The sequence below is a fragment of the Epinephelus moara genome, chromosome 12 (genome assembly GCF_006386435.1).
Source record: "Epinephelus moara isolate mb chromosome 12, YSFRI_EMoa_1.0, whole genome shotgun sequence".
Classification (NCBI taxonomy): Eukaryota; Metazoa; Chordata; class Actinopteri; order Perciformes; family Serranidae; genus Epinephelus; species Epinephelus moara.
Genome location: NC_065517.1, coordinates 22,369,614 through 22,513,792, shown reverse-complemented (window position 1 = coordinate 22,513,792; position 144,179 = coordinate 22,369,614). Strand labels below are relative to the sequence as shown.

General features: G+C 41.1%; 6 protein-coding genes across 9 annotated transcripts in view; 4 read left to right on the top strand and 2 right to left on the bottom strand.

Moving 5' to 3' along the window:
* The window catches only part of lpgat1 (lysophosphatidylglycerol acyltransferase 1), an 80,280-nt gene extending 58,390 nt beyond the window's left edge, over positions 1-21,890 (bottom strand). Inside the window, exons 1-2 of one of the 3 annotated variants that reach the window (XM_050058101.1) lie at positions 21,279-21,890; positions 20,310-20,562 (exon numbers count right to left, since the gene is read on the bottom strand). In XM_050058101.1, coding sequence (XP_049914058.1) covers positions 20,310-20,547 — 238 coding nt within the window. In that variant the 5' untranslated portion in view covers positions 20,548-20,562; positions 21,279-21,890. Of the gene's footprint in view, positions 1-20,309; positions 20,563-20,683; positions 20,709-21,278 lie in introns of those variants that run through there. The other 2 variants (XM_050058099.1, XM_050058100.1) reach the window with 2 other exon arrangements.
* Positions 21,891-28,015: 6,125 nt separating this feature from the next.
* Positions 28,016-40,438, bottom strand: ints7 (integrator complex subunit 7). The gene is made up of 20 exons (XM_050058775.1): positions 40,248-40,438; positions 39,993-40,122; positions 37,679-37,825; positions 37,448-37,585; positions 37,303-37,349; positions 36,876-37,075; positions 36,656-36,778; positions 34,783-34,900; positions 34,493-34,627; positions 34,121-34,218; positions 33,296-33,535; positions 32,990-33,127; positions 32,635-32,841; positions 31,602-31,796; positions 31,329-31,432; positions 31,141-31,209; positions 30,585-30,717; positions 30,280-30,378; positions 28,592-28,777; positions 28,016-28,413 (listed from the first exon to the last, which is right to left on the bottom strand). Exons 1-20 carry the CDS (start codon positions 40,339-40,341, stop codon positions 28,132-28,134), a joined length of 2,883 nt encoding a protein of 960 aa, XP_049914732.1. The 5' UTR covers positions 40,342-40,438; the 3' UTR covers positions 28,016-28,131.
* A 1,445-nt stretch (positions 40,439-41,883) lies between these two features.
* Positions 41,884-53,457, top strand: dtl (denticleless E3 ubiquitin protein ligase homolog (Drosophila)). The gene is made up of 15 exons (XM_050058141.1): positions 41,884-42,061; positions 43,993-44,130; positions 44,237-44,329; positions 44,441-44,502; positions 44,764-44,884; positions 45,348-45,413; positions 45,538-45,653; positions 45,743-45,816; positions 45,912-46,018; positions 46,111-46,215; positions 48,231-48,343; positions 48,438-48,527; positions 48,692-48,815; positions 49,001-49,656; positions 52,084-53,457. The coding sequence occupies exons 1-15, from the start codon at positions 42,010-42,012 to the stop codon at positions 52,147-52,149; spliced, it is 1,983 nt and encodes a 660-aa protein (XP_049914098.1). The 5' UTR covers positions 41,884-42,009; the 3' UTR covers positions 52,150-53,457.
* Positions 53,458-54,930: 1,473 nt separating this feature from the next.
* ppp2r5a (protein phosphatase 2, regulatory subunit B', alpha isoform) lies at positions 54,931-120,839 on the top strand. Of its 2 annotated transcripts, none has more exons than XM_050057889.1 (13): positions 54,931-56,016; positions 80,008-80,204; positions 97,164-97,265; positions 97,383-97,475; positions 107,924-108,054; positions 108,823-108,882; positions 110,955-111,064; positions 111,481-111,530; positions 111,709-111,759; positions 111,851-111,970; positions 114,734-114,861; positions 115,721-115,822; positions 117,495-120,839. In XM_050057889.1, the coding sequence occupies exons 1-13, from the start codon at positions 55,869-55,871 to the stop codon at positions 117,748-117,750; spliced, it is 1,548 nt and encodes a 515-aa protein (XP_049913846.1). In that variant the 5' UTR covers positions 54,931-55,868; the 3' UTR covers positions 117,751-120,839. The 2 variants fall into 2 exon arrangements, with proteins under 2 accessions (XP_049913846.1, XP_049913845.1); XM_050057888.1 differs by having other exon boundaries at positions 54,932-56,016; positions 110,955-111,063; positions 111,477-111,530.
* A 3,110-nt stretch (positions 120,840-123,949) lies between these two features.
* opn8c (opsin 8, group member c) lies at positions 123,950-130,758 on the top strand. The gene is made up of 4 exons (XM_050058402.1): positions 123,950-124,119; positions 125,411-125,704; positions 126,540-126,871; positions 129,066-130,758. Exons 1-4 carry the CDS (start codon positions 124,017-124,019, stop codon positions 129,564-129,566), a joined length of 1,230 nt encoding a protein of 409 aa, XP_049914359.1. The 5' UTR covers positions 123,950-124,016; the 3' UTR covers positions 129,567-130,758.
* Positions 130,759-143,289: 12,531 nt separating this feature from the next.
* The window catches only part of tagapb (T cell activation RhoGTPase activating protein b), a 37,555-nt gene continuing 36,665 nt past the window's right edge, over positions 143,290-144,179 (top strand). Inside the window, exon 1 of the mRNA XM_050058756.1 lies at positions 143,290-143,379. Coding sequence (XP_049914713.1) covers positions 143,305-143,379 — 75 coding nt within the window. The 5' untranslated portion in view covers positions 143,290-143,304. The remainder of the gene's footprint in view (positions 143,380-144,179) is intronic.

Genomic DNA, 144,179 nt, shown 5'->3' with positions numbered 1-144,179 from the left:
CACCGAGGTCTCATCTACCCACAGAACAATTTTGACCATGATCTGACAAAATGTGGTTGAGATATGACTCATTTCCTGTTTTTGTGACTCTGCAGCCGGCTTCATTCAAATGTCGCAGCCAAATGGTTTGGATTAATAACATCTTGCTGAATTAGTGATGTAGACACCAGATCAATTCAAGTCAATCAGAGCTTATGATCGTGTGTCTGTGTAGAGTGCAGCAGGAAGCTTGTGATGACTGAAATGACAGCTGTGACTGGTGATGCAGCCACAACACGCAAACCACAAGAAATGGGATATGAAGAGTTCTGTGGTCATGTAACTGTCGAGGATCTGGCTTAGGATCAAGACATACGGGTATTTTAATATGTAAATATGTGTTTTTAAAAAAATCAAACCAAACCTTTTCTCAAAAATGACCTTATTTGCAGCACTAAAACAATAAAAACAAACTCCTTTGTCAAAACAAAAGTGGCAACAAACAAGGTTTTTGCTTCAACTCATCATTATGAAATCTTAATTGCACAATTTGATGGCTAAAGAATTATGACACTATTGGCGTTTAGAGTGGTTCCTTCTAAGCCTTACTGTGCAATTCTGCTCTGTAAAAAAATGGTAATGACAACACAAATTTCAGGCCTGAGAAAGATCTTGTAGATTAAAACGTTGCCTTGAAAAGCCTTAACAGAAAAAGAGAAGTTAACTACTTATCCAAAGCCTACAGTGTGTGCAGACCTCCTTTGTAACAGACACCACAAACCTCACCTGTAATTCAAGAAGGAAACGTGCCGTGACGGTAAAGTTACAGACAGGGTTACTGTGTAGTGTTGTAAAGTTTAGTTAATTCAAAACACACATTAAACACACATTAAACATGGCCTAACAGAGACCATTTCAAACAAGTACACAAACTGGCTTCACTTTAACTCGCAGCATTCACAGACAAAGCACTTGTCTTTATCCGGACACATTTTCCCCACAAATACAACATGCTAATGTTTTTAGCACAAGCCTATGGCATTTTACATTGTATAAATTAGCCTAGCAGCTAGTAATCTTTTCTTCTTCTCATAAAAATCTAGGGTCAACAGCAACATTTAACGAAGGTAACGGTACATAATTTGGCTCCATTACAACTCATAAGGTGCAGCGACAAAACAGCTGTCTTATACTAAACACACTTTCCAAACAAATAAAACATGCTAACGTTATTAGCACCAGCCTATGGCATTTTACATTGTATTGATTAGCCTAGCAACGAGCGGAGATTTCCTCTGCTCATATGAAGCCAGGATAAATCCCATAGTATAAATCCCTAAAGGATAAATCACACACAAGACTTAAAATGTTATTTTTTTAGGCTTTGCTGTCTTCACAATTTATTGTTTCCTATCTGTGAAACTAAACTAAATAAAAGCTTCGTTTCCACTGAGGGAAATGGTTAGCTTACAAAAACAGACAGGAGGTCTGTGTCGCCGTGATGTGTAGTTACATTTCTGGGAAGGTGCACGTCAGGTTACGGCGTAGGCTCCATGTCGACGCAGAAGTATAAAATCTGCGTTAGGCGTGAAGGGGGGTAGAGAGGGGACGACATGCAGCAAAGGGCAGCAGGCTGGAATCAAACCCACAGCTGCTGCGGCAAGGACAATGCCCTGGTATATTGAGTGTCCGCTCTTACCACGGAGCTACTAGGCGCCCTGTACTGAACCATCTTAAAGGATACTAAATATAAGCATTATCATTTCTACTTAGAATCAGACGTTGCACTTGTGCACCTATTTCTTTTTTAAGGTGGCATTAATCTATTTTTAGTAGAGACCACAGCAGGACCTTGACAAAGACCAGAGTGTGAATATCCTCAGTTTGGACCTTGGACCTTGTTAACACTTTCTTTTAAATTGCATTTTGGGTGATTGGATCACATGTGGAGAGCGCTAAATGTAAGTGTAAACAACCACCAAGACGCATTGTGATGCAATCACTCAAACCACTTGGGGATCTGGGACGCATCTGACGACACATCTTTTTTAGTGTAAACGCTAATGTGTCCTGATGTGTCCCCGACAAGAGAGTAAGTCATCAATGTAGGACGTGGTGGTTGTTTTGGTGACGGCACGCTAACGTTCTATAACCTGCTTATTTTACGACGAGTTGGAAGAAGTGTTGCATGCCATCCCTCGTTTTGCCCTATGGAAGGAGACAGCCATATCTGTAGCTGTACTGACACAATAGCTCACATCACTAGCAAGTAGCTAGCTTAAGTGTGGACATGATAACTGTGCGCTCGGCCCTTTGACCTTATGGTGTAAGCGCAGTAACCAAATCTGAACACGAGTGGTCAGCTCAGCTACTGAAGCAAATTACACAGAGCATAAACTGAGACTGTCCACTTAAATTTGGATCACCAAAATGGTTGTTAAAACCAAGTGTAAACAGGGTCGAAGAGGCTTTGAATCACACAGTATCATTATCAATATACATTTATCACTACTGTTTTTGCATCAGCTCACACACACATCAAATAATTCCAAAAGAAAGAGCAACACATCATTAATGTTTAATGTGGTTTTCAATAGGAGGCTACTTTACATTAAATCAGTGAACTCTTGCCCCTGTTAATAATTCCCAGCGATAACAGTGCCTCTACTTGACAAGCCCTTTTAACCCGACAATGACCAGCGTGTCTATCAGCACCCACAGGAGTGGATCCTCCGCCAGCCCGCTGCTCTCTCATCCCTGATTTACACTGTCAGGCCTCAGAGTATAAAAGGCTACTTTACTAATCATTCATCTGTGTCTTATTGTTGATAGAATACACACAGGAACTGCAACAAAGGAGGAAACATGGCTGCAAGATGAGGGGTGGCAACAATAGCTCTCCCGGAGAACACGAGCCGCCTTTGCAATTCAAACGTACTCAGACAGCTCTGCATATTAACAGAGACCCCAAAGAGGTGAGAAGATTCAGCCGGGGCTGCAATCGTTTGCTGGGAATCCCCACCGTTCTGTGTTGGTCTGACTGGCTCTGGCTCTGTGTAATGCAAATGTTGCATCAGTCAGGCCTCAGAGTGAGTGAGCGTTTCCTCTCTATGGGGGAGTTAGGATGGCTGGCAGATAGAGATGAATCAGAACTGTTTTCTATACATCAAGTTTCACATAGAATTAGGCAAGAACATGACACCAATGCAATAACAGACAGCTATAACATACAGGACTGACTGGTGGTGAGGAAATGTTTAAGGGACAGCTCACCCCAAATAAAACATCCGTCAACCGTATCACCATGTGGAAGAAAGCATACACCTACTGCTAGCTCACCTAGCACCAATGAGCTAGCTAACATTACAGCTCATCCGAGGAGGACACCATTAATGTTTACATCTCACACTGTCATGAGCATGAGCGTCTAGTCCATGGGTAGATGCATGCTTCCTCATGTGCGGTGATACGTTTGGCGGGTGTAGTTCAATAGAAATAGACCATAGAGATGTCTGCCTTCTCTACAATAATCTACTATAACCACTCTGCACTCGGCTTGTGGTGCTCAAAGCCCTGAAGTTTATTTGAAAATCTCAACAGCAATGTCTCTTTCCAGAAATCATGACCAGGTTACTCAAGATATTCCGCAGACCTTGTTGTGAGCTGTTTCATGTAGGAACTATTTTCTTTCTACCGATCTACACCTGCTAAATGCATCACCAAAGGAAGCAGGCAACTCACACCAAAGCAATCTAGATTGATAAATAGTGTCACCGGTAAGAGGAATATGTAATTTTGATTTTGGGGTGAACTGTCCCTTTATAGGACTCAGCACCAGACAATATCTGTGTAGAGCCAAAGATTTTTTCTGGGAAAAGTTCATCTGATTTTGAAAAAGCAGTACTACTTGCAGTCTGGGCCTGTTTCGTTACTGGGAGTTGTAGTTTTCTTATTTTAATGGATGACTTTCCTGCTGTACACAACATGCTGTCACATTGTGATTGGAGATGATAAATGTCAGGTGTTGGTGTCAGCCCCTCAGAATCAAAGAGCAACTCATACAAAGAAAAAATAAACGTAGCACAAGCTGGTATCACTATTTCTCAACTTAACAGCAGCGTAAAAAGACCAGAATGCAACACAGTGAGCTCTCATTTTTTCTCTACTGTAAAAACTCACTTTCTTGCTCTTTCTGCTGCTCTGTCTTTGTATACAAAAAGGATAAAAGTACCAAGGTCATTCACACTCGCTGGGGTTAGACGAAAGCCAGTCTTGCAATTGAAGGAAGTCATTACACAAACTATGAGTACACAAAGACAGCTGTGGGAAAAAAATCGAATCTTTTTTTTTTTCTCTAGGAGCATCAGCCTTGGTACTGTCTGTGTCAGTAGTGAAAACGACAGTGGGTAGTAGTCCAGCATACTGTACGGTCACAGTCATGAACAAGGCTGAATGTGATGGGTTCTAGGGCTGCATGATGTAAGGAAAATATGCGATAACGTGCTTAATACTGCGATAATGATAATGAGTGAATTCTCCTCTCTGTTGTATGCCCCTCCCACCAGACGACAACAGGCATATGCACGCACTTCATACAGTAACCCAGTGTCTCCCATACATTGATTTATTTAATCTTATGCCACTGTGCAGTGGCCTGCAGCACATTCAACCAGCCCCTCCTTGCCCAACTCCGTCTCCATCTGTTTATCAGACCACAAATGAGACAAGAATTAGCAGGCTAACTACCCCACTGTCTCTCCGCCTTGTTCGCCGTTGCTGTGCAGTGCTTTGCTGGAAGGAGAGCGGAAGCAGTTCAGAAGACAGACCTCTAGTCGACAGCTGCAGCTTCTCAGATTTGGTCAGTGCAAACTCCAACCCCCCACCAGCAACGGGTGTCACAGTGGGCTGGTAGCCAGCAGCGCAAGGTGTAACCTGTGTGATGGCAGCAACAGAAAGTTTGCTGATCCATCAGGAAGTCAGGGCTGTCTGTTCTGTCCATCTCTGAAATACTTTGCCGATACTGACACATTTTATTTCGTGCATTGTCAGACTCTCTTTTTGATGAGGCGTTTTCCTTGTTTGGCTTGCTTTTCAGTGTAGGCTGTTGTTGCCAATGCTGAAATACCAACTTCTTCTTGAGGACTTTCCACCATTGGATCAGGCTTTCACCATTTAAAGGGACCTGCACCAGCACCTGTATTTGTACAACAGCTAATAGGAACGTCCCCTCTCTGAAATTGGCCAAAGTCTCTCATCTCAGACTAGATTTTCTAAAGCCTGAAAACAGAGCCAAGAGGAGGTGAAGAAGTCTAGTTTTCTCAGTCCACTTAAAGTACAATATGCTCAAATTTTATTAGTGATTTTTTTGCCCTGTGCCACCAAAATTAAACTGCTTAAAAAATGAAAGGAAATTATTCCCAACATTCTATTGTTGAACAAACTGAAAACTGGACTGAACACATAGGGCCTGTTTAAAGTGCAGTTTTCTAACTGTTTGTCCCGCAAGTTCCTATCTCACTGACGATTCAAAATAAAGCAATATATTGTGCAGCCTTAATGGGTTCAGCTTGAAAATGGATTGAAGCAATCATGCTACAAAATACAATGACAGAGGATCCATCAGTGCAACACATAACACAACTGGGATGCTCAAAGAGCAGTATAGTTAATAGCCTGCCTGTATAGCATGATTGTGAAGACCTTGCTGTGGGCGTTATGGCCTTAAAATACTATTGTGTTGCTGCACTGTATTTCTGCAGTAACAATACTAATGTGTGGTGAGTTTTTTTCCTCACACATCCTCTCCTGGAAATGACTGACTGAGCCTATTTGACTCTACTTTTCCATACCACACAACACCAGATATCAGAGGCTGTTGCTAAGAGATGTGACATCTGAAGTGCATCTTCAAGGAAGCCTTTTATTGATCGCTCCACTCTCTAACAAAATCATCAACAGGGACTGAGAACATTCTTAATTACCAAGTTATACAAGGCCTACAATTTCAGGATCAATTTACTTGAGCAGATAACAGGTTTCTGGAAATAAAACAGCTAAAATTTGCTCATCGTGTCAACTATATACCATGTGGGCTGATATCCAAATACAGTGGGCCTTTCATGTTAAAAATTGTGCAATTATATGTAAGTGCAGGCTTCACTGAATGAGCTGTATGATCTGCTGTCTTAAAGCATTTCAAGCAACCTGTCGGATTAACCGTTTCTGCGTGAGTCATAGTAAAAGGCCAACTCATTTCCTTGACAGGACAGTTTCTGATGACAAAAGGTTGCGGGCTGATTTCATTCCACCTTGAAATCCAACCCACTGTGCCTGCTGCTAGCTATTCAGCATGTTCAGAATGAGATGTAGTCATGTAATGCTAATGCACAGCTTAGTCATTCAACAGTTCATTAGCAGATATTAGAGAACATACCCCATGGCTGCACTTGAATAGGTTGAATTTGAGGTTTTCAAAATGTTGTTTGGGGCATGGATTGACTACAATATGTTATTCATTGTTCATTCTACCTTTTCTAATGCACTCTGACACTGTCTGCGGTGTAGCCTTTTGAATCTCCTCACAAGGAGATCTCCTCCAGGTTAGAGAAAGTAATTTTAAAAAATGTGATGGAGGAGGACGAGTTGTTGGCATGTTCAATTTAGCCCTTTGTTTCACCTCCTGTTCTCCCGAGAATAAACTCAACTGTCACGAGAGCAGTAAATCCAGAGCATACCTCTAGAAAAATGACACATCTGTGACACCTGACAGGGGTGTGCGGGGTCTATGTACCCCGAAGGCAATGTCATTTCATAAGGAGCATGCCTTCATGCTGGCTGCAGTCCCCATTGTTGCGAGACGAGCGTAAATGATATCAGAGAGATGGGTCATCTGTCAGATAGAATACATTAGGGAAATTGTCTTTGAGAGATGACACAGTTAGCGCAGCGGGATGACATCCATGCTGCAGGCACACCGTCTAATCCGATATCGGTGGTCAGCTAAACGGTGTACCGCTGACCTTGCCGCCCATCGCTACAATTGTTCTCCCTCTCTAGAGGAGGAGAGGGGATGTGGCGAGGCATCACACCTCCTCCTTCACAAAGGCAGCCGACTACACCTGAGTGTGGCCAGAGAGGAAAGAGTCCCACAAAATGTAAGAGCTGGGTTGTTGATGGTCATTGATGGTTAAACCTCTGTGTCAACAGAGAGACGATCCACAGAGTGAAAATTAGAAGCTCCTGCTTTTACAATAACCCTTGTCTTCAGTGACAAGGGAGCTATGGGTCTACAAAAAGCAGCAGTAATCATGATTACAGGTGGGCCTGTACTAGCTACTGCAGATACTTTATTATAGCTGTATACATGGGCTAGGGGTAGGGTTACTGCAGAACAGATAAGCCACAGACTGTTGAGTTTATTGTTCAACAGTAATATGCCCTGCTCAGTGCAGACTTTGATTGAGACTTTCATGATAATGTTAAATGTCAGTGTCATGGAGGCACTAGAGGAATCAGCAAAGTTGGCAGAATTGATCCTCTAGGCACCGTAAATGTAAACATTTTTCATTTCAATCCACTGGGACTGTGAATTGGCAAGAATCTGGCGATGAGATATGTATCACGATACAGAGGTCACAATTTGATATAAACTGCAAGCAACGTGATATACTGTTTTTTTTGTTTTGTTTTGTTTTTTAGTAAAACTGTCCATGCTATTGGTGCGTCCCTCATGGCTCGGCCTGTTTAATTAGTTTGTGTTCTTTGTGTTTACGCTAGCCATATATTCACGTTGGAGTGTAAGAGTCAAATGACTAAAGATTGATTCAAGATTCAAGATTACAACACTGAAGGATCTAGTAGTCAGAAGGTTTAAACACAACACAAAATAAACCATTGCCACGAATTAAAGGAAAGTTTAAACTTATTCTAGTCTAAAAGTAAGAAAATGCTCACATTATTCTCCAAAACATGACAACTCACAAACTAAAAGTTAAAAAATATTTATGAATAAAAATATTCTTCAGGAAAATACATTTCAAGAAAATGTGCTTGATTACTACAATGGTATTTCCATTGGGTGAACACAATTGCATGAAATTATTATGATTTTAATAAGTCTAACCAACTAGTATTTCTGGTGCCGACTAGCGAGGGTAGCAACATTTAATCTACCAGTCGACAAATCGGGCACATCTCTAGTATCATTGTTAGATTTTTTTAAACTCTTTCATATCAATATCAGCCTCCAGCATTGGTCTGACTAGGGCTGGGTGATATGGCTTAAAAACAATATCGAATTACGCAATATATATCTTGATATTTTATCTCCTCTCCTTTTATCTCCTCTAAACCTCTGTAGACAACTAAAATACAAAACTATTAAATGAACTTCAGTTACAATAAAGTTAAATAAAGTAGCTACCGTCACATGATAAAGTTAAATAAAGTATTGTTACAATTAAATAAATCAAAGCAGAGCCACCCATGCTTTTATTTTGAAGAATCTGGCTCACCTTGCGTTGATGTTTTTGTCGTAAACTTTAACCCTATGGTCAATAGCTAAACTGTTACCTTGGTGCTGTTAAACAAGGATTCATTTATTGAGAGTTTCAAACAAACTAACAGCTCTCCAGTTCATACATGTAGAATATCTACAAGTTGCACCAGTGCTCCATGGTTGCAAAATGCAACTACAGAGTCGTGGTCTGAAGCTCACGCTGTCACTCAGTATAACACAGGAAAGTGGTCTGGGTGCGCGGGAGTGCGTGTGATGCATCATGTCTGCGAGTCTCAGAAGGAGAGAGCCATAGCAAAGAGTGAAACCGAAACACCGAGGCGAGACTCATGCCAGTGGCTTTAAAAAAAAAAAAAAAAAAAAAAAGCCTTGACAAAGTATAGTCAATGTTCACGATATAGTAATTTTATACTTCCTACATGAAACAAGCCCCAATACATTGAGTATAATCGATATACATCATCCACCTCAAGGTCAGACTATAATCACGATTGAAAGTAGGATAGGATAGAGGCACTGGTGTCAACAACTGCTTTTGAAAATACATCACACAGCATGGATGTCATCTAAAAATCGAAATGTCTAAAACCATATCTTTACCAGACATGTGAGACCATTATCACAGCCATGGTTCGACAGCACAGTAACAGGTTACTTTAGGTGCCCGGCAGTCTTCATGTTGGTTTAATGGAGTAAATGCTTCTCGTGAATTGCCTGTGATTTCTTGCCCTCATTAAAAGCTAAAAGCTAATTTAACCCTGTCCATTGCTTCTAAAAGTTTGCTGTATCAATTACATCACAACACATTAACATTAAAATATGGATATACCACATAATGTGTTGTTCATCCACATCAATACCCCACAGTCTCCCTGTACACTGAGGAGTGAAACATCAGCCTCCACTTATGCAAACATGTTTCAGTGCTTCAGAACAAAAGTGATGCTAATTCCCATTCATGTTTTCACCCTCTGAACTGACCCTGGAGCTGCAGCGCCATTATTCCGTGCTGGGTCGCCTCCTTCACTACACGACTGCACGTGCATCTCGACCTTCGGTGTGTTTTCATGCACTAAACACATTAAACTTTTACCAAAGACGCCAGAAGTATCCCTTCCTTAAATAAAAGCTTTCAAAAGAGCACAGTGCTTTCAGAGCAGCTATGTGCATCGATCATAAAAACCCTACCAGCGCACAGAGAAACATTCAAAACACCAGAAATGTTCAAACACGAAACATAATTCAACGGAGGTCTGACGCACGTTGGAGCTCGGCTAAGGTCGACATAATGAAAAGAATCATAAAGCTGTAAATTGTCTCGGTCTAACAGGTGCAGCTAAGATAATTCAAGACGGTTAGGGAGATGTCAATCAAGTGTGTGATCTGTACACACCCACACAGTCCAGAGAATAAGTCTAATCAGCCAAGTAACTGATAACACTTGTGTGGGTGCATGATGGCTGCACAGAGGCTTCGACAAACCAGGAGCCGTTTCTGTTATAGCTTCAAAGTGAGGTGATACACATTGCATTTACTCCAGCCTCCACTACCTGCTCGGCACGTCTGAAATCTGATCAGCCTCGTACCCAAACATTTACAGGAACACTGAAATCCAAGTTATGCACCTACACTGAAGTGTGACAAGCTTTTCTCTGTTTGTGAGAAACCTGATTGTTGACTAAAACAAGCTGGATGAAAACATCACCTCAGGCGTTTTTCACTGTTTCTGACGTTTTAAAGACTGAAGAACTAATCAGTTAATCAAGAAAATAATTGGCAGATGAATTGGTAATGAAAGTATTCGTTAGTTGAGGCTCCAGCTGGTTGTTTATTTTCAAAGAAAAAAGGGACACTGTGGCATCTGAACATTCAAACAGGTGTCTGTATATCTACACAGAAGTGTCTTTGTCTTGAGTAATGTGGTATTTATTCACAAAAATGACATGAAGATACGTTTTTATTCATTTTCAATTCATCTGTCGATTATTTTCTTGATTAATCAATTCACTGCTGGTCTATGACATGTAAGAAAATGGAGAAGAAACAGAGTCAGAAAAGACTCATCATAGCTTCCCACAGTCAAAGTTGACATATTCAAATTACTTGTTCTATAGACTCAAACTTGCCGATAATTTCAGCCCTTAAGTCATCCATTATATCCTTAATGCAGTGTAGCATAGCTTCGTTAGCATCCGACTGATGCGGCCTACCATGGCAAGACTTTGCAGACTTGTTTTTTCCCTCTAAAACCTGCCATTTATCAGGCTTATGGCCCTCAAAGAGTGGTATGTAATCAAAAGAAGAACAGAAAACAGATATGGGGAGTTAAAGCATGTTTATATTAACACATTCCAAGCTCCCGCAAACCACATTCTACATCGTCTGTGCTCACCAGAAGTCCCCTAATTACTTGTTTTGCCTGACCAGCACTCCCAAACCCAAAGATAATCTGTTTAATATCACAAGACATTCAGTAAGTCAGCAAATATCTTCATTTTATAAGCTAGAACCAGTGAATTATACTCAGAACTGTTGCTGATTAATTCTCTGTCGACTGATTTAAATCAGATCTAAATAATGTAATGATTTACAGACAGGTTAAGGACAGGCTGAGTATCACTTGTGACTCGTCCTTTATTACTAGTGATAAAATGGAGAAACTAAAAGTACAAAGACAGTATTAAAGGAACAGTTCATGCCCAAATAAAAAACACATATTTTGTCCTCTTACCTGTAGTGCTATTTATCAGTCTAGATTGTTTTGGTGTGAGTTGCTGAGTGTTGGAGCTATTGACCGCAGAGATGTCTGCCTTCTCTCTAATATAATGGAACTAGATGGCACTCGGCTTGTGGTGCTCAAAGCGGCGACAAAATACATCTGACAAAACTCAACAGCAATGTCTCTTTCCAGAAATCATGACCTGGTTACTCAAGATAATCCACAGACCTTGTTGTTAGCAGTTTCATGTAGGAGCTATTTTCTTTTACCAAACTACACCTGCCAACACATCACCACACAGAAGGAAGGGTGCATCTACTCATGGACGAGAGGTTCATGCTCATGACAACGGGGGATGTAAACATGAATGGAGTTCTCCTTGACTGAGCTGTTTCGTTAGCTAGCTCAGTGGTGCTAGGTGAGCTAGCAGTAGATGTGTGCATCCTTCTGCGCAGTGATACAGTGGGCAGAAAGACAGTATTTTGGGATGAACTGTCCCTTTAAAAGGCAACAGATCAAGGTAGTCATTAAACAAAGAAGAATTGTCCTCAACTGTTGACAGTAGGGCTGCAACAAAAAATTGTTTTCACTGTAGACTGATTAGTCAGCAAGTTCTGGAATTTGCTTCATAATAAAAATCCATTAAATAGCAAACAAACAGGGTAGTGACAAACACTAAAGCAGAGAGTTTACACAACAAAAATAAAATAAAAAAAGCAAAACATCATTTAAGATAAGCCAAGGAATATATTAGCATTTAGATGTTTTGTTTTTTTCAATTAAATATTTCTGCTGAATTGGAAGATATAATTGCATGGATGAACTATTTATAAATGTGAGAGGGATTAAACATCAGAAAAGTGTCCATCAGAATAACCTAACCAGGGGCAGGGGTTGACAATTAGCCATGGCTAGAAACCTGTGTGCATTGCATCTACTGTATTTTACATATGAAGCAATGTTTTATTCATGTGTCCTTTACAATTTACAAGTAAATAAATAAATAATTTTAAAAAATGTCCAAAATCCCAAATTATTTGATTTACTATAATATAAACCCTGGAAAAAAAGTACAATTTGCACAGTTTTGCTGTGAACATGATTAACGAATCATCAAAACAGCACCAAATGAGTATTAAATTGATCCAACTGATCTATCTATCAACTGATAATTGCAGCCCCCTGGTTGAGATAACTGAGTCAGCACAGAGACAGAAGAAAACTAAGGATTCAAAGACAGCGTGAAGACAGGACAGACAGGAATCAGAAGTTTGCATGTTCTGTTCATGTGTTCAGTGTCATGAATTAGCCTACCAGGTGAACTATGTGCTTTACATTAACATCACATTTAAAACATAACCAGAGGCCAGGAAACATAACTCACAACTAGGAAACAAGTGTGCAGCGTCTGCAATCTCACCATGTCTGATCTCTTCACATGTCTAACAGACCACCCACTCATGGAACATGCAATGAAGACTTAATCCTTCTGGCTTTAGTGCACCTGTTTGAGCCCTCTATTGTGCGTGTGTGCGTGTGTGTGTGTGTGTGTGTGTGTGTGTGTGTGTGTATGTGTGTGAGACACGCTGATCAGGCCTCGCACATGCTTTTGTCAACAACCGGGAGAACGGGGTCAGGTCAAATGGCAACACAAGTGACCGTGTATTAGTAAAGGCACTAAATACTGCTGTCTCCTGGAAGATCCTCAGCGTTCCTGGGTGGCTTTCTGAGGTAAGTTGTGTAACTGTCTGATTTTTTTTCCCAAGATGATTCATCTTTTGACGCATGAAGCTGACAGTTCTCTGATATTGAGTTTTCAAATAATTAAGATAAATCCTACAGAGTGGACTAACCAAGTGTAATTACCAGAATATGCTGCACAAACATCACAGTGCATCTGTGCTGTCGTCAAAATGTGCCGGCGACTGAAACTGGGAGCACCAGTAGAAAACAAAAACAGTATCTATGGCGTACATCCATAGTCATGGGTCTTGAAATGCTGGCTCAATGATCACATGCAAGTAACGGATGTTAGCTAGCACCACAATGCCATTAGCTTGAAATATAAATTACAAACACATTCTATAAAGGCTTCATTGTACACCACAATTGACGGGCAGGATTGGTCTGAGCTCTTCTAACTGTATTAAATGCAATTCAGGAGGTGGCACGCATGCACATATGTTCTGGGAATGTGTAGAGATACAGAAATTGCTTTGAGAAGTGAAGGAAGAAATGGTTGCCTTTATACAGGGGTGTCAAACATACAGCCCATGGGCCAGAAACGGCCCGCTAAAGGGTATAATCTGGCCCACTCAATGACTTTGCTCAGTGTAAAAATTGCTAAGCACTGCAGCTGTGAAAGCTAGCTACCTTAGTGCTAACGAAACAGCATCAGCATCAAAGCCACACTCTGAAATTAAGTTTGCTGAAAAACAGAAAATTAAGCGCATTTTCAACAATATGTCTTTCATCCATCAGCCTTCATCTAAGGCTGTTCATCACTTGTTTTGTAAATGGATTGTTCATCAATTGATTTCAGAATGTAAGCTACTTGTAATGTTGTGTCTTTATACTAAACGAGAGGGTAAAATTTGAAGGCTTTGTTAAGACCCTTTCACACTGCCAGATTTTCTGCAAATGTTGGGCCGTTTTGCCGGCAAGCTGCAAGCGTTTAGACACAAAGAGCCGGAAAGAGCCGGATTGGTGAGTTGATCCGAGGCGCCCAATTTTCCGCCTTGTAGGGTAAACATATTGGCAGAACCCTTTTAGTTTAAACAGACCGAGGCAGCCTCCCGCAACGGGAGGGGCTGTTAATGATTTGTGGGAGGAGCTTTTGATGACGCCGCACGTGCGACCCACTGGCGGTGGATAAACAGGAAACAGCTGATAGCAGGAATTAGCGAGCAGCTAGTAGCAAGAGGGAAACGCAAACCTGACAGACACTATAAAGATGAGCAACTGAGGAGACAAGGAATTGCACGCCCTCCTTGCACTCGCAAACGAAGAGGCCATTAACTGTCAGATGACGGGGACAGTGAAGGACGGGCCGACTTACGAGGGAATCGCCGAAGGACTGACTAGCGGTGGCTTCCCTCCCACGTCACTGTTTACGTCACACGCTGAGCTATACGTTTTGTTACTTGCTCACGCCTCCCATTGCCCCGAAAAAGGCACATTCTGTATAAACAAAAGTAAGTAGGCGGGATTTTGCCACACTCCCTGATTTTGTTTTTATACTGCCAATGCTGAAAAAAGACTGATTGGGCTTTACTGCAAATGTGCACAATTCCTGTTTAAAAGGGCTTTAATTACAGGTTACTATGCAGTGGTTACACGGGTTCGGCCCACTTGAGATCAGATTGGGCTGCACTGACGACTGGTATAAGGAGGTATGGAGAATTATCCCTCTGGAAAAATGGACTCACACCCTTCATGGCAATATTGAGGGATTTATTTAAATATGGCAACCTGTCTTGGACACGGTGGACCCTCTGGACTGGTATTGGTTACACTTGATTAGTAACATGGGAGCTGACTACAGCATATCCTAGTAATTTGAATGTGACCGTTTCATCTGGTGGTCTGTTTCTCTATTTATTTTTTGTTTTCTTTTATTTGGATTGTGATAATAAGTTTTTTTCTCCTGCTGTTTTTGTTTTTGCTTCAAGGTGGTTCAAATTATAAAAAGTAATTCTGTAAATATCCAGTAATGGAGGTGTATGAAACTGTGGCTGGTACCTAATAAAAATAATTATAAATTAAAAAAAACACACACACTGGGACGGAATTTACGACGCTCTGCTGAACATAGCAGCTAATGATAGCAATATTAGCCTGGCCTATTCTTGAATAAAGTATTCTTCTCTGGGATGAAGCTCCTTTGTTTCAGTTATGGACGACTGACTTCAGCACATATTAATGGCTAGAGCTGAACTCCTGCAGTTGTCATAATTAAATTTCTTGCAGAACAACAGGGGGATATCCGTCTGAAGCTATAGGAATATGTTTAATTGCTTCTCACAAGTGAAATCTTTCCTCTGATCGAATACTGCCGCCTGTCTTTGATATCATACCAGGAAAATTAACACCTAAAGAACAGTCTGATCTTGTCTCTTTGGTGCAGCCTAAAAAAAAACCTCTTGCACAAACCCCTGTGTATTTAATTAGGCAAAATATCCATCAGTCCTGCTGCAGGCATGCAGAGCACTGCTCTTATTTGAGTTTCAAGTTCCTCTCAGGGCATTGATCAAACCCTTAAAAAAACTCATCTCTGTTCTTCAAAATTACATATTTTCCATGAAAACATCTCTTCATGCTTACCTTAGATGTAGCTCTACACCTTTGCCTCATTTAGTATTAACAAATCTCTCATTATGCAAACTAGTCCCGCCCCTCAGCCGCTCGCCTGCAGCTCAAGCGCACCTGCTCACTTTTACTCTGCTCGACAAACACACAAACCTCTGCTTGTAAACAGTAGTAAATAACACAAACCTTCGGCTTGACTACAAAACAGCTAATACTGTGTTAATGTTCCTGATCACCAGCTGTGACATGCTGAAGTGAAAGTAAAACTTAACTTGCACAATACGAAACATAGCTACACCTGGCTTCTCCATGTTTAGCTGTAGCATCATTGAAAGCCCCACCCCGCAGGTTGATGGGACTGGTTCCTTATGTCTGTCATGTAACAAACCCTGAAGTCTGACTCCATGTTCTTGAGACTGTCATTGGTACTTGGGCTGGACCTCGATATCCATAGTGCAACAATATTGACAGATTGATGATTGGTTCTTTGATAATTGGTCATCAGTAATGTGGATATAATGACTATGTAGGTAAAGGCAAATAATAGAACAGCTAGAACAGTCTGGTAAGTTCAAAAGATTACATCACTTTACTGAAATGCAGCCTTTAAAAAAAGATGGTCTCGGCCTGGGTACAGTCGAACTCTGGTGCGGTTTGTTTGTGGTGAGAACGTGTTCCGACCTGGATCTGAACCAACTGCAGTCNTTGCAAGTGTACTCTTCTTCAATGTTTTGTTTACTTCCTGGATTTTTCCCACATGAAAATTCTGACCGATCAAGAGCAGCTTTCTCGCGCAGGCATTTGATCTGGTCCGCTTGTAAATGCTGCCGTGAGAACACGAGCCAACTCTAGGCAATTATGCAACTTTGTGAAAAAAAACCTGCCCTGGATTCAGACCAAAGCGAGTGAACTCCAGGTCTGAAAGCACCCTTGGACCCACTGTGATCCAATCGCTGAAACCAGTGGTCAGGGATGCATTTGATTGCATATCTGTAGTAATGTAAACTCTAATGTGCACTCCAGATGCACCCCCGACAAGGACTACATCATCAATGCAGGACAACTTGCCCATTTTCAACAAGGTGGACGAAATGCTGTATGACCATCCATCATTTTGCCCTAAGCAAGGGGCCTTTGACCTTGTAGCACAAGTGATGTAGGTAGTTATGAAATCTGAACCCATGTTACTACCAGGTGTAAACGCAGTGTAAACAGGCTTTCAGACAATCCCATGTCTCATATCACAATATCAATATATTGCCCAGACCTAACTGGCACACTGCAGTTCCAGGGCGGAAATGCTCAGCCATGGCGTCGACTGCTTATTTCGCTCATGATGTCTTGCAGCATGTAAAAACACCATATGGGCATGTTAACAAGGTTGAAAACTTGAATTTCACTGGAGGGGGGTTTGGAGAGTTCAGGAAACATTTAATGATGCACACTTGAGAATAACAGCGAGCATAGATACTCTCACCTCCACCCTTCACTTAATGATCCAAACTAAGCCTCTATGAGAAGTCTGAGATTTAACTTCTCAGTCAGAGGGGTCAGTCTGGAAAGTTTCCATACAGATTATCAAGTGTCCTTTTGTCCAAAGTGTCCTCATAATAAAGAATATACAGTATATGTCTCCAACACTGCTGTTGTGCATCTCCTGTGGAGGTGATGCAACATCCTCCATCTCTGATGTGAACCACAGCTCAGCTTCCAGACTGCAGTGTGTCAAGCTGTGAGTGAGTATCCCTGTTTCCCTGACACACATTCAGCATTTCTGGAGTGCAAGTGCAGGCTGAACAACACAGCAACAGAAAATCTGAAGCTACGCAACCAGAATTAAATACCTGTCTTCACGCATATCGCAAATACGACATACGAGCATAGAAAAGCAGTGGTACGGACGCCAACATAAAAACTGAATGTGCAGCTGTTGCTTTGAAAGAATGGGGCAGCACATGACGGTGAAACTGTGACCTTGGACGAAACCTGGAGCATCTAAATAACATGTGTTGTCCGGCTTCAGAGGTCATTCACAGTGCAGAGAACTGGTGGTTACACAGGACTGCTCTGTGCGGGAAAGGTACCAGGGCTGATTGAACCATCCTTGTCAAAGTGTCCTTGAATGTGGGTCACAACGCCAAAACTCACATGCTCCAGGACTGCTGCCCCTGCACGCTGACCCTTCCGCTAAAACAGTTTATCTAATGCTACGCCTCTATCTCCAGTGTTTATTGTTCCGGACTGATCTTTTTTTTTTGTCAGACTGTTTACACAGTTTTTTGTAATGTGGCCAATATCTGACGGCAGTCTAACACAAGTCATTCCTCTGAGCTGACCCACATGTGCCAAACAACAAAACAAAATATTTAACACTTGGCACGCTCATGCTGAAGTCGACAAATAAAAGGAGGACATTCTTATTAAAGTGGCTGGTTTGTCATTGTGCAGCTACACTGTGTGATAGCTGAGCTCATCATATATGATACAATGAGCGTTCGTAGGATCGTCCACACCAAGAACGATAACTACAGGCTTGTGTCCACGTGGTGTTTTTATGTGGCAGGAAATCGGTGGCAGGGTGCTAGGGAGCGCTACAACCCAGAACACTCACAGGTCACATTAGCTCAGATCTTGTTTGCCTAAGAATAAGATGACCCAGACACCAGATAAATGTTGGCAGTGTAAATTTCTACTAACTGTGTCACATGTTGCAAACACGTTAAAACGCTTTGTTTCTATACGTTTCAATTTCAATTCAAAGTGTGGTTATATTCAGTCTGCTTCCTGGCAGCTGTCTCGCCTCGGTGTCGTGCCATCCATCATCCTCTCCACCTCCTGAAGAGCAACTCAGCTCATATACATGTAATCAGAACTGCATCACTCTCGAAATACTAATATGATACGTATGAAACATACAAATGAACTGTATCTGTGGTTTGCAGAGACCTACAATGCCAACATTTCCTTCTCGTGACTGGACTGAATAAGGACGACATATGGAATGGACCAAAGCCTGAATGCACACAGCTCTATGTACAAGAATGTGACGTTGATATGTGAAGGACCAGATTGCAAGCTACAGCGTACGTCATATCTGATAGTCCAAACCAAACTTGAGTCACCGTTCGAATGATACGGTTGTATGTTATCTCACATTGTCAATCATGGTCTGTAACGCACATTGCTCAACGCGAGGCCAGGTGTTCTATAGGCTGCACGCTTTGCATTATTAATCAGCACGCCTTGTTGCTCCCACTTAGCAATTTGTAAGCATTTTGCTCGCAGCTCTGTGCAACCAAACACCACCGACTGACTGACTGACTGACTGCCCTGCATCACTTCCAGATATTCAACCAGGCAGCCGACTGAGAGGAACCAGCAAACACTCATGATATCATGCTGTTCGTCTACCATTTGTGTGTTTGTTGTACCAAAAAACATTTCTCTGCCTAAGGAAACTGGGGCCACAAAAATTATTTTCATTATCAATCAATCTGCCGACAATTTGCTCTGTTAATCTATGAAATATGTAAAATGCCGTCACGATTTGAGATCCCAAGCTGACATATTTAAATGTCTCTTTCAGTCTGCCCAAAACCCAAAGGTAATTAACTCACTGTCATTTATGACAAAGAAAAGCAGCAAATCCTCACATTTAATAGGCTCGAATACCAAAACAGTAATTCCTTTGTGAAGTAATCAATTAATGGACTAATCACTTCAGCTCTGCAAGTAACACCCCATGCCATTAAATGCTAAATGCACCAACAGTACAAATGTGAACATATGTGACTATACAAATAAGACAGACTAAGCTACGCATGTCAATATGAGGACATTTTCACTGCCTCGCTATCACAGAAGCAAGTCGTCCTGATTATATGGAAGTGCTCTGTTGAGAGTAGAGCAACGAGGGGCACTTGAGATCCAAAACAAAGATGTTCAACCACCTAATTTTCATTCAGTCATCTCTCCTACACCTGTGTCTGACTTGTTTCAAATTCAGGAGAGGACACTTGGTAGTAGAGGGCAGTGGGATTGTAGCTACACATTTGTGTGAGAGGAGCAACCAGCCCTGGTTTGTGCCTCTCTTGTATTTACTGTGTCTCTGGGAAAAAATATATCTGGTGATGCTTTAGTCGCCAAGAAGATTGTTCGACTAAACTTCCTGCTGTTATACAGATACGCTCCCAAAATCTTTAAAGACTCTTTTAACCATCTGGGTAAGAAAATATTCTGTTTGTGGCACGATGAAAAAGAAATTACAACTATCGTTTGTGTGTCTGTGCAACAGTGGAAATGTGCAAATTTTGGTTCAGGCTGTTTTAGAGCTTTACATCTTTATTTTGTATTTTTGTTCCATGACGTCTGTCTGTAACTTTTGTTGCTGCCTGTCTTAGCCAGGACACTCAAGGGTTTTTCTGGTTGAATAAAATAAATAAATAAACATTTTATGGCTACCATTTTTGTTTTAATTTGCAAACAGCAACGTTTTCATTGTGTGGCAGAACATTTTCTTCCCCCAGATGGTTAAAAGAGTCTTTAAGAGCACCAAGAAATGCTATAAAACAAACCTCTAGGCTTTTCAGACATTGCCAAGTATATTTTTCAGTGCAACAGATTATCTCTCTGAATCCAAAGTAAAAACATGAAGCGCAAACTGGAGGGCAACCCCGTGCATGCTCACCCATCAGTATGCTGTCCTCACTGAGTCCAGCATGCAAAAATATCTTTGCATGCAAGGCAGCCGGTGGAACAATGTCCATGTGTATGAATCATGAAACTCACCTGTATAACCTGCGATCCAGCCCCACGAAGACACCATGGCCAGCAACCATTTGAACATGACTCCCTCGATGTGCCAGAAAGTGGAGCTGTCCCATATTCTCACGGGCTGCAGCAGCACCAGGTATAAGCAGTAGGATGGGATGGCTACACAGTTGTTGAAGAACATGAAGACGAAGCGGAGCACAGACTTGAGCAGAATCCAGCACAGTTTGCCGGCCCCGTCCAAGAGCTGTGCCATCCTGATACACACCGTCTGTAACAGAGAGACAGCAGCAGCAGCAGCAGCGGCGGCGGCACCAGCAGCAGCAGTTAGCATCTCGGCTCGGCTTGTTTGACAAAAGAGGAGTCATGTGTGCACACAGCGTTATCCTTACTGTAAACAAACTGATGTGCTCTGAGCAGGACGCAAATCCGCAAATAACCCAGTGTTACAGCACACACACACACACACACACACACACACTGGACACCCAGAGGAGAGAGTCTGCCGCTAACCGGTTGAGGGTGAGGCTATTTCACGGAATATAAATGTAACACACACGTCGCGGACACTGTCCTCTAATTATTAATAAAGAGGGTGTACTCCTCAGTGTGGCTGTTTGTTTTTGGTGAATCCCTGCTAGCTAGCTGCCCTGTCTTTACACTAATACATGCAAAGACAGGACCATAAAAGGACCAGTCGCACGGGACGTGGTCGAGGACTTTATGACATGCTAGCTAGCAGCAGGCTGAGTTAGCATAACGGGAACAGATGTTAAAAAATATGTAATGACAACCCGCTGGCTATAACATTGCAAAACACACTGACACACACAACCGAGGTGACGTTAGCTGCTAATTTATATATTTAACGTTAAACACCAAACGTTAACTCGGGTGTCTAGTGGCTGGTGCAAAGCGCAATACCCGTGTGTGCCCCTTCCAGAAAATAGCCCGACCCTGTGTTATGGTAAAAGTGTGGTTACTCACCCAGTTAATGTCACTGAAGCATCCAAGGACGGCCAGAGATGTAGCTAATTGTTGGAGCGAGATAAACTGTGTCACGTGTGGCTAACCTTAACGGTTAAGTTAGCATCGTTTGCTAGTTGACATGGTGAGCCTCTCTCAAATCAGGGGACAGGGGCGGTAATGTCTGGTAACGTTACAGCAAACCGTGTGCGATGAAACTGCAGCAGCACCCATTTAGCTAACGTTATCCAGGGGCTGCTCGCGCACACTGAACCCCGGCGGGCACCGTTAGCTCGCTAGCTAGCTAGCAAGCAACTCCACTTGAGCGTCGCTGGCTCCATCTCAGTCAGAGACACCGGGATTATTCCACTGATGCATCATCATCATCATCATCATCATCATCGTCAAGTTAGCTAGCTACTGAGCTCCCATTAGCGAATATGGACGAGAGGCGGTACGAGTCGGGCCTCGGATCAACGCTGGCAGCTACACAAACGCGAACACAGGCTTTAAACGACATATGCACATCAAAGACGGAGATCAGCGGTTTTTTGTTTCTGGGCTGGCACGAGCCGTTATCTTTCTGCAGACCTCGATTCACACAGAGGCGTCAAGGTACACACGAGATCAACAGAGTCAGGGCGGAAGTGAGTCCCCTTTACCTTCAAAATAAAAGCATCGGATGGAGACCAGTGTTGAGATTGGATTTTATTTTTAGGAAAATAACTTGACCCAAAATAACCCTTTTCATTTTTCTTATTTTTTATATTAATACTAAATAAGTAAAACAGTATATAGAAAATATTTTAATTGATTTATTATTTATTTTGCTTGATTTTTTTTTTTAAGAATTCTTGTTAGATTCTGCTCAGTATGTTGTATTCTAATAACTTGACCTAAAATAACCCTTTTTATTTTCATTCATTTTTATGTCAATACTAAACAAGTAAAACATTATCTAAGAAAAATATTTTAATTGTTTTATTACTTATTTTGTTTATTTGATTTTTATTTCTTGTTAGATTCTGTTAAGTATCTTGTATTTAAATTACTTGACCTTAAATAACACCTTTTTATTTTTTTATATCAATACTAAACAATTAAAACATTATATAGAGAAAATTATATTTCAATTGTTTTATTACTTATTTTGTTTGATTTTTTTTAAATTTCTTGTTAGATTCTGCCCAGTAATTTGTATTTTAATAACTTGACCTAAAATAACCCTTTTTAACTTTATTAATTTTCATATTAATACTTAACAAGTAAAACATTATATAAGAAAAATATTTTAATTGTTTTATTACTTATTTTGTTTATTTGATTTTAATTTCTTGTTAGATTCTGTTAAGTATCTTGTATTTAAATTACTTGACCTTAAATAACACCTTTTTATTTTTTTTATATCAATACTAAACAATTAAAACATTATATAGAGAAAATTATATTTCAATTGTTTTATTACTTATTTTGTTTGATTTTTTTAAATTTCTTGTTAGATTCTGCCCAGTAATTTGTATTTTAATAACTTAACCTAAAATAATCCTTTTTATTTATATTAACTTTTATATCAATACTAAGCAAGGGAAACATTTTATGGGGAAATATTTGAATTGTTTTGTCACTTATTTTGTTTGATTTTATTTTTTAATTTCTTGTTAGATTCTGCTTTGTATTTTTTTTTAAAGAAAGAAGCATTATTGCTTTCATAAGCTGAATAACTTCAAAATAAACAGAGTTGAATGATGTAGGCAACTAGAGACTGTCTGGTGATGGGATCATTCCAGCAGCGATACACCAATCCAAGTCCTAAAACAAATATGGGCCAGGATCCAGGGGAGGGGGTTGGGTGCAATGGCCCCTTTCCCACTCCTTCCCCTCTACTTTCAGCTTTCTATTACCCTTTTTCCACCAACATGGAACCTCTTCCATTCTGATTCCTGCACCTAATTTTGAACCATTCAGAGCATGTCGATGAAAACTAAATTGGTTCAGGACCCAAAAATTTGGGTTCTCAGCTGGAACCAAAACAAATAGCAGGTCTCCCTTGACCTAAAGTGTGAATGGTGATAACATTAGTGGGCATATTCTAGAGGTTGGAAAAAGAGGATGGAGTCTTACAGGAAAAGCTCCTCTGCATCTTTTTATCATTAATAGTTGGTCCATGGTTGTTTTGGTGCACCCCACCTGTTGCCCACTGTCAGCTGGAATAGGCTGTAGTCACCTGCAGCCCTGAATAGGATAAGCATTTACAGATGATGAATAAATGTTTACTTCTGTTGTGCATTGTGTAACGCCCTCAAATTGATGACACATCCTTAATTACAAAAGTTCCACAGAAAATTGGTGGAAACACAAGCTGGTTTGTTCGATAGCACCGAGGGTCCAAGAGTGTTAAATGGAACTAGTTCAAGAACCAGAGCTAATTTAGTGGAGGAGGGGTAGTAGTGATTTCAACTATGTACCTGTAAAGTTTTATGACTGCATCTTGCAAAATTGCAACGCAATTGTGACGACAAATTCTGTCCCCAGAAAGACAGGCGGACATATACACACCTGGCAAAATACTTAAAACAGCTTCTGTGGTACTTCCCGCTACAACAAGACCCCTTTTCCACCATCATGGAATTGGTTGCGTTCAACGTCACATACCTAATTTTGAACTGTTCAGAGCATTTTTTTTTACCAAAAATGAATTGGTTTGGAACCGGAAACTTGGTTCCCTGAAGTGTGTGAGTACTAGAAAATCAGTGGGCATGCCATATTCTAGAGGTTGGATGCTTGGTTTTTGGATATAAGGAAATATCTTTAACTAATAGCTCATAAGTTATCAATGCAAACTGCCATCGTGCTCCCACTGTTTACTTCCATTGTGTACTGTGCAACACCCTCCATTGGTGACACATTCTTGATTACAATGGTGGAAATGGGGGATGGTACACTGGATAGCATTACGGTTCCAATAATCATGAACGGAGCTGATTCAAGAGCCAGAACTAATTTGATGGAAAAGCGGCATGAGTGTCACCAGGAACACATTTTGCCATGGTAACACACAAACACAGAATCACAAGGTGAAAACATTGTCATAGCTGGTATATAAAAGAGCCAGACGAATCTGTTAGGGGGTCCATGGGCAGAAATTTGCTGCTGGGCTCCTGTCGACTCCCAACCAGACAACTTTAGTTCTTAATAGCTACAAAACAGGGTCACAGCACTTGTGATAATACAAGACCCATATTAGTTGATATTGTACTTCAGTGGAACAGATTCCCTAGAAAATAAAGTTTCGAAAAATACCCTAAATCCAGTGTGATACACTGAAGCATGACCAGCATTGGAAATTACATCAGTGCATAATGTCAGAAGAGAGACAGTGAATGCATAAAAACCTTAAATAAGTGTACACATTTGGAAAAGAGAAAAGAAATATATCAAAATGCAGAATAACTGAGTTCAAAATCAAGAAAAGCTAAAGAGTGTTTACCAGAACACTGCATTTGTTTGTTGAAGGGGAACACTATGTTAATTTAGAGTGCCAGTATGTTATTTCCATGGTCTGGGCAAGTTCAATCAATATTTGAGAACATGAGCTACTTTCTTTCAAAGCCAGAAACCAGAAAGGTAAGTCTTAAAATTGTGATGTCATAGGGCAGGGTTGGGCAACCTGCGGCTCCAGAGTTGCATGCTGCTCTTTAGCCCTTCTCTAGTAGCTCCCTGTGGCTTTGACAAAAAAATATACAGGAATTAATGACCGTTATTTTATTTCAACATTTTGATTTTCATTTATTGTTGTAGGCCTAAAGTGATTCTTACATTCTTCAACTGTAAAAATGCGTAATTTAATGGTGTGTGGACAAATTTGTGAAGTTAAAGGTACCAAATAATCAAAAATACCCCACTGCACAACAGCCACCTTGTGCTAAAACATATGAATGAATGCTCATTTAGACCTATTAGTAAAGTTGATAGGCTAAACTTGACTTGAATTCGACTGTGTTATCTTTATTATGAGGCTCAAATATGTTTTGCAGCTCCAGACAGATTTATTTTTTCTTTTTTGGCCAAAAATGGCTGTTTTGATAGTAAAAGTTGCCGACCCCCGTCATAGGGCATCAAGTCTGGAGCTGTTTCATTGACAATGACTGGGAGCCTAATTTGTGAACCCACACAATGTTTGTTTTCTTTTTCTATCCAAATTATCTTTACTCTATTGTAGTGTTCTGAGTGTTTTGCTCTAATCCAAGATGTTTTTCTGTGATTTGTAGAATTTGGTGTTTATGGTTCATGATGGTTCTCACCTGATACCCTGTCATAATGCTTGTTCTACATTTGAGATGTGTGTTCTATAGATTTGGGGATCTCTGATTAATCTCATTCACTATGTGATTAAATTGTAATTTGATACCTCTATAAGGTCTTTCTGTATTCATTGTGCTCCACCCTCTTTCTTGTATTCTGGTATTTGACAAGACAAGTATGGCTGCCATTTGTATGCCTCACTGTCTGCCATTCAGTACATAAGAAAAGCTACAACCCCCAGAAGGCGGAGCTTCTACCACCAGGGTAGTGCACAGGTGTGTTACCTACTACCAGTGACTAGACTGAGATTGGTTACTTTGACCTGCCTGTCCAATGTTGCCTTACACCGATCGGCCAAAACATTAAAACCACTGACAGGTGAAATGAACATCTTGATCTTGATCATCTTGTTACAATGACTTTGCTTGCGTTTCTTGGAGACGTTTCGCCTCTCATCCAAGAAGTGTCTTCAGTTCTAAATGACTGGCACGAAGTTTCAGGCTATAAACCCTGTGTGGGTGGGGAACCCTTGCAGAGTTGTGGGGGTCAAGAGAGCTTTTACTTTGAGAGTCGTTAAGGTCACAATGTGAGTCGTTGACCAACCTGGCCACCATGTGAGTCAGTCTTGTTACAATGCAATGTTCTGTTGGGAAATCTTGGGTTCTGACATCCATGTGGTTGCAACCAGACACGCTCCACCAGTGCAGACCCTGTACCCAGCCTCATGGCAATGGCACTCCCCAGAAGCATTGGCTCCCCAACAGGACAATGCACCATGCTACAACACAAAAACTGCTCAAGAATGGTGGTCAAGGTGTCAACATGTTCTCCATATTCCCTGGATCCCGTCTGATCAAACATCTGTGGGACATATTATTACCCCACCTCACAACTCACAGGACTCAAAAGATCTGAAGCCAATTCATTGGTGCCAGACACGATCAGACACTCCCAGAGGTTGTGTTCATGCCTTGACAGGTCAGAGCCAAATCCAGTCCTATGAGCAACCACTGTGGATCGGGGGTTACCTCTGGGGTACCAGCACGCCCCTCAAATGTTCGAGCAGGTTGGGATCTGGGGTATTTGGAGGTCAGGTTGACCCCTTGAGCTCTTTGTCCCGTTCCTGGGGTCATACCTGTACAGTTTTTGAACAAGTGCCATTGCCGTGAGGGGGTTTACTTGGTCTGCAATGGTGTTCGGGTGGGTGGAGTGCATCAGGTAGCATCCACATGAATGCCAGGACCCAAGGTTTCCCAATGGAATATTGCACTGTAACAAGATGGTCAATGTTGTTCACTTCACCTGTCAGTGATTTTGATGTTTTGGCTGATCAGTGTGTGTATGCTCTTGATGAAGGTCAAATAGACCAAAAGCTCAACAGTAAAGTGAAACACTGCAGAGATGTAAGTGTGTGGACATCTTTTTCTACCATTTTTCTCAGTCCTGGAATAGAAAATGTCCCCATATACTCAGAACATTCCCCTGGGTGCTCTCATCTACATCTTTCTCAATTCACTGTCTGTGAAGCAGCTCCAGACTTTATACCCCATTACATCACAAATTTGGCTTTTAGCACTCTAGTTTTTGGATTTGGGGTAAAGTTGTTCATGTTTACATATATTTTTGGACTGTCTAAGACCATAGGAATAAGATGTATGAATCTTAAAAATTGGGGAAGTCCCCCTTTAATGTTGCCCGAAGATCAACCTGAAGAAAGTCAACTTGTGAATTTGCTTCTACTTACAATATAAACGAATTTTTTAAGAGATTTCTTTGGTTTTGACGTCATAACATTTCACCTTGCGTTCAGTAAAAGCATTTTATTTTGAAATCAAGAACCGGAAGTGTAGTTTTTACCCCTCGTCGCTTGACGCTCGTGCCCACCTGACGCCAGCTCCTCGCTGTGAAGTGCGCAGACTCTCTGATGTCAAGTGCTGATGGTTTCAGTATCTATGGACGAGGAGATGCTTTTCTAAATATGTGACTTAATGTTAAATCATCTGGACTCGTGCCCGGCGGCGGGTTATTTTCAGATCACAATCACAGGGGTGGCTGCGCGAGTTCACTGATGGATTTAAACCGGAAACAGTGTGAGGCAGTGGAGTTTGCATCATTATTATGAGATGCTATTGACAGAATTTAATAGTGTAAAATGTTATAAATGTTGGGGAACAATACCATGAAAAGCTTAACATTATATTTAATGTTACACTGTAGGAATTAACATACTAAATTATATTAGTCTAACAGCTGACAGTGTAACACTAGGATTCAGATTCTAGTGCTCCTCAGACAATGTCCATTTAATGACAATGGTCTGCCCCCTGATGGCTCTTTGTGTTATTACACTCCATGCAGAACACATGACAATGTAAATTCAAGGACTTTCAATACTAAAATTGTCCTGGAGATGACTGCATGCATTATTTTGGAAGGATTACACACAAAATGCAGCGTTAAAATTAAATCAGGTTTATTTAACATTGGAAAAAAACGTACATATTCAGCTTCAAGACAAAACAGGTCAAGTACACAAGCTGTAGCTGCTTCTAAAGCACCGAGACGACATTGGCTAAAAGCGAGCGTACGCACTCCTCTGTGGAGCAGGCTGAGCTCCGCCCTGCTGCAGCTGATGGCGAAGCTGCTGGGAGTACGGATCCTCCAGGGATTTGACCGACACGGTTGTCTTGGGCCCCGTCTTCCACTCGATGCCGCTCTCGTCCACTACGGAGGCCTCCACGGTGACGTTGTGGGTGCCCAGGATGGAGAAATTCAGCAGGAACTGGGTGCTGAAGTAGTCGTTGTGGGGTTCCACCCGCTGCTCGATCTCGTTAGTTTTGGTGTCGAGTGGAATCTGAGGGGAAAACAAGTAGTATAAGCATCAGAAAAAGCGTGAGCTGCTTATACAGGTTAAAAATATCAGATATGAGCTTCAGTGCATGAAAATAATGCAATATACTGTTAAATAAAAAGCTCAGTGTGATTTCTAACTACCTTCACAACAACCAAAAATGACAGCAAACATTAGATACCTTGTAGTCAGGGCCCGTTTTGCTCTGGAGCACTGATGTGACATTCAGACAGACAGACTGGATTTTCCTGAAGAGCCCTGGCGTCGAACCGTGCTGTACCACCCCCTCCACCTTCAGAGTCAGCTGCTGGCTGCTCTGCACTGGGATCGGCTCACTCGGCGTTCGCGGGGAAGGAGAGAGCGCGAGCTGGGAAAAATTAAAAAAAGACGTACGTGTGTGTCAGCCTAAAGAGAGCTAAAGAAAGACTGTCACATATAGCTGCAGCGGGACTGTATGTTCCTTTGGGCTGTGTGAGCTGCTGCTGTCAGTCAGCTGTGAGCTTAGATGTCAACCTGTCTTCAAACTGATAGAAAAAACATTTGCATTAAGTGTGAGTGGTGATGACGTGATTGTTTAAAGACTTTAGGGGAAAGTTTAAGGAAAGTTGGGGCTTTCTTATTCTTCTTTAAATCGATTAAGTGATCATTAAAGGGACAGTTCCCCTGCAAATCGAAAATACATGTGCTTCCTCTTACCTGTAGTGCTGTTTAACAGTCGAGATTGTTTTGGTGTGAGTTGTAGAGTGTTAGAGATATCATCCGTTTCCAGAAATCAAGATAATCCACACACCTCACTGTGAGCAGTTTCATGTAGGAACTACTTTCTCTCTACCAAACTACACCCACCAACCGTTTCACTGTGCAGAAGGAAACGTGCAGCTACTGCTAGCTTATCTAGCGCCACTGAGCTAGCTAAGCTGAGGAGGACTCCATTAATATTTACATCTCACACTGTCATGAGCACAAGTCTTTCCTCCATGAGTAGATGCACGCTTCCTTCTGTGTGATGATATGGTTGGCGGAAGGTGACACCACGAGCTGAGTGCCATCTAGCTCCACTATATTCAAGAGAAGGCAGAGACATCTCTTTGGTAGAGATCGCCAACATTTGGCAACTCACACTAAAACAATCTAGATTTAGAAATAGCACTACATTTTGGGGTGAACTGTCCCTTTAAGCTCTGCATATCCGACCAACATCCTGCAAGTAAAAGGCAAAAACTAGGACAGGCTTTCAGGAGTCATCAGGCCTTCTGACCTACCTTATGTTTTGAAACGTGTCAGTGGGTTATCACACTATCTGCTTTCTTTTATCTGACAAGAGCATCTTTTTTATCTAAACTTCAGCCACCAAAGCGTGCATCTACTTGTGGACTAGATGTCTTGACAGTGCGAGACGTAAACATTAATGGCGTCCTTCTCAGCTGAGCTGTAACATTAGCTAGCTCAGGTAAGCTAACATACGTGGTTGATGGGTGTAGTTCTGTAGAGAGAAAATAGTTACTACATGAAACTGCTCACAACAAGGTCTGTAGATTATCTTGAGTAACTGGGTCATGATTTCTGGAAAGAGACATTACTGTTGAGTTTTTTTTAAATGTATTTTGTTGACGCTTTGAGCACCACAAGCCGAGTGCCATCTAGTTCCATTATACTGGAAAGAAGGCAGACATTTCTAAGGCCAATATCTCCGACACTCGACAACTCACACCAAAACAATCTTGACTGATAAACAGCACTACAGGTAAGAGGACAAAATATGTATTTTTAATTTTGGGGTGAACTGTCCCTTTAATGCTGCATATTGTGTTTGGTATCTGTAATTGCGAATTGGGATCTACATTGTGAAGATAAAATGAGTCACTGTACCTTGATGCTTGTTGACTGGAGCTTCTGGAAGAAGTACCTCTGGAGAGACAGCGGGACCTTGAGCAGAGCTATGACGGCATCACAGAGACAACCTGTATGCTGCGAAACAACGACAGCAAACAACACAGTTTCAGTAGTGACATCATGAGCAATCAGCTGCTGCTCAAGTTTTTGTCACTGTCCTTTATTTAATCAGGTAAAAGTCTTGTTGATTTTCAGCCTGTCATTTGCAAATCTGGTCACCATGCAGCTTAATTCTTAGCATACATAACTGTGATCCCCAAGGTGTTCCATATTAATCTCACCAGGTGTGAAACAGGAGGGTGTTTCTTGGTGAGGCCCTCCACTTCCTCCAGCACCCGACTGAACACCGACATCATCCGTCGCTCGTATTCGCTCTCTGTCTGCACCGACCCCTGGGTGCCGTACTCCTGGAAACTAGATTACAGAGACAGGGGGAGACAATCTGTTACGAACAAACAACTGCAGGGAGGACGCCTTCGGGGGGGATTTGTGTTATGGCGAAGCACTTTCAATAGAAAACACTCACGTAACATGGTGCAGCGAAAAAACCTTTTTATCAAATTAAATTAGAGGCATTTATTTTCATTAGGCTGTCATCTGTGTCAAAAGGGGCAGCTTGCAAAACGGATACATGCATGCATCACGCTGCACTTTGTTAAAGCGTGACTGCATTCCTTGACAAACTCAAATTGATGCATTTAAACTAAGGTGACATTTCCCCTTTACATTTTACTGGCAGTCTATCAAAGAGAATACGCCTTAAACTTTTTGACCCAGGCTAATTCATAAAGGTAGAAGTCATTTTACTCTTAATATGTAGACTACAGCAGCTCTCACCTGGCTGCCTGTGGGTCCAGTATGAGCGCCTCTATCACATGGGAGACAAGCAAACAGCTCTGTTGTTGTCTGAGCAGACGGTTAAAGAGAAATGACCGACATTAGAGAAAGACCGCAGCAGAGAAACCAGGGTTGGTAAAATAAAGAAAGACAAAAGTGGGATGTGACAGAGACAAGTTTGAGGATACAGCTCCACATTCCGAAGGGTGGCGTAGTCAGCGTCAAACGATGACTGGTGTAAATCGGCGTAGCGAGCTGCGAGACTTCTGAACTCGTCCATGCATACCTTCAACTGGGAAGAACAGAAACAGCGGTGACAAGGTGCAAAAACTTCCAGTAAACATTTGCTAACTGATGCCGTCTAGTAATCTGGGGAGTGTGTCGTGTGCTTTCAACATGAAAAAGGACACATTCCCTGCGGGCAGAGACCGACTGTGCTCACCACACTATCAGCTTCTTACCTGCATTGATATGCGCCCGCACCGCTGCAGCTCGTTCCCCGACGTGAGGGCGATGGTGGTGGCGATGGCGGGAGGGGGGCTTGTTTTCAAGCTGTTGCAGGTACAAATGAGCTGTGACAGGGCTTGCAGGGTGTCGATCCGCAGCTTGATGAACTCGCACTGGAATGTAAGCGGGCTCAGAGGAGTGCTGGCGGCCTGGGAGGGAGGGATTAATCAGATAACAGCACACAAACGCTGCAGTTAAACACTGACACGGCGTCTGGTTGAGTTGACCTAACGAGATACAGTCGGGTATTAGAGGAGTTAATCCATTAACAATTTGAGATGCTGTGAGATCAGCTTCAATACAAGACTGTTGAGAGTATCGGCAGCTTGTAAGGGAGAGTTTGGGTTCAGTGGACTGGGGCAGCAGCAAAATATATTTTAGCCTTCTAATAAAATCAATATCAGAATATCAAAGTAAAGTAATGAGAAGAGGAACAGATTTACTGAAGTTTTAAATTGTTTATTTGCACAAGCTATCGTGTAAGAAAAGACAAAATGGGCACTTCAAGCTGACAGCTCGATTACTACAAGTAAAATATTTTAACAGCATTTAAACAGGACAGAACAGGAAGAGATTTTTGATCCATATAGGTTGATTACTGTAACCATGATTGTTATAAGAAGCTTCCACTGTATTTTTACAACTTCACCTTGCCGTCAGACAGCCCTTGATGCTGCAGTAGATCAGCAGCTCCTGTGTTCTGCGAGGTAAAATTACCGTCTTAGTTAAAAGAGTCTGAATGCTCTCAAGGGAGCAAAGATAAAAGCTTCTATTTCCCATCAGAAAGGGTTCACAGACGGCAAGGTAAAGCAGTTCTCCTGCTTCTCCAAACCAACATTTTCTATATGCGCCACACTGACTATGGATAAGGACCTCAAACAACCCCACATCATGTAACAGGAACTATCCCTGAGCATCTGTCACTGGTGAAGAAGGAGGAGGAGTTGTATTAATGTTTTCTGACAAGATGCCTGGAAGTTAACTCACTGTGAGGGAAGCGATGCCCTTTTGGTAGGAGCGCAGGGCCTCGGCGATGGCGCTCATGGCTCCGCTGTAGTCTCCGTCCTCCACGTGACTCAGGCACTGCTCTGCCTGGGAAAACTCCTTCAGGCTGTTCAGCCAGAAGTAGAAGTGCTCCGACGCCACGCGGGTCCGCAGACTCTGGTACAGCTCGCTGGAGAACTCGTGGCATCCCTGCGGATTAATGACAATATGTCAGGCGCAGGATTTGGCCGCACTGTGTCTGTGGCTTCCTCAGCTCTGGTGACACCTTTAAACTCAAACAAATAGATGTTTAAGCCATTTCATAATAAAGGTCTGGTTAACAAGCGGATGAGATTACCATGCGTGAGGCTTGCCGTGCGATGCGGTACACCGTCCAGCCATTGGCAACGTTCTCCAGCTGCTGTTTGATGACAGTCTTCACTTCGGCTGACAGAGACGACTGGCTGGCAACAAAAATCACTGTTGCCAAGGAAACCTGCAGCAATCACAGTGGGAGAGATGAGTGTTGAAAATCAGAGACATACATAAGGCGATAAGACAAGTATAAAAATGAGAGTGGATTTCGAAGCTGAATGCAATGTCAGCTTTTCTGATTTTACTGTCCAACCAGCAGCTGACGTCTGACTCATGACCGATCTCTCACCAGAAGCTCCTGCTGCTTGTCGGTGGCGGAGTGACTGGCCACTCTGTAGAGGTCCACCAGGTCTCCCAGCATCCCGTCGCCCAGGACCGGCAGGTGGGTGGCGATGGCTGCCAGAGCGTGGCACATGAGTACGCGGGAGGAGTCGCAGGATAAGTGGAGCTGGCCGAGCAGGAATTCCACCGCTGCTTGGCTGAGATGGGGTCGACTTTTCAGCAGTTTGACCAGTGAGGTGAGGGCCGTCTAGAGTTAGCACGACCAGAGCAGAAGAAGGATGAGTATTGGGTTGATGTCACATGGTAATCAATCATCATTACATATATTTCCAGGACACAGATGGCAGTGAGCTACATGTTTTAGTTGAGGAGTGCTGGTTTTACGGCTGTCAGCTTAGAAAAGGTGGTAAAAATTTAGCTTTACTGAGCAATGCTCCCAAAATAGAGCTGAAACAATGAGTCAGACCAATATTCAATTGACAGAGAATTAATCTGCGACTATTCTGATCATGAATTTATCAATTAATCAAGCAAAAATGTGATATTTCCAGTTCCTTAAATGTGACAATGTGCTGCTTCCCTTGGTCTTACATCATAGTAAATGTATTATTTTAGGGTCTGGAAATGTTGATTAGACAAAAACGAGACATCTGATTAAGTCACTTTCAGCTTTAGGACACTGGAACAGACTTTTCTCACAGTTTTCTAGAACAAACAGTGATCAGTTAATCTCGAAAATCATCTACAGATGAATCAGTGATGAACATAATTGTTAATTGCAGCCCTACATCCAATCAGTGCCCTCTGCTTCTTGTTTATAAAGTCGTCTTACTTTGAGTGTGGCCTGTGCGCTGGGGCTGCTGTCCTGACTGCAAAGCATCAGAAGGGACTCCACTCCCAAAACTGTGTCCTGCTCCAGCTTCACTATATCTGAGGAGGAGAAAGACAAACAGTAATGTTAGCTTTGGCACACAAGGGCAAACACCAGCAGGGTGAATGTGAGATGTTTATTGTCACTTAGGTTCCCTGAGAGGCTCTACTATACAAAAACAATAAAGATAACGGTTAGAAAAAGACATAAAATACATAAAATAACATCTAACAGCGAAATAAGCAAATAAAAGGCGAGAAAATTATAACGTATACATATTTTTGGACACTCAAGGCAAAGGCTCCCTTCCCCAGGGCATCAGTTGTTGCTAACCTTTGTCTGGACAGGAAATGGAAATGTTTGAGAGCACTATGACCCCATGAGCGGCCACTGCCAGGTTGCTGTGGTAACAGCATTCTTGTGCCAGTTTAACCAGGTCAGTGAGCCGGGGGGGAACCGAAGAGCCACCTGAGAAGAATGTTTGAGAGGAACACACATCAGTTAAGACACGCTCTCTTCTTCACAAGACAAATAACAGCATTGGAACATGCAACTAAAGCCTGGTTAAAATTAAATTCTCACTGTGACAAGAACATTTTGTTGTATTTGAAAGTGAACACAACCTGTCATGTTGTTAAAGTACTGCTTGATTGCGATTGTTCCAGAGAGGGTGGAGAGGACAGCCAGCATCCCCATCTTCAGACTGTTGTACGGGCTGGTCAAGGCACATTCACACAGCGTCTGCAGAGATGAGACACAATAGATTACAGACAGATATTAAACCAACATGAAGACAACCATGTCACAGCTTCAGTATCCTAAACAGTTGGGAACTTCTAATTTAGTTACTAATTACTATTTCCACTTGATATATGTCTCTATTTATTGTATATTACCTATTTAACCAGTTTTCAGACTGACGGAATAAATGTCTTGGGACCAGTTAGTAGTTAGAGTTAGGCCCTGATCACACAGAAAGTGTTTTAGCAGCTGGAGGGAGCTTTTTGTAATTGTTTTTAATGAGAATGAAACTTTTTGCTTGCGGTTTTTGCGCTACGATGCGCCTCACATTTCTGCACTCTAGGTGCCTGGCATTTTTGCCGGAGCGCTCTGAACTCCTTGAGCTGAAAAAGCTTCAACTCAGAGCAGAAAAACGTCCCAAGTCATTTCTTTTTTAGTCATAGTCACGACAAGAAGTTTACAGTTGGTAAACAATGGAGGAGAAACTGGTGGTAGCAGCTGCTGGATACCCAGAGCTATACGGCCTGATGATAGACAGCAGGTTGTCAAACTGCCCCTGAGTCATCCTAAAATATGCCTGGAAACAGCCATCATGGAGGAGAAGCTCCTGGACCAACTGGTGGTACTCCCCATGATCCACCCTCTTTTTTAGGGTCTCATGTACCCACACAGATCTCTGTTTCCCTGTGCCCAACAAACTATTTACTGACAGCCTCTCACCCTCAACCAGAGCTACAGCAAGTACCTTCTGCCTCAACATTTTACGAACTAGATACTAATTACTTGGGGAAAATAAATGGTAGATTGATTACACGGGAAGGTTAGTGTAAGGACCTGATGGGGTGGTTGCATGGCAACAATAAAAAGGCGCAGTGAACTTTTTTTTTTTTTTTTACTATTGACAGGCAGTGCAGTGTCCCTTGCATTTTGCAACCTGCAAAAAGCTTTCTGTGTAATCTGTGGTGGTTTAGTTCTTAAGGCCCTGACACACTGAGTTGACGGTCGGCCATCAGTCAAAGTTGGGCCTTTGGTGAGTGTCTGACACCCTCATTGGTGCAATGTGTCCTGCACTATTACCCCTTGTCTGCTTTTTTGTTTTGGGGCGATTCAAAATACTGAACGGGTGTCAGAGACAGCAGAGCCTGCTGGTGAGTGAAATCACTCTGATTAGCAGTTCAGCTCAGCACATGAGAGGAGAAATGGAAGTGAGGAAAGTAAACAAACAGCTAAAGTCAAGAGGGAGTGAGACCAAAGCAAATTTGTTACACAAGGTAAGATTATTTTTCTTTAGCCATTGAGCTCTTTAGCAGACACGTGTCATGATGGTTTCTGATACTGTTCACTAGTGCAAGGTAAATATGCTCGTCTTTCAACATTTGATTGTGTTGTAAATGTGTTAACTGGCTAACTAGCTTCAAGACAGTCTTCTGGTTTTCCTTTTTGAATGAGGATTACAGACTACTGCCATCTGCTGGTGTGGGGAGTTATTTCCTCTCACGCAGGCGCAGAGCGTACAAGCTGGTTGAGCACTGGCTGTAGTCTTTGCGGTATGTGCATGTGCAATTTTTTTGGCCAAGACATGGCAATGTCAGGCAACGCAGCAGAGGGACTTCGTCGTCGCTAGTTCTCTGAAGTTGGTTTGGCGATTCTGGGCCTTTAAGGTAAGTGTCTGGGCCCCTATTCTCAAGTTTCAGATAGCTTATAAAAGTGTGTATTCTAAATGTCTTGCGAATAAACACTGAACTGTGACTCTACCTGTGTGTTTTCTCTGATCCAAAGGTGAGGAGCCTTTTTAGCCAGGAGCTTCAGGTCATTGATCGCGAGTCTCTTCACAGCTTTTCTTGGGTCGTCTTTCAGGTACTGAAGGAGGAGCTGTAACTGTACAAATGAAGACACAAATAAAGTCCATCATTTAGATTTTTACAAGGGTACATGAGTGTAGGTGCACAAGGGTACAGCTCCGTCTTTGCACTACCTGCTTTGGAATATCGATGAGAGAGGAGGCAGCCAGCTGCGTGAAGGTGTGCAGGGTGACGATGACCATGGGGGTGGAGGGGTACGAGTTCACCAGGTTCTGGAGAAGCTCTCTGCTGCTGGAGGCCAGGCTGGCTTCGTGGTGCATGTGCTGCAGCATGGGGATCAACTTCAGCTTCAGCTCCACGGGAGTGTCTAAACCTGGGGTTGAGATACACAAGAAAGGTAAACTGTTTAATAAGTATTTAAAAGTTGTCTTAACTATGACCTCTGTGGATGACTATTAATCAACTGCTTCAGGTCTTGATTTTTTTTTTTTAAATTTGGACTAATTTTGGATTGTCAAAGCATGGGAAAAGGTAAGCAGGACAGTTTTTGTTTTCCTAATAGTGATCTGTGACCTTCTTAGTACAGAACAGAGCTCTTACCTTGAATCATCTCACTGACTTTGTTGCAAATCCCCGCCGCAAAGTCTCTGACAATCAGAAAACACACCAAATTTCTGTTATACGAAACATCACCACATATGAAGCATGTGCACCGCAGCCCAGGTGAAGCAACAGTTTTCCTTACTTTGACTGTGCAGAGAAGCTCGCGGCAGCAAATATGGCAGCCTCCACTTCCACGTTGTCATGGGAGTCCAGACTTTGACGAATACTGTGGTGGGCGTTCTTCCTGTCTGGGATGATGGAGGCCAAACTACCAAGCATCCTGAATGGAAATAGGAAAATTTGTTTGTTTTAAGTACAGTGTTACTGTATGTTTGAATTAGAGGTAAAACTTTAGCACATTAGGCATTATTACCTCAGAGTGATGGCTCTGGCCACGGGGTCGTTGCTATGGATGACCGAAAACACCCTCTTGACAAATTCGTCCACATTGAGGATCTTTTCCAGATGTTTCTCACTCTGTTGCGTCACTATGAGCACACAGAGGCGCAGGAAATTGTTCCTGGAATCAGTAGAGACAAGCTTTCATGAACAAAGACATCTGTACCACAATAAAACCAGTTTAACTCATCACACACCACAGACATGCCACTAATGATTACTTCCTGTTGACAAACTCATCTTTCATTAAATAAAAATTGGGCTGAGCAATATATTGATATTATATTGATATCCTGATATGAGATTTTTGGGGGCTGGGAAAATATATTTTAAAGGATCAAAGTCTTGACTATTAAACCCTGTAGTGGACCAAACTCTCAGTGATTACATTGTTTCTTGAATAGCACAATTATGGATCACAGAGATGAGATTTAATGGAGTTGACGTCTTACAGTGTTGACAAAAAGTTATAGATTTATTAATTTCAAAGCGGTTGCAGTGAGAAGCCATTTTTATTTTTCAAAGTTGTAAAGAATTCTCTTAATGCTAACCAAAATACTGATTTTTAAAACATAATTCTTATTTAGTTTTGATTCAGCAGGGCTACAGAGTTGACCTGGTATGGTTGAGACTCACAATAGCAGTATTATTATAAGAATTTATCGAAAACTATAAAGCTTACCAGTACTTGAGCAGCACTAATGCCCTTTTGGATACCAGTTAGTGAGACAGGAGTCCTTGTGATATAGTTGACCCCCTGTAATGTGTGATTAAATGATGTTTTTGTAGAAATCTGGCAGAATTGACAAAAATCTGGGACACATTTCCATAAAAAAATTATCTTAAAACAAAGATGATAATCGCACTATATTTTTACGTACTGGTAGTTTTACATTTTGACGGCTTTTAACACTTTTTTAGTTTACAGAGCAAAACATAAAATATAAGAAGCAAAGTATTTTCTCCTGCTGTTCAAATTTTTCCCACAATTTTAAGAACCTTGTAGAACATTTTAGGAGAGATTAAGCATATATATAAGCACCATAAGTCAGAGAGACTTGAGGAGGGACTAAAGAGACAGAAAGAAAAATAAACAAATGAATTAATTAGAATAGCAGTCAATGAGGTTTGCTTGACTAAACATCACAGGGTCATTTGTGCGATACCTCCACAAAGTCAGGTTGAAAAAGGTCTTACGAATTTCACCCACCTAGCCCAGAATTTAATGAACACTTTTTTTCTGAAGATAAAAAGAAAAGGTAATATATTCCATAACATAAGTATCATTTACAATATCTATCCACCCCTCTAATGTGGGGGGGTTCAGGAAGCAACCAGCGCCATGTGAGGGCTTTCTTGCAAGCAGGTATCAAAACACCAAACATATATTTATCAGAACACTTTGCCTTAAAATCCGTACATCCTAGAAATAATGTAGAAAATTGCAAAGGAGGATTAGTGTTAAGTATTTGTTTTAGTGCTTTATGAAATTCTTTTTAACACGTTTTAATTGTTTGAAGTTGTGAATTCTTGTCTGGGATGAGGCTGTTTTCTGGCACAGGGCAAGTTTAGAACTTAAAGAAATGAAAGCAGATCAAAAATGTTTCAGAAATCATATCAATTTGATATAGAAAAATGCTTTAAAATAACGCTACACCCAAGAAACAAACTAAGTGTGTTAATAGGTTATAATTTTAAGTTTTTTGTTGTTGTTTTTTGGCAGAACTCGATCTGTCTCAGTTCTTGAGAATGGATGTCAAATATCTCACAGCGTAAATATTTTGTGAAAGCATCAATAGTCAACCCTACAATATGGTCCCAATAGCAATATTGAAGTATTTGGTCAAAATTATCACATTATTTGATTTTTATTTACATATCGCATTCTCCTACAATTAAAATTTTAAAATAACCAAAACATTTCAATCAATAATTAAAGGGTCAATGGAAATAATAAAGGTAATAATGTTTATTATTTGTTTTACCTGTTTTTGAGGAGCACTGATTCATCTTTGTAATCATTTTTTAGGGTGTATTACATGGTTCAGTTGAATAGTATTGTGTATTATTGACAATACAGGTGGTATTTAGATTTCTTGCTGTTGTGATATTGTAATAGACTGCACTACCTTTGACTAGTTGTGCCTAATAAACTTTATGTATGAAAGTTGTCAGTTCGCTAGCAAGCATCAAAGGTGTAGATAAGCAATCATCACAATTGGAAACCATAAACATTTTATCAGTTAGAGACACTGACGTCCTTGTACCAACTTGCCAAGCACCCATACCCGAGTCTGAAGATGTCAGCCAGCTTCAGGAAGGCAGAGTTGATGAGGATGGGGAAAGGGTACTTCTGGAAGAGTTTGGGGAAGAGCACCACCGCCTCACACTGCTCCCCCAGCTTTCCCGACCGCAACCCTGGAATTGAAGCAGTTTCACCATCATAACAGAGCATACAGTCAGTGACATTTAACAGAACCGACACAAACACACAGCATCAGACTGTAACCGATGCTAACGTGTTAGCAAGCTAGCTAACGCACCTTTGTCCAGCTCCATGAGAGCGGAGTTAGCGTCGAGTTCCTGTTCGCCATAACAAGCCTCTGACAAGAATGACCGTGCGGTGGAAAGCGACATTTTATTTCAGGTGTTTTACGACAAAAACAGGCCTGAAATCACTTATGAGCCGTTAGCATTTCATTGTACAGGCGGTGGGACTCAAACCGGACGTTATAACAATGCTATTTCCGGTATACGGTTCTGGTTTTCAGAATAAAAGGCTCACTTTCCAACTTTACTAATACCAAATCTACAAGTCTCAACAATTCTAAAGAAAACTATTTCCCTTTAAAGTGGTGAAAAAAGTGCATTTACTAAAATAATTTACTAGTTTGAGGTAATTGTACTTTACCTGAATACTCCAGTTTTATTATGTTGTTATATACAATATTATACCATCTTATTACAAGATCAATAAAGGTGTATCTTATTTTATTGTATGCTACTTTGTCTTTCTTCCCCACTGCATTTCACAAGGAAATATTGTACTTTTTACTACACTACATTTATTTCACAGCTAAATTTCGCAGAGTAAATTACACAACAGTATGTGAAGCAATTAAAATGAGACCTACCTTGACCAATACAATATTTTAGTGTTAGTATTTTTTTATACATAGATGCAGATACCTTAACCTCCTGAGACCTGAACTTTTGTTTGGCATGCATTTCTAATTTTTCCTAGCTATTTGGGCTCAATAGGACCCAATATAAGTCCCAATGTCCTCAAACGAGTACTTCTAGTTAGCAGTGTCTTAGCTTGTTGTTGTTGGTAAAATTGATCCAAATTTTGTTGCCATATCAAACTATGAACATTATTAATCATAAATAAACAATTTTCGACCATTAAATGTGATCAGGTTTTGGACCTTGTCCACTTTTGTCTCAGGATCAGCTGCAGATTGACTTGACAGAGATGACTGCCATCTTGTTTTTACATGGATTAGTGTATTGTGATCTTACCACCACTAGATGGCACAAAAAAGCGTCCACAAACAAGGACAACAGGTCTAAGTTAAGTAGAATGAAGGATAAGGTCAAGTAAACCCAAAATGAGATGTCCTCATACAAGGACACAGGGTCTTCATTGTGTTTAAGTGAACTTGAGATAGCTGTCATTGTTATATTGGTATTATTCTATTCTTTATTTTGTTCTAACTATTTGTCAATCAGGACTTGAAAATGTGCCCTGTCTGTTGTACTTACGACGTTCAATAAAGAATATTCTAAAACAAGCTTTGACAATGTGTTATTAGTACTTTTCAGAATCAGAATCAGAGACTCTATTAATACCCAAGGCAAAATCGTGATTCGTTACAGTCGCTCCCATTTAAAGAATACAGAATTATAAAAAGGAGGAATAAGAGTATGAAATGGAAGTATAGAAATATAAAGCAATGAAATAAAATAGAATAAAAAAATAGAATGTGCATTATGCTACAGTGTTTAACATTAGTGCTTAAGATATAAAAATATTGTAAAATTATAATAATAATAGCTTTACGGAACTGCGCTCAAACCGGAAGCGGAAGTGAAAGTGACGCTACTGTGGAAGTGGCCGTTTCGACCAATGGCAGCGTGTAACGCAAGTTTAGCGGGTGATTCGGTTCCTGTGTTTGGAAGATCTGTTCGCGGGAAAGATCAGCAGCAGCAGCAGCGGGACGGAAAAAGACCACCAGCTCACGATCTGACAAACCTCTGAGAGTTATTAAAATAATTTCAGATCTGTCTCACAGGAGTTCAGGGATGCTGTTCCGCTCGGTAGTTGACAGAGGAGTGGGCAGACGGCGGCAGAACGGTGAGAGAAACTGTGTGTGGGGGATATTTGGGGGGCTTTTCAGTTATCGGGTGTTGCCCTGTGGTTCATTGTGCTGACTATATTGAAGCTAGGTTAACATCAAGGGAATGCAAGATGATTAACGTTTACTTTGTGTGTGTTTGGGGCAAAATCACCACAGTTTGCAGTCTGATCTTTGGTCGCGTGCTCATTTGTTAACATTATTTCTTTATCTATTAGCTCAGATTAACGTTAGCTGAACATTTAACGCGCTCTGCCACATTAGTAAGCGTCGAAACTCGCATCTTACATGTGCCTGAAATCAATATCACCATTAATGAGTGCATTTTTACAATAGTGACCACAATATGGAAAATTCGGCCAAATCATGTTCAATGCAATGATCTGTAATTTACTGTTCTAACTTTTCTGTCCACCTCCCACTGTGGCAGCCACTCTGCAGATCACCATTGGTTATTTTTGGTTGCTGAGTGAAGCAAATGAAGTTGCCATTTGCATATATAACCAGCATTTGGCGCGTGCTAATTTCCACCCCTGCTGTTCTGCATTATCACTCTCAAAAGCTAGTTAAAAATTATAATTTGTTTGTAATTAATAATTTAGACAACAAAAATCAACATGTGGTGAAAAGATACAGGGGCGTAGCACCAAACTCTGGGCTCTGTACATAAGCAGTCTCTGTGGGCTCCCTGCCCCTCCTCTCTCTCTCATGCACCTTTTATTTATTAATGGTTTTTTTTAGAAAGTCAGTTTGCTTTCTTTCCCTTTCCTTCTTTCTTCTTCTTCTTTTTTGGTACCATTTTCCCTCTCTTGGGGAAAGACATGACAGTGTGCGTTGACACTCCAGCTGCATAAGCAGTCACTCCTTCTTTTCAAGCTGCATTTAGAGAGGAATTTAGAGACTTTTAGAAATGCCTTTCTGTCTGGTCTCCTGCAGACAGAAGTGAGTAGAGTCTTGCAACACACACGTTTTTATGGGGGGCGGCCTCAGGGGTTGGCTGCAGTCGGTGAGACGTCACCACTACCTGCTTGAGGGTGGGTGGCCCGGCTTTTGAACCTACTCCTGAGAAGGTCCATCTCTGGCGTGGCATGGTGGTTTGGCATGGCTTTACTCGGCCCGACCATGACTGACAATGGAATAGGGAACTAGTGCAGGGGAGGACTAAACCATTTGGCACCCTTTAATGGATGAGAGGGGCCTCGGAGAGCTTCTACTATTTTTATATACAAAGTTTTTCAACCGATTTATTCAGCCAATTTTAATCTAATTATGGCACTACTTATTTAGAAATTAAAAATTTCAAACCAAACTTGTCATCCCACACTTTCTGAGGCCCCCCTCCCATTGGGGCCCTGGGTGATCAGTCCCACTTTCCCCCCGACTACAGTGCCCCTGAAAGTCCATACACATACTATTGAGTTTCTGTACAATCTTTTATTACTGATTTTAAATGTCAGAGGTCAAATGTCAAACATAGCCTGAAAAAAATGTATGTATATATATTGCCTTTTGCAGTCATAGGTCACAAAGTGCGTCACAAAGGCATTATACGATAAGAAAGAAAACATAGAAGACAGGGTGACTACGTGAGTCGAGTAGTTAAAAGTTTATAGCTAGCTAAACTATTTGCACAAAAAACTGAAGTGTCAGTATCTCAAAATAGTTTCAGTACAGTGTCTTACTGAATGCATAGGTGTAGATTTTGGGGGGAAGCAGGGGACACATCCCCCTCAATATTTAGAACATGTGCATTTGTCCCTCCCACGAAAATCATGGAAATAGAAGAGGCAGAAATTGGTGCAGAAAAAAACCAGAAGGCAGGAAATGAAGTGTTTGAAACACCCTCAAACCACCCATTTCATGTCTCCCCCAGTATTGAAACAAACCCTACACCCTTGACTAAATGTATTTTCTTTTTTGATCTTCCCAGCCCTCCCTGCAGACCCCTGGCCCAGGTACCCTCTGAGCTCCCTGCTGGGAGGCTACCAGTGCGTCCGACATGACGAACACATCTCCTACGGCAACCTGGGTGACTCTGTGCCACCGTTTGGACTGGCTTTCTCCTCTGGTAACCCCCCTGTTCATGCCATATTATCATCAGACGATGCACAACAGAGCTAGGAGCTGTTACTATTTATCTGTGTAACTGTCTAACTTCTCCCGTATCTGTTCAGCGGGGCACCTGCACAACGTCCTCGCAGCAGCTAACGAAGAAGGCATCGTTCGGATCTACAACACAGAGAGACGTGAACAGCCGCTTCTTAAAGGTGTGTGTAGAAACTTTCACAATAGATAGGGAAATTGTTGCACCAGGACCAGACATCACAATAAAAATGATCAGGGCTAATGAGTGGCTAATGTTGTGTGATTGTTTGCAGAATGGCTGGCTCATGAGAACGCTGTCTTTGACATAGCCTGGGTACCAGGGGAGCCTCAGCTGGTAAGTACAGTTCAGATTCATGCCACATCATCCATTCACCATGAATCATAATGTCAGTGTCATATGCATTAGACATTAATGCATCTAATATTTGGTCCATACACAGATGTTTTTCACTCATTCATTGATGTTGTGTGGCTTTTTTTTCCCTCATCATCTACTCTTGTTCATGTTGCAGCATTTAAAGCAGCTTGTAAACTCCCTGTCCTTACAAACAAAGCCTTCTATGATTAAATTTTATTGGTCATGTGTCGTCCTCAGGTGACTGCTGCCGGTGATCAGACGGCCAGGCTGTGGGATGTGAAGTCAGGGGAGCTGTTGGGGAGCTTCAAGGGTCACCTCTGCAGCCTCAAGTCTGTTGCATTCACACCCCAGGAGAAAGGTATACTACATACTGACCTAATACAGTTTAAGATTATTTTTCGCTCTGGAAAGCAGCAGCCGTCGCTGTTGACTTTTTCGCTGTGGCCATGTCTGTTACTTAGCAGGACATGTCTGCTGTTAGGTAACCGTTCCTTTACTTGTTTATCGTCTGTCTATTAAAGCACATTAGTTTCATCTGCATAGCTCCTACTATGTGCATGTCTACAGACTGTATGATAGTCCTGCATTGTGAGTAGGGCTGCAACTAACGATTATTTTCATTGTCGACTAATCTGTCGATTATTTCTTCGATTAGTCGACTAATCATTTTTATCGAAAAATGTTGAAAAATGTCGGTCTGTCTCTCCCAAACCCCAAAATGATGTCATCTAATGTCTTGTTTCGTACTCGTACTTAATATATTTGTCATTACTAAAGCAGTGCTGTATCACATTACTGATGCTTTGTCTTCTATCAAACAGCTGTGTTCTGTACTGGGGCCAGAGATGGAAATATTATGGTCTGGGACACCAGGTGCAGCAAAAAAGGTATTCATGAGAAATTTCAGTTACAAAGAATATTTATTGTCTCATATTAATTATAAAATGTCATGCAGAAATATTACTCTGTGTATTTTATATGTGTGTGATCATGTTTGTGGCTTCCTCTCAGATGGTTTCTACAGACAGGTCAAACAGATCAGCGGCGCTCACAACAAAGCAGAGACGAACCCCCCGACCAAAACCAAGAAGAGGCGGAGCAGCACACGCGGCATGGCTCCCAGCGTGGTGAGTTTCTTCAACAGCTTTAAGAAAACAAAGAGCACAGGTGTGTAGTGAGGAAAGGCTGGTCTTTAAACGCCTCATCTCTGTTGCAGGACACTCAGCAGAGCGTCACAGTGGTTTTGTTTCGGGATCAGCACACCCTCATTTCCTCGGGGGCTGTTGATGGGTAAGAAACTACTGTTAGCTGTTTCTAAAATGAAGCAAAGCAGTATAAAATAAGCCGTGTATGATCAAATCCACTTGTCTCTTCCTCTTAACCAGAGTGATCAAGATGTGGGATCTGAGGAAGAACTACACCGCACACCGTCATGATCCTGTTCCGCTGCAGACGTACCCATACCCGGGTTCTTGCATGCGCATGCGACTGGGTCGGTATTGTACAACACTGGGCGTCATGTTAAACTGAAACATGCAAATAAACCAGAATAAGCTGAGTGATGCTTTGCATGTTGTTTTGCAGGTTATTCTGGACTCGTTCTGGACTCCACGAGATCCAACGTCACATGTAACTGCACCGACGACAGTATCTACATGTTCAATGTCAGCGGAATGAAAACGACTCCAGGTAATCAAGGACTCCGCTCTGACTGTACATGTTGTGTATCTGTGCCACAATAGACTCCAGTTTATGTTTAATTGAATTCAGTGCCATTACGTATCACTAGATGGGGCTGCAAACTAATGTCCTTTGTTTTTACTGTCATGGAGAGCCGAGAGTGAAGCAGGAGGGCACTGTTTGACAGATGAAATGCAGAGACTTGACTGTGCTCGTACAGGCATAATCTAATATCTTGAAGTCAGAGCTGTGAATATGTGAAGGTGTGAGGGACACGGACCATTGACTGGTTTATACTCACACACTGCAAGCACATGACAGGGTGTCTACAGGTCCTTAAGAAGTTTTGAAATAGTCTTAAATTTTTGAGGTCTTAACTCCTACAAACATTTTATCTAATTTGCTTTATACATTTTTTAATTTCTTGTGTAAATGAGTGAAGCCTTTCTATGTAAATGTCCACATTTCTAAAGTTACAAATCTTTAAAAAACTATAGTGCTGTCATTTTACCTCATACTTGCACTTACCTGTTGGCAAAATGTAGACTGACTTAACTCTAATATCCATATTCCTACATGACACCTACCTCTGCACAAGACCACATATTTACTACTTGCCAGCAGTTCTTACCTGCAATGCTTAAATAAGTAAAACATGATTTGTCCATAAATCTGTCCTAAATTTGGTTAAAGGTGTTGTCCTATTATTACTAATTTAACACCCGTTGAAGATGCGTTTTATGAAACCCAGAGGCAAAATTATTTTTTTTCACTCTGTTGTCTTACACACAGGCCCAAACTACACACACATGCACATTCAGGACCCGTACATGCACTAAATGGAGAGATGTCATAGCTAGGGGGCTGCCCATGGACAAGCACCCGGAGCAATTGGGGGTTCGTGCCTTGCTCAAGAGCACATTGGCAGTGCTCAGGAGGAGAACTGGCACCTCTCCTGAACTGGTGACCCTCTGGTTCCATACCCAAGTCCATATTGGCTAAGCTACGGCCTCTAGTGCTGCACTTTGTGACTGCTGAAACATTACTAACGTGATACACATAGATCAGACTGGCAGTGTGTCATCACCTAGGCTGTGCCCCCTTCTGGGGGATAGAGGGGAGATGGACGTGCTGCCCTGATTGGGTGTTTAAGTATGATTCATAGGCCTACCCCTTTTGAACGCCTTTAAAAAAAAGTAATGGATATGGGGTAAGATATTACTTAAAAGTTATGAAGAAGTTTTAAGACTTCACGGGTAAAAATGTGTGGGAACCCTGATCTCATTAAGGCTCATGTCATCTGTTTGTTTTGCTCTAGTTCAGGCTCAGTTGCTTTCTGAATTTAATCTTTGTTCAGTGATTCTAAATAACCCCGTTTACACATGCTCTGCATCCCTGAAATACTCCGAAACATTTCCTGCATGGGGTCATGGGTTAACGGGAACAGAGATTGATATGAAGGGAAATCTGTACCGCTAATTTCCCGCCACGAGACCAAGTATCATTTCAGGGAAAATGCAGATACAGCTGTGTTGTGAATGAAAGCAGTACATTGCAGTGAAAGTACGTAAAGGGTTACGTCCGTCTGAAAGACTCATTCAGTTTTGCATTTACGCCAATTTTTTGGTTCAAGCGTGTCAAAGAAAAAGTAGAACTTGTCTCGCAGAATATTAAATACACTATAGGTACATTTGTACAAGACAAAAACATTTGGTCGTGTTCCTGAAAATAATAAGAGCATCTTGTGCTGGTACTTATGCACCCAGCCATGCCTTTCCTTTTCCTTCTACTGTTTAGTTTTCTGATAGTTAGCGTCCATAAGTGTTGCATTACCGCCACCTGCTGGACTGTCTCTTGCCCCATCTGTTCCAGCTTTGTCATGGCATGTGGAATGGAAATGTTCCTGAATGTAGTGCATGTGTGACTAGTGAAAATCACTAGCAGTGCCTGACAGGTTATCCTGGTAATTTACTGGGAGCTCAGTGTGAAAGAGGCTGAATATTCTGGTTTGTTTTCCTCCACAGTGGCAGTTTTCAGCGGCCACCAGAACTCCTCCTTTTATATAAAGTCCACTATCAGCCCAGACGACCAGTTCTTGGCCAGTGGCTCAAGCGACAATAACGCCTACATCTGGAAGGTAATGTCTCTACCTTTTTATTAAGATATAAAGATGTGTTGTGTGTGCAGTGTTTAGGGTGATTTATGATGGTGTGTTTTATTTTACTCTTCAGATCTCTGATCCCAAACATCCTCCCATGATGCTCCAAGGCCACAGCGAGGAAGTGACATCTGTTGCATGGTGCCCGACAGACTTCACCAAGGTGAGGCGAAAAACTTTTGTGTTTCAACTGTTGTTTGAGTTTTTCAAAGACTCTGTAAGTATGATTCAGAGGTTTTTGTGTTTCCCCGCTGTGAAGCTGAGCTGTTTTAACAGGCTAGGAGGATGGATTTAGCCTCTGTATAATCCCCACCGCTCTGTTTGCAGATTGCTTCCTGTTCTGACGACCACACTGTGCGGATCTGGAGGCTTCACAGGGAAATGGATGGAGGACAGTCTTCAGTGGGAGAGGCCAACCTTGTGGGGTGGGCACGTCCTAAATCGCCCTCAAGTAAGCATCACAACTACCATGAACCACCATGAACAAAAAGCTGTCTCTTTTATGCTGTTTCTGTCCCTTAGCATGAGAAATGTGGAGGTGCTTTGTTGTAAATCACTGCTGTCCTGCACCCGAATGTAAAATGTGTCATTAATAATATTCATAGTGGACTAACAAGGGCGTCTTCATTTGTTAAGGGCTTTCAGTCAAAGCTGAAACAACCCCTGCCAAGAGCCAGAGGACAGAGAGTCTTGGCGGCCTGGCCTCGCCCCAGCTTGCTGCCTGTGCTCCCAGTGGAGCTGCCCTGCCTCTGCCCTCCAGCACCACCTCACCCATCCCCTCTGAGGGTGCCAAGGCTGCTGCTGTTCGCCAGAGAACGCCATCTTCAATCAAACAGTGGTTATCCCCAAACCGGGGATCTCCCGGTCAGGCCAGCCCTCCGCTCCGGAGGGTGCTGAGCCCGTGTCCCCAGAGCCCGGCAAGCATCGCCAGCACCTCTCCCACGGAACGACGGGCCAAACGCAGGCTGGAGACAGGAGACGGTGCATCTGCAGCCTGCGGGGGTGCAGAACAGTGTGACTGTGTTACTGAACTCTACCCCGCGGCCAAGAGAAGCCGGGCCCTGTCTGGAATCTGCTGCCCTGCTCAAGAGAGCCGGCTACAAACAGACTGTCATGCAGAGGACAACAAGCAAGTCTCGTCGAGACAGGCTGGCAAGGAGAATTGCTCCCCCAGAGTGAAGGACTGGTTGTCAGAGATGGGCCAAAAGATGAGGAAAGGTCAGGGAAGCCCTTGTTCTCCCAGAAGCCCCAATGTCTCGAAGAAACAAGAAGGCAAGACCCCAGCTTCACCGGTAAGCAGAAAAATCTCTACCTCAGTTTAACGTTCTCTCAGTAGTATTAGTGTTGCAACTATATCATGTCCTATTGTGTAGTCTTCTCTCGCTTGCCTGATATCAGATAAAACTGTCAACTCCTTACACTCTGTTTCCATCTTCCATCACCCTGACCAATTTCCTTAGGGAAGTGGGATTTGATTTTCCTGACCCAGGGACTCGAAAACAATGTATCCACCTGGCTCTAACTCTAACGTCATTTTGTGTCACCATCTTCCTCCAAGCACACCTCCTTCCTAAACATTTAAACAGTACAATGAGGACATTTACTGACATTGTCTCCAATCAGTTGTAGACTCCTGAATTGGACTGAATCGAAATCGTATCAAGGCAGACTTTGTGATATCTGCAAATATTGTGTCGTGGTTCAAAGAATCGATATTATATCATATCAGATGAAACTTGTCATTTACACTCCTACTCATTGGTTCCAGCACAACACTTGACAACAGCTTGAAACCTGCGATAGTCCCGCCCGGGGCGATTGGTGATTGGTTGTTTTTTATCATAACTGAGGAACCGCTGTTTAATGACACGATGCCAGCGGAACCAGTCAACTCAAATCCGGTACAGTGAGCGGATTTAACAGTCTGGACTGGTGTTGTCACAATACTGGAATTTCTAGCATCAATACAAGACCTTGAGAAACACAGATGTTCAATCGCGTTTTAATACCTCATCAGATGGCTGTCACTTGTCAACAACAACTTTTCTTTTCCTAGTTAGTAGCAGAAAGCAGCAGAATGATTGTAGAGAGAGCCAAAAAGTGTAGTTGGTAACGCCGTGTAGATACTGCGGAAAATAATATTGAAACCATTTTAGATATTCAGAATTAGATTTGACACCACTGGTCTGAACCCCAGATATCTTAGATCCATTTCCCTGTCAGTATTAAAATGCCTTTGATACAGCTGTTGTATTACAGAAGACTGAAACAAATGGCTGATAATTTCTCTTGCTGAGAGTTAGATATTAGATCAGTATCAGGCTCCTATCTGTAAGGGGAAGCTAAGCCATATCACGTAACTATGCCATCCCCGGTTCAGTTGTGACCTGGGACTTTTGTTGCATGTCACAACCCTCTCTTTATGTCCCTACGATCCCTGTCTGCCTCTGTACTGTCCACTATATAATAAAGAATAAAGGCAAAAAAAAAAAAGGCTAGCAGCTGGTTAGCTTAGCTCCACCTAGCTATTTCCCTTTGTTTTCAGACTTTGTAACAAGCTAAGCTAACCATTTCCCTCAGTGGAAATGGAGCTTTAATTTACTTAAATTTCACAGATAAACAATAAATTGTGAAGACAATACATCTTCCACAAAAATAGCATTTCAAGTCTTGTGTGTGATTTATCCTTCAGAGATTTATACTACGGGATTTATCCTGGCTTCATATGAGCGGAGGAAATCTCCGCTCGTCATTAGGCTAATTTATACAATGTAAAATGCCATATGCTTGTGCTTATAATGTTAGCATGTCATATTTGTTTGGAAAACTTGTTTAGTATAACATAATTGTTTTGTCAGTGAACTTTATGAGTTGTAATGAAGCCAAATTATATAATGTTACCTTTGTTAAATGTTGCTGTTGTCCCTGGTGTAATATGAGAAGAGGAAACGTTCGCTAGCTGCTAGGCCAATTTATACAATGTAAAATGCCATAGGCTTGTGCTAATAGCGTTAGCATGTTCTATTTGTTTGGAAAACGTGTTTAGTATCAGACAGTTGTTTTGTCGGTGAACCTTGTGAGTTGTAACGGAGCCAAATTATGTGCCATTACCTTTGTTAAATGTTGCTGTTGTCCCTGGTTTTATATGGGAGGAGGAAAATATCGCGGGCTTTACAGCACTTCACAGAAACTCTGCCGCCAACTAGAGTTTTGGAGGTGTAACTGCAGAGTGACACAGACACACCACCGCACAAGTAAAAATGGTCACAACGGCGCATAGGCTACAGCGTAGGGTCTGCGCACAACTATAAATCCCGCTTAACTCTATATGAGGCAGTAAATAAGCTCCCAAAATGGGATTTCTTGAATATAAAGTGAAACTGCACTTACCAACAATAGTGTAACTCGTGCACTGTGGGGACACAAAAATATTTGACCTTAACTCGGACTGTGCACTGTTATCAACACCTCCCTTCATTTTCACTTACTTGGAATGTTGCCACTCTGGAAGTTCAAGCCTACTCTCGTGCATCTGCATTGAAAGTCACTGGAAACGAATAAGAGCATTACAATGGAAATACACGACTCGAGGAATGTTTGGTATTCGAGATCAGCCCCTTCTTATCAGCGCTAATGTGTGCATGCATGTGGGTGTTTCGTAGCCATTAAGATGAATATCACAATTGACGTTTTTTTTGTGTGTGTGTCTTGTTTTTCAGACCATCCGCTCACCACACAGCATGAAGAAAATCTCCATGTATTTTAAAAGAACGCCTCTGGAGTGATCGCCCGTGCCACTCAGATGCTCTGTGCTTCTGTTTAAAATGCTAGAATTTTATTTGGAGTATTTTTAACCTGAACCCACGGATGATGCTCCTTCAAGAACACTGATCTACGTTCGGATTCCATGAGCACATGAACCTGGGCCGCGCAGAGATCAGCAGAAGAGTCATTCTGAATATTTGACGCTACAGTTTGCTCTCGAGGGGCTGCTTTTTTTTTAATTTTAATTGGGCCACAGGTTTTGCAGTTACCTCCTACACAGTTTTCTGGTGCTGTGCAGAATCTCTGGTTGAAAAAATATCAAGTTGTATGTTGCTGAGTAAATCTGTCATTTTACTTTAGATGCATCAGTGTTCAACACACATTTAAAAAGTTGTTCAGGAGGTTAACCAGATATTAATCCTCGAGAGCAGAGGAAAATGTTTGTCTACAGGTGGGGACATTTTTAATTCTGCTAAAAACAAACATTTATTTGATCCACATCTTTGAGCAGTTTTATGAACTTCACTGAGTTTATTTATCGTTTCATCTCTTTGTGGGTTTTTTCATGTATGAGTTTGACCCTTTTCCTTCAGTGTTACTCATATAAAACTTTGCTACATGTGATTCTTTTTTGAGCTAATGCGTAAGTTGTTTATATGTACAAAATAACCAATGATTATTGCTTGGTTTATTTGTATTTAATTGACACAAATTTTCTGTGATCAGATTTTATTAAATTGAAAAGAGTTTTCTAAGTGTGTGCCATTTTATTGGTGTGAGTGTGGCTTGAGACACATGGTGGCACGGAGAAGCAGTGGTTAGCATTGTCGCCTCACATCAAGAGGGTTTCTGGTTCAAACCCCGAAGCTTCTGTGCGGAGTTTGCATGTTCTACCAGTGTCAGCGTGGGTTTTCTCCAGGTACTCCGGCTTCCTCCCACGGTCCAAAGACATGCAGGCTACTTAGTGACTCTGAATTGTCCGTAGGTGTGAATATGAGTGTGTCTGTCTCTATGTGTCAGCCCTGTGACGGTCTGGTGACCTGTCCAGGGTGTATCCCAGGTCTCGCCCAATGTCAGCTGGGATAGGCTCCAGCCCCTCCAGACCCCCAACAGGATAAGCGGTTACGAAAAATGAATTAATAAGCTGAGACACAAGTGACAGAAATGCCCTGACTTTATTTATTGCAGTGGTTACAAGTTCTTTTTGTGCCCCCTTGTTACAGGTTACATATGCATTATATTATTCTTTTTTTACTGTTTTATTTCAATACTGTTGGGGGTATGAGTTAAAGTCATTGTGTTATGCAAGGAGAAAAGGAAAAAATAGAAGAAAGTCTGCAAATCAAATGTGTCTTTCCTGCGTTTTCTATACAGTTACGTATATACAGTTCTCACAACCCTTCTGATTAGTGCAACGACCCTGTGGCAGGTCCCCGACCCCCACGTTATCAACCAGCAATGGTACTTTAAGCTATTTTCTTGAATTCTCAGCCGATTAAAGTAGAACATGTTGTATTTTATTCATATCCACCATCCCATGATTTGATTTTACTTTAAATTTGTCTCTTTTTGCTTTGTTCTTTAGTTCAGAAGAGTGTACAATAATCAGCAATCACCAGTGGGTGAACATAATAGTACACTGAGTATCATCATATCTCCCCATCCATTCTCTCCACCCCAATATTCCCAAGTAAACTGGCATTTTTTTTTTAACTTTTATTTTATTTATTTAACCTTTATTCAACCAGGAAGTCCCATTGAGACTGATAATCTCTTTTACAAGAGAGACCTGGCCAAAGTAGCAGCCAATCACAACACATTTAAAAGGCCCTAAATACGACATAGAATACCAAAAAAATCCACAATAAAACAACAACTATTCAAACTTAGTGGCCTCTCAAGGAAAATGAGCACATGTCTCTGTCACCACTTTCTTTATGATGCCCTTAAATTCATTGATGGATATGTGTTTGGGATCTTTTTTTTCCCCAAATCTGTCTATTGAGATTTTCCAAATAAAGCAGATAGAAAGCACAATTATATCTGGTCAGTCCAATAGTGACACAACAAAAATTTAGTAGTAAGTAAAATAAGAACAATACAAAACCAAGACAGGACTAAGACAAGACAAATACCACAAACCAAATCAGTACCCAGAACAAGACAAAGAACAAAACAATATAGTAGTAAAAATAAAATATGAAAATATGTGCATGATGACAAAAATCACACTAAATACTTAAACATAATATAACGGTAACTGTTTTTGGAATCTCCTCCGTCTTAAAAGTTGGAGGAGATTCATTTTTCAGTATACATTTCTTATGAAATATGTTACAGTAATTAATACACTGCATTTTTAATTAAACTGAACAATAGGCATGTCATTTAATAAGTAGAAACAGGGCTATAAATCCCAAAACAAAGGTGTCTTTTCTTTTGTATGAAGGACAGTTTGGTGAGTTATCCTTGGATATTTTTATAAGAGAGAGATATAATTTATTTTCTCCCTCTAATCTAGATTGGATAAAACATGGACGGTTTCTTTAATAAAACACACAATCACACAGAATATGCAGAATAAATACACTTTTTGAAATCATTAATATATACTACAGCTGCCACTCCTCATTCAACTCTACGACGTCACATATTTGTTTTCACATGTCACATGGTCAGGGCCCGCATTCTGCGCGTACTGATTGGCTCGAAAAGTTTACAGCGCTTTAATTCTCTGCTTGTGATTGGCCTTTAGAGACGTCACTCAATGACGTACACCTGTCAGCCTCTGCAGTCCACCGAGCAGTCAAGTCAGACAGACAACGGCTGAACGGCTGTACTGGGAGTGTTTTATGGCTGCCGACTCAGCACGACATCCAGTAATTTGTTGAATTTAGGAAATACTCGGTGTTTTTAGAGGCCGGGAAAACCTCCGCGCCATATTGGAGCGAGGAGTGTAATTGAGACGAAGTCGACTGAATGTGGACACGGCTAACTTTTAAGTGCTAAATGAGTCGTCGAGCGAAATTCAACTTCACCGACCGCGGATAGTTCTGAAAACACACTCAGCGGAAGTCTAACTAGGATTAAAAGCGGAGCTTGAAGACGTGGACTTTGTGTTTTTACGAAGAGCTACATGAATTTAACGGGGCGACTGTTTTCGGTAACTTTTCTGTGTCGGCAGCGGTGCAAACTGTTGTAGTGGCGTACTAACGTCGGCTAATTTTAGCTAGCTAGCTAGGTACGTTAGCAAGCCGCCTAGCAGCACAGTAGTTTGCTACTGTCAGGAGTTTCCAAGGAATTCAGGCAACTTTTTTAATGACAATGTCTTTCATATGTGTTGCCACAGGTAGACATTTTGCAAACACGACAAAGCAGTAAAAAACACATTAAATTTGGAAACTAAAGCGATAATTTTCTGGTATTTGTAACTCCAGGTTACACTGCGGGCAATGTCATGAGTTGTAGTTTGGCTTTCTGGTTCGTGTTTTGAAAATTGTCAGCGTGTTTCAGCAAGCAAGTTACCCAAATGATGCAGTCTTTGGACACAGTCTAACACCAATACCGAGCGACCATGTTGGATCTTACAGAATAGCATCCGACTTTTGCAGGAGACGAGCTTCAGGTCGTGCAGTTGGCTCCGGTATTTTTTGCGCTGATGCGAACAGAAGGGGAAAACTTTCATTCGTCCTAGGGATCCAGTAGCTCGTCTGAAGTCTCCGTCGGTTTGTGCATCAAAATGTCGGCCATCTCCGCAGCCGAGAAAGTGGACGGGTTTACGAGAAAGTCCATGAGGAAGGCCCAGAAACAGAGAAAATCCCAAGGCTCTTCTCAGTACCGCACACACAGCGCTCCGGTCGAGCTTTCACCGCTGCCTCAGCTCAAAGGTACGGTAAGAGGATGAAGGGGTCTGCCGCTTAAAATAGGCTGTTTGTCTGTGTGTTATGTGTGCTGCTAGATGTGCAACAATTCAATTCAGCATGCAGACCATTACCAGGATTGCAGCAGACATAGAAGTGAATGCAATTTGCAGAAATACTTAACACATTTGACTCTACATACAGTGTACATTATGTCTGCTGCACAGGGAGAAAACAGTGGTGAAAGTTGTGGATGCCAAACATTTCCCTCAGTTATTTGCTGCAAAATTTGACCACAAGGCATTACTTCCAAAGTGCATTACATCAGTTTTGTGCTCTTTGTGTAAAATACTGCATTTTGTCAACACTTTTGTTTACTCTCGTGTCACAGTTGCTTTGTGCTTGCTTTCAAGTTACAGAGACTCAGAGTAGCCTCACTTGGAGCACTTGGGGCTGAATTAACATGCAGAGGCACATCCAGAGAGTGGTGTTGAACAAGGGGTTAAGAGGGATTTACTCTTTTGCATCAAGGTGTTGTGGAGCCACAGAGAAGTGACTACAGTTTGGGGCTCAGGAGAAACCATGTGCAAACACAAGACCTATGATTGCTCTGTGATTGCTTGTGTTTTCCTCCTGTTTGTGCTGTGAGAGACTGTTCATAGTGAAGACAACACTTGAAGAAAGGTTCAGTAATCCTTTCTCAACGGCTTGACAAGTTTATATTTTATGACGTTACAAAGGCATTTCCAGCGCAAACATGCCGAATTATAACTCAAGTGCTGTGCAAAAGGCAGGATTGCTGGAACGCCTTGACGAAGAAGCCCACAGCTGGCTTAACTCATTCCCATTCATTCCCAGACACAATCTAAATCATCCTGGCAAGTCTGAAGAATTTGAACTTGTAGCTTGCAGGTCTTTACAAGCACTTCACACAACTGAAAGGTGCTTGGTGAGCGTTATCACAGTGATGCACCCGAGAAAATGAGAACTACCTGTTGAACATAAAGCAGTTTGTTAGTTTTTACAGCTTGTCTTTCACTGGGCTCATCTGTACCCTGAAGGGACATGTGCGCATAGCATTGCACAATGGATGGATGTCAGTGGCAACTTGCAAGCACTAGGCCTTAGAATAGTGCGGCGGAGAATACAGGACAGAAAAATGCATCAAGGGAAATGTGACATTGTGTAGGATTAGTATGGGTAGCCAGTATCAAACTTCAGAGAAGAGTCAGTTGTCAGATGATGCATTAGTCTGTTGTGGGTGGAGGTCTGGTAAGGTTTGGCATTTTAAGGAGTCTGTCCCCTACCTGTCAAGTGAAGTGCAGCTTTCCCTAAAAGGAGAAGTTCATAACTTGCACTTGTTTCTAACTTGTTGAATTGTGTTGCTTTCTTGATGTTTTCCTAAACACAAATGACAGTAAACATGTCTATGTGTGTAAATACAACAGTTATTTAAAGTTTCCAACCCTTGCAGTGTTTAATAAAGCTGGCAGTTTGTTTCCCCAGTGAAGACTTATACATTTCGTACTTGCGCGTTGAACTGTTTTAAACTCTCCCCATGCAAATTATTTCAGCACAGACACAATGATCCGGTGTCCTTATAGCTCATTAACATGCTTTTGGTAGTTGGCAGCAGTTAAATTTCTGTTTGAAAGCTGCACTGGCAAAAACTTGTAATGAATCCAAAACAAACTTGGACCCATTTCGCCCGTTTGTTGTGCTATTAAACACGTCATACATAAAACAATCTCACCTCTTCCTTATACTTCAGTCATATTTGTCCTTAAAAAAACTGCAGTAACGTGACAAATCTAAGCACGCACCTGACGAGATACCTGTCTGTTGTCTTCCTGTAGCCTGCGGTTAAAACTGACGGAGCTGAGCCCTCTTACAACTGTGTGTATTTAAGTTCCACTCACAACAATTTGTGCATTTCCACTGTGTACTTAAACATGTTTGCACAAGTTATGTCACTGTAGGGCAGCATACACCTTGCACTGTTTACATCAAGCTACCATGAGGAATGCATTTAAATTTCACGAATTCACGTTACATATAAAATGGATTGATTGAGGAATGGAAATACTGAATTTGGGTATTGATTAAATGGCTGTCTACCAATCTATAGTATATCAGAGATAGATATAGACATGTAACATTACCAATAACTATATATATGACACTAACCAATAGTAAATCTTATTGTGAGCCACAAAAAGCATTGTTGAGGTATTGACACTTGCATATAACAGGTTATATGTCATTTTTTGTATGTTTTTGTATGTGTTTGAGAGAAGCCAAAGACAAATTTGAGGTGGACAATAAAGTTATCTATCCATCTATCTTTAAAAATTCAAAATGGCGGCGTACCATTTAATGACTAATTTGCCCACACTTACAAAGACAAGCCTCAACAGCTTATCATCTGTGTTTATGACACTGGAGGAACGAGCACAGTCGAAGTACGAAAGACTTGTCTGATCAAGTTTAGTTGAAACTTTTAAACATGAATCAGCTTCTCAAGACGATGAAAACAAAATGTCACAAATGAGTGTATATTGACGCCGACTGCTGTCTTACAAATTTTGTTGTAATGTAGGAAAAATGCAGTGTTTAATAATTCATTTTGAATCTTGTATGATGCGTACGGGGAGCAGATAGTGAAAGGAAGTGCAGGAGTTGAAACACTTGGTATGATTTTCCCAAACTAGAGCGCTGCACTACAACAACACCCCTAACTGACTTGAACCAGCATGGCAGCAACTGTATTGTTGACAAGTGTGAAAGTGACAGCTAAATTATCCGACTTTCTTCCACTAAAAGCTAGAGGGTGATTTATGCCTTGTCATGGTGACAACTGCTGGTATAGAATTAAGGGAAACTGTGTTTCAGTTATTTTCTATACTCTCGTGTTTTAAAAGGGTGTGCAGATTTTTCACCTGACTTCAAAGTCATCAAGCTCTTGCTACTGAAATAATGATACATGTCTTATTACGGTATGCAAGCCTGTCTGTCTTTGAGACATTTCTCTTTTTGACAGTTCACATATCAGGGTTGAGTATTTTCCTATAATTCAAGTAGAATGTTTTTGCATTGATGTCATGTGGTGTTGTAATTAATTATCTACAGAGCTGGAAAGTGTTTACTGTGAAGGAGCTTTTATCATGTGATGTACATGGAAGTGTTGAGCTAACAGCACCAGGGCGCTCACTAAAAGTTCTATTTCTGCAGGTTGAGGGACTTTTTGTGTCAGTGCATTAGTTTAAATCATTGTGGGAGAGTTTCTACAAATCACAGCAAAGGATAGAAGAGAGGAAATCAGAGTCTCCAAACTATGAGACAGTTTGAGTATTATATAAGATGAAAGTATTATAAGTAAGTGTCACAATGCCATTTAATACAAGAGTGAGAAACTTTAGCGCCTAAAAAAAGGAGGATTAAGTGAGCACGCTCACTAAAATGTTAAAAGTTTGCCAAAAACCTTTGATTGCAGCACAAGTACATCAACAAATGGATTTCACTGTAGGTTACTCCACCAATACATCAGCATTAATGACTCTTAAACTGGAAAATAACATTGACAGTCAGCTCTGATGTTGCGTAGCCTTGACTGCAAATGCATGTGTCCTAGTCTTTGTAGAACTCACTTTTGTGGCAAAATCTGTGGAGACTCACTGAACATTGATGTATGAGATTGATAATTTCTAGNGCCCTGTGAGGCAAATTGTGATTTGTGATATTGGGCTTTATAAATAAAATTGATTGATTGAATTGAACTCACTTTTGTGGCAAAATCTGTGGAGACTCACTGAACATTGATGTATGAGATTGATAATTTCTAGTCTGGAATTGGAACTGAGTTGTACATAGGGATACAACAATCTGATTTTTTTCAGTCATGATACCTGAGCTTTTGGCATCGGCAACACAGATACCAATCTGATACCTGTGTTTAATTAATAAGCTGTATGTCTCACTATGTGGAAGTGTCTGGGATTATTGATTTATGTGCAAGGCAACATCTGGCTTGACTTAAAAATGGCTATGGGAATTTAAATTTCAGTATGTAAGTAATACAGTAGCTGAAACTGTGAACATAGAATAGAATTTGATAGAATGTCCTAATTCTTACCGATACTTTATCACATTGATCGAAAATATCCAGCTATTTGGGTCAGTATCAGCCCAATATCAAGTTTGGATTGGTGCATAGTTGTTAATAATAGCCATAAAGATTGACTTCAGTTTCCCGAATGAGTGCAAAACTATGGTTATAGTCCCTGTAGTTCTGCCTTGGGTACTGTAGCATGAAATGCTCACTCACACCTAATAGGGATGGGAATTAAGTACTCGAGTACTTGCTAAAAAAAAAAATCTAAGGTAAGAATAAGAATGTAAATAGGCATACAACAGAAAACAAGGCAATTTGAATTTCATTTACTGAACAACCAGGCCTCAATTAGCATTAAACCATAATGTCAAGGTTAAAACTAATCAGCAAACTTTCTTTTGCTGCTGTTACATGGGATACTCACAGAGGAGGACTGTCTCAGCTCTCTTCCTGCCCAGTTAGCACAAGCTAACACCGCAGCAGCAGCTAACATCCAACAATGGGCTTTTAAACAGTCCCAACAAACTTACACTGAAACCGAAATGGCTCGACTCTGTCATTTAACCCTTTAACAGCTGTTAGATAACGTTAGTTGTGTGATGCTAACCAGAAATAATAAACAGAGAGCATGACAGCAGGGCGTGGAGGCACTGAGTGAAGCAATACGGTGTGCACAGCGCTACAATGAAATAAGATTTTACCCATTTAAATAGTAGTAAATAGCATTTTAATAGGCGTAAGGTACTCTATGCATTCAGTGAATAATGACATCCAAATGAAAGACCTCTAGTACTGACGCTCATCCCTAGTACCTTTATGTACTTTGTGAAGATGGCCTGCTGTGGTCAGATTCCTTTTGCAGTGTTATAATAATCAGACACAAGTGGAGCCATTAACTAGAATTAGGATATGGTTGGTGCAAGAAAGAAGTTTGATATATTATTACAGTTCTTCTGAGCATGTTCAGGACATTTAGTCCATGTTTAAGGTGGTGTGTAATCCATGAATAATTAATTCCTATTTCTGCTTGCTTTAACAAGGCCCACATTTGTGCCTCATGTTGAGGTTGTTTGCAGGACCAGTCACAATTGTTCAAACTAAATTCATTGATTCGCCATCTGTTGCCTAGTAGCACACACATTGTATGATTCATATACAGTGCATGAGTCTGTGGGTATTAATAGGCCACATGCACAGGCATAGCTGTCCACACTTACTATATGTTAAGGTGTTTATCTGTTGTAATGGTTCAGATGTAATTTAAGTATCCATATTATTACAAACTGAAGAATTAACGTAATATACTTGTCCCCTGCTGGCAACTCCAGCCATCTGTAATTTAGGGAGAGTACAGTAGTTGTGGCACTTTGATGCATTTAAAGGAAATAATGGTGGAGTTGTGCAGCTGTCTGTGGAGTAACCACAAAGATTCGGGTCCTAAAAGATAGTAGATTGCAAAGAAGCTTCAGCCCTCCTGCAGTGGAGAGGTTGGAGGGCTTATAGCTCCTGTTGTGTGATAGACACTGAAAAGATGAGTCACTCTGAGACCAACATTGTTGCCATGGCAGCCAGAAGCCTTGAGAGCGAGCCAGGGAAATGTTTTACTTTCCAAATACAGACTGCTTCATTTAGGTTGATATTTCTGTCACTACAGTGAGATTTTGAGCTGAGCCATGATGCCTAACTAGACCTACGCTTACGTCTGGGTGATGTGGTGATTATTGTCAATAGCTTAGATACAGTGCAGGAGAAAACTACGTCACTTGTTCCCACACAGAAAAATTAGGTTGGTGGTAGGGCTGTCATTTTGTCCAAAAATCAAGATCGAATGAGTTTGACATGACACACAATTCAGTCTCTTCACAGGAAATGTCAAATTCATCCAGTGTGCTTCTGATGCTTTCTGCTGTATGGACAGCTGCGTGGCTTCTTCTTAGCTCCTTAGTACACTGAGCAATTGTCGAGTTCCCATGAGTCTGAAATACAGTGATCTATATCTGTCTCATAAGCACATGTGGCCAGTAATGTCCATCCATCTGTGGTTGGAGCGGGCGTTTAGTATAGTCTTTATGTTTTCCTGTGTGGTGTCAAACAGTTTCGCTATGGGTTTTGAGATTGTGGTGCGACTTGGAATTTTATATCATGGCTCCAGATCCATCTTGAAATTGTGAAACACCTCTCCAGAAATAATACCAAAGAACTGCATATCTTTGCGTATGAATATCTTGGTGCTGATGGCCTTTTTTACGTGTTTCTGGCAAGGGGCCTGCTGAAGCTGAGTGTGCTGAACAGTAGGCAGTCAGAAGAGGTTGTACTCTTGCTGTTACTCTGCTAGTCTATGGTGCCTCTGCTGCCTTACTGGGGTGGCAAGCTAACATTAGCAGGTGAGTGTGCAGATTCGTCATCGTTGTAGAGTAGCTGCTTTGTACACAGTAGACAAACAGCCTTGTCTGTTAGTTACTCCAGTGGTTCTCAAATTGTGTGCCACAACGGTATACTGGTACAAAATTGACTGTATCAGTATGTTGTGCCCACCCATTTCCTAATAAAGAGGCAAGCTCTAGCAAAAGAAATTAATTTAATTTAATTTAATTTAAAAAAAAAACCTATGGGGAACCTATTTGTTGCTTTTCGTGCATGGGAATTATAAGTGTGTGACACATCAAAAGCCCTGATTGGCAGCCAGTGTGAGGGATGATAACATTTAAAAGAAGAAAGCTGTGAGTGGGACAATGGAAAGTTTTATTGTACAGAGCAAATTGCAACAAAGCACCAGTGAAGACGACCTACCACTGAAAGAAAAGAAAACAGTAAACAGTATCACAAAAGCTACATGTCTTATTTTTTCTTAATGTCTTATGTCGTGATAAGAGTGATTACGCACGTTACAGAAGCTGTTGTGCACAGATATGAATAAAGGTGTGCCTTGAAATTTTGGTTTGCCTGTTGGTGTTCCTTGGGCATAAAAAGTTTAAAAACCACTGAGTTACTCTGCAGTGTAGAACCTGAATTACTTCCACACACCACTTCTCAGATGTTTTAGTGTCATGCTTGTCTGCTCAGGACGGCTTTGCTCACCAGTGACCTCAGTTTGTATAGCAAACAGCGGGTGAACAAAAATTAGCATCTTTGCTTAAGCTTAGTTACTGACAGGTTAAGAGGGAGTGCAACAGGTTAAACTGACAGTGAAATTTTAGAGCTGCTCTGCTGGATCACAAGGCAAACTGCTTTAAAGAGTCTGCCGGCTTATAAATGATCTGTTGTGCTTATAGACTGCAAATTTTGAGTTCGAACAGGTTATCACAGTTTGAAAATAAACTATGTTCGAACAAACGAACCCAAAAAAGGGTTTATTTATCTCCTTGATTTTATTTTATTGAATTGTGATGGACATTTTAGCTATTTTCTAACATTTTAATCAAATCTAAATCAAGAAATTAATTGAAAAGGAGCCTGTTTTGATTACATCAACCTCATCAATGTCTGTTCATGGAAAACATGTTCACTTTATTGGCCTATTGATCGACAAGTGTGTGCCACACAGTCTGTTTCCATCATGTCTGCCAGCAGATGGCAGATCGATAAATAATTTTCCAGGAAATAATGGGACAAAGCTTTTGTGATGCACTGCAATGGCGTTTGTGTTCTCGTCAGTGTCATAATTGTGGCCTCTGGCAGGTTGGGATGTGCTTCCACCTTTTTGTACAAAACTGCTGCCTCAACTTTTTTTTTTTTTTTTTTTTTTGCTGGCAGTCTGCTGGCTGAAGACGTGGGCTGTGTGAAGCTGTGCTCTGATACTGACCAGCTGCAACTAGGGCTGGGTGGTATTACATAATACATTTTTATCATGCAATGGGTGGTAAAGATGTATACTGCAACGTATCATTTATCCTCATAAATCATATATTTGTTTGACTTTAAGTAAGTATGCAGAATAGGGTTAGTACTTACTCATTCTCTGGAGTGACAGTGACAGTATTGTCAAGTAGCCTATGTGTTTCATGGTGAATGTGGATGTAAAATGTCATACATTATGAGTTTAGAGCTCACTATAGTGCACAGCTGATTTTGTGTTCCTGTCTACTGTTTGATGTGGTACAACTTCTTGATTTCATTAGATAAATGTTTGCAGCTTGATACAACATACAGCAAATGCATGTTTTCCACTGCTGCCTCAAAGCCATCTTTCACATGGAAACCATGTCTCATCATAGATGCACAGTTAGGGCATTCGTCATCGTCCATCTACCACTGGCTTTTCTTCAGCAACTAATTAGTGACTCAGGCAAGAATGCCTTCGTTGTGGTTTTAATTTCCCCACCGCAGCTAAAGCTGCAGCAGGGCACATTCTCAAACATTCATTATACTTTCAGAAATGTTTCCTCATTGCTTGGGCCTGCCTGTCCTCATCTCTTCACCAATCTTGTATTAGCATGCAAACATGTGCTCTAGTTTCAAAAAATGGAAGTGTATTCTCACTTGTGAACATGCTGTAAGTTGAGCTGACGTTACACTTCATGACAGGACGGTTGAAAACTGTGCTATACCAGTAGAAATGATCCATATAATGGTGCATCTCTCCTGTGCCATACAAATTACACCTCGTGCTGCAACTGAGGTATAGGTAAAACATTAGCCAACAGTTAAGATGCTCATCACAATATGTTAGAGCATAAGGTGAAGTCTTTTTTTTTTTTTAAAGTCTGTGTATGTCTGGGGATGTTTTGGTTCCTAGTTTTAGCTGTAGAGAGAGCACCTCTCACTTTCACACTGCTCTCTGGTACAGGCAGCTGCTAAACCAGACCCAGGGTGAATCCGAGTCAAACAGAGGCAGCTACCTGGAGAAGGAGAGGCTTTAAGTGGTCAGGCCCTGAGATGAATTCTATTCTCTTTTCTGCTAGAAGTGGGGAATTTGCAGCTCACAGTGACTTAATATGATACAGTCTTTGGCTTTTGTTTGGTATCTAGTACTGGCCAAAAATGTTGTTGCACATTTCCAATTCATCATTAGCATGCATTAGCTCAGAGACCTAACTTGGCTTGTTTACTTTATTTAGTGAACATCACTGTCACACTGAGCGTCCTACCGAACCCCGTTCAAACTCTCTTAACAGTTTGCATTAAATCTTGCAATACAGCAAGAGGGCTCCACACTGACTGTTCATGAACAGACAACAGACACTGTACTATGAATGTCTGTGACCTTTCTCTATTGTCAGTTGAGGTTATGCTTCACACAATAGCTCATCCAAAAAGTGTGTCATGTCATTTGTGCGGTCTTGAAATTCACCCTCTCCAGCACCTGCTTTCCGTCCACCTTGAGTCTGTTCATAATAAGCAAGTACTTGCAGCTCATATGGGGCCGTTTATGGGTGACGTGAAAGCAGACCTTGACGTGTTGAAATCTACTATCCGTGGCAGAAATAGGAATGTGCTTGGCATCCGGCCTACCAGTTGTGTTCACCCGTTTTTCCATGCACAGCACTGACCTCCCGGGACGGATCATCTAGCATTCATCTTTCTCAGCAACTGTAACACATACTCAAGTTTCAGAGTAACCCACATAGGTAATGTGAGTAAAACAGCACTAGTAGTTTCCTTACAGGCTGGATTACTTTTCATAGTACAACACTATAAAGTCCAAAATAGAACTAAACCTCTCAAGCAGGGCCCTTCAACACTTTTCAGGCCAATGAGCTTTAAGAGGGATGGAGTAGGGACCACCTGCTACATATGTTGTATAAAACTGAGCTCGACTAGAGATAAGTCTCTAAATATTTTTGGGTCTTGTCTCGTTTGCACTTGCCTGTTGCTGTTAAGTCAGCAGCAGTTGAAGCATTGCTAAGTGTGCTAGCCTCACCCGATGAACTTTAGCTGGTGGTTTCTAAAGAGGACAGTATGACACAGTCTGTTGCCTGGAAAGTTACAAAACTTACCATTGTGGCTCCCAAGGATGTCCACACACTTGACATACCAGTACAAAAAACGTGCCACACAGTGATTTAGCTTTAGCCAGCTTTCATGATTGCAGATGGGTGACAGTTAGCCTATATCCTATCGAAGACCCGTGCTCTAAAGAGTTTAATTTCTTTCAAAGGATTAGTTTCCCTTTCATGTTTTGATCATCCTCGGTAGGGCTCCAACGATTAGTCGACTAATCAATGACTAATCGACTATTAAAATAATCGGTGACTATTTTAGTAGTCGACTAATCGGTTTGAGTCATTTTTCATAGAAAAGTACTATAAAAGTACCCCAAAATATACTTATTGCAGCTTCTTACGTTCAGGTATTGGCACCTTTACACACTCTCCCGTGACGGTGAACTAAAACCCTTTGGCGTGAGTATGAAACAAGACATTAGATGACATAATTTTGGGGTTTGGGAGAGACAGACCGACATTTTTCAACATTTTAACACATTTTTCGATAAAATGACTAGTCGACTAATCGAAGAAATAATCGACAGATTAGTCGACTAATCGAAGAAATAATCGACAGATTAGTCGACAATGAAAATAATCGTTAGTTGCAGCCCTAATCCTCGGACAGAGAAAAGGTTTGCCTTTCTGCTCTTGTACTTTTTTTCTGTATATCTTTGAATGAGCATTGGAAACTGTTTTTGGTGTTAAATGGGCTTGTAATTAGAAACTAGCTGAAACAAAACCTAATATGTCCTGCCCCCCCCCAACCCACCCCCTTCACTTGTTTAGACTTTAAGTTGACACCTAATAAAACTTACATCAGTAATAAATAACTGGAATTAGGGGGAAAACATTTCATATCCTCTGACCTACTTTGATTCTTCCATTCAGTTGTTAAACATGATCTTGAAACACCCTCTAAATGATGTCTGGTGAACTACTGAAACTCCCAGTTGGGTAAACAAACCTATTAGCCACAGCTGTTACTTATTAGCATTCTGCTGGAGGATGATTGGCCAACAACAGCATCCAGTTTACGGCCCTCATTGCTGCTTTTTTAATGTTTCATACGGTGTTCTTTGATGGCAGTTTGCAGTTTTTCATTCATGCAACTGTTAACTCCATTTCAGGGTGGCCTGGTGATTAAAGACAACCACCCTCCCGCCTTTCACCCTAGAGAGGATAACAGTTGATTTTAGAGTTGCCACTAGTGTTCTCACTATATCACTCTTTCTGTATTTTTGCGCTCTCTCTCTCTCTACTCCCTTGTCTTTTCAAACTTGAGTTGAGTACTGAAATCAAATCAATTGGTGCCAAATTTCGGTACCACAGTGCACACCTAGGTGAGAATGCTAGGTTCAGACAGAGGGCGGCTGCCCACAGAATTTCATGGCCGGCTTTGGGATGCTTCACGGCAGAGGCAGTGGAGCTCTGCTGATCTACTGGGTTCAGAGAGGAGGTGGAAGCACTGTGAAGTGCCTCAAAGTAGGGAAGCCAGTCATGGAGCTCCATCGGCTTCACAGCAAGCTGAAACTATCGCTGCAGCGTTGATAGTTTCGGTCTGTCTGGTCTTTTTTCTTAACTATTTAATTTTAGAAATAGCCTTGTATCCATGCTGTTTGTAATTGTGTTCTGTATATTACATACTTATGTCACACATTTGTCAGTTGTGTCTAAACACTGAGCGAGAGATTTGAAAAGACATGCATACACGTGCAGACACACACAGCTCTGTGTGTGATTAGAAAAGAGCAGAATTACTTGCTCAAAAATTATGTGTTTGTTATTACAAAAGTGGGTTGGACAGCGGTGGGGTGGACTCCCAAGTATTGGTTCAAATGTGAACAGCACCCAGCCCCATTTTTCACGCCATCTTCTACTCTAATTTCTCAAAGACAGTTTTAAGACTTGTGGCAACTAAAGCTGCTGATGTTTGACTTAACATTCAAGAAACTAAAACAATCCTCAATGCTTCAGCTGCTTTAAATCCTAAAAAACAAATTAGGATTTGCCTCAGAATCATTATAGTTAAAGCTAAATTGTCATTGCTGTTTAAAATTAACTTACAGCGCCACATGTCTGACATTGTTTGATAGTGCTACCTTTAGTCAGCTACTTATCTGGTTGATTGCCTTAAAGCTGATTAATGCTCCCACTGACAGTTTATTAATAGCTGGTATTTAGATCACTATCATCTGCCTTATCTTACCTATTGGGGCTGTGCAGTGACCAGGTATTGTTGTCTGTTGACTTTCAGTGGAAACATGTCGTCGTCGTCGTCATCATCATATGATCATATTGTGTTATGTTTTTACAAAATACAGTTAAAGATAAGATTCCTATCAAAATTAAATAATGTTTTAGGACAGGCTAAACTTAATGTGTTGGCCACGTGCTGTCTTATACACACACTCACACACACAAACTAACACACCCTTCTGGCAAACATGGGGCAAGCTAACAAAGTATTTCTGAGGAATGACAGGCGAGAGAAAATACTGGTGTCAGGATTAGGCTTGAAATCATTGCTGAACTGCTGTGCTTTTACTTTTTTTATTGCCTCATATAAATGTCTCATTGGGCCTTTATTCTTTGCTATACTGTTGCTCTCTAACTGAAGAAATAAACAGTATTTCTCCTACAAACTGCCTTGAGGGGTGGGTGGTCTGCCTGCTCAACTGGAGCCCCCGTCCCCCCTGAAAGAATAAACAAAGTATGTTATTTACCTAATGTATGTGCGTTAATTTCATTTCAGCTCAGTGTGAAAGTCTACCGTGTTTTGCTGTAATTTTGGTCATGATAGTTTCTCTCTTCTCGCTGTTAACTGAGAACGCACAACATACACAACACACCAAACAGAGGAGCAGAGCACAGGCAAGGAGAGACAGGTGAAGTGTACATTACCTGAGTTGACTACACCTTCTATTATGTGTAATAAATGCAAGTTCTCCAAAACCAAAGATGGACAGACACTGTAACCCACTGAAAAAGTATAAATAACACATGTAATTTGTTAAGGTATGAGTAGAGGAAGTGTTCACTCACCGCTAGGCAAATTCACGGAGTATAAAATGCCTGAAACTGATAATGGTCACCAGCAGAAAATATTTGTATTGTCTGTGAACCTTGACAGTTATTACTGAGCTGAACTTTATACTCTTCATACTCTTTATACTCTTGTTTAATGTTGTTAAGCCAGGTTTTCATTTGCTACCTCTACTACTTATATTGATAATAACATTGATAATATAGAGTTCCCACACATGTTCACGTACAAAATTTTAAAACTTTTCCACGACTTCTTAAGGACCCATAATAAAATTTCGTGGACCATTCACAATTTTTAACACAAATGGAATTGTTTAGTATACTTTTCTCGACGTGCTAAGTATCGTATGGAAATTAATCTGCAGCTTTTCCAATCTTTAATAGTTGGTTACGTTCATATTCACTTCTTATACTTAAAACCGTGGGCACAGTCTTATGTTGTGTGAATTACATGTAAAATCAATGTAAAGACAAGATTAGACGCAAATTCCCACCAGGTGGTGCAATGGACGTGGCACGAATGACAAGAAATACGTGAATTTAGCAGCGGGAATGAAGTGAGTAGCGCGATTTTGCATCATACGTTCATTCAGGGGAGATGAAAAATCTCAACTTCAGCGACCACTTCCTGCCACGATAGCCAATCAGCATTGACACAAAATATTCTGGCTATTCTATTTACAGAAGATTACTGTAACATTTAATTTTATTACAACAAAAAGTTCATGACTCTTTCGAACGTTTGATGAGTTATACTAATTCCATGACTTTTCTAGGTTTTCCATGATTGCGGGAACTGTGCTAATAATATTATAATTTTGTGATGAAAGTAAGATGAGTTTTTTTGTCTTTTCCTTATTTTGTTTCTTTGCAGTCGGGCTGTGTGCATTAAATCCCTCTCGCCCTTTATATTTTCTTTCCTTGACTGACATGTACAGTTTGTAGTTTACATTAAAACTGTTCTACAGATTCTTGAAGCTGCTTTTTGTTGCTGTTGTCACATATTGTGCCAGCATTATTCTAATGTGCACTCTAAACAAGGCTGAAATAAATTGTGCATGTCTTACCCGACCAGTTCAGCAGCTGCAGTACGACCTACATGGCATTACTGCTGTCATGCATTAATGGTCACATTAGGCCTACAGTAGACTGTCACTCCTGTTTTCTTACAACTCACCAGTCATAGTCTGCACAGTCTGAAGCACTTCATGTGCTCCTCAGTGTGTTTAATGAGATGTTACCAGGAAGCCTCATTAAGTCATTTCCTTATGTCTCTCCCTTAGACTATATGACTGTCTAATAGGCTGGAATGCAGACAACACTGGAGCTTTAACAAGAGCACCTGCAGACGTAGCAGAGCTTACTGTCATCTCCGACTGTGAGTTGTTAGCTGGTGCTCTGAAATTATGGCCAAATAAGAAACCCTTCTAGTTTATCCACTTTTTTTTAACATGAAATGTGATTTGTTTTGGCATAAACCTTTTCACTCCTCATAGTTTTCCATGCTAAAGATGATTGTCAAGGAAGAGGGAAGATGTGTAAAGCAGTCTGAAGTCATAATTTAACAGTACAATCTACTCTTAGCACTACACTTGCTGAAAATGCAGAGTCAGGGGACTTTTTTCCTCTGGATTCAGCCTCCCAGGCAGGCCTTGCTTTTAATGTCTCTTCTGTGAAATCAGCAGACCTAAATCACGGTCTTTCTCCTGACATTAACAATCAATAACCCTGAAACATTGAGCCTTTTGTGGCCATAGAAAGATTCCTCAATGCACCTTTGAAACAGGTCATAGTTAAATAAAACATTTTTCAGATAAGCGGAGGTGTGTATGACCTTCTCTTTACACGAGCGCTTAATCATGAACTCATAACTTGGTAGGTCTATAGAGGTGAACACAGTGTACTTATTAAACACATCAAAGCAGAGACAACTCTAAGTGAACTGTTAATGGTACCGTCCTAAGTGACAGAGACTGTGCAACACTAATCTGTCACTGTGCAGAGGTCACCTGACCTGCATACTCTCTTTCAGTTTGTTTTGGTCTCTGTCTGCTTGGCTGTAGTTCTGTGAAATGTTGATGGCACCAAAAGGGCAGGTATTAGTGTAAAGCAGATTTTCTGAGGCATAATATAAATATGTTGTTTGACTGTGAACAGGTCAAGACCCCAAGTGTTTCTACCATCATGGTGAATAGTTTACTATGGTCACACTACAAATCAGTCCTTTAAGGTGAAGCGGATAAGATCTAGGGGGATTTGGTGGCGTCTAGCAGCTGGCCATCCTTCACACTGGACCTTTAAAGTTGTCAGTCAAATAGTCAGATGAGCCTCTGTAAAAATTTAACCTTAATACTAAGATTTCTATGATTTGATTCTGTCCCTTACAGTTTGAAAGAGGATAACACATTGAGATTATAGTTTCTGTTTAACCACATTTTGGATTGAAAAGAGATGCAAGGTTCTGTTGGCACTTAACAGTATTAATCAAAATGCAAATAGAGATCAGGCACTTTACTCTAGCTGCAGAGTCAAACACTCATAGCTCTGAAAAAAATGCTTTTGTACATTTAGTCTTCCTAATACAGCGGCATGTTATAACATATAAGACAGAGTTATTATTGTGAAATGATTTTAAAAACTATAATCATGCACTTTCACTTAAATCACATATGTATTCCTGTTTGTATTCAGAAAAATCTGCATGATTGCCATAAATGCAGTGTCCATTACTGTTGCCCTCTGCTGCAGCAGAACTCTATTCATCCAGGGCACAACACACATCAGTCATTAGGGCTGTGAAACATGGGATGCCTTAATGGAAAAAGGTTGCATAACTGCAGTTATCCTCAGACTGAATCACTCATTCTGCTCACATGCAACACATAATTAACAATGATGATGCAGATATTGTTTTAACATGATGCTGAGAAAACTGGGTACTGCTTTAAAATTAACATTTGTAATTGAATTGGGTAGTATTGGATGTTGAAGCTTGCGTCTACAGTAGATTTGTACACTTTCTTTTACGCCTGTCTAATATCAAAGAGGTCTAACTATTTAGTTTGGCTTGTGGTCAACTCTGGGAGAAGTTTTGGTTTCAAATTAATGGATTCTTGGAATTTAAAGCATTCATATTATCTCATTGGACTCCGCTGAAAATGATTTTTGTGAGTTGTGCTTTTTTTCTGGCATCAGTTGTAAATTGTCAGACCTTTTTCAGCATTAACTTGTTGGACGAGGACTGTATAGATATAAATGGCTCATTCTAAGGTTATAACAACATAATGAGTCTCAGTTTGAGGTGATTATAAACTAATGAAAACATAGTTATGAATATTACACAGCATGTCTGCCAGTAGATGCCTCTAAATCCTACAGATGCATCTAAGCTAAATTTTCAGTCTCACAGCAAAGGGTTTGAAGAGATGCTGCATGTACATCTGAATTCAAATTTTAACACCTTTGCAAATGTTTGCAAAATAATCTTTTGTTTGCCATTGTGAGGTACAGTATTGTGCGTATATTTAAGGCAAAAAAAGGTTAAGATAATAGTAAAAAAGTTTATGGCAGTCTAACTTCTTGGCTCAAACATCTTCTAGATGATCAGCTAAGTTGAGATATGGTGACTGTGAAGGCAACTTTGTACCTATCAGTCATTTATGTCTCATGTATTTAGGTTTTCCCTTTAAAGGGGAACACCACCTAATTTAGGAATACCAGTATAGTAAGTCCATGGTCTAGGGAAGTTCAGTCAGTATTTGCAAACATGAGCTACTCTCTCAAAACCAGAAACCAGAGAAGTGAGTCTCAAACTTGTGATGTCACAGGGTATTAAGTCTAGAGCTGCTCCATAGAGGATAATGGAGGCCTGCTGCCTCCTGTTTGTTCTCTAATTTATACCTAAATGAGCTCTATTCTGTTGTGGTGTTCTTGTTTCCAAAACAGAAAATGTACCGATATACTCCGAACATTCCCCTGGGTGCTTTCAGTGTCCTCTACATTATCTTACAAATATTTTTTGACTGTCTACACCATAGGATTAACATGTTTGAATTTTGAAAATGGTTGTAGTTCCCCTTTAATTTGTCTTGTATGTGGTTAATAGAACAATTTCCGAAACTTTTCTTCAAACTCTCTGCGCAGTGCTGTGGTTGTAGAGCTACTTCCTGTTTATGCCACCAAATCTGGTCTTTGACATGTGTTATGCTGATTGTGTTTCTGAGAGCTGCTCATTCAGGCAAAACTCAATTTAATTCCAGTGTCTCCATTGTTGTACTTTTTAAAAAGTCAATAATATGACAAATTGAAAATGGAAATGTACAAAAAATTGAATTGAACTTTAAATTTCACGAGATGTTACAGTACAATGGGTTGCAGTTTAATCACAAACATTACTGCAGATTCGTTTTATGGGTAATTTCTTTCTGTTTTTTTCACAACAAAGTTTCATTCATTCATATTCAGGGAAGAGTTTAACTTCAGGCCACGAACAACAAGACTTGATTTCAGCAAATCTGCTAGTTATGCAATTATAAGATTTGGAAATAACAACAGCATTGTACATTGTGCAGCCTTCCAAACACGCTTTGTTCTGCAAGTATAGTACTTAACAAACCCCAACATAGTATTTGTCCCATAGTGACACACCAATGTGGTATTCAACCGTGTACAGCCGACTGAAAAATACGACCAACATGAAATAACACCCAGAAAATAATATCATGACGGAAGAGCTTGTGCAACATTTGGTTTCTACATGACAGCGGTTGGCAACATTTAGGGCCTGGTGTTGCTAAACACGGAGCCCATGAGCTGCTCTGTTTCTTTTTTGTATCAAGGTTTTTTCCCACCACAACAGAAAAAGCTGCAGCCTATTTTGGGACTTAGTAGATTGTGTGTGTGATTCTTTTTGGATCTTATTCCACCGACAGGAACGTGGTTGAAGCCTGTGGGTGATGGCTGCTCACAAAATTGTGCAGAAACCATTCAAGGTCCCTGTAAATCCTGTTTTATTACATTTGACTTGTAATGGTTTCTGTTCTTAATTGCTGTTTAGGGGCGAAACTATGCTTCTTGTGTCATTTGAGGTCATGCTAGGGTCAGTAATGAATTCAGTGCTCCTGCAGTTACAGTAAAAGCATTTGTACTCAGAAGATACAGAAGTTCAGCTGTAAGCCATCAGTGTATGCAGAGACACAATTAAGCCCTTTGTGTTATTTACTCTAACTCACTCTAAGGAATAATTACACATCGTGTGCTGTCTTTTAACCCTGCCACTTTCTTCCTCCTGTCCATGTGTGGTTATGAAATTGCATGTTATTGCATTCAGATAATTGTTTAAGTGATTCCTGACGCTTTGTGTAAGAACACGCAGTACAGTCCAGATTACTTTTGTTAAACGTCGGCCACATTGTGACACTGAGATGAAACATTTTATGCAGGAATGAGGAACTCCTGTTTTATCCCTCAGAGTAATGTGACCATTTATTGCTCTGAAACAAAATCCATGTCGGTCTTATCCAGTTTGATTAGTTTGGAATTTCTCTCTGATGTCTCAAGCTTTTTCATCTTCTTTGTTTTCATACATAGCTTCAACAGAAATATTTTCCTTCCTCGCTAAGCACCCGGAGGAATTTGTGCACTAATGCATCTGCATCTGAAAAGGCAAAAATAGCTTCACATTGGGAAAAGCGTCTACATGTCAGACTGTATCTAACAGGCCCAGCCTTCTCTCCTCTCTGGGGGATGGAGACTATTCCCCGTAAAGAATTAAAATGATTTGGTTACTCGGAAAGCTCAGAGAAAACACATTATGAATATGTGAATATGTTGCCTGCATTGTTTGCAACAAACAGCAAGGCTAAGTTTGTCTTCTTATGCATGACTGTGACTTAGTATGATGGAATTGTGAAGCAGGAAAAATGAATTTGAGATCCACAAAAAATCAGCCTCAGAGCTCAGACTGTTTAGGGAAATGCGGTTATTTGCTTTCTTGCTGAGAGTTAGATGAGAAGATTGATACCACTCTGATATCTGTGCAGTAAATGTGTAACTAATGCTAGCAACCATTTAGCTTAGCTTAGCACAAAGACTGAAAGCAGGGGGAAACAGCTAGCCTGGCTCTGTCCAAAAGTAACAGAATTTGCCTGCCTTACTAGGCCCTCAGGAAGTGTGCCTGGCTTTGAAGCAAACTTTCATAGTGACCAAACTGTGGTATTACATCTGTTCGGAGGCCTTGTGACCTGAAAGGATTTTCTACCATTGACTTGCATGATAAAAGAGATGTCTGGGAATCAGTGGATATGTTTTTTGAGTGTCACAACCCCAGCGAAATGACTTATTTCACTTACAGTTGAACTTGCAATTGAACTCTTTGGCTTCCAGTGGCACTAAGCTACTGTCATAGAATTGAACGGTGCCCCGCCTCCAACACTGAATCCAGTTCTCTTTACACATCTCTGTCCAGCACCTCCACAGCTCAGCAGTTAACATGTTCTATCTTTTCTGTTTAAACTTTCCAAACATGGAAGTCTGGAAATTAAAATTTGTCGTTTTATTTGTGGTTATGTTCTGGTCGAGTCTTGAGGTCACAGTGAGGTTGCCAGGCAACCAGCTGAGATTCCAGAAAGAGATTGCGCTTGGCCAAGACATAGTCTAGCACACAACTCCCCATTAAACCACAATATGTCATTTTTACACCAAGGTTTTGGTATAGTTAAAACACATGAGAAACAGTGTGTTGATTAGTGAGGTTTAGAGGTGTTGTTTGTAGGGTTATGTGCAATACTCATAATGCACATTGCATAGTACCAGGCATTTCAGTGGCACTTGAAATTTGTTTTGGTTATTTAAGAATGTGGTAAACTAATTCAAATGGCTCTTATAACGTACACAGATTTTTCTGACAATGTTTGTTAACCTCATTGATTGAATTGTGCTCAGTTTTGACAGTTTTCTGAGTGTTTTCTTACTGTTAGACTACTCGACTACTGTAAGTTTAAAATTCCATTTAAAAATCGGGGAAATAAGTCATTAGGAACATCCCCAAAGCTGACCATCTCCTGTACGTAGCTTCGTGTTCACAATACAAAACATGAGTCTGTTACTGATCTTCTCATCTAGCTCCTGGCAAAAGCATTAAGCACATTTCTCTAAATGTCAAACTTTTCCTTTAAGGTGCAGTCTCAGTGACAGAGGCTTAAACATATCACTGACGTGCACCTAGAAAACACTGAAGGTTCGAATCCAGCATGCCTGCCCTAAGTGTTGACAGCTAGCGTTACACAAGTGGGAAGAAATGTGAGCCACCCATGTGTCATGTTAATAACGGTACAATCAGGCCGCAGGGGCATCGTGGTCGTCTTTCCTTTCTGGTTCCACTTCGGTATTCAGTCTGCTCTTTGGATGTGGAATCCTTTGAGATTCGATACTTTGGAAATTTGGCATTAACACAAAGTAGTGTGTTAACAAGTCAGCTGGGTTGTAGTTACACTCAGATATTGAGTTCAGTCAGAGCAGCAGCCAGTGGTCTGACCTGTGGAGCTCACTTGCGTAAGTACTTCGTCAGCTGTCAACACCACTGGAACATTTTTACTAGGTGTGAGAGTCAGTGTGAATATTATGGCTGGGCCCGACTGTGTGTTGTTCCCATGCCACTCCATTTCATGGGTAATGCCTTTTCAATTGCATAATGTCACTCAATAAGGAAATCTGCACTGTGACACTTCTCACCTCGAAATACACTATAAATAAATAAATAAATACATAATACACTTTGTAGCACTTGAGTGTGAATGTACAAGTGTGTTAACGGCTGCAGCAAACAAATCTTATCTTTTAATGGGCCATTTACTCTAAAGAAAATATCAGAAAATAGTAAAAAGGGACCATCACAAGAGCAAAAAGCGACATATTTAAATTGTTTTTTCCCCCAACCAACAGTTTAAAACTCTCAACTAACTCATGTCCAGAATATTCTCATAAACAACAACAACAAAAATTGGCAGGTTTGCATAGCTGAGAAGCCTCAACCAACGTTGATGTTTGGCATTTTTACTTAAAAAATATTTGCCTTTTTATTTTTCTGGCGATCAGCAAATCAATTAATCAACTAACTCTTTTAGTGGTATTGTGTTTCAGGACAGTAATGCATATCAATACTTTTACATTTGAGTGTCACTAGCTATTGTAAGTATATTGAGAACTGCTTCACTGAAAGTTCGGTCTCAATACCTTTATGGTTTCGACCAAATTAACCCAATACCAAGTAGTTTTGACACCTCTTAAGTCAAAAGATACCTGTATTTAAACCTTTTTGCACCTGTGGTCCGATCATGGACCGTCCCAACTTCCCGCCGGATTAACAAACTTTCTGTTGCTGCTGTCTCTGGAGTCATTCAATGTCTGCTCGTTAACATCCGACACGAAATGGCTAGATTCTGTTTTTAGACCTGTTAATACCTGTTAGGTAATGTCAGACATGTAATGCTAACAGTTAGCTCTACCACTGTGTGTGCACGAACAGACGGACTCTCACAACTGTCCCTGGCGCTGAGCTCACACTCAGATGGTGTGGTGAAGTCGAGCGTGTGCGATGGAGTTGTCAGTTTAGTGTGATGTTTAAAAATGAAAAGGTTTGAAAGTATGGCTTTACTACACGTCACTCACGACGGTTATCGAATGAAGTGCTGTATTGGCATCTGTATCACTTTAAGGGTACTGGTTAGGGCTGTATGAATGCACCTGTGTTACGTGCAGCAGCAGCAAGCGTGTGACCTGTGTGGATCAATAATATGTGGAGCGAGCGATTGAGAACATGGCAGAAAGGCAGCCTTTGGTTGAGAAGAAAGGTAGGACAACTTCAGTCATCTGGAAACATTTTGGCTTCAAGTTGACGGACGTTGAGCAAAAGGAAATTGTTTGCAAAGTTTGTCATGCTGTCGTGTCTGCCCCCCAAGGCAACACGACCAACTTATCGTGATTTCAATATCAATCAAAATAATCGTGATTATTATTTTTGCCATAATCGTCCAGCCCTAGTACTGGTGTTGTACTGTTTTTACACAGGACCTCAGCCCTGCATCACATCCATGTGACTCAAGTTCTGATAAAGATGGGAAACAGTACTAATGAGGAGCTGTAACAAATAACTAAAATGATCAATAAAAGTGCAAAGTGTACTATTGTCACTGTAATGATTTACGATGTGCAATTTAGACATACATTTTAATGAAGACATTAATTAGCACCTCTGTGTCAACAAGTGTCATGGATGGCATCTATATCACCGTAACCCTAGGACCTTTGGGGTCTCTGGTTCTTGAGGTGTTGTAAATCAAACCTGCGGCGTCCGTTTACTTAACGACGTCCCTCTGCCACAGTTACAGAGGGAGGCCTGTGTGTGCAGCGACGAGCTGCCGCTGCTGTGTTGGAACAGAACATCACTGTACAGTGTGTCGCTGCATATCTGGACGGCTGCCAAATGCTGTTTATAGCTCAGCTGGGGTCAAGTTTGACAGCTCTAATAATCCTGAACGCACTTACCGTCTAATCCATAAAAGGCTTTACAATCAAAGCCGAGAATGACTGGGCTGCCTTTGTGTGGCAAAATACAACGCTGTATTGTGTCCGTTTGTCCGGAAGTCTAGTTCAAATATGTAACCGTGTGCAAAAAAAGCACAATTTAGGATATACAGCTGATGTGTTTGGTGCCAGTGTGTCTTTAGTTATGCTCATTGAGGGTTTTAATTAGTTGTGGATGTTAAAGGGGACGTATTATGCTCTTTTTCAGGTTCATACTTGTATTTTTTTTGTTTCTATCGGAACATGTGAACATTCTTAAATGTTCAAAAAACTGTTTTTTCTTGTAACATCTGTATTCACCCTCTGAAACACTTTGTTTTACTGCCTGTCTCTTTAAACCCCCCTTCAGAAAAAGCTCAGTCTGCTCTGTTAGGTCAGCGTGCGGGTTTTCCGCATCACGGGAGATGCGTATAGCTGCAGCCAATTTAGTTTGTAGCCTGTACGATATCCCCCTACAAACCTTGCCCAACAGTACAAGACAACCACCAATGTGAAGGTTGTTTGAAGCCTGCTACAATGCGACAGTATGGTAAATAAATATGAGGCAGAGTGTATCAGTAATCCACATCATAATTCATCATACATGAAGGCATGATTCTCCTTTATACGTAATAGGGTGTAACCCCAAGCTTAACCCTTACCTTAACTGCCTCTCTTTTAACCAAACACTTAATAGTTAGCTTAATGCTAACTTAGCATCTTGCTCAGGGCTTCCACTGCTGGACCAAGGGGCTGATCATAGACAGTCGTGTAGGTATGGTGGGCACGTCATGTAGTTGCTGCACTTTCTGTCAAGCTTCTAAACCAAAATCTTCACAACCGGACATGTTCCAACAGTAATATGATTCAAAACTGGGGAGAAATTAACATCTGAGACAAAGAGTACATGTTTCCCTGGCATTAGCATGTAGCTACATGTAGCAGTGTACTTGCTGCTGGAGAATGACTGTGTATTGCCCCACTTTCTCCTGTTCAAAATCACCAATAAAAGCTTTTAATTTCCCCCCAGGGATCAATAAAGTATTCTGACTATGAATCTAGATCTAATTAAACACAACCAGACATGTTCCAGCAGGAATATGATCTGAAGTTGGGAAGAAATGAACAGCATTGGCCACCAGATTACATGTTTCCCTGTCTTTGGCATGTAGCTACATGTAGCAGTGCACTTGCAGCCAGCAGTGACTCTGAATTGCGAGACTTTGTCTCGTTAAAACTGACTAATAAAAGCTTATAAACAAATGAACATGATCCGAAATACAGAGGAAATTAACAACACAAGCAACCTGACGTTTCCTGACGTTCTAGTTACACAATGAGTCAGTGTATTTCCTTTCTTTTGTGTGATTCCAGATGCCCCCTCCACAGAACAGCAGGAGCTGTTCACCCAGAAACTCCAGCAGTGCTGCATGCTCTTCGACTTCCTGGACTCTGTGACGGACCTGAAGAGCAAGGAGATCAAGAGGGCCACGCTCAATGAGCTTGTGGACTATGTTTCTACCAACAGAGGGGTGCTGGTGGAATCTGCTTACCCAGAGATCACTAATATGGTGAGGATACACACATGTACAGGCCTTTTCTCTGGTTTGGAAAATAAACTCTGCATGCAAAGTCCGAAGCAGCAACAGCAGCAGTTCATTCCAATGTGTCAGGTTATGTGCTGTTAGCAGTGTTTATTATTAAACAGCAAAGAGGTCGCCCCTCTGTGTCAGTGTGCAACATGCTGTGCTCTTGAGCAGGATTAAAAAATGGAGGCCGATCGTGTGTCTAGACAGGGTGTGTCATGTCAGCAGCACGTGAGGAACTTTTTACCATCCTCATGCCAAACCCCTTAACATACTGCTTCCATTTAAGCACTAAATCCACAGGAAAAGACCAATATTCTGGGAGTAATTTGAAATTTAATCTGTTTCCTTCTCTGTTTGTCTCACCCACTGCATCATCCTCTGAATACACTACATGTGGATCATTTAGTTTGATTTTAATTTTACCTTGTCTCCAACATTGCTCAAACATTGCTTATTGTTCAAACTGAATGTTTGACACCGTTTTGGTTATCCTTTTTTTCCTCAGTGTTCTCTCAAATACAAGTTATGAGTAATAAGTCTTTCAACACAGTCTTGTACTCGCAGTAGCTGCTGTTGAAAGCCTATATGATGACACCCACATAGCCACAGTGCAGGGAAGAACACTGCTAAGCTTAATTATGTTTGCCAGAGGTTTTAGGTTTACTGCGGTAAGTGTTTTCAGCTCACTACCAATCGTATTCTCTGTGTGAAATTAATCCACTGACTTCTAACCTCAGTTAAAACCTAAATAGCATGTGCCAAGATAAAGCCAGTATCTATCATACAAGACTTCCTGTAGCTATTTCACAACAAACCCTGCACACACTTCTCTCTGTTCAAAAGACTTCACTCTCTCTGTTGCTCTCTTTACTCCAAACCCCAAGAAGCGGCACTCTTCAGTAGTGAAATTTGAAAATGCAGGTCATGTGACATCCTCAACGTCAGAGATTTTTTTTCAGTCCATACATTTATATTAACGACAGTCCTGCACACTGTCTTACCGCTGATATATTTATCTATTTATGGAATTTTGGTCTGTTTAACCTTCACACATGCAAGTGTGCAGAACAGAGGGCATCTGTGATGAAAGAAACATCTCTAAGATACTGAGAACCTTGCTTCAGAGATACACAAACATATAAAGGTTCTCCTTGTACTGGCTTTGCTAAGCCCTGCACCTTTGATATGGTCTGCCAGGCTGTTGGAGTAGCATGGAGCTCACACTGTCAAACTGCAATTCCTGAAGAAATATTGTAAAATTTTTGGAGAAAAAACAAAGAAACAACGTAAGAAAGAAGCAGACGTTAATATGCGTTTGAAGGATATATCCAGGATGTCAAATCTGCAGCAAAAACAGGTCAAAAAGACAAGTGTAAAAGTAAGCCACCATATCACCTGACAATGGAGACAGAAGTCAGTGAAATGAAAAGTAAACTTTGCTGATATTCAGCCAGCTGTGTGTCATCGTAGATGAACGGTGTTTGGCCTCACCCTGTACTACCGGCCTGGACCTCTGCTGATAGACAAACGGGGAGCTCTGGGGGAAGCCAAACACCGTTAATCTGCACACATGGTGATGACACACAGCTGGTTGAATATCCTCAATGTTTCCCTGCTTCTCTGCACTGTTCCTGTAAAGCAGTGTAGATATTTATTCAGTGTTAAAACCCTTAGAAAGCAAAAGCAGCATGTGTATACACTCTCAGTAGCTAGCTAGCCAAGCCTACACTTTTCAGGGTTTGATCATGGTTTTGGAACAGGGAAGAGATGTATATTTCCTTTCAACTTTTTTGGGTAATGAGTATCATTATTACACGTGCACCAGGCACAGCGTTTAACCATGACTAGCTCAAAATCCTTTCAATCAGCTTGAAAATGAAAAAATCTGAAATGATTTGAGAGTCTATGCAGCACAGCTGTGTAGCTGTCAGACCCTGGTCGAAGCTGGGTGATGCTACGCTATGATTGGCCAGTCTGTGTTCGAGGGGCAGGACTCGGCAAAGGGTCACTAATCAAAATCTGGCTATACTGTATATTTAAAAGCCTGGAGTTTTTTCGCATTATGTCTGAGTCATTATTTTCATTCGTAAGTGACTATAAATTTGCAAGTGACGCACATCTGTGATATTTATACCTGCCGTCTCAGTCTGTCGCCATGAATCAGATGTGTCCTTAGAAATCTGGAAACATGTTTTTGCACTCACCACTTTTAGGAAATAATGAAAGTAGTTACTAATCAGAATGTCACCCAGTGAACAGTAGCAGGTGAACATGACACTTTAATATGTAAATTACTTTGTTAAATTTTATTGACATATTATCTGTAGATGTGCAGTCCTTCTGTGAGTGCATTCACTAGAAAAGTCAGAGTGCAGGGTCATCTCAGCCACGGTCGGGTTGAGTGATTAACACATTGGCCACGGCAGGAATTTTGTTACACAATAATATTTTTGAAAACCAAACTCAACCACCTGCGAAGTATCTCTCAGCCAATATGGTATGGATTTGTGTTCACGGAGCAGGTGCCCTGAGCAGCCTAGTTTCCTCCTACAGTACAATAGTGACTCATGTTCAACATTTAGAGCACAGCAGTCAGTACTGTAGTCAGTGCTGCAGTGATTCACTGCACACTGCAGATTGTCATGATGGATACGAGTGAGCACAGCTGAGTCAAGGAGTCTTCAGATTGTTAATGGAATGTAGGCAGTAATCCATGTCATACCTACAGCTGCTGATTTAAGATTCTCTGATTGACTGTTGTCTGTCAAGGTGTTTTACAGGTTAAAATAATTACTGTGATTAAGTGGTTGATATGCAGTTTGGAGCAAAATGAGAACTACAGGGAGAGTTGGTGACAGCCAGTCTTTTAGAGAAGGTTATTGTACCATATTACTACAGTAAAATGCAATTTTAATTTTCCCGATAGGTTTCAAGGTAGACCTATTTTTAGTTTCACAAGCGTAACGACAGACTGTGGGTGTTTCACACCTGCTATTTTGGTTTAGGTATGTACAACATTATAAAGTGCAAAAGAGTTGAGTGAAGTGGAATATAAATCAGAGGGTGTGGTAACAAACCTTTTCCACTCCACGGGGATGCTGGTGTAGCTTGGACAACATTACTTTTTATCAGAGGCTGTAGCGGGCTGAGTGAAGGTATATGAAACCAGAGACCGAAGGAAAACGTTGCTACCAACCATGTGATGCGCACTTGTCAGGAAAGGGGTTAAGTAATTCTCCAAAGTTAAGCTTATTTTTGGCGAGTGAAAAACTGGCATGGCCATTTTCAAAGGGGTCCCTTGAACACTCCCCTTGAGATATTGTAATGACAATGGATTCTGTCGGTTCCCATGACTCTCCCCGTTACAGATATGCCCACTTTATGTTAGTCCAGTATAGTTTGGGGCAAAAATCATGCAGTTTTTATTATCAACTGTTGTATCTGCATACTGGGTCCCTAAACAGACATGGAATTGCATGAATTGGATACAACTGGAAAGTTGAGACTCTTGTGGATCCACAATTTTATCCATGTGTGAGGATCTTGGCCCCCATAGTAGCCATTTCATTGTAGTGAAACCATTTTTTGAAGTGTAAGTGCTATATCGTAGGCAACTGGACTTGCTTGAGTTTCTTGAAGACGTTTCGCCTCTCATCCAAGAGGCAATCGTTCTGAAGAACTGAAGAACCCTTTTGGATGAGAGACGAAACGTCTTCAAGAAACTCAAGCAAGTCCAGTTGCCTTCGATAATACACTTATGATTACCATGACCTGGATGACTGAGAATCTTCACAGGCATTTTTTGAAACAAACATCAGACTATCAGACTGTATGAAATGATCTACTGTGACCTGGAGGATAATCGCAGCCGAATGAAACTTAACAACCACAAACTACAGACTGATGGCATTCATGGGATGTATTGCTTACATAGGTAGTGGCAAGAAGGGGGTTTCCAGAGCAGAAGTGCACACCATCTAGCCGCTGAAAAATGCCTTGTCTTACGGAAACCGTCAAAAGTTTTCAATACCATATCACAGCATGGATTTTTCTTGGTGTTCCTCAGGGTCTTGGTGTTTTAATGTGATATTTTGGAGGGATTTTTGACCATTTTTATCAATTCTTAAGTGGTTAAAAAAAATGCTTAAATTTAAAAGCCAATCTGTGAAAACACATTGTATCAAACTGTTTACCCTCTATCTAGTTAGCCAGTCGCATCACTGGTTTCCTCTGAGTTTTATGTATAAAAACCACAACCACATTCAGTGCTAATATTTTTACATTAAGAACCCTTAGAAGTAACAACCAACTGGATTTATTTGTCTTGGAACTATACATTGTACGTTGTGCAGTGTAGATGTCTAACTACATTGATCAAGAAATACGCCAATCCCAATGACATAGTAGTTATAATCAGAGACTGTGCTTGAGTTGTTATCTATAATGGTTAAAAAAAAACTTGTGTGAAAAAGTTTTGATTGACAGTGTAAGCTAGCTTCAGGTACTCCTCCTACGCTTTGGCAAACACTGGCAGCAGAAAGGCAATGCAAACATGGAATAGGAGGGTAAATATGAAGCTGACGGCTTATATTGTCAGCCAACTTACATTTAATGTCAGTGTTTAAACTCGTGCAACATTTCTGTGTTTAAGGTACAGTATGTATTAGCAACATGTTGTACACTGTTGTTGTGCCAGTCCCACCCTTAAAGCAACCATGAACACAGCAGGGACGTCCTTTGAATTTCAAATGGAGAGTTACAGCTGTTAAAAACACCAGAATTTAAATAAATGCAATTTCTCTACCTTCACTTTTTCAGGAGCTTATAAAGCTGTAAAACCCTCCACACAAACATAGCAAACAGAGAGCATAAAAATAAAAGAAACATAAATTATAGGTTATTGTTGTGAGCTCTGTCTTATTTTCCTATTTTTCCCCACTGAAATTCAATGTTGGACCTTGTGGTAATTAGAGGATAGATAGAGGGGATTTTGTGTTCTGTCCCCAACATGGCTTGATTAACTTTTCAATGTGCCAATGCAGATAATAAACAAAGCAGCAAATCCTCTGATGTCAGCAGTCCAATGTAATAAAAAGAAGTTATTCTCACACTGATGCAGTCGCAGATATAAATCACACTAACCACAACAAGGAATAACTGCTGTAGTTAAAGTCCCCCCTCCACTCAAATGATTTTTTTTTTTTCTGTTTATGTCCCCTGACATGTCTGACCTTGACTGTGCTGACTATTATCTGTGCAAAGTTTGACACTAAAGAGGCATTTTCACATTCCTCTACTAAAGGGGGCGATGTCTGAACACTTCTAAAATCTGAGATTCAAACTTGCGCTCGACAGACTAAATTAGGTAGATAATATGAAAGCCAATTGCTATCTAATATGCGAAACACATATTGCCAGAGGAGCAGTGTTTGACAACACACTGGCAAAGAAACTTGTCACAACAGAGAGCAGAGTTTGCATAGTGGAAGTTTTGGGCTGCAAACTGGACCAATATGTGTGCTAGTGTGAACACAGTAGCCCTTTTTACACAGAGATCATGCGATAGGGCCGAAGACTCTTCACTATGCCGGCTTTTTTTAGACAAACTGCCCTAATGTCTAATTTTTGATACCATGCCAGCATCCTGAAACCAAAGAGAAGTGTGACAGGTGTGACTTGTAACACAAAGGCGTCGGCTTTTAGTGTCAAATATATTCATCGGCAGAGCTTCCTAACGTGGCAATAATAATTAATTTACTGTCCCTGTTATATGGTAACTACTGTGGCCGTTTTAACATACCCTAATTCCTTATGTTATATTGATTGTGTGTTTAATGTATGCACCAAATACCAAAGCAAATTCCTTGCAAATGACAACCTTCTTTTTAATAATCCTTTTCTGATTCTGATTCCACGGCCACTTAGTCAGGAGGTGTCTCAGTTTTGACTCGTGTTTTAGATCCTTTTGTGAAAATCGAAAGAACTCACAAGGCAGGGAAAAACTCGGTTTAAAACAAAGAAAAACGGGGCGTTGGTGGCTTAGTGGTACAGCAGGCTCCCCATGTACAAGGCTGTTGCCGCAGCAGCCCGGGTTCGACTCCAGCCTGTGGCCCTTGGCTGCATGTCACTCCCTCTCTCTCTCCCCCTTTCACGCTTGTCTGTCCTGTCCATTAAAGGCTAAAATGCCCCAAAAAATATCTTTAAAAACAAAACAAACAAAACAAAGAAAACCCCTATTTCTATATGTTTTCACAATATTACATAATATAATAGACTGTAGCACTGCATGACATGGATAAAAACTTTTATGATCCAAACATACACAGACTTCATGTCATCTTCAAGGACAGTGTTGTAACAATCTCCTTTTGTCATGTGCACTGAACTTGACTACCATACCTGTAGTAAAACATCTTTACCTGCATTGTAACAATAGCAAAAATAAACACAACCTTAGCATTGTCCACTACTATACACTACTCAACAAATACAGAAACTATTGTGTAAACTTAAATATTATTGAAAACTTTATTATATCAACACAGACATTTTTACCAAACATAAATATGTGCTTAAGTGTCTCTTACAGCGGCTGATCTCATACTTGGCTCGGAGGTTAAGGAGCTCCCTGACCTCATTGTCTCTCCAATTTGCAGACAATTGTGATCACTAGTCCTCTTCTTTGAGTTAGCTGCTAACTGCTTCTAGCTGTGTTTTAAATCTGACTGTGGGTGCCTGCGATCCCCTTTACACAGATGTTTTTTCAGTGCTGTTACTACCTTCACTGCTAGCTTAAAGGCAAGACAACTCTATCCCCTCAGTTTGCGATCGTACCTTTTGTACAGAATGGCAAGGCGGAATAACAGCGCAACATTCCCACCTCAAACAGGCAGTGTCAAGGGGGGTAATATGACGTATCAGATATAATCGATTGTTTCACTACTACTAACGTTGTCAGCCACTGTCACTCAGCTAACATGCTAACAAACAACATAAACAAATAGAAAATACCAACTACACTTACCATTCTGATATGTCTACTAGTCGTCCATTTTGTTGCACAACAGACTCCTCATCTGAGTCTGGGTCTGACTGATGCTCAAACATGTATAGCTGAACTTCTTTTATGTTGGCGCGAACGCTTGCCATCTTGATGTACACTGCTTTTTCACCTGTCAACCTAGCACTAGTAGTGCTGTGCTAGGGCTGGAAAAAGTGTAAGTGAAACTTGGTGCAGCAGTGGAGCAGGGCGAAGGCCCGATTGAGAGTTTTTCATCAGAATTAATTATTTACATATTTTAAAATGTGTCTGGAGGGGTACTTTAAGCACATGTAGTCATCTCCTGGATAATGAGCTACTTAACATGGAGTGGCTTCGTCAGTGTCCTTTTGGGCTACCACACTAGCAGGTTTGAATGCCTGGAGGAGTCTAAATGCATGACTGTGGCACAGAAATGGACATATAGTCAAAGGTCTTTCTTGGTAATCTCATTTATCTATTCAGAGGCAAGATGGAGGGACCCAGTCCTGTACCACAGACAGGCTTCTGAGTGAGGTTAGACAAATAGCAGCTGCACTTTCAGAAAGCTGGGTTGATAATAGCTCTCCCGAATACTCCATGCTTGGCATCACATGATAATGAAGAGGTGAGGGTTTAAAGTGCTGCCCATTATTCTGCTGCAGCGAGGACTGCTTTGATCACTGAGGCTGTTAGGAGTACAAACAGCCAGGTTTCTCGTCTCTGGAAAAGGAGGCTTCACCTTATTTGCCAACTCTATAATTAGTGTTTTGAGTATATTTTAGAGAAGCTCATCTCTCAGACAGTTGTGATTGTACTCTTCCTTTTCTGTGCCAGAGATGAGTGAAAAGGGTTAGCTGAAAAGAGCATCTTTGAGCTATAATTCCCCTTTTATTTGCTTTAATTCCCACCTTTTTTTAATCCTTTTTGCTAATGCTACACTCCATACTTGCACTTTTTTCTCTGTCTCACCCCCCTCCTCCACCTCTCTCCCTCTTATCCCATGCGTTGCTAGGTGTTGGTTGCTACTACTGTCACCCACCATTCGACCCCATACAAAGCCACAGCATCCCTTGTCATCAGCATGTGCACACTGGTTTCACTCAAAGCACTGTCACGTAGGAACGGCCCTTTCAGGATCCTCCTCCAACACTTTAGCACACAAATCACCGTTTCCTTTTTTCTCTTTCACACACACTTCCCATGTTTGTTATCCTCCCACAATATTTTCTCTTGTTTGTCCAACTGTAGTTATTTTTCAACATTGTGAAGTGACTGGGGGAATTAAATAAGCGTGCCAGATGCTTGTGTGGTGATTATGTAATCCATTATGTTGCACAGACAGTGTGCACAGTGTGATTGCTCAGACAGAGCCAAGTCCCCTTCACCACCTGCAATCTTAAATTGTTAGAAGTTAATATTAATGAACTTTGTCATTATTCTCACTTTAATTTAGGGATAGTAATGATGTCATTTTGTCACATACATTCTCCTGTTTTGGGGGATATAAGCAAGAAGTATAGTGTTGCCATGGAGTCAAGAGTTGGTAAAGCTCTAAAGCTGCCATGAATTTTACCTACCATACACAAGAAGGCTTTGAAAGTACTTGTGAAAGTCTGACACCCTCTCACATCTAAAGACTATGAGTTTTTAGTCACACACTAAAAAAATAACTCTCGAAACACAAGGTAAAAGGCGCCATATGTCGACAGTATTCTTGTCTATTCTGCATCAATATAATCTATAACGATAAACGGAAATGGATTTTAGATTCTACCAGTCTTCGTTGATTTGCTGCACTGTTTTTATGGAAGGAGACCGTGGGAATGAGAGGCAAACCATTTCAAATATTAAGATTTCTCTTAAATAAGTGCTGATTGGTCGATCAGATACACGCTAAATTAAACACAACTCTTGTTCACTCCACAGCTCCACCAGTTTTTTTTCCTTTTCCACATTACAAGAGACTTGTTAGTTTTCTTGTGTCTCCTCGGAGTCTCCTCCGTGTTTATTGTCCACCCCGTTTGCTACTTCCCGTCTGGTGCTATAGAGAGCACAGCTATTGGTCTCACAGTCATTGAATTTTTGAAGCACATTTGTCTGCCACAGTGAAATTGCTTGAAAAGTCATTTGGTGTAAGGTTGGTATTAGCTGTGGGCTACAACTTGATTCCTGTTTTTCTATATTTCTTTACATTTAGGCAAACTGGCATCATTAAAGGACTGAATCTAGAAAAATGTGCATCATGTTTAAGTGTTCAGAATTGTTGTTGTGACCTTGAGGAATATAATGGTTGCTACACAGTGTGGCAAAGAGTTGCAAGGGTTTGTAAGTACCTTTTATTGTCTTTATAAGATGTGTGCCACAGTCACTGCGGCTGCTTCATCAGTGTATCAACAACGGTACCAAACTTTCCATTGTTTTATGAGCACCAGTATCAACTTGTGCCTTTCATCTAATGCAGTATGTTTACCTAATGTCTCTCCCTATGCACCTCCTGCTAGGCCAAAGAGACCTATTAATACCCTAAATGGAGACAGGCTGCTAGAGCAGTTCTGTGATGTTAAATATGATACCTGTTAACCCTCTGAGACATACATAGACCCATATTTGTCTTTTTTTGAGGGGGATCCTCAGGAGGAGAGAGCAGGTCAACAGTATATGCCACTTTGAAGTGGTGTACATCACCTGAATGCTGGGAACCTGAAGATTAATTTGAGATGCAGCTCAGCACTCTGTGTGAGGTTTTTCTAGTCATAAATCCGTAATTAGCATTGTGTTTTTGTCAGGTGCCTATTCAAACTTTGAAAGTTTAGATTGTGTAAGAGCTTAGAACATTATGATGAAAATATATGAAAGACATTTCCATTCTTAATTATGTCTCATAAGCTATTGCAGCAGTTTTTTTAGGGGGGTTGATAGCATTTGTTACACAGATTTGGTGCTAAATGTAAGCATCTTTTAGTAGTCGAGAACTGATTAAAATGGTCTAAAATCCTTCCAATAGACCACATTTAGACATCAAGACCTTGACAAACACCATGCAGAAATCTATGCTGTGATTTGGTATCAGACACTTTTGGCTTTTGAGATTTTCCACCAGTTGAGTACTTTTGCTCTGGAAACTGTTGAGAAATCCTCTTTATTGTCGACATATCTATTAAAGCCATCAATCCTCTGAATGCCCGAGGTCTCTTGTTTGTGTTTGTAACGTTTCTTGAGGCTGTGATTATCTTAGAGGACACAATAGGTCATTTCGCTCAGTAGCTCAGTCCATAGGGACTTGGGTTGGGAACAGGAGGGTCACCAGTTCAAGTCCCTATCTGGACCAAGTATGGAGCATGGACTGGTAGTTGGAGAGGTGCCAGTTCTTAGCTAAGGTGCCATTCATCAAGGCACTGAACCCCCAACTGCTTGGTGAGCCTGTACATGGGCTGCCCCCTCGACATTGAATTTCCCCTAGGGGTTTGATTAAGTATATCTTCTTCTCCTACAAGGAGAAAAAAAAATGGTCTCATTACAATGAAATGGCTACGATGGTTCATCACACATGAACAAATTGGGCTCATTGAATCCACAAGAGTCTCAGCTTTCCAGTCATACCCAGTTCATGCAATTCCTAGTCTGTTTAGGGACAGAAATATTCTAATACAATCGGCAAAACTAGTACAGTTACATTAAATGCAAAAAAGTGCGTTTGTGCCCCAAACGGCATGGGACTAGCATGAAGTGGGCATGTCTGTAAAGGGGAGACTCGTGGGTACCCACAGAACCCATTTTCATCCAGATACCCTGAGGTGAGAGGTCAAGGGACCTCTGTGAAAGTGACCATGCTGTTTTTCCCTTGCCAAAATGTAGCCTAACCTTCGCTGATACCGGCATCATCACTCAAGCTCTAAAACTCAGCCCTCTATAGCCTCTGAAAGACAGGAATGTCGGCCGGGATCGCCAGCGGCCCAGCAAAGGGCTCAGAAGGTTAAACAATAGTTATACCCTACTGGCTATATGTGGTCCAGGTTATGCTCCTGTGAGTGCCCCAGTGTCATCAACCCCACCATTTATCTTCATTTTGTGAGCAATTGGCCTCAGAGCTGTCCTCCTGGAAAACCTGGCATCACACCGAGGCACAGTGTCCCGCCTGGCAACCAAGTCTGTGAGTCATCTGATTCCAGCTGTGCCAATGATGTGCCTCACTCCAGGGAAAGCAAAGTGATCTGCCACAGAGAGATCATAGAGGTGGCACTCAGATTTATGCATCCGCCTCATTATCTGCATCTGCATACATCTGCATTATGTAAAGCCATTACTGCGGTCTAAAAGGATGGTCAGTCATGCATCAGGTGAAAGTGGTTGCTGTAATTGTTACTAGAATACGCTCAGCGAAAGGAAAATGACAACTCATGTGATTGTGGTGTCATAAGAGAGATTAATGGCTTGTTCTATAGTCTGCACAACAGTCAGCACCTGTGTCTAGTTAAAGGTTACACCAGCCATGATAACAATGTGTGCTCTGTCTGTATTGGCCTGTAAATTTGAATGGATTTTGATTGCCTGTCAGCTCTGAAAGTGATCCCAATGATAATGTTTTCCTTTGACGTTGTCATCACAGTTGTGTTGTGGAGTCTGCCATCCGCTTGAGTCAGAACGATTTTGACAACGATATATTTAGAGTTATTTTCATAGTTATTGCTCTTGATGTGGACTGACCTTGAAGCTTGACTTAGCCCTCAGATAAATACAGTAGACACAGGCTGGTCACGCAGGTATGACACAACTGGACCAAGCAGCTGAGCAGAGCCTTTGGAGTAGGACACAGAAGAGCGGAAACTAGTTGATTTACTAGTCGATCAATGGAAAATTTAGTTATCTTTAGTTTAAGCAGAAATGCCAAGTTCAATGTTTCCAGCTTTTTAAATGACAATGCTTAAATTAATTAATCATTATTTAAAGATATCACTTTGGGTTTCAGAAAAATGTGAAGGGCATTTTATACCATTTTCTGACGTTTTAGAGGCTAAATAATGAATCGATGAATAGACACGTAACTCACTATATCGGCCGCTTCCTTTGCGCCAAAGTACTGAATCGGTATAGTTAACCTGAATGTAATCACTTTGAGATGTGTTTGTATGGCAGGGGTGTAACAGTATACAAAAGGCACAGTTCACTTCATGCAATTTAGGAGTTAAGGTTTGGTGAGAGTTTGGATTAGACAGTAGTGCAAGTGTCAAAGACTGATGATACAAATCTGCCGATGTGGACTGAGGTTACATTTTGCTGAGTGGCAACTTTCTGTATTACACTGTACGAACACTGAGCAAGCACTTTCTCAAAAGGCGACAGATTATCACAGGCAATAAAACTGAAAAGTATGTCTTACGCTAGCAAATTAAATATACCAAAATACATATAATGATAAAGAATAAAACTTGTGCATTAGGAGGAGTGTTTCAGTTAGTTCCACAGTGGCTATGTTTAAACATTCAAAGTACCCAAACATTTGTCATCTAGGTGATCGGCACGTCTGGATGATGTTGTTGTATGCTAACATGGAGCAACACTGACGCTTAGTCCTCCTCCTGTGTTGCTGTCGTAGCTGATGGGAACCTGCGGCTTTGACGTTTTATTCGCGCTCGCAATAATGTGACTGACTCATGCCAATCAGCTTGTTGTGCTAACCTTATGCTTCTAACGGTGTACGACTACAAAATTCCATGTTGAAGTTGCACTTGTGAACTTTGGTTCCACAAAACATGGATCAATCTACATAGTGTGTATTCTGCACATGGCTGGGTGCACTGAATCGTGACAGTGCGGTATGAATACACAAACCTAACAGCCCTGATGTGTGGTGAATGCTTATTTGTGCAGTTTTATTGCAGAGTGGTTAAAAGTGCTTCTCAGAGCAAACAGCCAGGACCTTCACAGAGTGTATAAAGCACACAGGCAGTCAACAGTTTCTGTTACTGTTTGTCTAAAGAATGAACAAGATGCTGAATGTAAGCGAGCCTATACAACTGTTGTTTGCAGATGGTGTTTTCATCAGCTGAGAAACAGCTGCACTTTCACTGTCAGACTTCTCTAAAATAACAGGAAGGACACAAGCAGGCAAATAACAGCTCAGTACAACAGTGGCGAGCTGAAGGGCATCTCTAAATGCACAGCTCATTCAACCTTGAAGGGGGCGGGCTGCGGCAGCACAACACCACGCTGGTTACCATTCCTTTCAGCTAATGCCAAGATCAAACTGAAATGGTCATGTGAAATAAATCAAAACCAAATCAAGTGAGTGTCATTAATGCTGACCAAGTACACCCCTTTTACAGTGTGTACTTCTAGCAGGGTGATGTGTACTGTCATGGAGCTCTCATCATCTCCTCTTCAAAACAAACGGACCAGGTGATTAAAACTGGTTAAAAGAAAGTGCTTTTCCTGTTGGGGATCGTGGGGCTGGAGCATATCCCAGCTGACATTAGGCAAGAGGCAGGGTACACTCTGGACAGGTCACCAGACTATCACAGGGCTGACACATAGAGACAAACAACCAGTCACGCTCACATTCACACCTACGGACAGTTTAGAGTCACCAATTAACCTGCATGTCTTTGGACTGTGGGAGGAAGCTGGAGTACCTACAGGAAACCCACACTGACATGGTGAGAACATGCAAACTCTGCACAGAAGGGCTCCCCCACCCTGGATTTGAACCAGGAACCCTCTTGCTCTGAGGCTAACCACTGCACCAACGTGCTGCCACCTCGATGTGTGCTCAGCTTTTTCTCTGATAACTTAAGATCTAGATGTTGAGGAGGTTTTTACCAGGTGCCAAATTATCTGCAGAGGTCTCTTCCTCTCCAAAATGAAGGGACCAGGTGATTTAAACCAGTACAAACACAGAATGAAGTAGTTTCACGTTAAATATCAGTGTTTCTGTGGTTGGCACAGCAGGGGCTCAAGCCTAGCTGCCGCTTAGCTTGTTTCTCTGATAACTTCAGATCCAGACATCACATGACTAAAGTCCTTCATCTGGTTAAAACATACAGTTTAAAACAACCAAGATCTTAAATGTTTATCATAAAAAAATTCAATTCATGACGACGTCTGGCAGACAATGCAAAAGGGATTTGACGCCACTGACAGGGGACATTGACCAAACGACGTGTACCATGTCCAGATTTCGCTGGGTTTGAACAGTGTTGAAAACTTTTGGGATAATGGAAGTACACAACTCAATAAAACACATAACATTGGTGTAGTCTTTTTTAGACATTTTAATGCATAAAAGTTAGATATTATATCCTAAAGGGGCACAAGCTAAGAAAAGGTTGTTGTAACTTTACTCTTTCTCAAACATAACAGAAAATATTGGCAAGGACAAGGTAAGGGGTTAGAAAATTGATAAGGTGATAATTTCCATTGCAATCCAGCTCTTAGCAACCTAGTTTATCGTATCCATTATGATTTTGCCCTGAAAACTCTGCTTCTACTCCAGTTTACTTCCAGATCTTGTCAGTGTCAGCATTGTGCATCCATGTCTAATCATCAAACATTAATTTTCTGATTTATTAGCTACGGTGCTTTCCACCCATGCCTCTTCTGCTCACTAGTTTAGAAATGATTCTCCCCTGCTAAAGTTTTTCTGTGGTTTTTTTAAGCATGTCAGATTTTGGGCTACTGTCAGGTTTAAAATTCCTTTGCTGCTTTCCTCTCCCATTAGTGTCATTTGGATTTTCCAGCTGCCGATATGTAATTTGATGTTGTCTTTATCACTTCAGCATGAGAGTGTGCACCCAGTCACATAATGCCAGTTTTTCCAGCTCCCCGCTGCCGTGTGTGTCACTCTCAAATTTACCCTAGCTAAAAATAACAAGGTGGGATAGAGGTGGCAGTGACCTGTCTACAATGATTGTCTTTGGTACAGAATTTTAATGGGGGGCTGCTGCACATGCAGAATCTGTAATGGTTTCAGCCAGCCCCTCTGTGTTTTGGTGCTGTTATGAAGTAGCTTCAGTTAAATTAAACATGCTCCGAAATGGTCCACATAGAGCTGCTTTCCACTCCAATTAGCAAGCTGCCTGTGACGTCCACGCATGTGTGTTTGTATTAGATTCCCTTTTTGGTTGCAACACCACTTCTGAAGAACTCAGAATCTAAATTTGAATCCCCATTGTGTGTAGATCCAGTTGTGATAGATTACTAGTCATGCCTCTCAAACCAATGTTGACCTTTTGTAACCACTTGTAATCAAACTTTGCTGTCCCGCCTACATTTATTTAATATTTTGGAAACTGTGACCGCTGCTCATCACAATGAAACTTAACCATACAGCTCCAAAAGTGGATCACAGTGTCTCTTTAGTACCTTGATTCAGGTACAAACTCAATAACCTTGTCAGGTATAGTGTATAGGCAAATCAGCTGTAACCAAATATGTTTTTGCAAGGTTCGTCACGCCATAAGAACACTGTCCTACTCATTCACCATGCTCTACATACTGTCTGTGGTTAGGAAATAAAAAGTAAGGAGGGTGTGTGGCAAACAATACTGCCCACCAATTACAGAAACAATTGTTTAATAATGCGTCAGGCAGCTTGTTTTATTAAAGTGAATGTGGAGCACTGGAAACCAATCACAACTTTAATTAATATGCTTTATAGGCCTACAGTAGTCATAGTAATATGTAACAAAAAGTTCATTTGCTGTTTTGTCTTCTATGTCTCTGCATTTTTAAGCCCCAACCTAGCCAGTGTTACTTCCTGTTTATTAGTTAACAATCTTTCTCAAAAAGGGAATGGGGGTGTGGTTAATAGTTGGACATAATCCATCAATGTAACCATAGCAACCAGATTGCTGTTCGAGCATACGTGTCAGCATCATTAGCAAGGATAGCTCATAAGTTATGAGGAGGAGGATTTTTCTCCACCTCCTACACCTGAAAACGAGGATCCCAATGAGGTGAGGGTCATAAGACCATTTACACTTGAGCCAATGGCCTGCATGTTTGGAGACACTGTCCGTGCCTCGATGACTTCTTAACCCGCATAGCCAGCGCCAAGCCCCCCACCCAAGATCGGCAAGAGGCAAGTGGCAAGTTAGCTACTTTCCAGAAGCTCTCTTAGCTCTTTTAGTAATATAAGAATGACTAATCAACTCTTGTTACATCATGACACAATCACTTAAATACAATCAAACAGTCACAAAAGCATCCTATTCTGTTTCAGTTCAAATTGGCACATTCATGGCTCAGTGTGGGTTTGTGCTCATGACGATGACCGGCTACCTCACAATGGTGTTCATTACTTTGCCACTCAGACACAAAGAGGCATTGCGCACGCTTGGAGGATGACGTATGACCTGCAGCTCCTACTATAGTCATACATCATCTTCCTGTTTGTGCAAGGACTTTCTTTTTTATTTTAATTTGTCAAAAAAAATTGCCGATCAGAGTGGCTAATCAGCATTGTCAGGAAATGACTTGTTCATTTATTCATTTTCTGTAACCGCTTATCCTGTTAGGGCTCGTTGGGGTGCTGGAGCCTATCCCAGCTGACATTGGGTGAGAGGCAGGGTACACCCTGGACAGGTCACCAGACTATCACAGGACTGACACATAGAGACAGACAACCATTCACACTCACATTCACACCTACGGCCAATTTAGAGTCACCAATTAACCTGCATGTCTTTGGACTGTGGGAGGAAGCCGGTGTACCCACAGAAAACCCACGCTGACACAGGAGAACATGCAAATTCGCCTGGGAAGGACTATAATCGACAGCTGACCCTCAGCTTCAGCAATTCATCAAAATCGAGTCTCAAAAACGGAGATTTCAGCAGCTGGTGCATCAAATGACTGGGGTTTGCTGGGAGAAATGTATGGATATATCATAAAATATTAATGGTGTTCTTCCTCTTCCCCTTCAGATCTGCACCAATATATTCAGGACTCTTCCACCAAGTGACAACCCTGATTTCGACCCAGAGGAGGATGAACCCACTCTCGAGGCATCCTGGCCTCACATTCAGGTAACGATCTGATACTTCAGCCCGTCTGCCTTTATCACCCTTTCATCATTGTGTGTTGTTGTAGTCACAAACTACAAGGTATTTCTATTTGTCTGTTTCTTTTCTTCTGTCTTCCAGCTGGTCTATGAGTTTCTCCTGCGCTTTCTAGAGAATCCAGACTTCCAGCCCAGCATTGCAAAGCGCCACATTGATCAGAAATTTGTTTTGCAGGTAGGAGCCTTTTTTTTTTTAAACATTAAGCATTGCTTTTCATGACAGTGATGGTGTGAGTGTATCAACAGGTCGTTCACGAAGACGGAGTTGTCAGTTGAAGGCATTAATCTAGATTTATTCTCGGTCTACAGATAATTAGTGTCATAATTGTACATTGGAGGAGACTACTAGCTGGCTGTTGAGCTGGGAGTGTTGTGACAGCTCTAGGGCTGCAACTATGAATTATTTTCATTATCTATTAAGCAAATGGTAAAAAGTGGCTGTTGCATGTTTACAGAGTCCATTGTGGCGTCTTCAAATGTTTTTTGTTTGTCCAACAACCCCAAACCCAAAGATAATGAGTTTATTATTATAAAAGGAAGAAAACTAGAAAATATTCACATGTAGGAATCTTTTGAGTTTTGGTTCGGAAAATTCCTTAAACTATTGATAAATTAATCGCTGCAGCTCATGACAGCTCCCATTGGCTGTTACAGATGGCTGGTCAAATGCCTATTGTTCCTAATGTGGTGAATAACAGTAATTAGCGGCACATTGTGATGTGTTTGGGACCCTACAGTATGATTACTCGGATGAGTCAAACCATTAATAAACTGCAGCTCGGCTACATCTGCTCTTGCTCAGTACCCACCTACTGCAGGAATGCTTCACTTCTTGTATGAAGCCGCAGAGCGGAGCAGAAGTTAACGGGGGGACCACAGGGCCAGGAATGTTGGCCGGGCCACATCCGAGGTGCCTGGATCGACTTTCCATGATGTGAGTGTGTCGTGGGGGAGCTTTAAATAGCCGCCTGTTGTTTACTCTTCAGGTCGAGAGAAGGAAGACTGTGGTTGGAGGAAAAGGGAAAGAGGAGGTGGAGGCTTGGGTGGCAATAAAGGCAGGGGGAAGACAGCCTGTGGTTTTGTTGACTTCAGTTATCATAATATACACAGTGTAGGAATAGGTCTTCAAATATCCCTCTGAGATGTTCAAATATAAATTCACCATATACATCAGAGCACAAGTGCAGTCAGGAGGTTCAGAAGTTTGCTCAAGAAGGACATTTTGATACAGCAGTGATCACAAAGATGAGGTGCCAGAACATCCACATGAAGCCACTTTTGAACGAACTAAGCCCCTTTTTACACACACTCACATGGTTAACATAAGCCCAGGCTATACACTTCACTCCTACTAGCCCTGGGTTACATTTACGTTGGAATAAGTGACTAATATTTACATTCTAGGGTGACGCGTGGCTACTCTTTAACAGCAAACAGTGATGTAAAAATGTCGCCATTAGCACGACTTTGTGTGAGAACGAGTGTTGCTGAAGCATCAAAAAGACAGAACAGCAGAGAAAGGAAAGACTAAAAAGATCACATCTATTGTTTTACCTTGTAGTAAATCTTTTCAGGACATAATGTTGTTTTAAGTTAGCTAGCTTGCCAGGTGCCTCCAGGTTTTGGTTGTAGTTATCATTGTTACAATATAAACATAAAGCATGCGCATACTGGTGACGTAATGAATAAGTCGTGTGATTGTAAAATAAAAACGTGATGCAAATTCCATTCGCTGAGTCTCACACCGCCAACTTTTAGTCTTTATTCATTGGATAACCCGGCAAACTTCGGAGCAGGGCCAGCAAGCACAGGGCTAAAGTCGGGGTTAGTCCACTCAAGGATGTGCCACGATTGGGACGCCCAGTAGTTTAGTGGGTAGAGCGGGAATCCCATGTACAATGGCAGCATCCTTTCCACAGTGGCCCCGGCCCTTTGCTGTATTTGCGCTAACAATCTGTTCTGTCAAACAAAGGCAAAAAAACAAAAAACATCTTTAAAAAAACAATGCGCTAGGATTGTGCCAGTGCGAGAGCTTTCTCAGCCTCAGGCTAACAGCTCACTTAGCCTGGAGCTAAGTGCAGTGTGAAAATGGCTTTAGCCTTTTTTAAGTGGTATTACTGTTGGCGCTGCTGTTGCAAAGACGATCAGACCGCTTTCCATTTTCCCCAGAGCCAAGCATCTACCAAAAACAAAGGACACACTGTATTTAGATTTTTAACATTTACTTTGATTGTTCCCCTGTCTGTAATGTTTGATACTGGGGATAGTAACTGCAGAGAACTTACATTGATGCTCTTCGCTAATAGGGGTTAACTACTGATAGCTACCAGGAAAACAAAAATGCTGTCCTCTTCCTGTTTTGGTTGCATAATGGTCGACACACTTCCTTTGTCCTTTTCCCAGGAGATCGTACGTGGTGAGGCAGAATTGTATACTGAAGCGAGACGTATAGGGAACCAATGTAAACGCAGATGGTGCCATTATTCTATAGACATAACATTGTACAACAGTAAGTTAAAGCAAAGCCTTTAGTAATGGGTGTGGAGGTAGACAAACATGCAGCGCTGCAGCTCAGTGGGAAGAAAATATTTTGATGTCAACTCTGATTTAGTCAGCACTTTGTGAAGCCGTGCACCTGTTATGTGTAATCATACTCTTCCAATGATACTTGTCCGACAACATCCCAAAGTGGCAAAAACCATTACACCTGGCATATTCGTTTAAAACAGCTCCTTCGGACCCAGATTAGCACCAGTTTCCCCTACACACTACTTAATGGCATGTATTTGTTAGCTTTAAAACTAGCAAGCTCGGGTGCCACTGGATCAACCGGTGCAGAGCACAGCTGCTGCAGAAAACAGCCTTTGACATGGGAAAACAACCATATGTGGAGCTAAGAGCAGAGCATGGTCGGACACGTGGTCAGGGTGTATTTTAGGCCTTTTTTTGTTGTTGTGAGGCATTACTACTAAAATGTTACAGTGTGTGTGTTGGCACGAGGGCTCTGTTTTTTCTTAGTGTTTCCTTTTTCAAAAACTTGTTTGATGCATTTAAAACCACACTTGATTCAGAAGGTTTCATTAGTTTTTGTTTTATTTATTAAGTTAAATGTTTCTGTGAGCAAAAACTGAATGCATCTGTTAGAGATTACTTAGAAATCGTTAATTTAACATTGTGGAAACTTCTCAAACCCAACATACAGAATACTGGTTTGCTGGTTTAGCCTGCTTGTAACTCAACCGTTTGACAGCAAAACCCATTTGTTTTGCACAGTCTTTATCTTGTGCTCTTGCAAAGCAGTAGCCTACCTCACATCAACAGCGTAAATATAAAGTGAGACAGCTACAAACTGTGTGTGGTAGCTTTGTCCTGCTGTATTCTTGCTACAGAGTTGATGATGCGATCAGGTACACATATTTGCATCACACATTTGCCTCACAATCAGCTCTGTATGTGTGGACTTGAAGCGATCAGATTCCAGTGTGTCGTTGATGTGTTTCAGGTTGCTTTCTCGTCTGTACGTACATTAGCTCTCTACACTTGGAATCATATAAACCAAGCACACAAACGTGTGAGTCAGGTGTGAGCAAGGTGCAAGAATGTGATATTTCTGTGAAGACATTTAATCAGAAAACATAGTAAAATCTTATTAAGGTGGTTTAGATGTTAATCTGCGAGCACATGCGCAGGTTAAAGTTAATTTAGAAACAGGCTTCATACAGTACAGATGAACCTCAGGCCTGAACACAATGTTGTCAGATGGAGCCTGAGGTTTTATATGTAAATCGAAAACTGTTGTTAGCTTGAAAGTCTTGTTCCTATTCTTATTATTACATACATAAAGATGCCTTTGTTGTTGTCGTCACATGGTTACACTTGTTGCTCTGTCTGTTTGAGTCTCTCTCATAATATTTGATGGACAGAGAGGCATTTAGTCGAGGACTTACTCATTTAATTTCAATAATGACCTGCTTATTCTCACAGTAGGTAACGTCTCTATTATAACTATAATATGAACAGAGATAGACTTGATTGCCGATCATTTCCAAGAATGTGTTTTTTCAGCCGTGGAGCAGCATTGTGCTCTCCTTGATGTTCATTTTTAGTTTTTTTTCCTAAATATTTCAGCACTGCGCTTGCATAAATGGCAGCACTAAGTAGCATTAAGCTAGTTAGTCCCATAGACTGTCTGTGGTTAGTCCCAGTGGCTACTCTTGGTGGCTAACCGCCAACGCTGGTTCTTTTGTAAAGAAATGTGCCTTAAGTTCAGCAAATACTGATTTATCTTTTAACAAATACTGAGCTAATGTTAACATTTTTTAAAATGTCTTTGCGGAGCTCTGATACCTGTTACACTGTCCATGTCTCTAACGACTAACAACCAACCTAAATTTTTTTGTCTTCAGCAACTGTGTGTTGAACATGTAATGAATTAATGAGTTTCACAAGATATTGCGAAAAAGTGTTAAATCTGAATTTGCAGAAGAGAATGTCACGTAGACCGACAGGTCCGTCACTCAACGTCAGTACATGATATTCCTGTCTTTCCCCATCTGACTTCATTCTCAACCTACATTAGAAAATTGCTCTTTATAAAAGAAACTCAGCAAGATACCTTGAAATATATATTTAGTCATTAGGGCCGAGAATGTGTTACTGATTTACTGTACTTACTTTATATCATATAAAAAAATGAATCCCAAAAGTTATTTCTGTTGCTACTACTTTATATTACTATTACTGAAGTCTGCTGCTAAGTTCAGCATCATGTTTCGCTCAGAACAGTTGTTAATAAATCAGAACGTGTAAACTGCTTCATTAACGCAGACTGTAGCATCTTGAATACAGCCAGTGCAAATTCCCCACAGGATAAGTAAACTTTCTGTTGCTGCTGTTACAAGATTAGACCTGCACCTGCCGTCATCACTAATGCTGGGTTTTATGCTAGCTGAGTTTGAGTTGCCACAGCCACTACTGAAAATCCGTCTTCTCCTAGTCCCCCAGCAGGGGGGAATGAAGCAGAGGGACTGGAACGAGCTATTTCTTGTCTTAGTTGAGGTCTGACAAACAAAGCAAGAGCAGGGTGAGGGGTTGAGGTAATCCGTGTGCTACATGTAGCATCACAATGAAATAAGAGATTGTACCCATTTTAATTATTAAAAGAAAATCAATAAGTGGGAGCCAGTGTTGACATTGTGGCAGCCACCTCAAATAAATCAATGTATGGAAAACACTGCAGGACAGCTAATTACTTCAGAATTTATTTATTTTTTTATTCATTCTGTTGTTCATGTACATTTAATTAAGTAAAGTTTATTTAATATAACACCTTTCAAAGAGCAAGGTCACAAAGTGTTTCACTGGAACAAATCTGTTGAAAATAAGACCCTAACACAGTAATTAATTTATCCACCACTTTCCTATGCAGTATATGATGCTCCTGAAATAACAGCCACAAAGACGGACTGATCCACCTTTTTCTCATGATCGAGTGTTTAAAAAGTTGCATTAAACTGTAATATCTAATCGCAGTACTCATAGAATCACAATACTTAAAAATCACGATACATATCAAATTGGCACCCAAGTATTGTGATAGTATCGAATCCGAAGATTACATATTGTCCCTGCTCTATTAAACGATCACTTACTGAGGGTCAGCTGCTAGCTAATGTTATTTTGGTGGATAAAATAAGAAATGCTTGTCCTGTGGATTTTTATTATCCAGCAGTCCCCTTTGGTGAGTCAGAAAGTTAATTTGAACGCTGCTCCTGAGAAAACACAAATCCCAGTTTGACCTATTGTGATTGAATATTGACTTCACCTCAGGCAAACACAGCATGTCTCAACTAAACTCTGCAGGGTTTCTTTTCATAATACAGTCAGGACCGATGTCTATATCTTGTTTTGTTCTTATTGATCAATGTCATTTCTTCTGTCTCATTAGTAAGAGTGCAAGTTTCACCAGAACATTAAGTGTAGACAGTTCTTGCTTTCTTTCTTTTTTTTCAGTTTTCTTCCCTTCCTGTACATATTTCACTGTAATGAGGCAGGAGGTGTCATACTGTTTAGGGCAAGACTATAAGATGTCAGAGAACAGATCCATCGCAACTACACACAGCCAAAGGCGATGTCTTCAAACTGTGTTTTCTGTCAGAATAAGAGTCCTTAACACATAGATGTTTAGTTGATAATGATATGAAACAGACACAAGCAGCTAATCATCACATCTGAGAGATGTTTTGTTGTTTTTTGTATGTCACTGTTATATCAATTTACAAGTGTTGGTAGATACATTAACAGATGCAAATGTCTATAGGAAAAGAAAAAAAGGTACTTCATAACTTTGGTGTTTAAACCCTGCAAATCCAACACTGACCACGACGCAGTCCAGCGCATAAATTTACAGCGTTGCAAACAGTGGCCTGATTCCTTCAGAGAGATCTGTGAAAGCTGCCTTGGTGGAATCAGTATGTCAAGAGTCTCTGACTGTTTACACATCTAATGTAGAGCGTATTGTTTGCTCTACAGATTATAAACAAGCCCGTCAAGGCCAACTTGCGATCTTGGGCTGTGTAAATAAATCTGATTTGACTTTAGTCAAAAATTGGACAAGTTTAGAGTTTGAAAAATCGTATACTGATAATAATTTTCTCTACACAATTCATAACATGAACAGTTTGAGTGATTTGATAAGTTTCCCTCAAATTCTAACGCAGTGAAATAAACACTACTACTACTTTTGTTGGACAAACCGAAGATAGACACCGTTTCAGAACATATTTGTGGCAATTCTGTACTTAAGTTTATTGTCCTTTATAGGCTAATTTATATATGCTACGAGCTAAAATCCATGGGGCTCTGGATACAAATAACATTTAATTTTGCCACCAGTAAGGCTGCAAGATTATGTCCAAAATGATCACAGTTATGTATCGCAATTATTCATTGATTATAGGGACAAAGTTTTTTATTGCAACTTGCACTCGCATGTAAACTGTACCTTTTTACCTCAAATTAAATCAACAAAACACTGCTTTTATTTTGCTGCTCTGCCACAGTCCTGCTTATTAACAAATCTTCGGCCAAATGGAACATGATTGCATTGGTTATTTCAGTCTGTCTATGGGAGCTGGATGATTCGGTGGTGTGCTGCACAGCGTCCCTGTCTGAGTTGATGCTGGACAAAGACAGGGAATCAGTGAAGTCAAATCAGCATGCAACTATCATACTGTAGTTTGTGGTGTTTTTTTTTTTTTTTTTTAAAGGTGGTTCAACAAGTTACTTTTGCTGCTTTGCGGCCCTGACAGAGGTCTCATGCACTCTAAATCCGAAGTACCCCCAAACAATGGATGATAACCCTGGACTAGCTCTCTGCTTTCTGCACCAGACATTTGATTCTGACAGGCTTCCACTACAGGTTGCTGCAATGACTTTTAGTTTAGGAAGCGCTTGATTTGATAGCAGCACAAACAACGTCAGTCTTGAAGTCGCTCAATTTCCTTTAAAAGAAAATTGCGATTGATTTTAGTATTCGATTAATTGTGCAGCCCTTGTCTCCAGATATGGAAGCTTTTGGTAGGTAGGAAGGGCTAACCAGAACTAAGTAAAACTTCTCTGACAAACTGGGAACATATGAATGGGAAAAGGAATAAGCGACACTTGACACAATTGAGTCTGATGCCCTTGAGCACACCTCCAGTTGCTACATCACCTCAGTTGCACCACACCACTGTGTTGTGCCCCATTTAATTCTCAGTTTTTAATATGTGCAGCTGAATGAATGTGCAGTGCAGAAGAACACGTGTGCATGATGAAAACCTTTCCTGGAGGTTTAAAAATAGACTGTCAGGCCTGTCACCGAGGTGCTGATGACATGCTAGTGGAAGATAAGTACCATACTCTGAGCCCGATTTGAGCCTGAAAACACTCACTTTAAACTCGGTGGCATCGACTCGGCTGCTCTCAACAGTATTGTAATAATGACTCATTATCATGTGTTGCTGGAAATAGCTGTGAAACACCAGAAATTTCAAATGTATGTACAATACAGAGCATACAGACACATGTACTGTATATACGTTATATAAGACGCTGATAGCTGGTAACTTATGACTTGATTATTTACACTTAATTGCACAAACTGCTGCCTCACAGCGTACCCAATGAATTTGTTAGGCTTGGTAGAAAATTCCTCCAGAGTTAGCTGGTTCTTGTGTTCTAGTCCCCTTAGCTGTTAGCCAGGAGCAGGGCAATATAGAGTAATATAAGTGATTACAGCTCCCAGCAGTATTTTAGTGTTCATGTCAGGGTAACTTGCAGCATCTTATAGAGACGGCTTATTAAGCCTCAGAGAAAATGGTACAGAACATCACATAGCAAAGGTCACCTACTGTAACTACATAGATAAACAGATGAGATGTGTCAGATCTGTCTGCAGCTCAGCAGGAGATTGATTGATCGCATCATACATCCACTTTGTAGTGATTAATCAGAGCAGCTCATCTGGAAAAAGAGAAGCCTTTAGAAAACTTGAGATAAACCACCCAATCAGTCACAACCAAAACCCTGAATTTGTATTTCAAGTGTTAAAAATGGTACAAAGATAAATTGTATACATGCTAATCCCCTTCAGACAAATGCTACAGTGTTAACAGATTAATCACAGTACAGGTACATCATGACAATACAGCATGAATATAGGTGTGGGCAATATGGGCAAAGTTTTCGATTGTGGTATATTTAATTTGATGTCACAGTAGCGGTATATATCACAGTACAGTAATCGCATTTGATTATTTTAGAAACAACCGCTGCACATCGGACAACACTTGAGTTAAAAACAAGACTGAAAATAGGAAAAATAGCATTATTTTATGGTTCCTGAGAACAGTAATTTCAAGTGTTACAGATTTCTGTATTTACAACTTCGCTCTCCTCCTCCATGTCTGACCAAATCCTATAACCTTGTGAGGCAACTGGATTCGCAAGATCACTGGATCACGCAGAAATCAGATCACACAAGAGTCTCAAGACTTGATTTGCTACATAGCCAGCCTCCATTAGCTCCCATCATAGAAACGGTATCGCCAGATCTCTACCAGTGGAAACATTTATATCGTTGCAGGGTGTATATCATCATGTATCCGTCCTTTATGGCAGACTCTATTCTTATTTAACTTTTTCATCTTTTTACTGTTTTTATTGCTGTGTATAATTCTTGATAGACGGTGCTACTTAACTGCTTTTATGGACTTTTTTCAGCACTTAATTGCGATTACTATTGTGTACTTGTATCTTTGTCGCCAATTCAATGTGAACTCAGGGCATTGCTGTAAAAGAGCTTAATGCTCAGTCAGTTTTCCCTGAACAAACTATGGTTTGATATCGCCCAACCCTAGTGAAGACAAAATAAAAGACAATCTCAGAACCCATCAGCTATAGTCTTACGGCAGTAAGACCTCTGGGGTAAGGGCCAATATTTCGAGAGATCCGATGTAGCCAGTGAATATTCAGGCTAAGATTTCCTCTGCTGTGCGCAGGTCATTTCCGCCAATCACTACAAAGAGATACCTGCATATGATTGCAGGTAAAATATAAAGCAAAATCACCATCAGGCATAGCAGATGGGTTCCGAGCAGGGGCGTCGTTTCAGCAAAAGCTAAGGTATGGCAATATGACATGACGTCACAGAGCTACTGATGATGGAGTTTCAAAAATATGAACTTATATAAAACTTCACTTTGGTCTTTGACCTGTCAGAAGTACATACTATGCTATTGAAAACTGTTTCAAAGGACATGAAGCTGTTTCTCACATTCATAATACCTCATGTCTGCATGTAATGCACGACTTGGTGAGAGCAGTGAAAACATCGGACCTATTTCGGCGCATATTTCAGCACCACGGACAGCGAGCGGACGTTTAATTATCATTAGTCATGTGTTTAACTTCACAGAAAATAAAGAAAATAAATTAATTACAAGCTCATTTCTAGAAGATAACCAAGGGGTCCGGTGTATGAAACACAGTAAAACAAAGGCCAATTTGGTACAATACTGTATAGGCGAATTTATTGGAGTGTCTCCAGAGACCGAAAATACAAGCTTAACATGCCGACATGAAAAAAAAACCCCACATACAATCAGACAGGCTTCAAGACATCATTTAGACAGGCTGTCTACAGCAGCAGAGCAAAATGCTTTTACAACACACAGATAACTCACATAACTCATAACTCGCGGAGGAGCGAAGTGGCGAACAATTTGATTCAATAACACTCGTATTCACTGATGAGCAAATTATTGACCTATTTAAGTGCAATACAATGAAAACAACCAGCCAGTGCGCCTCGAGTAAGATGACTACAGAACCTCTCTCTTTTTTTTTTCTCCCGATTCCAAGGTATGGCAGCTGCCATACCTCGCCATACCTAAATGACGCCTATGGTTCCGAGATTGCATTTCTCCGAATGCGTTCTGCCCCTCCACATACACTTAACTTGCCGTTCAAACGTGATTCGTCATTACTTCTTGGACTACTATCTATTTATAGAGATAAGTTAAAAGATAGCATTGAGTTATCAGGACTGAAAACTGAGGTAGCGTGTGTTTGTGCTTTCAGCTCCTGGAGCTGTTCGACAGTGAGGACCCGAGGGAGAGGGACTTCCTGAAGACCATCCTGCATCGGATTTATGGAAAGTTCCTGGGGTTGAGGGCCTTCATCAGGAAGCAGATCAACAACATTTTCTTGCGGTGAGGGAAATGTTGTAAAGGTAGCCAATGTGACAAGAAGTCATGTCCTATCACAGTCATGTTGAAGATGTCTCTCTATTTTTTTTTTTTTTTTTTTTTTTTTTTTCCAATTTTCCCTAAACATCACTACATTTCATAGGCACAAACACATTCGCCTCAGCCTCCTATAACAGAGAGGAGAAAGAAAATGTTCAGAAGGAGGCATCCAGTATTCTTGCAGCTCCTGTTGCTGGGTGACAATGGGCTTTAGACTATTCAAACAGGGGGCACTTGATGTCGTTTTCAACAGGCAAGGTGGCAAAACGGATGCACCCACTTTGACCATCTGCCACTGAGAATAAAAATAGTGCCACAGTTGTCAGGCTCTGTCTGTACATACCATGGCTGCTCAGCAGATGGAGATGGGTTGCCAAACAGAGGAGGTGAATAATGTATGGATCATTAAGCTGCGTAAGAGCAGTCAATTTAAGGGCCCCTGCTAAACATATTTATTCTCACTCGCATATTTTTATGGGACTTCTTATAGAATAAAACATTTGCAGTCTTTTTATTATAAAACTTCATATAAAGACTATAATATTAGAGCTCATTGTCTGCATGTTTAAAAATCATGGAGCCCCAGTGTATTTCTATCTGTAAAATCTGAATCCCAAATCAGAGTGTCAATATTTGAAAGGAACACAGTATTGACAGCAGCCTGGATCAATTGTTCTGAACAGTGTGCTCTGTCTATCACTGTGTTCATGTGTTTCATAATTTCTGTTGCAGGTTCATCTATGAAACGGAGCACTTCAACGGTGTCGCTGAGCTGCTAGAAATCCTGGGAAGGTGAGTAATAATGTTTTTGTCATTAATATCTATTTATATCATGGTTCGTTTACCGACACTCTACAACACAGGGTTGCACAACGAAATGCAAGTTGTAGTCCCTTTATGCTATATGAGAAGAAGAAATAAGTATTGGTGTACTGTATATCACCATTAATGTCCTCTGGCTTGAAGTACTGAGTGTGTAAACAAAACTTAAAAGGGACCTATTATGCTTTTCCTTATTTTGTAAAGTTACAATGTTGGATGTTCATATTAAATGTGGGCAAAGTTTTAAATAATGAGGTAAGCGTATATAAAAATACTCCCTGTGAGCAAGTGTTGTCACAGCATGGAATTTCTAATGTTGACACATAACCTATAAAAATATCAATATTCAGTTTTATTTTCGATACCACACTGAAAAACTGATATTCATGCCATTAAATTTTGAATTGTTATCATATTACAAGGCAACATTTCTTTTCTTGTTTACTAGCCGAGAACAGCAGAATGATTGTAGTAAACATTAACAACAAGAAAAAGTGAGAAAGTGCAGATGGTATCGAAGTATTGATGCTCCGGAAAAATGGGTATTGAAACCGTTTCAAATATTCAGAATTGACGCGTGTCGATAAATCGATATTTTGACAACACTAGTTTGATTGAGAACCTTAAGTTTCAGGCCGCTCTGATAACTCTGTCTTTGTCATTTACATTAATGATAATTTTTTTCAAATTTGGCACAAACGTTTATTTGGACTCAACGATGAACTGATAAGAATTTGGTGGTCAAAGGTCAAAGTGACTGTGACCTTGTCTGTCTAATTCCTGTGAACACGATATTGAAAAAAAATGCCTTGAGGGAATTTCAATTTGGCACAAACGTCTACTTGGACTCAACAATGAACTGACTAGAATTTGATAGTCAAAGGTCACTGTCACTGTGACCTTACCTGTCTTATTCACCTCTCCTGTCTTATTCACCTCGTCTGTCTTATTCACCTCGTCTGTCTTATTCTCGTGAACAGGATGTCTCAAAAATGCCTTGAGGGAATTTAAATTTGGCACAAACTTTTACTTGGACTCAACAATGACCTGATTAGAATTTGATAGTCAAAGGTCACTGTCACTGTGACCATGTCTGTCTTATTTACCTCGTCTGTCTTATTCTCGTGAACTGGATATCTCAAAAATGCCTTTTAGGGAATTCAAATTTGGCACAAACATCTACTTGGACTCAACAATGAACTGATTTGATAGTCAAAGGTCACTGTGACCTTGTCTCATTGCTGTGAAAGCTATATGTCAAGAATACCTTTAGGGAATATCCTCTTATTTGGCACAAACGTCCACTTGAAGTCAATGAACAAATTGGTGGTCAAAGGTCAGTGTTCACAGTGACTTCACAAAACATGTTTTTGGCCATAAATCAGGAAATCATATGCTAATTATGACGGAACTTCACACACATGTCTAACAGGATAAAAAGATTGAGTATTGACATTTTATATACAAAAGGTCAAAGGTCGACTTCACTGTGACATCATTATGTTCTGCAAAAACACTTTTCTGCCCATTATTCAGCACGGAGGTATACAACAACTGCAATGACAGTGTGTAGACGCATAGAGCAAACATATTGAAGACCCAGAAACGCTGACCAATCAGAGCAGACTGGCTTAAAGAGACAGGCGCTAAATAGAGCGTCTCAGACAGAGGGTAAATACAGGTTTTCAGCACAGACAGTATGAGTAAGGTAAAGTGGTTTTTGACCATTAAAGCATGTAAACATGTTCTATAGAACCCCCAAATACATGTATGAATGTGAAAATGAGCATAATAGGTCCCCTTTAATGAGGTCTACAATAATACATTCAGTGGCTGGTTAACACCTGTCTGTCCTTTATATATTTGGTAATACTGACATTTTAAATAGTGTAATCAAGATGGATTAAAAAACTGTAATCATCAGTACATAAAATCTTGATCCCGTCTCAGCTTTACTGTAAACAGTCCAGGTTGTGTTGTGTGTGTCTGTCTCTCTGCTCAGTTATCTGTCTAACACTGTGCTGCTGGTTTTGTGTTTACAGTATCATCAATGGGTTTGCGTTGCCTCTGAAGGCAGAGCACAAGCAGTTCCTTATGAAGGTGCTCATCCCGCTGCACACAGCTAAGGGTCTTGCCCTTTTCCATGCACAGGTAGGAGAAATTGCCTTTAATAATAACACCATTATTTTGCTATAACTCATGTTAACTTTGGCTGCGCATATAATCTTTTTTATTCCTGAGCTGCACAGAAACTATTCATCTCAGCAGGATTAAGCACTGTCATGATGTTCTCTCTGTGCTATAGCACTTCCTGGTGGCTTGGATGTGTAAATGCACTCGTTTCAGTGATAACCACTGTGTTTCACTGTTTGTTTGTTTTTTAAATTTTTGTCAGTCAGTATAGTGGGAATGTACAAAAATAGTAACATTCATTAGAGGTTTTCACTCTGAATACATATTGAACACGAGAGATCTTTGCTGAAGATGTTCTGGGCAGTTTTTGTCCGATGCATTTTTTGAGAACAGTGTGTTCTTTTACTGTTTTTTCTTTTTATGTCCCTCAGCTGGCGTACTGTGTGGTCCAGTTCCTGGAGAAAGATCCTACACTCACTGAGCCGGTACTTATTTTTATCATTCCTCCCACTCAAAGCACAAAGCCTCAAGCACTAAATTAGTCTACACCACAGAGAGATGTGTAGTGGGCGCCAGCAGCCACCCACTTAAACAGACTGTTTTGGGTTTTTTTACCATTAGAGAGAAATTCACACGAAATTCTCTGTTATCTTCTCCGTGCAGGTGATCCGCGGGCTGCTCAAGTTTTGGCCTAAAACCTGCAGCCAGAAAGAGGTATTGTGTCTATGATTACATTTCACACTTACAACTGCTGTGAACCAGATCTTTAATGTGGTATCATGTTCCCTACCTCGTATCTAACTAGGTGATGTTCCTGGGTGAAATTGAGGAGATTCTGGATGTCATTGAGCCAACGCAGTTCAAGAAGATCCAGGAGCCGCTGTTCAAACAGATCTCCAGATGTGTGGCCAATCCACACTTTCAGGTACTTTTAACAGGGACTGTTCAACTGTGGCGAAAATAATAACCATGGTTTTTTCACGATCATTTAATGTGATACTTATTGGCTTTGACACCATCATGCATTTATTGACCATTAACTCTGGTGTTTCTTTTTAGCACAGCAAATACAAAAAATGAGAACAACACTTTTAAGTCAGCAAGTGGCCCACCCTCATAGTCCAGGGGAAAAAAACAGAAAGTAAAGTGCAACTACATTTTAAAGCCAACAGAGCAAATGCTACTGTAATGTCAATATTAAAATGTCTCATGAGACTGTGATGCAGAGGCAGGAGCAGAGGGGCCTTGACCTTACTATACTTTTATTACTTGGTCAAACACCACCTTGTGAGTAGACTTCAAGTGCTGGAACAAATTGTGTTGCTTTGTGGTGCAGCTACGACCGTGTATCGCATCTTACATATGACAGTAGTTTGTCCAAGTCTGACTCAGTGAAACCAAAGTGTTTCCACACCACAGTTTGTTTTACATTTCTCCTGAAACATCAGCTCTGTTTCTGCCATCTTCTTACAAATTCTACCGAAAAATATTCAAAACAGCCGGAGAGACAGTGCATTGTGACTCGCTGTTTTAACTCCTGCTGAAACTTCTGGAGTTTGGAGGGAGGGGCCGAGCACATCCGCTGGGAAGGGGGGCGCTTAATTTACAAAATGAAAGACAAAACAGGAGCAACATTGGTAGACTCGTCATGTGGCACAAAATCTCATAGTTTAGGATAAAATCCCTACTTATGACAGAAGCATACAGACAATTCAAGTCATTATACAGCCTTTGTCTTTGGCCCATAACCCTTGTCACGCCATTTGATAAATGTTTTACAAAACACATTTTGTAGTTACAGGCAGACAAAAGTGTTGACATACTTGTCAACTACTCTAAATCTTCCTGTGGGCACCCATAAGTGGAGGCTGGTGTGTTAATAGATAATCAGTTTTTAAGTTATTTTTTTATTTTATGCACATCAGTTACAATGAAGCAGTCATTTTGCAATGAAAATCTCAGATCTCAGGCTCCATCAAACAAATCCAGTGTTCAACATTAATGTGTTTTGCCCTGTTAAAAATCTATTTCCTTTAAGTCAATTTTTACTTACTCCTAAAGAATAATTTTATTTATTAGCGGATATCAAATACAACGAAAACTTAAGTTAATTGTCATGTTTAATATTTATTTAATTAAACTCCTGTGTTCAGGATAATTGAAATCAGCTCATAAACTTTTCTTTACCATTTTCCCATAAGTGCCGGATCTGTATTACGCATGTAAAACATTCAACACAGATGAGAAGGAAGTGAGATGGCTCATTCCAACGTGGCACTTTACTTGCCATTCCTTATTGTAGAGCCCTGAATGTGAATTGAATGTGTATAGAAAAGAAAAGAAAACACTTCAGTCAAAACAAAACGAGAATCTAAGACATAAAATAGTGCAACATAGAAATAGGGATAAAATATAATCTTAATAAAATATAAAATAAAGTTTTGTGGTAAATTTGTGATAATTAAAATTGAATTAATGGGTAAATAAATGTAAAACAGGAATGTAGTAAATGTATATGCATAATGGGAAGTATAAATATATACACACACACAAAGGTGTGAATAAAAGTAAATAAAACATAAAGTGACTATATAATGGATGAAGATGTCATAAAACACAGTTAAAATATAGAATAGGTTTTGTCTTGTCTTTATAAGAGATGTTATAATACTGACATGTGTCAGTGTGTCACCAGCAGATGCACATATATTTTTTGACATTTGATATATAGCAGTGACTCATAATCCCACGTGTTCTTCTGGTAGGTTTTTTTTTTTTTTTGTCCACACACTATATATATCCATGAGTGTAGGCTGAATATCAGAAACGCCTCTCCATATAATGCAACACAGTTTAAGAACACCACAGACTTCATCCAGTGATCATAAAGTTTAATAATAACACCTCTCTAAAACAGTTTCAGCTCGATCAGTCGTAACTTTGATTTTCGGATTAAACTGCATTAGTTTTAGCTGCAGTATGTGTACCTAATAAACTGGCAACTGAGTGATTTTCCTCGATTTCTCCTTTTTAACACTTTATTTTTATTGTTTTGACAAAAATATAATAAATAGGGAAACAGAAAAAATAGAGTATAAAACAAAATGAAGCCATATTCAGTTTGTCATGTTGTCGTTGACATGCAAACATTGTCCATTTCTCCCATTTCTCTCGACATCGCTCCTCTTGAGCTCTATTCCTGTGACTTAACAGTTCCAAATCATATATTTCACTCACAGTTATCTTGTGTTGGTGGTTCTTCTTTGTACCATCTCTGCGTGATGGCCTTTTTACAGTCTGCCTACAAGATTCTCAGCAGATATCTGTCTCCTCTTAAAATAATTCCTCCTGTCATACTGCCAAGGAACAATATCAAACATGACCGAGATAAATCATTGCTCATATGAACATTTACCTAAAACTGCACAATTTCAAGACTGAGCCAAAGTACATGGTTACAATCTGCTGTCATGACGTTTATTCTAAAGTGACTCGGGCACTTATGTGAAATTGCTATTTCATGTAAGAAGTGCATGTCTGAAAGAGGCTTTGTTCCCTCTGTCATCTGAACCTCTGCTGAGTTTACCCTCATGGAAATCATGGAAGAGAAAAGAGGTCTACATCATTAAGTCATCACAGTCCCACTCAGACTGCAGGCTTTTACGTTTCTCATTCTCTGTCCTCGTAGGTAGCGGAGCGAGCGCTGTACTTCTGGAACAACGAGTATATCCTCAGCCTCATCGAGGAGAACATTGACAAGGTCCTTCCCATCATGTTCGGTAGCCTGTACAGAATCTCCAAGGAGCACTGGAACCCGTAAGTGCTGCATCGACGTTTGATTCATTCGAGCTGTCTGACTGACTTCACAGTTATTTACATACAGTGACATGTGCCAGGATATATTACCATGGTAACACCAGAGGGGTTAGACCCTCTGCTTAACAAAGAAAACCTGTCACATTATGGAGAGACACTAATTGATTCAACCGTGTGTGAATCATTGGATTCTATGTGTTGTTCATAAACATCGATGCACAGGAACCTGCCTTAATGTGCTGCTGCTGAGATTGTGTTTACATGTACACATTGTACACATTACAGACAGACATGTAGACACCGCCATGATGGTGTCAGTATCTAACATCATTTACTGCTATGCTTGGACATAAAAGTAATACAAACCTCTGCATACATTTTCTGTATTACTGAGGTATAACGGCATTCCAACATGTCTCCATGTGGGAATTTAATTTGAAAGGACAGACACAGGAAGAGGCCACGCTCATTTTAATTTCCAGGGCTGGTACCTGCGGTTATTCCACAGGCTAGTTAATAACATGTCGGGCAGGAAATCCAAAGTGTGGGATCATTTTGAGAAGGTGAAGGACGAACCCAAGGTGATATGTAAACTCATCTTCATTGGTCGACTACAAACATGACGTATCATCTGAAACATGGAAGTAGCTACATGCCCATTAGCCACATGACAGCGTCATTAACAGGCGGCTCGCTCTGTGTGACGTGCACTTGTAGATAAAATATAGGCCTATATTAATGAAGATTCATTGGTACGGTTTTGTATTTGGTGATAATTTAAGTGACGTAACCACTAAGTGAATACACAGAGTTAAACCTTGTGTTGTGTTTTACACCGAGTATTTTTGCTGTGTTGCAGGACAATCGTAGCTCTGGTCTACAACGTGCTGAAGACACTGATGGAGATGAACTGCACGCTGTTCGATGAGTTGACTTCCTCCTATAAAGCAGATCGCCAACGGTGAGTTACAGAGCCACGTGCACCGTAAATGAGATTGAACACCTTTATCTAATAATGGTTGACACCTACAGTACAGGGCCAGTTTCAGCAGCTGATCCCAAAACAGTTTGTCATGTACACTCCATCAGAAAACATTAACTTCTCCCTGACAGAGTGAATCAGTGCAGCGTCTCTGTCCTGCTCCTGCGGGTTCTCTACCAGCCAGTTCAGTCATTCACCTTGAAAACCAGATGTTAATTTTGTCCGACAAGCACTGTGAGTTGTTAGACTTTTCTAAATCATGTCCAATTGATTAAATATGCCACAACTGGACTTCATTCATACATCTCACAGCTAATTGTCAAAGCAAACAGGATGCACCTGAGCTCAGTTTGTAGGGCTGTAGCAAAGGGTCTGGATACCTGTGTAAGTGTGTCAGTTTTTGGATCATGTTCCTCCTCAGTTACTGTCATGAAATCAAACTTGCTTTAAGTTATACTAGCTACACTGACACTGAACTATTATGACCTGGCTGTGACCAAAAGGGAGAAACACCATGTCATTGTTTAGCAAAAGATATTTATTTACAGTCACCAACCAACAATACAGGCGACTTGATTGAAGTCTATAAGCTCGTTCACAGAATATATGATATTACAGCTGAGCCTGTCGTACACTTTTGAAATAACAGGTATGATTTTAAAGGGGACATGAAGAGAGAAACATGGAACAAACTTCTAGATGATGTCGTGCGTCAGGGTCTGAAATTAACTGTTTTTACTGCCTGCCACTGTCACTTTTGAAACCTATGTGCTGAATGAAGGAAAAATATTTAGATCATTTAGACACATTTATTGTAAAGAATGATGTCATTATATTATACATTAAAATTATTTTGATCCACAGTAAATTCCAGTGTTGGAACAAAGTGCCCCATGAATGAGTCCTATAACAAAAGATAGCGCATTACAAGCTGCGCCAGTGATATGAAATGGTATATACTTCAGTCTCCTAAGTGGGCGTGGTCGTCTCTCCTCTGCATACCTCCTCTCCTTTGGATGTGTTGTGAACGTCGTGTAGATGGATGAAAGATTAATCAAACGCTAACCTCACTAAACATGTCTGTTTTGGGTTTTCCCTGATGATTTTACCCACAACAGCCAACAATTTACCTGCATTTGTGTATTTGTGCATTTGAGTGTAGGGAGGTGGAGAGTGAGTCTGTAATTGTAATTGTACAAAAGCATACACAGCAGGTCATTACACCTATTGGATAGTAAAAATGCAACCAGCTGGCGTTGGGGGAGGGAGACAAAGTGAGAAGGTGAGGAAACTGCATTTATTTAAGAGGTGCTGAGGTGTGCTATTTAACACTGTATCATATGTGTGTAACTAACATGATATCAATGTTTCTAATCGCGACACCTCCATTTTTGGACTTGTAAAAGCCAGGGTTTTTCACACATTAATTTAATTGTGGCAGCCCGCCAGGATTAAAACATCTGCTGCACTGTTGGAATATATATAGTGTTTGGTGATTCATTGCACCACACTCTCAGAGCGCAGATTGTCAGGCTCAGTGAAAATGAAACTTAACCGTGATGTTTGTAATAGACGCATGACAAAATCTTAAAGTGATGGAGAGAATTTGTCATTTACTATTTTTGTTTTGTCTTCTATGTTGCTGTCGCAGGGAGAAGAAGAAGGAGCAGGAGCGGGATGAGCTGTGGAAGAAGCTGGAGGAGTTGAGGCTCAGTAACACCAATCTGGTCCAGAACAACAGCCACGGGCTCCCCAATGTCCAGAACAACAACAACAACAACAACAACAATAGTAATAACAATAATGACAACCAGGACAAGAGCGCTGAGGCTGCAGCTATCACCACAGACAACAACGACCCTGACGTCAGCGCAGCGGCCAGCGAGAGCACCCCGTGTGCCAAATGACAGCGGACGCCAGTTTTTTATTCCGTAAGGGTTTGACATCGTGTTCAGGACTGTCAGGAGAGGATTAACGGAGACAGAGAAAAAACACAAATTACACCTCAACAGTATATTAAATCTACTTAGAGTGACTTAGAACGCCAGCATTTCTTTGGCAGGAAAAAAAAATATATATTTCAACTTAAGACTATTTTTGGATGTTACAGTGTGGCTGCAGTATATTGTTTATTTGTCTGATCAAAGATTTATCCTTTCACATTTAGTTTCTTAACTGAAAAAGATTTTTTTTTTGTTATATTCGTTGTATGATACGTGGGAGGGGAGAATAATGACTTGAATTCAATGTTTCCGATTGTGCTGCACTTAGACAAGCTGAATAGCTATTTAAAGATGTCTATTTTTTAATGTGCTTTTCCTTGTTGCTGCCAACACTTGGGTGCAAACCTTAAGGAAGAAGGGAACTGCGGATGTTGGGAGTATTTGGGGGGCGAAGATGGGACCAGATCCATTATTAAACATTTAGTGTCCATAAATGTATAGAAGCAGACTGTTACCAGGAGCAGAGGAAGCTACAGGACAGATGGAGAACAGGAGGTGCATGGCCAAAAAAAAATATAAATCCTAAAGAGTAATAATCCCAGATATGGACTTATATCTCTGTACGTGACTCTAGTTGAGACTCTCAAGGTAAAACCTGTTCACAATTAGAGCAGATGTCATATTGGAGAGATTATTTTCCAGTTCCAGGTGTTTGTAAATATTTTTTTATCTGGGTGAAAACCTGAAATTAATAGTTGCAAAACAACACCTGCATTTGTAAGACTACACTAAAGTATTGAGACAGGGCTTTCAAAGAGTGAAATGGTTTTTTAGCATGACTGGAATTAAAGGAATAGTTTGACATTTTTGGAAGTTCAGGCATTCTTGCGATATAGAGGAGCAAAGTAAGATGAGGAGATTGATATTTTCATGGTAGCTATGAAGCTATAGCCAGCAGCTGCTTAGCTTAGCATAAAGACTGGAAACGGAGGGAAACAGCAAGCATTGCTTTGGCTAAGGGACACACCAGATACACCACACCGACATCAAGGAACTAGCTGAAGTTGGCTGCTCGGGCGTGCTCGGCTCTAGTCTCTAATGCCCTTCCTCTTTGCGCCCAGTGATTTGGAAGCAGCACTGATTATCTGGGTAGTTTTATGCGGCAGAAATAGAGCCTTTTTACTTCATGCGCCACTGAGCAACTTTTGTAGGAAGGAACAGGGTCCCAGCTTCAACGCTGTATCCAGGAAACTGGAAGACTGACGTTAGCACCTAAACAACACAACCCGATGCTGAAAGAACCAACGATATTTACTGTGTGCTAGTGAACAATAACACAAACAGTTATGAAATGACTTCGCTAGAAAGCTCAATTGCTAGAAAAAATAATCTTACCTTATATAACAAGTTTGTATTGATTTAACACCCTCTTGACTTTAGCCCATTGTTTACTTTCCTCACTTTAGTTTCTCCTCTTTAACTGCCAATCGAAGTGATTTCTCTCACCGACAGGCTCCACCGTCTTGGCACTGATTCAAAATGCTGAATTAGTTGAAGAAAAGCCAACAAGGACCGGTGGCGAGTGCCAATAGTACAGGACATAATGCAAAAACTCGAGCGATACACGCTCACCGACGGCCGAACACAGACTAAAGGCCGACCTTTCGGCTTGGTACGTTAGGGCCCCCACATTCCTGGTAGATTACCTCGCAATCGTCGTGACCAAAGATAAGATAGTTTTTTACTTTCCAGAGTTGTGAGTATTACAAACCGTTGTGCAGTGTTTTTAAACCTGGAGCTAATTTCATTGTCTCACCTGTACCTTAAAGAACATGTCCCCACCAACGCAGCCCCAACGACGTGGAAAAACAGTCTGCTATTTCAGGGAAGGCTACGCACCGGACCGTTCCTGAATTGCTGTTTTTAACACTTTGGCTCTGATTAAACAATCCAAATAAAATGTGTTTATTAGTGAGCTTTACAGGAGCTGTCAGGAGGATTCGGTTACCCTTGGACGGAGCCAGGCTAGCTGTTTCCCTCTGTTTCCAGTCTTTGTGCTAAGCTATGCTAAACTAAGCTAAGCTAACTGGCTGCTGTGCATAGCTTCATATGTAACGTACAAACATGAGAGTGGTATCAATCTTCTCGACTAACTCTGGTCAAGAAAGCAAATAAGCGTATTTCCCAAGATGTCGAACTTTTCAATTAAAAGTAGTAGATTAAGAAATAAGTGAGACCTACAGTGCTATATTTTTATTGACGAGGCAGATATTTTTGAATGTTTAATTTCCCAGATGGACTATAACGGGATGCCGGATGCGCTTGAGTGTATATTTGTTGAGTGCGTTTATGTGTATATGTTAGTTTGGAGGCTACTTAAAGGGAAATGCCACTCAATTTAAGATTTTCTGTACAGTATATTGTTCTGTGGTCCAGGAAAGTGCAGTCAGTGCTTAGGAACATGAATGGTTCTCTGTTGACGCTGAAAAGCAGAGACTTTAACTTGTCTTACCACTTATCTGGTATTTTACAATGCACAAGAGGCTGATTTTGTGTGTTGTGATTTTTTTTATATATATACATATATATATATATATATATATATCCAAACAAGGCTCACGATGAAGTAGTGATATCAAGAATATGATGCTCAACACCAGAAAATCCGAGTAAACTTTACCATCAATGCCTGTTGACTCCCTGTATCTCCAGACTATATAACCTCACATTTGCTTTTAGTTTCTGACGTTGGGAGTTGATAAATGTGTTCATAAACTTAATCTGACTGCCGTAGATCATAGGAAACGACTTGTGACGACTTTCTTTTTCTTTTTCTTTTTTTTAAATTGAATGGTGTTCCCTCTGAACCCGGAGTGTCTGCTCTTCTTCTAAGGTCATATTTTTAGGTCCAGTCTTTTCTGATGCCTTTCTGTCAGTACAGCATTCCAACCTCTGTGGCGTTAAAAAAAACTGTGTGGGGAACCTGTTTTGTAATCGCAGATCTTATTTAGGTTTCACCATCAAATAAAGTCTACTTTATCTTTCTACTCAAAGCATGTGTGTCTTCTTTTCTTTTCTCTTTCACTGGAGTGTGTTGAGTTGTAGTACATTACAGTGGTCAACAGATGGTGCAATTTGTGTCTCCAGCATTGAGCTCCTGAGCCATTCATATGACAAATGCATTGCTTTCAATATCACCAGCCACTTTTTAAGGTGCACCTTGCTAGTACCAGGTGGGACCCCTTGTGCCTTCAGAACTGCCTTAATTCTTGGTGCCACAGATTCAAAAAGGTGCTGGAAACATTCCTCAGAGACTCTGGTCCATATTGACATGATAGCATCACACAGTTGCTGCAGATTTGTTGGCTGCACATCCATGATGTGAATCTCCCATTGCACCACATACCAAAGGTGCTCTGTTGGATTGAGATCTGGTGACTGTGGAGGCCACTGGAGTACAGTGAACTCATTGTCATGTACAAGAAACCAGTTTGAGATGATCTGAGCTTTGTGACATGGTGCGTTATCCTGCTGGAAGTAGCCATCAGAAGATGGGTACACTGTGGTCATAAAGGGATGGACACGGTCAGCAACAATACTCAGGTAGGCTGTGGTGTTTAAACCGTGCTCAGTTGGTACTAAGGGGCCCAAAGTGTGCCAAGAAAATATCTCCCACACCATTACACCACCACCACCAGCCGGAACATTTGATACAAGGCAGGATGGATCCATGCTTTCATGGTGTTTACACCAAATTCTGACCCTACCATCTGAATGTCGCAGCAGAAACTGAGACTCATCAGACCAGGCAACGTTTTTCCAATCTTCTATTGTTCAGTTTTGGTGAGCCTGTGTGAACTGTAGCCTCAGTTTCCTGTTGTTAGCTGACAGGAGTGGCACCTGGTGTGGTCTTCTGCTGCTGTAGCCCATCTGCTTCAAGGTTGGACGTGTTGTTGGTTCAGAGATGGTCTTCTGCAGACCTTGTTTGTAACCAGTGGTTATTTGAGTCACTGTCTAAAACCATCCAACATCAACATTTTAAATTCATTCAATGAGATGAGACTTTAACATTTTAATGTCTTTTAAAGGTCTCTTTATGTATAAGGTGCACAGTCAGTACTCCGTTCCTTTACATGTCTAAAAGTCCGACACAACAAGCAAAAGCAATAATAATAATAATAGTAATCAGTGCACTTAGAAACATCAGCCAAGAGCATGACGGCTTATTTAATGATGGACTGTCAGCGCAACTCATTCTCTGCACTGTATTGCAGTAATAATAGGAAGGCAGCAAATAGTTCCACTTGTGTTTTTCCTGCTATGACCGGTCAATATCGACACAGTGTCAGGGGTCAGAGGGAAAATAATTAGGTTGCTTTGTCTTGAATATGCAAATTATTTGAAATAATGATTTTTAGCTCTGCAGAACAATAGTCATTATTTCATCACGTGTCTCTCCCTGGCCTCCATACTGTTCAACTGTACATTTGTAATATTGATATTATAATTACTATTATAATTACACAAAATATGTTTCAGTTCTTATTACCTGACACACTCAGGCCTCCATAGTCAATATGTGAAACGTTTGATACTCAGTTTCTGTTCCCCTATGTTCACCTTTGGAGGTACCCCACCTATAAAGGGTGTCTCCTGCCTTACCTCTCCCCTTTTGCTGTTGTACTCCATGGGAGAGAGGCTCAAGTTATTGTATATGGTCATAATTGACCGAAGATTTTGTTTTTACCTCTTGCTATCAGGAATAAAGGGAGTTCGCCTCCAAAGATATCTACAGTCTGGGCCTCCTCATATCAACACAACAGAGTCCAGCACTTACATATACACATATATATACAAATATGCTACACATATACACACACACGTGTGTTAAGGCTAAATGCATGTTTTTTAAAGGATCCCCCTCCCCCTCTTGCTTACTGTTGTCAACATAAAGTCAATGTATTGTTTTATATTAAAGGTCCAGTGTGCAGGATTTAGGGGGATACACTGGCAGAAAACACTGTTGTTGTTTTTTTAACGTTAAACTGCTTCATTCAGTCTGTTTGTTCTGGGGAGACAGAAAAGCCTGTGAAAACCTTACAGTGTTTACTTTTATATATCTCTCACTTTATTCAAACTCCGTGCAGACTAATTTGGTTTGATGTTTGAGCGCTGCTTAGGCAGAGACACACGGTATTTTACCGTTAGCGTTGCCTAGTTCCCTTGTCAGAAAACGTTTGATTTTTTTTAATTGGATTTTGGATTATTGCAGAAAACAAACTCCAAGGCAAACAGTTGGTTATGATACTTACATATATATTCTCCATCTTACTTCTGCCGGCCGTGCTCTGCTCACTTATATTGGGATAAAATAAAATGCCAATGCCTTCTAGAGTTTCAAAATGTTGTCAGACCAAACAGATCTGATCCTGATAGTAGACTGAATCATTATAGCCCAGTTTCCACCAAACACTTTCAGTATGGTACCTTTGGAACCAAAAGTAACCCTTCAGACATGGTACCTAGACCCTAGTGTTTCCACTGCAAACAGTACTCTTACAGTAAATGTGGGCGGGGTTGTTGTCACTCACTGCTCCGCCCAGCACGCTAATTGTTTTATTCCCTACTATGGCTAAGGCATGGCTCACCCTACTCTCCCTCTAATTGGCCAGTAGTCATTGCCTTTTTTCGCTGGATTGGTTAGGTTAAGGTATGAGGAATGAGACTGGTTAGGGTTAGGGTAAGAATGTCAGGGTAAATCAATCTGAGGCAGAGTAAGGCGGATCTTGCCTTCGCCACAGTAGGAAAAAAAATATGGCTCCCAGCACTCACTGTATTTCCTTATTACCGGTGACCAGTGTTGGGCAGTAACGTGTTACAGTAACACTGTTAGTTTTGGCAGTAACTAATACTCTAACGCGTTAGTTAGACCAGTCCCTAATTAAGTATTTTACATTAACTTAAGGATTCACTGTGACTTCATCACTCATTAGACACCCTGTCCGTGATGTTTGTCTCCTCTGGGCCTCCGTACCCACTGAAGCAGCCGTACCTTTCCCCCTCCACAGAGTTGAATCACATCACACGCGCGGCGCTTTCCACCGCGCAGCTGGGAGCGTGCTCCAGGTTGCCATGGCGACACAGCCGCCTGCATAAAAGTCATGCTCCGTGCACACATCTCGTTATGAGAGTCTGGATTTTACCCGCAACAGCAACATCAGCTGCGTCCAATGCCTCTGAACTCCTCTGATGACAACCGGACCATTTCTGCCTTCACCTCCAAACTGACCCCCGCTGCTGACATATGTGTGGGACTGGCCATCCTCTCCGTCGGTACGTGCGTCCATCCATTCATCCATCCATCCATCCATCCGCTCTCTGTGCATCTATATCTCACTTTATATTAAACACTGAGCCTGTAAAGTTAGTGGACACATGTAGCCTGAGAGAAAAATATAACCTATTAGTTAGAAAATGTGTTTTTTTCAGCTAAAACTGAACACAAATACACTTTTACTTTTTTTAAAGCGAAAAATCCGACTTATTCTTTTAACAAGAAATATAGAAATGATGCTAGTTTGCTGAAATACAGGAAACAAACTGGTTTTATTTGGAATCAGTGAAAAAGCAGTAATTTTCAGGAAAAATAGGACTTTAAGATGAAATGTGTACATTGTGTATTTATTTATTTGTTATATTTATTATTTTTTAATTTTGTTTGCTGCTTTCTTTTATGATATATTACATTCTTATTAGCAATATATATATTATTTTGAATATTTTGTTTTTTCTATATATGTACTAAAGATAAAGTGTCATTATTAATTTATAATTAACCTTTTTCTGCAATATTTGCGTTCATCTGTCGTGTGTATTTTTCCTTTCTTTTAAATTAATTTCCTCATGCATGCATTAAAATTAAAATTTTAATTTATTCAACCAGAAAGTGTCATTGTGACTTAAGATCTCTTACAAGAGAGACAGCCAATTGAAACACATTTAATTGCAACAAATACAACATTTAATAGGCTACAAAAATCCACAATCAAACAACAACTATTCAAACATAGTGGCCCCTCAAGAGAAACAAGCACATGTATCTGTCACCACTTTCTGTGTGATGCCCTTAAATGCATCAATGGATGTTAGTGTTTCTAATTTTAGAGTAGGAAATGTTCCCCAGATCTGTTACAACTCGGCGTACATTAAAAAGGAACCACTTAGAGGAGCATAGCTGCTAACTACCAGAGCTGACACACAGCAGGGAGCAGAGGTAAGCTGGAAGTCTGCCAAATGTTGCTTTATAGATAAAAATCTACCAGTGCTGTTGTCTGTGAGGGGTCAATGACATCCAACCCAACGATCATAAAGAATGCAGTGATGAGTAATAAAACGTAGAGATGCATGGTACACTGAATCAAGGCTACATAGGCTGTGTATCTCATATGTGGTTATTGCAGTGTAAACTGAGCTTTGTTAAGTATAAGATAGCTTCACAAAAAAAGTACTATCAAATCAAATTTAATTTTCATCAGTCTGTTTCCCCTTATAACATGTTAATCTTCCAGTATATTGTTGTCCAAGTGGCCAAAAAGTTCATTAGCTTTTATCGTCTCCTCTCCAGTTCTCCTCTCTGTTCTGGGCAATGGGCTGGTTCTGGTGATCTGCTACCGCAGGAGGAAGAAGATGGTGGGCTCAGAGCTCCTCTGCGTCAACCTGGCCGTGGTCGACTTCCTCTGCTGCATCTGCTTCTACCCGCTCTCCATCGTGTCCTCCTTCCGCCACACGTGGCTGGGAGAAGACGTCACGTGTGTGTACTACGGCCTCGGCTGCTACATCTTCGGCCTGTGCGGCATGTTCACCATCACCGCCATCAGCATCATCCGCTACCTGAAGACCTGCTACAGCCTGGTGTACGGTGAGAGACGTGTTTTCCTTGAGCTCAAGGACTCTGATGGCTCCTGAAGGGCAGGGTAGATAAAAGTCTTTTATTCTGTAGGGTAGTTGCATCTTTTCTGCAATGGATGATCTTTTTCCAAAGCTTCCCACAAAGGTCAATTAAATTGTTTCATGTGTGGTTGAAGCAGTGTAAGACAGAGAGCACGTTCTCTATCTTCCTTCCGTCAACGTCTCAGAGATGACATGAAAATTAATGAGTGCATCGTCACACACAAAATTTGATAAGAAGGCATGAATGTCATGGACTGTAAGATGAACATATCTGTGCGTAAAGATCCAAACCACTGGGAGCACAGTGGGTAACAGCGAGTCTTTCTCTGCCTGCGCGCACCTCTAATCAACAAATTATGTATTACAGTGGAAGAGGGAGCTATAGACCAGCAGTGGGTGGTGCTCTACCTAACACATGAAGGCTCCATGGGTTACTACACCTCATGTAACAGACAGAGTGCAGCAGTGCTTTCGTTGGACTTTTGTACAGGTTTAACAAAAGACACAGTGAGTGAGCGTAAAAGGTGTTGCTGGTGGATGTTTTTTACCTTTGGACAGAGCCTGGTTAGCAGTTCCTGTATTTTCAGTCTTGGTGCTGAGCTCATGGTCCTCACACACCAAGCTGACGACTGGCTGTTAGGTCAGTTTCACACCATCTGCAGCCCCAGTTTTTGCGGTGTGCCCCGCACTGTTGGCTCTTGTCGGCTGTTTTTCAGCTGATGCCTTATTTTGGATTTAGCCTCTGTAACGCTCTCTCTAACCTTAACCCTCTCTCTTCAATAAACAAAAGTTTTTCTTCACAGCTGTGTGGCTGGAAGGAACTAACCTCCGCTTGGTGTGCTGTGCCATCTGGTTTGTGGCTACCGTGTGGTCCAGCTTCCCTCTGTTCGGCTGGGGCGAGTACGTCCCTGAGCCTTATGGACTGTCCTGCACCATCGCCTGGAGGGGTTACCATACCTCGGTCAAGGACGCCTTCTACGTCATCTGCTCCTTCGCCTGCTTCACGATGGTTCCCGTCCTCCTCATCGTGGTGTCCCAGTGTCAGATCCTCTACAAGCTGTCCCGCTTCTCGTACTCGCTGTCTGCGAGAGGCATCCGCAACAATCTGAGATACACTGAAAAACGACTGTCAATGGTGAGCTAACAAAGACGTTTTTGGGGGGTACTACTTCTTTGCCCGGACCAGACATATAGATAAGAACTTGAGACATACTCTTGAACTCAAGTCTTCAAGTTTTTACCTGGTTTACTTGGAGACTTACCCCCAAAAATATAACAAACAGCTGTGGTGTCAGTGCATATCAAACCTGTTTTACCAGCTGTTTGGTGCATTTCTAATCCAAGTTTCAGAACCATCAGATCCAAGTCAAATCACAAGTCTTTATGAGCAAATTACAACTCAAAATGTTCTGTCTCATCTTCTTCTTGGGCTCAAGGTTAAGATAAATCTGAACAAAATCACAACCATAGGCCCTGGCTTGGGTTTAGTCCTGGGGAGGTATAAAGCCAGATGACAATTCTTTCACAGAGTTTGGACGAGTTTTGGTTGTTATCGCCTTAATAGCTTACAGGTGCTGAGGAGGGTTCTTTTTAACATATCAACCCTTGTGATCTCTTATGCGCCTTAGTTTTATACTGAAGGCCTTTCCTTTGCACCAGTGTCTCTCTTAACAGCCATCTGAAGGCTGCAGGTGTCTGTTTCAGGTGCAGTCTCTAACTGTAGTGAAGTTACGCACTGTTGAACAGCAGTTACGCACAGCAGATCCTTACATTTTGTGCAACCAGCATCAGACTATTGTGAAATAACCACAGACCCCCTTATGCGCACATCAAACATGTCATTGTGATGAATTATTCCACACAGTTTCTTCTGCACATTAATGGGCATGTTGGAGATGGGACGCATTGAAAACAATCCACAAAGCCCCAAGAAAAATTGGAGAAGAAACAAACCCTTTTCACTACCCCTGTCCCCGTCCTGAACACCAGTTCAGTCAGACAACTCACGTTTTTAAGGTTTATTTCAACAGCAGAACATAGTTAGAGTTTGGCGTCTAGACTCCGGCCTCATCGCTCCCGGCAGATATGTTTATATGAGATACTGGGGAGTGATGATTAAATATTTCCTCCCTTAGCCGGAGCCTGCAGGTGGATGCTGGGTAAGACAGCAGTGGCATTGACAATGCAAAGGGAGAGCTGGGAAGATTCTGCAGCTCCCAATCTGGCTGGGTGCAGCTAACCCAGCCAGATTGGGAGGGTGTGTTTTGCAGATGACATATAGAGAGAGACGTATGATGTGTGTGTATGAATCAGTGCAGCTCGAGCTGAGTGCCTGAACTAGCTCACAGGTGTCGCTCCATTTGACCTGGGTGACAGCTGCACGTCATCTTTTTTTAAATGACACTGACCAAAATGTTGCCTGGAGCTCCACACTTTCATGTTATAATACAGGTAGATGTGAGGCTGTGATGAAGAACATGATGTGATAGAGATTGTTTAGGTTCCAGTCTAAAGTTTAAAAACTTCTGTCACATGTCCCAGACAACAATAGGTTTACTTTGAGGAAAACTGCACATTTCAGAGTGGCCTTTTATTGTGGCCAGCCTAAGGCACATCTGTGCAATAATCATGCTGTCTAATCAGCATCTTGATATGCCACACCTGTGAGGTGGGATGGATTATCTCGGCAAAGGAGAAGTGCTCACTAACACAGATTTAGACAGATTCGTGAACAATATTTGAGGGAAATGGTCTTTTGTGTGTATAGAAAAAGTTTTAGATCTTTGAGTCCAGCTCACGAAAAATGCGAGCAAAAACAAAAGTGTTGCATTTATATTTTTGTTCAGTGTATAAAGAGCAAAGATCAGAGGAATATTTGGGGTACTGTAGCAAAAGACTGTAATTGTGGTCCAAAGAAACCACAGCTGAAGTTTTCGAGAGACTGAATATAAACCCCAGGCTGTGGTGACTACAGGTCAGACACCTTTGAACACACCAAGCTTCTGCTGCAGACGTCACTCAGAGCGATGAAACAACACAAAGTTTCCTCACTTGCCACTGAAAACAATCATTTTAAGTCATTTGAACATGTGATCAACATTTCTTCAGAGGGGACACTCATTCACATTAAGAGACTAGGATTTATTTTAGGCTGCTTGAACACATGACCATTGCTTTGGTTTTCTTGTTGTATCCCAGGAAACTTTATGCGTCTACACCCCTTTGTTACTGGTGCGCATCACAAGAGATGATTCATTGAGTTTCTGTTTTTGCAGCGCTGACGTATTTCCAGTGTACTAATGCCCTTAATGTGCTACTTCCTCTTCCAGATGTTTTTCTGCATCAGCCTGGGTTTTGTGATTGCCTGGGCACCGTACGCTGTCGTGTCCTTCCTCTTCATATTCAACAAGGAGAACCACTACATGGCTCCTGAGGGCTTCGTGTTCCCCGCCCTCTTCGCCAAAAGCTCCCACGTCTACAACCCGTTCATCTACTTCTACTTTAACAAGACTTTCCAGCAGGAGCTCCGCTGCCTGCTCCTTTCTTTCTGGCCCAAACTGGGCGGAAACCGTGTGGGCGCCGTCCACATCGCCACGGGCCACCAACACCCCATCCACATTCAGCTCCAGGAAAGACGCTACGTGCAAAAGAAAACCTTTGATTTGTCTCAGGACAGAACTCACAGCAAGAGCAAGAGCAAAGTAACGCACCCCAGCAGCAACCGTGTCCTGAGCAGGCCGGTGTACACCTGCTGGGGGTCGGCGTCGAAGGAGGCCCCCAGCAACTTGGACAGTAAACGCACCAAAGGCTCCCTGCCTGTCTCCATATGAACTCTTACCATCACTGTTAACATGAGGGTCTATGATTCAAGGGCAGTGCGGTCCAACTGTGGACAGACATCAACCAAAATGTCTGGTCCTGTATTGTTTCAGTGAAGACGCTCAGATATTAATCGCGGTCCGTGTGGCTCATTTTGTAAATGAAAGTATTTTTTTTAGTTTTTATGCAACAAAACTCAAGTTGAAATTGTCATTTCAGTGTTATATTCAGTGTTAAAGACTGAATCACCATCACATCCCGCTAACAACAACAATCATTTTCAGCCGTAACTGTAACGTTTACAGACATACGGTTAAACACAGCGGTCTGACCTATCTGACGTTTCTGCTTATCAGTGTAAGTGTACACTGTATGTGAATATTTGCTCAGCTTTACCTCACACATGGACCGAATGGTGTTGCAGTAGACCAGCAACTAGTGTGTTCTGCTGTGTAAAATGGCTGTTTTTGTCAACAGAGTCTGATGGCTTTGGTATAACGGCTTGAATTCCCCGTTAGAAAAGTAAAGCCATGAAAATATTCCATATATAGCGTACACTAAAACTGGTACTATTTTTTTTTTTTGGTAGGCCCTTTTTAAAGGTGGCTAAAAACTAAGCTATTGAGGCAACGTTTGCTTTTTTTGTATGAGATGCAAGGATTTTTTTTACCTGGAAGTTACTTTAAAAAAACATTTTGATTCGGTCTGTAGCCTAGATGCAAACAGACACAGTTGTGCATCATTTGCACACGTCTTACCTGAAAACTAACACATCAGGATTAAAGTGACCAAAATGATCATGGTTATCGGTATTATCAGAATTGTTAAATACTTGAACCCCAAATTGCTCCCGATGGCTGTGAGTGTGTTAACAACTGAGTAGCAGGTGGCACCTTGTATGGTAGCCTCGGCCACCAGTGTGTGAATGTGTGTGGGTGAATTGGTGAATGTGACTCGTAGTGTAAAAAGTGCTTTGAGTGGTCGGATGACTAGAAAGGTGCTATACAAGTGCAGTCCATTAAAAAAGTATTGATACACGCACTGAAACCCTTTCACCAAGTTTTTTTTCACTTTGTTTTCATGAACATTGAAATAATAACACAGCCAATGTCCTATGTCACATATGAAATTAAAGGTCCCATATTGTGAAAAGGCAGATTTCCATGTCTTTTTTTAAAAGTAAAGCAGGTACAGGTGATGTATAAATACTGTGAAAGTATCATAAGGCTCACTCCACAGGGAAATGCACACAGTCTATATTCAGAAAATATGCTTTTAAAAAAGCAGCCAGGATTTCTGTGACTTTGTGATGTCACAACTACTCTAAATATAGACTGTTTGAAACACAGACATTGTAAGTGGGTCCTTTGTTATTTCTTGTCTGAATGTTTTCCAGTGTTTGTGAATGACATCAGCTGACAGGAAGTTAACATGGACCCAAGCTGCTGCCTAACAATGTAATTCCAGTGAAATCTATAACAGAGTGTTTAAGACATTTATTAAAGGAACGTATGGCACAAAACTGGGCGTACGGTCACTGCCACGCAAAGCTCGGCATTTATCAACGTGGACGTGAGCAGAGGCTACGATCAAATCTCATGTCAGGTGTCAACTCCTGTACTCAGGTTTGAGTCAGCGTGAACTTGTGGTGCAGAGAATTGTTATTAGACTATATTCTGACTGACATCTAAGTATTTGCAGCCATATATGAATCATCTTTAAAATGTATAGTGGCCATAAAGACATGTGCTCTCTCTATAACAACTGGCAGTTGCCTCTTTCTGTGGGACTGGCTCCAGGCTGATCGAAGTATGAACACCGCAGTCGTGCCCGGCTCTATCTGAAATGTTTGACAAAATGACAAACCAAAGCTTGTTTATATCATCTATCATTATAACATCATTAAAAAGAAGTCTACTCTGCCACTTGTTATGGTCGAAATAGAAGCAGACCCAATACACGTGGCCATGTGCTCCTTGGTCAAGGTCAATTATAAGCTTACAATATCAGTATAATATAATATATGGGCTTTATTGTTATGATATGTAGACTATAGGTTGGTCCTTGTCATGGATGTATAGAATAAATATTCCATTCTAGAAGCTGACTGTCCAACGCTGTTGACTGCAGCAGTGATTTCTTTCCATAATGTGTTTTCAGACTTCCTTAGATGGAACTTTTCAGGCTGCCAGATAAAACCAGTTGGTTAAATTAAACCTGGGACATCTGCGTTTCTAATTTTAATCTTAGAAATGTTTCTCTTCTTGGCTGTATTATGTCTCTCCACGTCGAAGTGAGGCCTCTAAACTGAGAATATATTCAGGCAGGATATGTACATGATGATTGTTTTCAGCCGCCACAGTTATCAACACTTGATCATTCCTATGCTGTGATTGGCAAGATAAGAACGTTTCATGATTTGCACGCGAACCCTGATGTAAGATGAGTTCTATGTTTGGATCTGCACTGGTTTGTAATATGGACCGATAAATGAGGGCCAGGGTGATTACAGGTATATTCAGACAGACAGTCTGAGAAAAATAATGTTAGCATGTTCTGTTAGAAACACAAAATACAAGTATGAACCTGAATATAAGCATAATATGGGACCTTTAACATTAAAGATGGCGTTTATTACGTGAGAGGTAACTGAACATTTTGCACATTGCAGACAGGAGAACCACACTTAAGATGTAGTACTCTTGGTAGACTGAAAAATCTTGAGTTGTCACTGCCTTCTGCCATGTTTTCACTGATGCAAAACAAACCCCACGGTACCACAGTGCACCGGACTGCTGGACAGTAGTTTTTCATCCCCACAGGGCTGACTGTAATCACTGGTTACATGCAAATATCATTTATGTTACATGTTATGCAGACTTTAAATTCTTCACATCAACTTTTTCTTTCTGTTATCATTTGTTACAAACAGGTGATGATGATGTCAGTAACGGCTGAATACCATTAAGGTGTATGAGTCGCAGGGCTGTGATATTCAGCATGCTGGATCACTGTTGTGGTCTATAGGTGCAGCTAAATGGAGCAGAGCCATTGTTAATGTTAGTGTGTTTTTAGCCACGCTAGCTGGCAGCATGTCTGTTAATTACTATGAACTATTGGATGGATTGCCATGAAATGTTGTATGGACAGTCATGATCCCCAGAGGATGAATCCTACTGACTTTAGCGATCCCCCCGACTTTTCACTGTATGATGAACTACAATGAAACCGATATTCATGCTCCCCTCAGGATGAATCTCAGTGACTGAAATGATCATTTATAAACTGACTCTTTCCATCAGCCTCAGCTGTACTTTGTATTTAGTGTGAAATGACAAATATTAGCATGCTAACATGCTAAACTAATATGATAAGCATCATTAGCATATTAGCATTGTCGTTGTGAGCTTGTCGGCATGTAGCAAAACATTTAGCACAAAGTACTGCTGTTCCTCCTGCTGCGTTCATGTCATATCAAAGTTATAGGAACTGACTCTTTTCTAAGTGCCGCCCCATGAACGCAGCCTGGCCAATCATAATGTAGCATCAGGCCGGCTCAGACCAGGGTCGGACAACAACACAGCTGTGCTCCATTGACTCTAGTTTCAGATTTCCTTCATTTTCAGGCTGGTTTTGTGGATTTGGAGCTAAGTGTTGTGAGATTTCCTTCATTTTCAGGCTGGTTTTGTGGATTTGGAGCTAAGTGTTGTGCCTGGGGCACGTCCTGTATTAATGATACTCGTTACCTGGAGAGGCTGGAAAAAGATACACATTTCTTCCCTGTTCCAAAACCAAAATCAAACCCTGAAAAGTGTAGGGTTAGCTAGCTAGCTACTGAAGATATAGCCTACTGAATGTATACACATGCTGCTTTTGCTTTTTAATGATTATAACAGTGAAAAAAAAGACTGACCCTGCTGTACAGGAACCAGTGAAGGGAAGCAGGGAAACTTTGCTGAACGATGAACGTTGTGCAGCGATGTTCATCTGCACACACTGCGATGCCACACAGCTGGTTTAATATCGGCAGTTTCCCTTTATATTCATTGTCTTGTGTGGCGATCAGCAGTGATGTGGTGGTTCACTTTTACACTGTGATCTGTAGCCTATAGTTCGGCTTTAGCTTCTAACTATCTTTGTCTTTTTAACCTGTTGTTGCTGCTGAGTCAGTTTGACATCCTGGATATATCCTTCAAACACAGACTGTAGACCCCTCTGTCTGCTTCTCTCTGGAATCACTGTTTCATTTTTCCATAAATTTGATAATATGTCTTCAGGGAGTGCAGTTAGTTACAGTGTGGGCTCCATGCTTACTCCAACAGCTTGTTGTACCACCACAAAGGGGCGGGGCTTAGCGAAAGGTGAATTAGTTAAGTACAACCAACATGATTTTCAAAAAACTTAACTAAGTTGAATGAATTTAATATTCATCCAAAAATTGTGTTGATATATAATTTTTTTTATGCTGGAAAACTATGCTGGAATTATCCACTAATCCCATTAATCATTTTTTATTTGAGTGTATAAAACTCTGTACTCATAAAACCGTCTTGATAACGTGAATGTTAGGAAGTCATAAACGCAGTAATCTCTCCCATCCATCCCATTTGACATGAACGTGGCACTGAGTACACAGAGCTGCATGAAATTCGTCTTGTTCCCGTTATGACAAGTCAAACTCTCTGCCCAGAGAAAGGCTCCTTTCAACATTCCCATCAGGTTTGTGCATTATTTATGCTGCTTTTTAATTATTTATATTGTCATCAAATGTTTCAGTAAATCACTGCATATTAATAAATAAGTAAAGGGCACAGTAAGTACGACTACTGAGATCAATTTCAAATGAAACAATTCAGCTCGAGCACCCTGCTCTGCTCAAGTGAAGCGACATCACATTATATTAAACACTGCCATTAATGATGTCTTTGAATTTCTCTTCACCTGCTTTTTGTTCTCGTCATCCTCATTATGATTTAATCCTGCAGCTACCTTCTCATCAAACAGCAGATCCACTTCAATAGAGTTCGCTCTATTATGCTTTTTAAATGATATTTAAAGCTGAAAGTTATGATGCCTTAAACTCCTCTGCGATCATGCTGGTTCAGTGAGTGTTGTGTTGTCATATTCTGAACACGCTGTGGTTGTTCTGGTGTCCAGTCTGTACCTGTAGCAAAGACTGTACGTTGAATTAGTATGCATAGATATATAATGTTCTGTCTGACGTTTTTAAAATGAATCTGAACCAATTTACCATCATTTTTATGATGTTTAGCTGTTGTTTGTGCCTCTGGCGTGTTTCCTTTCGATGAAAAAGTACATTATTTCACGAGCTGGGAGTCTTATCTCTGATGTTACTCACACATAATGTCAAGCATTTTATTTGACCACTTACGCTGTTTGAATTTAGCTCTTGGATATTAAAAGAAAATTGTGCAATTTGTCCTCATGTTTTTTTTCTCGCTCTCTGTAGCCATAAAACGTTATTTTTCTAACACTCAGATGTCCTCTTGTGATGTTGAAATATTGAAAATGTTTCTATAATGTGCAGAAACTGAAAACACTCACACAAGATGTATATTTAAATTAAATAAAAACAGTACTGCAGTATGATGTTAAATCCATTTGAGCTGAGGATAATAAACTGTTCAAAACAAACCACTCCTGTGCACCACTCTCTTCTGATTGTTAGGATTAAATGGTACAACATTTCTAAATATTCTCACATTTCTATTCAGTCCGTCGTCTGATTGCCTGGTAATTTAACAGCTTGCTCAAATGGGAAGAAAGAAAAGAAAGAAAATTCCCCCACAGAGCAGAATCACTTCCCTCTCATTTCTTAATGTTCAGTTATTTAACAGCTTCATGCATGTTAATGAGAGGCTGATTAATTTGTCCGGTGCTCTCACTGTGTAATGAGCTCCTTGTAGTCCGCTGTGGCCTCAATTAGACATTTACAGAGTGCGTTTATGTGAGTGACGGAAGAGCTTAATCAGAACTGCACTGTGTTAGACTTAAACATCTATCTGAATGGTGACAACTGTTCTGTATTCTTGATGATTTACTTTATTTCTTTCTATTTTTTAATAACAATAGGTTAAAGGATGACATGTAATGTGTCAGCCGTAGTGATGAACCATAGTCATCTCACCTCTCAACACTTTCTTCGACCTCGTCACATATCTACGTTCTTGGTCATGGACTTTCCATGTCCAGATACAAGGTGAAAGGTACCCTGGGTGTGTTGGTTGTTGATGTTCTGGGACACCATGTCAAGTTCTGCCTGTTACATGCATTGTCTTCTTTCAAAATACACTTCAGTTTTCACAGGAAATTTGACGTTTACATACCGTCTCTTTCAAAAAACGCACTATGTCAGTATAACACTGCAAATTGACATTTTTTTGTTTGGCTTTATAATCTTAGGGAAAGCGAACACCACCCTCCCAGGTGAAGATTGTTGTTTGTCGGACCCATGCACCACAGCTCCCTCCCGCCCCACTCGAACTTTCCCCACCTTAACCTTCCTCCTTGTCCTGTCACGTGTCCCCCTGCGCCGAAAAAAGCCGTCCTTTAACGTCGGCATGGTACGCGGCCGGTTGCTGTTATAGTGTAACAGTGTCTGGTGGCGTCAGAGGGAAAACGCAATGGGACAAGGAAGAAAGTTAAGGTGGCGCAAGTGGGGCAGTGGGTGACTGATATTCACGTCCCACAAGATTGTAATGCCAAACCCTGTTCAGCGTTGTACCGACGTTGTGCATTTATTTTGAAAGAGACTGTATGTAAACGTTAAATTTCCTGTGAAAACCTAAGTGTACTTTGAAAGACAACAATGCATGTAACAGGCAGAACTTGACACAGTGTCCTAGGATGTCAACAACCAACACACCCAGGGTACTTTTCACGTCGTATGTGGACATGGAAATGTTAATATGTGACGAGGCCGGAGTGAGAATGTGTTGAAATATAAGGTTGACCATGCCAACGTTAAAGGACGTCTTTTCTCATCGGTGTCTGACGCTGGGTTTCGACGACTTTGGAGAGACAGGGTTGCACGTCTGTATGGAGCTTTTTAGCTTGCAAAAGGGATAGTTTGGATTTTCTAAAGCGTTGTTGTATGAGGTACTTATCAGTAGTCCATCTATTACATACAGTAGGCTCACTTCCAGTTTGGAGAAGTGACAAGAGACGGCACAGAAGCTAAACAACGTACTGCTGTAGAGAGGGCAGCAAGAAGAAGAAAGTATTTTAGCACCATAAAAACTGTTCCACCTCAAATAAACAGTTTAACTGTACACTGTTTTTTCACAGCTTTACTGTGAGACAGTCCATTCTGACAGGGAGGCCATTCACAGTTTCAGTTCCCCATCTATGCTCTCATCAAAACCACAAAGACTCCATTGAGATAAACAACAATTCTGGCTTGCTAAACACAGGAAGTGCTGGTCCATGACAGCTTCAGTCAGTTAGTCAGTAAGTTTGTGTTATTGCGTAACTTTGGTGAATCTGAACTAACCCTTTGAAACACCAAAGTCACACAATAACACAACTAACTAACTGATCGAGGCAGCGGTAGACCAGCAGCTCCTGTATTCAGCAACATTAAATCACTGTTTTTCTCAATGGAGTCTGGCTTTGAAGAGAGAGATATAGCGGCTTCAGTTCCCCGTTTGTGGTGCAAAAGCTCAGAAAAATCGTTAGAGTAAAAAAATCATGACTTTTTGGTCTCGTAATATTGGCGCTGTCACAGCTCAAGTTTCTTAGGTTAAACTTTTTATGTTATTTATTCATGTTGTTTCCTGTTTTACTTTGAAACTCACATCAGATCACTTCACTTCCTGGAACTGTGTGTTTTCCCTCCCTTCTGATGACCTCACCTGTGTCTGATTGTCTGTCCCGCCCTGATCAGCCTCATCTGTGTCTCGTTATCCTTCCACTCACCACAGTATTTAGTGTGTGTCTTGTTTTCTCTCAGTGCCTGTTCGTTTTAGCTCCTTGTGTGTCTCGTGTTCCAGCCTTTTGTTTCCATGTGTCCTTTTTTGTTTTTTGGATTTATCCTGTTGATTGACTCTGCCTCTGCCTCATCCCTGTTGGATTTGTTTGCCTCCACCGATTGTCCTGCTTTTTGTCACCGCCCCCTGCTCCAGCTGCCTGATCTCGTCTACTTTCTAGGAGAGGCACAGTTCATCTCAAACGAGCCTATCAGTACTGAAGATGCTCCTCTGCTAACATGCTGTTCATGCTCCGCTTCCTTCATACACACTGATTTAACACTGATCAGGTGTCCAGAAACACAAGGAACTGAATGATAATGTCACTCTGTGGCCGCTCGATATGGTAAAAAGCAGCTGTTTGCTAACACATTCGCTATGATAATTTTATGAGGCAATAATATGTCAATATTGCCCATCAATTACCACAGGTTTACATGAAGCTAATAAAATGTGATCACCTTCATCAGCAGCTAATTTTAAAACTGCTGAGTGTGAAATGCTTTCTGTCAGACATGAATCTATTTACAGAACTGTTCTTCCGTGCTTCAAATAACACTTGTGCAGACCTCCAAATCAAACGGACTTGACAAAGAGTGACATTTCAATTCCAGGGGACCAAAGCACCAGATTGAAGTCCTGGTAATAGATACACTGCGTCAGACTGCTGCTGTGATGGGTCTTCAGAGATGAGCAGAGAGTAGTTTAGCCGGCTTTGTGTATGTGCTACAGATTACGTAACCTCCTGACAACAGGCTGCATTGACAAGCCTTTTCTCCATTGTCCAAATCATCAACAAGGCTTAATTATATTTCTTCGTATGAACCGCGCCACAGGGTTTCATTAGGAACTTTACCATGGTGACGCAAACAGCAACAAAAGTACATCAACAAGCTATCAAAGGCAGCGCTGTGCTTTGTTAGTGTGTTCAAACATTCATCTTTGAAAGGAAAAAAACGCGTTGGGGCACGAGACAGCAAAGAGGCCTATCAGTCAGAGTTTTCACTGCCGGTCAAAACACAAACACGCACTCACCTCTCCAAAACAGAAAGCTGTTTCAAAAGTAGATCTATCAAAGAAAACATAAGTGAAATCATAAATTGCTGTGGGGACAATAATTGAGTAAAAGTAGCCAAGATCAAACCAGTCATGAAAACAGGCGACCAACTCAGAACTGGCTCCACGCTGAGCTTTTGACAACTGGATGGAAACCATTAATTTTTCTAAACAAGACTAAATGGAGTCCTCCAGGATCGGGGCCAACTCAAAACACTCACAGCACAACAGAGGCAAAAGTGCTGTTTGTTTGTTTTAATGTTCCCCCGCTGACAAGTTACCACTGGAGATTACATACTGTGTCCAAATAGTCGCAGGTCAGGTGAAATAAAGACCCTGTCTGTCTCGCTGTCTGTCTGTCTGTCTGACTGTCTGACACTGAAACACTGAAAGAAGCTGAAACTCTCTGAGCTGCAGAGTCTGTGATGTAATCACACGATCCATTGTGGACTTAACTAGTCCATACCCAGTGGTAGCTTCGTCACCTTCTACCTATGCCAATCCTCAGTGCCTATGTGCAGTTTTACATAGATTGACCACGTCGGTGAGTAGAAAAACGTGGGACAGACCCATTGGGCCACAGGGGGCGCCACAGCTATCGGTAGCATTTTAGCCATTTTTAAGCATTTTTCTGTTGTTATAGCGCCACCCAGTTGCCAATTAGAGTTAAATTTCTCCAGTCACCTTGAGGCGTCCTGTTCTACATATCTACCAAGTTTAGTAAAAATCGATGTAGTGGTTAGGCCTAGATAAGACATTAGCTCTCTAGCGCCCCCATTCTGTTTGATGATGCTGATGATTATGTCATATAATTTCTACATTTCGTTCTTGTTATTAATTGTCTCAAAACCCCCTTTATCTTTCGATACCTATTGGGTGTCACAGTTCTGCATTACCTGCCCTCCTCTTCCTACCAAGTCATCCAGCTCCCATTCAGTCCTTTTCCATTCACCCTGGTTGTCCTGTGACTCAGCATCAGTCACGCCCACTTCATCAAGGCAACTCAGTTCACCTGTTCCTGATTACTCACAGCCAGCACTTATCCCCCAGCCTCATAGACACTCTTTATCAGATTGTTTTTCTCCACTCACGCAAGACTCTCTAGGCTTGATTCCCGACTGTTTCTGCGTCATTGGTTCCTGTTTGCCTGTGGCTGCTTGGCGTCACCATCCGACGATTACGCCACAATGTGAGTATTCCCATCTGCTTACCTGTGGTTCTTCCGTGGTCCGCCTCATCCGCAACTGTGTGTGCCTTCTGTGAGTACTTAACTACTGGCTTCTTGATCCTCTGACTGACCTCGACCTACCTTCTGCCTGCCCCCTACTAATTCGTCTGCTTGGATTGGTTACTTACCTGGTTCTAGATCTTCTGCCTCCACAACTACATCCTCTGTCTGCTCCTACATGGTACCATTGCCTGTTATTGAGTGTGTGTTTTGGGCAAACAACACCACAGACACACAACTATACTGTGTGCTATTTGCCTACCCTGCACCGCACCTGCTGAGTTGCAACAATAAACATTACTACCAACTGTTCCTGTTCTCCTGTGTGTTGTAGTTGGGTCCTAACACAACCCATGACATTGAGGTTCCCAATGCTCCTGGTTAGGAACATTGAATTAGACCATTAGCAATGTAGATCCATTCAGTTTATGCACCTTATTAATATTCTTTCCCAAGCAATTACATTCTTTCAGCCTCCAGATACCATCTGCCACATAACGTCTGTTCAAATGAAACTGCAGCAGCTGATTATATAACTTCATATCTGTTTCACCACTTGTATTGTTTCTGTTTTACTGCGGCTGTGTACTTTTGCTGAATTATATTATCTGATTCTCCCTAATGGGATCAATGTCACCTTTTATTCAAGCTGATAATCCATTTTACAAAACAGTTTTCACTTGTATGAATCCATGCTGTATATCCTCTTGTTAACATTAACAGTGGCAGATACATTTTGTTATTGCATTTGTACTTTTTCCTTGTTGCTGGGGTAGGCAGGTTTCTTACATACACCTTCCTGTTGCAGCTCTTCCCTATAAGCTGTCCTATAAGCCCCTCCCACCAGATGACCACGGGCATATGCACGTGCTTCATACAGTAACCCAGTGTTTCCTGTACATTGATTGATTTAATCTTATTCCATTGGAGAGTTGGCACAGCTCCTTCACTCAGCCCCTCCTTGCCCTGCTCTCTCCCTCTCTCTGTTTATCAGGCCACAAATGAGACAACAATTAGCTTGCGAGCCACCCAATGTTCCCTCCGCCGCACTTTCTGCTAATGTAGACTGCTTCGCCAGGAGGACAGCAGGCAGCAACTCCAAGATGAACCGTCCAACAGTGGCTGTAACGCATCAAATTCAGCCAGCACAGTGTCACAGTGGGCTGGCGGCCAGCAGCACATCAGGTCTAACCTGTGTAACTGCAGCAACAGAAAGTTTGCTGAACCGGTGGGGAGTAAGAGCGATCCAGGATGAGACCCCAGGCACTTAACTTTGCGCTGATTCATTTTGAGTTGCTGGAGCTGTGACTGAAGGTCTGTGCCTGTAAAGCCCTGGCTCTAACTGATGCTAGCTACATTACTACATTGCCCTGTACACTTACGGCTGTACACCTAACCACTCCGGCAACACACTCATTAAGTTTGCTAATGACACACCACTATGGTTGGCCTCATAACCGCAGGAGATGAGTCTGCATACAGGATGAGATGCAGAGGCTGTCAGTGTGGTGCTCAAGGAACAACCTTTCAATCAACACCCATAAAACAAAGGAGATGATCATCGATTTCAGGAGGCGCAGAGTGGAACCGGTCGTACTCTGCATCAACAGGGACCCAGTGGAGAGGGTCTCCACCTTCAAGTTCTTTCGGACCTACATCTCACAAGACCTGTCCTGGTCAGCAAACACTCGGACTTCTTGAGACCGTTCCGTAAGGTTGACCTGAAGAAGTAACTGCCGGTGGCTTTCTATCGATCTACCATCGAGGGTGTCTTGGCATACTGTATTACAGTGTGGTATGCCAGCTGCAAGGCAGTAGAAAGGAAGGCACTGCATAGGGTGATCTCCACAGCAGAGAAAAGCATCGGCTATTCTCTGCCCTCCCTGGAGGACATCTCCCACTCCCAGTGCCTCTGCAGAGTGAGGAAAATCATAAAGGACCCCTCCCACCCTGGTCACTCACTATTCACCTCAGTGCTCAGACTTACAGTTTCTTTCCCTGGGCCATCAGAACTTTGAACTCCCATACCTCACAAACTGTCCTTTTTCTCATTTCTCCTGTTAGCAGAAGGCTAAACTATTAGCAACACTTTCTGTCCACCTCTGAAGCACTTTGCTTATATTGACACGTTATATTTTCATTTTCATTCATTATATTTTTATACTCTTTCCGACTCTTGGTGTGATGAGTCCGTCTTCCTTTTTGGGTTGCTTTGCAGTGTAGGTAGTTGACGCCAAAGCTGGAATACCAAATTTCTTTGCAGGATTCTCTCTGCCATTTAATCAGGCTTTCACCGAAGAGAAGTGCACATGCATCTGCATTTGTAGAACATCCAATAGAAACACCGTCTCTTTGAAATGACCTGTGACTGGCCACTGTCTCCCATCACCAACTGCATTATTTAAAGAACCAAGAGGAGGTGCAGAAGTCTAGTTGTTTCTCACTTGAACTGCCACCCTAAACATAAAATCCAAACATATTTTGAAATACGCTTTAAATCAGGTTATTCCTCCTCTGTGTCCTGCATGTGTTTTTGTTGTGGGAAGTGGATCAGGAGGTGTGTCTCTGACCCGGCTCTGATTGGTTCAAACACTCAGAGCCGCTTTGTTATTGCACTGTGCCACTTTACTTTTAGACAAACTGTGGCTCTCTGGTTCTGTCTGATTACGCTGCACTTAGACAATAAGATTATTTCTGCTTTAAAGACACGTTAAACTAAAATTACATTCTGCTATTCACTAGTATGGCATCAAGCTAGCTTAATGTTAATACCAATGGATTCCTCTCTTTAAAGTTCATCACAAGTGTTCAGTTAAGAAATGCATGTCAAACACTTCTACCTTGAAATATGTGCTGTGTCTTATTGTTGAACTCTCTCCTGCTTGTTGCCGTCAGTCAAGCCCTTAAATTTCATCTCTATATTAGCCTTGGCTAAACAAGAGTGTCACTGTAAAAACTCTAAAAGTACATCTCTCTATGTGTGCAGCTATTCATGTATGTGCAGAGGGGGGATGGGAGGAATCTGTGAGTCCCTGTTTTTCAGAGACACTGGCAGTCACGGCATCTCACCCTTGTTAGCCTGGAAATGGGGACGAGGCAGAAGGCCCTGATGGGACACACGGTGATCTCATTATGGAAGGAAGCTGCCCCACTGGAGCGGAACGGGACAGACTGGTACGGAGAGATGGAGGGAGGGATGAGTACAGTTCTTTTGGGGGGGTGGCTCGGATCAGAGTGGCACTGTGGGTACAGGTCAGGCACAAAAACCCCCTCTCCTATTTTGTGTGCTAGCCAGGCCTCCATTGTTGTACCCCTCATTAGCACCACTTAGAAGAAGCTACTCTGCAGGACAGGAGGCGTCACTCTGCAGCTGCTCCCCGGCTTGTTCGCAGCAGAACCCTCAAACTATTATTTCTCTACTACCATCTTACAGTGCAGGACAGCAGGGGGGTCGAGGTCTTGCTTGGAGACACCAGCATGGACTCTCCAGGTTATGGAGTTGCAGCAATGAGGAGAGGAAGCTATGATGACGCTGCAGGCTCTCTGCGTCCTGTGAGTATTGATCCAATATTGATTGAGGTGGGGGACTCAAGTCACATGAGCAGACTTGAGTCAGACTCATGTCGCAAATTTGCAGGCTTGAGACTTGCTTGACTAACACTGATGAAAGACTCGACTTTTGACGAATGACTTTGACATTCATGGCTGTAGACTTGAGACAGATGACTTGAAAGAACTTTCCTCAATACATGTTTGTACACGCATATGTATTCGTATTCATGCCCACTGAATCAGAGCTCTGTCCTCCTGCAAAGCTCTCTTTAGAGGAATGGCAATATGATCTGATACATACGTGGCCACCATACGCTCAGGCTCTCCTCTAACATATTTGTACAAAGTTTTGGGACTGCCACTGTGCATAAAAACTGTCCCAGTCTGCTTTCCAAACATAAGTTTACTGTGTGTGAGTGTGTGTGTGTATGTGTGCTTGCTGTGCACCATGAGATATTCTCCTCTCATACACCACCGTGGTTTTAATCATGCATAATAATCTCTTTCACAGCAGTAGGTATGTTACTTGAGCGTAGTGTCTTTCACCCTGACTGCCTGACTGAGGCAATGACATGCAGCGTCAGACACTGATGATAAACGCTGTCCTTTAACATCAGCATGTTACACGGCCATAGTTTAACAGCGCTTTGTGGTGTCAGGGGGAAACGTGGCAGAACAAGAACAAATTTAAGGCGGGGACAGTCCAGGCAGATGGAAGTGGTGGATGGGTGCAACAAACACGGACTTTAACCCAGGAGAGCGGTGTTCGTGTCCCGTAAGATTATAATGACAAATCCTGT

Excerpts from the sequence above, each read along its gene's own strand:
- ints7 (XM_050058775.1), bottom strand. The coding sequence starts at position 40,341 with ATGTCGCTTTCCACCGCACGGTCATTCTTGTCAGAGGCTTGTTATGGC. Across the intron at positions 37,076-37,302 it reads AGTCAGTGAGATGATTCAAG|GTTTAGACACTCCCGTGGAG; the intron begins GTAAGAGCTCTG and ends TCTCAACCCCAG. Across the intron at positions 34,628-34,782 it reads GTACTTTAACAACATGACAG|GTGGCTCTTCGGTTCCCCCC; the intron begins GTTGTGTTCACT and ends CATTCTTCTCAG.
- dtl (XM_050058141.1), top strand. The coding sequence starts at position 42,010 with ATGCTGTTCCGCTCGGTAGTTGACAGAGGAGTGGGCAGACGGCGGCAG. Across the intron at positions 45,414-45,537 it reads CACCAGGTGCAGCAAAAAAG|ATGGTTTCTACAGACAGGTC; the intron begins GTATTCATGAGA and ends GCTTCCTCTCAG. Across the intron at positions 45,817-45,911 it reads TCCTCGGGGGCTGTTGATGG|AGTGATCAAGATGTGGGATC; the intron begins GTAAGAAACTAC and ends CCTCTTAACCAG.
- ppp2r5a (XM_050057888.1), top strand. The coding sequence starts at position 55,869 with ATGTCGGCCATCTCCGCAGCCGAGAAAGTGGACGGGTTTACGAGAAAG. Across the intron at positions 80,205-97,163 it reads ACCCAGAGATCACTAATATG|ATCTGCACCAATATATTCAG; the intron begins GTGAGGATACAC and ends CTTCCCCTTCAG. Across the intron at positions 108,883-110,954 it reads CTGCTAGAAATCCTGGGAAG|TATCATCAATGGGTTTGCGT; the intron begins GTGAGTAATAAT and ends TTGTGTTTACAG.
- opn8c (XM_050058402.1), top strand. The coding sequence starts at position 124,017 with ATGCCTCTGAACTCCTCTGATGACAACCGGACCATTTCTGCCTTCACC. Across the intron at positions 125,705-126,539 it reads CTGCTACAGCCTGGTGTACG|CTGTGTGGCTGGAAGGAACT; the intron begins GTGAGAGACGTG and ends TTTTCTTCACAG. Across the intron at positions 126,872-129,065 it reads CTGAAAAACGACTGTCAATG|ATGTTTTTCTGCATCAGCCT; the intron begins GTGAGCTAACAA and ends TTCCTCTTCCAG.